The sequence below is a fragment of the Urocampus carinirostris genome, chromosome 3 (assembly GCF_059441175.1).
Source record: "Urocampus carinirostris isolate Australia breed hairy pipefish chromosome 3, RoL_Ucar_1.0, whole genome shotgun sequence".
Lineage (NCBI taxonomy): Eukaryota > Metazoa > Chordata > Actinopteri > Syngnathiformes > Syngnathidae > Urocampus > Urocampus carinirostris.
The window spans coordinates 12,341,158-12,454,100 of record NC_142351.1 but is presented as its reverse complement, the minus strand read 5'-3'; the positions used below and the strand labels follow the sequence as shown (position 1 = coordinate 12,454,100).

At 39.3% G+C, this 112,943-nt stretch overlaps 3 protein-coding genes and 1 pseudogene across 3 annotated transcripts; all 4 read left to right on the top strand.

Moving 5' to 3' along the window:
• Positions 1-36,137: 36,137 nt before the first annotated feature.
• On the top strand, positions 36,138-58,732 carry LOC148368714 (immunoglobulin-like and fibronectin type III domain-containing protein 1). Its single transcript, XM_088329720.1, has 25 exons — positions 36,138-36,174; positions 36,951-37,010; positions 39,156-39,278; positions 39,378-39,517; positions 39,600-39,699; positions 39,786-39,837; positions 40,241-40,379; positions 40,543-40,630; positions 41,161-41,433; positions 41,496-41,801; positions 42,773-42,844; positions 43,372-43,440; positions 43,521-43,625; positions 43,999-44,123; positions 47,002-47,143; positions 47,213-47,509; positions 47,619-47,915; positions 49,626-49,805; positions 49,874-50,002; positions 50,082-50,381; positions 51,448-51,533; positions 51,609-51,801; positions 51,889-52,185; positions 53,724-54,050; positions 57,487-58,732. Exons 1-25 carry the CDS (start codon positions 36,138-36,140, stop codon positions 57,489-57,491), a joined length of 3,942 nt encoding a protein of 1,313 aa, XP_088185846.1. The 3' UTR covers positions 57,492-58,732.
• A 2,300-nt stretch (positions 58,733-61,032) lies between these two features.
• On the top strand, positions 61,033-71,705 carry LOC148368713 (uncharacterized). Its single transcript, XM_088329782.1, has 4 exons — positions 61,033-61,398; positions 65,186-65,640; positions 67,237-67,399; positions 69,618-71,705. The coding sequence occupies exons 1-4, from the start codon at positions 61,120-61,122 to the stop codon at positions 69,966-69,968; spliced, it is 1,248 nt and encodes a 415-aa protein (XP_088185908.1). The 5' UTR covers positions 61,033-61,119; the 3' UTR covers positions 69,969-71,705.
• Positions 71,706-71,913: 208 nt separating this feature from the next.
• Positions 71,914-72,051, top strand: LOC148368712 (U2 spliceosomal RNA; annotated as a pseudogene).
• Positions 72,052-73,006: 955 nt separating this feature from the next.
• On the top strand, positions 73,007-111,447 carry LOC148368711 (protein phosphatase 1 regulatory subunit 12B-like). The gene is made up of 11 exons (XM_088329719.1): positions 73,007-73,026; positions 74,706-74,802; positions 74,872-75,000; positions 75,098-75,191; positions 75,256-75,377; positions 99,283-99,299; positions 99,547-99,673; positions 99,768-99,872; positions 101,798-101,848; positions 101,944-101,994; positions 111,087-111,447. The coding sequence occupies exons 1-11, from the start codon at positions 73,007-73,009 to the stop codon at positions 111,219-111,221; spliced, it is 948 nt and encodes a 315-aa protein (XP_088185845.1). The 3' UTR covers positions 111,222-111,447.
• Positions 111,448-112,943: the final 1,496 nt, after the last annotated feature.

Below are 112,943 nucleotides of genomic sequence, written 5' to 3'. Positions count from 1 at the left end.
ATCAGTAGGAATCAGTATTGGGCATGTTAATTTAAAAAGGTAATTAGTTATAATTGCTCAATACTTCTTCAAAAGAGTAATTGAGTTAGTTACTATATTACCAGGGAAATTAGGAATTTGGAAATAAGTTGTCAAATAATCTTAAAGCCTTGGGGTTTTCTACCCAAAGCTGGCCCGCTTTGGTATGGAGGAGGAATTTGAACTAATGGAAGAGCAGCGAGCTCTAATGCAGAATTTTTATTAGGAAAATTTCAGTTAAATGTTGATAACTTAACAGAAAAACAAGTCACCATTTTAATTCAAAGGAAAATTCTAAAAATATTCTGATATAGATGAAAACATATTTACCTATATTAACGGGTCATCGATCCCTTAACCGCATGGGTCGTTGGGGCACTAATGAGGACGCCAATCTGGACAGCCTTTTCCTGGCCTGTTCTTGGTTCGTGGATTTATCTATCAGTAATTTAAAATCAAAATTGTATCTACCTTTCCAACAGATTGCTAGGCTTTACACTAAACTCTCAGAACTCTAGCTTCATTATAACTGGGATACTTAAAACATCCAATACTGCTCTACAAAGCACTGGTTCCTACAACTTTGTCAATGACAATGTCATTGTCTATGGACATGAGAACTTCCTTTTCAGTGTACATCAACATGAAGACCTCGAAAAGTTCCTGGGACTGTGGGATTCGTAGCCTTGTTTTAACACATTTTAAAGCAAAGAAGTTTCCCACACATGCAATTACAAAAAAGGCGCAACAGGAACTTACATGCCAGTCCAATGACGTGGTAGGCATCTCTGAGGAAGTTATATTGTGGGCGGACCTGCCTTTTTCTTTGATCTCATAGTTATTTGAAATATGTTTTGCTTTAAACCAAATTTCATGTGTTTCCTCTTCTACAGGTAATATTCTCAACATAGAATTATGAATAAATTTTGCATCAAACATGTCCAAGCATTTTGTAACTGAGGACACTCCATTGAATTCCTGAAAACACCTGCACTGTCCAATTAAACATTTGTGTCTGCCTGTGAGACCAAATTTTTGTCAGGAAGCGCATTTGCACATCTGCTTTATTGATCCACGTCACCACTCAATTGACTTGCAGCTGCCAGTTTAACACGCGCTTCCATTGTCATAAAAATGTTTTCCAAAAAGGGACAGACAGTTTGATATAAAGTCTGTGATCTCAGATTCAGATTCAGATTCAGATTCAGATCTACTTTATTGTCATTCTAGTACACGTGTATACAGAACGAAATGTCGATGGATCTGACTCCCACAGTTTCCCTCAGTGTCCTTCAGTGTACAGATATAAATAAAGCTGTATTGTGTTATTTACCATAGTGCCGATAGTGCAAGAAGAGACGCTAACCAGATGTGCAAGATGGGCAGTCAGGTTAACAAGTCAGGTACACAGTACCATTATATTGTAAACAATAACACTGTAAGTAATAACACTGTAAGTAACAATAGTGCAGAGATCAAATGTGCAAGGAGTGGCAAGCTATAAAAAAACTGCCACTAGTGCAAAAGTCAAATTAGCAGCCGTTTAGATTTTAGTTAACTATATGTTAGATTGACCATTTAACAGTCTAATGGCCAGGGGGACTAGACTATTGCGGAGCCTGGTGGTCCTGCACCGCACACTGCAGTACCTCTTCCCAGAGGCTAGCAGAGTGAATAGTCCATGATGGGGGTGAGAGGGGTCCCCGGTAATGTTCTTAGCATGGGATAAGCAGCGACGCAAGTTACGCGCAGTTAGTCAATCAATCACATGACACACAAATTCCTAAGTCAAATGTTTGCATGTGTTCTTTACGATGGTACCAGTACTTTGTTGGTTGCCTTGCTGTCACCAACTGTTGATGGGTAGAATGCATGCAGGTCAGAATTCATCATTCAAATGAAGTTCCTTGTCAGCAGCCAACGAATCAAAATCCAAACGATAAAATCCAAGCAATAAAATCCATAAAGAAACGGCTTATCGTGTCCCACGATCCACAAGAACAGAAGAGTCCGATGTGCCACTGAATTAACAACGATTGCTAAGTTTTGAAAAATGCTAATGGCAGGTTTTGAGTAATGCTAACAGCAAAGTTTTGACTAATATTGAAGGAGTTCTGCCCAAAACTAATCAAATACGTCGGGTGGAACTAAGCAGACACGCTAGCAACTGAAGTGACCAGCGCTACTTTTTGTTGATTAAAGTGACCTGAAATGGCGATGCTAAGAACTGTCTTCAAGGTAATGAAAGAAACATTTTCATTCTAAAAACGCCAATAACAAAAGACACACAAACCAAAAGACAGCAAACTGGTTTCCGCGTATTGCAGCTCAGTGGTTTTGCCTTTCCGGGTCAGTTACCTGTCTGACCACGCAAACATTCCTATCTTAATATACACACAAATTAACCTGTGCCATCCCGTCGACAAAATAAGAATAGCACTCAACAACATATATGTAGAGTAACTTTAAATGATATGTATTGAATTCAGAATCGTATTTGGTGGTTAGAAATTTAGCCAGCAGGTAGTGCTCTCAGTTTCTCACCCAAATTAATTCGACATAGCCTCGTATTATGTCCAGCATTTATCATGCAGGAAGCAATACTCTCAAGTTTGGAGCTTGAGTGTTGGTTTTATAGGTGTGGGAAGTACCGGGCAAGAGGTATAGTCTTAGTCACCAGTGAGCTCCTGCTTTCCAAAATGAAGTTGTCCAACTGGTTGATTACAAATATTATAATAAATAAAATTATTATAAAAATTATAATTGTTGATAACATTTAAACAAACAGAGCAGAGAAGACTCGTCTCAGCTGGTAAGGCATTGAGATTAACCCACCACTTTTGACCATCAGTAACAGTAACAGCGTTGTAACAGCAAAAAAAATAATGAATTAGATTATCCGGTTTCTGAAAACAAAAAACAAAAAAAACAAAAACTGTGTTGCGTTATTCATAACGTAGTTTTTAACGACACAGATAGCAATTAGTATTTTCACTATTCTTATTTGTGATTATTTTTTACACTCATACTGTCAGGACCAGAACAGAGACAGGATCCACTTGCCTTGTGTTTCTCACAATTTTTATTAAAGGAAAGACGACGGGCTGCGCAAACAATCTGCTATTCACTAGGCGAGCGAGGCCGGTCGCTGTGGACGCGGAAGCAGATTTTCCGTGGCGAGCGATGGCGGTTTCGGGAACGGAAAAACGGGTCAGTAACTGGGACAGGAGAGCAAAAATGTGTTTGGGGTCGGAAGCGAGTCGTAAGCCAAGAAAGGAGAGTAGACGTGGTTGGGGACAAAAAAGGTTAAAAGCCGGGACGGGAGAATAGATGTTGTCAGGACCAAAAACGGGTCGAAGCCAGGGGACAGACAGGAGCAAATAACAGGTGGGAGTCAGGGTCAAAAAAAGGCTTGCCTAGTGTTAACTGAGGTTCGCAGATGGACTGACAACAGGGGAAAGATAGGAGTGGGTTTAAATAGGGACAGAGAGGCAGTTGGCGCCAAAGGAGTGGGCCCAGGTGAAGAATATCAGTAATCATGACACATACTTGGTGAGTTTATTTAGCCAGACATAAATGTTATAGATAGAAGTTTAAATTGCTCCTGTCAATCACTGCCACTTCTGGCCCAACCTTATCTTGCCTCACAATTTCAAGAATCATTTTGGCAACTCAACTTCTTATTCCCGTTTTCAAATATTAGTGAGATGCGGAGCAAACGTCCGGGTGCGGCACACGTTTCACGTAAAATATTCAAAATAGTTACCAAAAATCAAATCTTGAAGCATTCATTTGCAATTGATTCAAGGAGTCGCTTTCTCAACAGTAGTTGTTTGTAATAAGTGAAAGCCTGTGAACGGCACCACATTAAATATTCAATGAAATGGTCACTTTTGTGTGATTAAACCAGAAGTGTACCATTAAAATTGCTTAATTTTTGGACCATTTTTTATGCATTCTCAATTTCTCCAGTCAAATGCAACACAAACCTTTTTTTAGTCTGTCGAACTTGATTTGCTATTACAGAATTACAGTTCAGGGTAATAGCAAGTTGTTTTATTTTATACCTCTCATTAAAGACTGAGAAAACCATAAATAAATCAAGTACAGTAAAACTCGGATAAGTCGGACTCGCATAAGTCGGATTCTCGGATAAGTCGGACAAATTGCGTGGAACGTTTGTTCTCTAGGCTTTTCTGTAGTATTACACCTCGCATAAGTCGGATTTTATAAGTCGGATCCTCGCCTAAGTCGGATGGATTTTTCCGTACAATTGACCCTTTTTAATGGTTTTCGCCTCTGATAAGTCGGATCGGTATCAGGTCGCCTAGGACATCTCCCAAATCTGCCCTCCCAGATTTTCCGGGAAGATTTCTTGATGTGACGTGGCGTTCCGTGATTGGCAGAGGCTATTCATCAAACTCCTCCTCAGTGTTGAATGATAGCACTCTCAATCACAGCACGCGGTCATACAACAAAGCCTCGTAATCATAATCCCATTGTTTCTTATTACAGTAGTGCTAGCATTCAAATTGAATTTGTGTGAATTTCTTTGGACTTCCTTGCGGTCTGTGCGGTCTACGGTGTGGCGATGGCCTCAAGTTCTAAAACCAAAGGCAGGAGTCTCAAGACTAGAACGTATGAAGAAAAGCTCGCTATCATTGAATTCCAAGAAAAGAATCAGCACATGAAGCAAAAAGACAACGCGGCGAAGTTTGGAATGAGCCCTCAAACTTTGAGCGACATTCTGAAAAGCAAGAAGAAGATAAAAGATATGTGTGCGACAGATTTTAGTGCTCCGACCGCTAAAAGGCAGAGGGTAAGAACTTTTTTGATAATAAATCACGTTCATGTTACAAGATATCATTGCTTGGTATTTCATTTTACATATACAAGTATGCACTTTTCTAAGAGTTAAATTTCTTCTTAGTTCGAAATTTTGCGACCTCGGATAAGTCGGATCCTCGGATAAGTCGGATGAAAATGACCGGTCCATCTGGATCCGACTTATCCGAGTTTTACTGTATTTAAAAATATTGCACATTAAAGGTTCAACATTAAATCTACTGAAAAAAAGAGGTCGTAAAGCAGCTGCTGATACTGCTAAACACAAGCCATTTGCTTCTGATGTAATATTTTGTTAAAAACGATTTCTTGTTCAACACCAAAACCTTCACAGGCTGCATATTCATTAACCTCCTCATCCTTACTTGCAAATCAGTTCAATGTTTAGCTATCGTTAATTTCAAATCATATAGAGCAGTGTTAAAAAAAGGTCTGTAATGGGAGCTTTAATGCAAACCACTGGCTCCCAGGTAAGGCATTCCTTGCTTTTCTTAAGGCTACTCTTCAAAATATGGTGTTGTTCAAAATTGAATTAAAAAAATTGTATTTTTCCTCGAGGCGTCACCACAGCTAATTTGCCAAGCTTTATTAAACTATTCAACCCCTGGTAGACAATTCTTGAACACACATAAGTTCCTGAATGAATTATTCATAGTTCCGAATTAAGCAATTATAATTTGTGCATCAAAGATGACATATATATTGAATTGAAATTGAAAATAAGTGGATCCCTTTTTCAGTCCAGGAGTTTTGCACCCAAAGCCGGCCCACTTAGCTATGGAGGAGGAATTTGAATGAATGGAACAGCAGTGAGCTCTTATGTTGAATTTTTAATGGGAAGAAATTCAGGTATGTGTTGATAAGTTACCAGAAAACATTTTACCATTTTAATTCCAAATAAAATTGTATAGATATTCTGATATAGATGAAAATATGTTTACCTGTGTACAGTATCGGTTATTTCAAATCAAACTTACAATAGGATTTACACTAAACTCTTATAACTCTTCTGAAGTAGCTTCACTAAACACCTTTAAGTTGGCTACTTAAAACATCAAAATCCTCCGAAGCAAAGCACTGGTGTCTGCATCTTTGTTGGTGACAATGTCATTGACTATAGACATGACAATTTCCTTTTCAGTGTACATCAACATGAAGGCCTCCAATTGTTTCTGAGACAGTGAGCTTCTTAGCTTACTTTTCACAAACTTTAAAGCGGAGATGCTTCACACACATGCAACCTGAGTACAAGAAAGGCTAAGCAGGAACTTATATACCAGTCCAATCACATGGTAGGCATCTCAGAGGAAGTTATATTGTGGAGGACCTGCTTTTTTCTTCGTTTTCATTTCTTTTTTTTCTTTTTTACAAAGCTTTTTTCTTCTTTTTTAAATTAAGATGTTTCCTCTTTTTCTTATGTTGACCCTGTTTTTCTTTCCTTTTTCAAATTTGTTTGTATTCTCTTCAATCTTTTAGCCTTTTATGTTTTTCTTTATTATTGTTTCGTCTTTATTTGTCCCTTTTCACCTTTATTTATTTTCTTCTGTTGTTTCTTTGTTCATTGTTGTTTTTTAGCTTTATAGTGAACTGATACAGAACAATACCACATAATCTGTGACAAGTGGAGATGCAATTCTGACGTACCGTGCGGTTCATGTCTGGTGAGGCACAGTCAGATCTCCCAAAAAAATGAACTCAATGTATATTTCATTTATCATTTAATTGGGTCTTCAAGGGCAGCACGGCGGCGCAGTAGTTAGCGCGTGTGCGGCACAGTTCTAAGGTCTTGGGAACCTCCTGTGTGGGTTCAAATCCAGCTGCCGGACTTACTGTGCGGAGTTTGTATGTTCTCCCCGTGCTTGCGTAGGTTTCCTCCAGGCACTCTGCTTTCTTCCCACATTCCAAAGACATGCATTTCAGGTGGATTGGCGGGTCAAAATTGTCCCTGGGTGTGAATGAGTGAGGGAGTTGTCTGTCCCTGTGTGCCCTGCGATTGGCTGGCAACCACTTCAGGGTGTCCCCTGCCCACTGCCTGATGATTGCTGGGATGGGCTCCAGCACCCCTGCGACCCTACTGAGGATAAGCGGTGCAGGTAATGAGATGAGATGAGATGGGTCTTCAAGGCCTAACTGATATTGTTCCCCTGTTACCAGGCCTACTACTCATCACTTGTTATTTTCCTTATGCAAAACATGTTGTCACAAGTCCAGTGAAACCCCTAAAAAGCTGATCATAAAGCTAGGCTAGGCCTAGGGTGTCCTGATGCCAAGTGCATAGATATATGGACAGCTTTGTGTCAGATCATTGTTTTATTATGGAAAAGCCATGAAGGGCACAGATGCCCAATTCTGGGACCCACAGATTTAGGCAAGTACTGAACAAGGGGCTGTTTGCAGAGGATTTTTCAGCTAGTCTACTCTAGAGTCTGTTTGATTTTGTTCTATTAACCCAAATGTCCCCTTTTGGGATATTGTCTTGGGCCTTCTCAACCAGGTTTGAATTGAATTTTCAACTCACAAAACTCACTATTGCTCATGGAAGAAGCAATTACTGTAATCATGCTTCACCTTGCCTTGTGCAGTTTGCACATACAAAAACATCAAATTAAAGTGACAGCTGGACAAGTGTGCAGACAAATAAATAAATAAAGATGCATCATCGATCCTTTTTTCCCGCCAGAAGCTATTTGCATGTGGACACTCCAGACGGTGGCTGACAAATTACTGATGTCACGTATCTTGTTTGGAGCAATGTCCAGAAGGTTTCAGTGAGAGACAAACTGTCTCAAACAGCAAACACATATTTTTTGTTGCAATACATCACCCTCAAGGAGGACATTATTGTAGGAAACAGAATGGATATTGTTTAGCATATTGGGGTAAGAGTTGAGAGCAGGTCTGTGTAGGGACAAATCATCCTTGGCTCTTTCGGCTTTGTAATTAGCTTAGCACAGCTTACTGCAACTTTCATTTGAATTACTAGCACAAATGCTCAAAGTGTTGTGGTGAGGTGTAGTGTACATGTTGGATGCCATGTGGTGTTAATTATGTTGCATGTAAGCTCAATTAGTCAGGAAAGTACTGTGGATGAGTGGGTAGCATATCCTCCTCAAAGATCCTAGTTCCAAGGTTTAACCCTTGCTACAAGCCTACCTGTGTGAAGTTTGCATGTTTTTCCCCTGACTGTGTGGCTTTTCTATGGGCACTTGTGTGTCTCTTGCAGCAGGCAGGCAACCGATAGATGTTAAATGCTTAATGTCAGCTGGGATGGGCTCCAGCAACACTTTCACCCTTGTAAGCACAAAAAGTTAGAAAATGAGCTAATTAATTTGTATATGATAGTCCATTGAATAAGAGAAGGAGAGGACAATACGAATATTTGCACAACTAATACTACTTCTCTTTTCACACCCAATGTGCACAGCCCCTCTTTACTAGATGTACAATGGAATTGAATAAAACACTGATGCAGAATAAAATAGACAATTGAGACTCCTGGGACTTCTCAGAATTCTTTTCTCAGAGCAAAAAAAATCAGGAGATGTATTATGTTTGTTTATAATCAACAACAGTTGGTAATGTGTGCTCCTCATATGCAGTCCCTTCGCAAGGTTTCCTTTTCCTCATGCTGAGGTTTTTGAGTTTTACCTTGCTCTTATGTAGGTATTAGATCAGGTGATGGTGTAACAAGTTTTCTTAGCATTTGTGGTCAACGTGGCTCAGCAGTTACTACAGGCACTGCTTTTTTTTTTTAGTAATTTTACAATAATTTAGGATTTAACTTAATTTTAAACCTTTATTGTTTTTATCTTTTTTTTCAAGAAAAATTACAAAAACTAATGTTTAATGTCAGGACCAGAACGGAGTCAGGACCCACTTGTGTAAGTTTCTCTCAGTTTTATTGGGAAGAAGGGAAAGGATTGCACACACTATCCGGTGATCGCTGGTCGCTGGGAGCAGGTCGCTCTGAACACGGAAGTGGCACTTCCGTGGCGAGCGATGGGAGTAAAAAAACAGCTCAGGACAGGAGAGCAAAAAACGTGGTCGAGATCAGCAAAGAGTCGAAAGCCAGGAGGGGAAAGTAGACGTGGTCAATATCAAGAAACGGGTTGAAGCCGGGAAACAGACGGGAGCCAAAACAGGAGTGAGTCAGGGTCGAAAAGCTTGCCTAGAGTAAACTGAGGTTTGCAGACAGACTGACAACAGGTGACAGAAAGGAGTGGGCTTAAAAAGGGACAGGGAGCCAATCAGAGTCCGAGGCAGTTGGCGCCAAAGGAGTGGGCACAGGTGCATCACATCAGTAATTGTAACAGTTTAAAATGAAAAAAAAAAGGACCTACCAGTAGAACAACAATATTTTCCGCACACTAACTTGTTTCTGTAGTTTGTATATTATTTGTAAAAATAGAAAATGATTGAAATCAGCAAAATCGCATGGCCATTTCTTCCTCGTTTGATTAATTTAATATTTTTTTCAGTTTAATCTCAGCTTCAATTGAACAAAATTTCTATTGAATATATATTTCACTGTACTACCTCAGGGTTAGTGTACATTGTAGAAAAAAAAAATTAGGAATCTGCTGCCACCTACTGATACGGATAAATGTTACATCAACTCTGCTGATCACTGGGAGAAAGCTAATATACTGGACAATCGCGTTTTTTTTTTTTTTTTTGCAAAGACAAAGTTGTTGGGCAGCACGGCGGAGCGGTAGTTAGCGCGTGTGCGGCACAGTTTTGAGGTCATGGGTTCAAATTCAGCTACCACCCTTTCTGTGCAGAGTTTGCATGTTCTCCCCGTGTTTGCGTGGGTTTCCGCCGGGCACTCTGGTTTCCTCCCACATTCCAAAGACATGCATTTCAGGTGGATTGGCCTGTCCAAGTTGTCCCTAGGTGTGAATGAGCGAGCAAGTTGTCTGTCCCTGTGTGCCCTGCGATTGGCTGGCAACCAGTCCAGGGTGTCCCCTGCCCACTGCCCGAAGATGGCTGGGATGGGCTCCAGCACCCCCGCGACCCTACTGAGGTTAAGCGTTGCAGATAGTGGATGGATGGATGGATGGATGGATGGACAAAGTTGTTCTATTTACTGCGGCACACCAGACAAGACCCCATGGAACACTGGTTGAAAAACACTGCATTATCTAACTCCTTTGTCCACACTTGATTTAGAGGTGAATGTTTGGACTAATTTGTTTAGGATGAAGTTATACTTTATTTTAATGCAATCAGTCTTCAATTGTTGATAACCCAGACAAAAATTTTGTCTTTGAGATTGTGAAGTACTTCATTTTAACATGTCTGGAGTACCAGATGGAATTATGTGGTATTCTAAATTACTTTAAAACAGCAACTGATGCCAAGCTCAGTTTTATGGATTTCGCACTTGCATTAGTGGAGCACTTGCCTTAGTGGAGCACATGCGTCAAAACTTAGCAAAGAAGGATATTCTTCTTAAGATAAAAAACTAAACTAAGGGTGCCATTAGCTTCCTGCTGCAAAACACAGTCCTCACACAGCGATCATTTATTTCCATCTCAAAGTCGCATAACAAGACTGTGAAAGTAGCAAACAGAAAAATAAACCACATTAAGACTCAGATGTTTGCTGGCCAGCCAAGTGAGAAACAAATAAAAAACCTTCACATCAATTTACTTCAGCTCATTTGAGGTTTGGATTGCGTGCAATGATAATACAATTTTTAAGTTTCAAAAGTGGAGCTCACACGTTAGAAGTGCAAAAATACAGAAACATGAAGAAAATAAAGCAATACGAGTCATTTGGGGGAGAAAACAACTCCAAAGTATTCACTGCTTTATTTTCAACATTTTGAAAGACTGAACACTACGTTTTTTTTCTGGCTTGAGATTTGACTGTGGACGCCTTCACAGTAGGATTTAAGTCAGGTATTTCAAACACAGTTTGGTGTGGGTCCCAGATGTAGATGTTAGGTTCTCAGGTGGGCAACATCTGTAAAAAATGTCAACACCAAATATTTAGTTTAGTTTTTCAGCATTATGCTTTATCAATCATTTTGTATTTGTGGCCTATCCTACAAATGATAACAACTAATGTAAAGGGATTTTGTTTGAGAACAAAACAGTTATTCACGAGCAATGGAAAAGATGATTTTAATGTTTAGCATTGGATGTGTTATAAGTGGTGTCCATAACTTCAAAATATTGTACTAGCTGATGCCATCATCTTGATGAAATCATCATTGCACCTCGTTTATTGTTCGGTTTGACATTTGGACTGTATTTGAAACAGTCCTTTTTTTAGTTCCACAATTTTCATCATAGAATAAAACAACTCGCTAACACATGCGTGAAAACACTCTCTTCCCACCATACCCCCCACCTCCTTTCGTCCAGCATAATGCGCTCCATGGACGGAACACAGAGGATAAAAGTAAGAAAAAAGCAGATTGCTGCACTGGAAAAATATATATAAAGCCTCTTTAAACTTAGCTGGGCATTGTTGACTATTACTCAATAGAAAAAAAATATTATTTTTTGACTTTTTAAGGACATCTCAAACCACGCACCCAACCTTGAAACATTTGTTCATTTAATGGTTGAGTAAATGTAGCTTTACATCTGAACCGACTCATCAAAAACATCACAAACATAAACTCAAGTGGGAGCTATGAATAAAAATACGCTTGCCTCAATAATTATATGTTTTGAAATAAATAAAAAATAAATACAAAATAAGAGTATTAGCATCCGAAAATACTTGGCTGAGAAAATACTGCACAATGTTGTCTTGAACATAAAACCAGATTGAACATCAGCTCTTTTATATCTTTACTGCCCTCCAGTGTCGGATAGCAATGAGCGAGAGACTTGCTTTTTTTACGTACTCAAACATGGGCCGTCTGTTTGCTATGCCTGCTCTTAGTTGTGGTTGTGCCTAGGTGAGAGGTTATGCAATTGAATAGCACCATATCCAAAAATTGCAATTGGCTGTTAGAGATATCAGATGTTGTAGTGACTATCAAAAGCGCCAATTTTCCTAATCACCTTTTTCATAACTCTATTCTTTGTGTACAACACAAGTTTGTAATGTATACTTTATTTAAGCTATTGTATTTTTCCAATACATTCGACCAGGTTTGCATGGTGTAATACGTTCATGTCCTCCTTCTTCCTTCAAATTGTCTTTCATCTATTTTACCCAAGGGGGATGTTTGTTGATTTTGACATCCACACCTTTTTAGAGGACTATTGATTTATTTTATTACATTATCAATAAACCTCAGTATTGACTTTGAATCAATATCTGCTTGTCTTATTTTGTAGAGGATTAACCAAATGAATTTCAACAAACCACAAAGGACTTGTCAATCGCCCAGAGCAAATTAAGGCACTGAAACCATTTGGAATAACCAATGTAAAGACCCTGTCTTAAATGAACAAAAGATAATTAATCTTGGAAAATCCATAACGACAATGAATAATGACTCTCCCCTCATAAAACCCCAGTAAGACTTTAGGTGAATTTTTTGAATTAAGAGACAGATATGCATACAGGACCTGTGGTAGTAATAACCAAATATAGCAATTGCCTTAAAGATTATATTAATTTGAATGACCCTATTAATTTTTAAGACAGATTTTTTTTTCATAGTCCACGCAGTGCAATGTATTCATTTATTTACTTTCATGACCAATATTCAGTCAAACATATCATTGTCCTGATAGCATGGCCATAAATGTTCTGGCAAGTATGCATGTGAGTACCATCAGACAAAAAGATGTTTTAAATCAGTGTGACAATCATGACTAGTATGCATTCCTGCCAACCTCAGCCATTTGCACTTTATACTTTTTTACAGGCTTGAGGCGTCGTTGCTGTCATGCACTTTCGGGACGAATTTCAACATATTACCTATTGTTTTCTTTAATTGTTGTTTACTTTGTTTTGTGTACGGTTACCTAATGCTAAATCTATTGCACCCTGGTCATCATGGAAGGGGGATTACCTCTTGTGAGGCCCCCTACTCAAGGTATCTTATTTTGAGTTTGTCCTTGGCCGCATGTTGGTTTAAGATCAGGGGATGGTGTCATTGTAATCCTGTGCAGTTCTTTGAGACATTTTGTGATTAAATGCTATACAAATAAATGCTACTTGACTTTATTAATTATTCCAATCTCCCTTATTAAATGATAATTAAACTTACAAACACAGTGTGACACGTATTTGTTCATAGTAGAACAGACTATGCAGGATAAAAAGAAAGATAATTTGTATGTATATTTGTATGAAAGGACAGACGGGATCGATACCGGATAGTGGATACTGGATACAACAGCAAGAGACCGGACAGGACGGGATGGACAGGATCGGTACTGGGTACTTGAGCAAAAAAACGGACAAGGGAAGAAAGACAGAATCGATACCGGATACTGGAGCAAGATACCGGACAGAGCAGGACAGACTGAATCGATACTGGATACTGGATACACGAGTTGGATACCGGACAGGATGGGACAGACGGGATGGATACCCTATAATGCAGACTGGAGCAAGATACCGGACAGGATGGGACAGACAGTATCAATACCAGATACTAGAGAATGGAGCGAGATACCAGAAAGGACGAGACAGACGGGATCAAAACCAGACACTGGAGACTGGAGCAAGATACCGGACAGGACGAGACAGGCGGGATAGATGCCGGATACCGGAGCAAGATACTGGACAGGACGAGACAGGCGGGATCGATGCCGGATACTGGAGCAAGATACCGGACAGGACGAGAAAGACGGGGTTGATACCGGATACTGGTGACTGGAGCAAGATACCGGACAAGACAAGACAGGCAGGATCGATGCCGGATACTGGAGCAAGATACCGGACAGAGTCAAAATACAAGTGCAGAGGTTCGTTGACGGACTGATCAGGAGTGAATGAGAGCAGTGAGCTTAAATAGGAGGGAAGCCAATGAGGCAACGACCAGCAGCTGGCGCCTAATGGGCGGGCCCAAGTCCGGGCAATGGCAACCGTGACACTTTAAGCATTTTGTTGTTTCCCCTCTTGCCGTAACTTCAGTGTTGCTTATTATACATCGCAGTGTATAATAACTGGATTTTATGTTTTTCCCGTCCAAAAATGTTCATATGGCGTACGAAATTGGAAATAATCCCAAAAAGTATACAATACCAGAAAACGTATAAATTGACTCACCACACACAATATTGTATATGTACAACTTATCTATTTATGTTGAATCATTAAACTGAATTCCTTGTGAAACTACTTTTCAGTGGGAATAAAGTGAACTAAAATGTGTTGTTTCCTAACAAATGTTATACAAGAAATTAGAAAGTCAAAAACGTCAATGTGAGTGAAAAAGAACATCATTTGACTTGAAAAGAAGAACCTTCAAGATTATTCAAAGAGGCAGTCAATGTTGAAAACAGTCAACCAGAAAATAAATTACATATGCTAATGTTGGTCTTGTTATTTGACAAACCTAAAACTTTATGAGGGGTTTCGTTCCTTGTCACTGAGGATGAGCAGGCCATCATTATCCAGGGATAATTTGTTGCCATCGTTGCCGGGATTGCCTATTTACGGCAGGTGTTGTAAAGAAGAGATGTGCTTCCTGGAGGGGAATACATATAGAAAGCAGGTCTGCACACGGTAAATAAGGAGTTGAAACACCCTTATTTATGACTGCATAAAGGCAGCAGTTGCAGATAATAAAGGGCAAGCGCCTAGTTGGAAAAGGGGTCGCAAAAGTGAACATCACGGTTTCTTTCTTGATCACTTGCAGCTTGCAGGGGTGGTAGATGAAACGTATGAACCCAGTCAAATTGTTTATATTTTCTCTGTTTTTATATTAGCGGTTCAGGAAACCCTTAAAGTAAAAACCATAAAGTAGAAATATTTTAATTTTCATTTATTAAATAATCTATTATAAATAAAACTACAAAACAAAACTGATTTACAGGCTCGAGCATTTTTCTAGCCCTAGTGAACTCTTTTCTTCCTTGGAAAAACATGACCTGTGGGTTCCCCATGGTTTACACGAATGCTGGCCCCTGCTCTCAGCAATATTAAACCAGAGATAATGGATTCTGGTCACAACCTTGCATTTCATAATAAGCGGGCCAGAAACGCATGCCTATGACAAAAGTGTTTTCTGACGATCTGTTTGTTCTCCTGGCAACATGGGATTGGAGATAATGGATCACAGCTGCACGAGTGCAATTCATTTTAAGAAGAAATATATTCATGGCAAAACAGTAGGTGCCTGGCAAGTCAAGTCAAGTATTTTTTTATTTGTATAGCCCTTAATCACAAAGAGTCTCAAATGGCTGCACCGGTTATTGCACTGATTATTATTTCAGACTATCATTACACCATCCCCTGATCTGAAACCAACATGAGGGCAAGGAAAAACTCAAAAACCTCAACATGAGGAAAATGAAGAAACGTTGAAAAGGGACCGCACATGTGGTAATCCCCCTTTCAGGATGACCAGACTGCAATGGATGTTGCAATTACAAATAATACAGAGATATTGTCAACAAAAAGATTATAGGTTATTCATATGCTATAGAGTAGAAGTGTGTATTAAGCGTAGATTTAAACATTTCTACTGAGGTTGCAAATCGGATCTCAGGGGGAAGAGCATTCCACAGCATCTGTTTCCCGGATGGAGAACGCTCTCGAACCTGCGGAACTCTTCTTGGCTGTTGGGATCACCAGTAGACCAGCGCTTTCAGAACGAAAGCTCCAGACCGGAACATAGGGGGACGACAAAATTGTGTTTTGCCAGTCTTTGCTTGCAGCAAAATGTATTTAGGGATATTGGATAATGGCTGCACGAGTGCAGTTCACTTTCTGGTGGACAGGATGGCACGCTTCTCTGCTACCAGCACCCGCTAGCATCAATGGGCGGAGATAATGAATTGTGGGAAATGTTTTTTACCCGCAATTCACTGAGGCCACGAAGTATGAAGCACAAATAGCGAGGGATTACAGTAGTATGTTTTACTTCCCAATCACTGCTTAATAAGTAGATATTGGTGTATTTCTTTTTAAATTAGTCAACTACTTTATTTTTTTTATTTTATTCAGTTGGCGTTTAAAAATCAAAGCCCAATTCCATGGGAGAATTTGTTTATATATATATATATATATATATATATATATATATATATATATATATATACTCACATAAAAGCCTAGATTACATATAAGCCAGGCCCCTAAAGACGCTTTAAAATAGCCTTATACGGTTGCTGTTACTAGGTTATTTATGATGCATTATTGCCATCTGCCAGATACATTAAGTAACAGCAGTTTTGGAGTGCATTTTTATGCAAGAATATCGTCCAAGAAGCACTATCATCTTCAAAATAGTGCTCCTCAATGCTACCATCAATGACATTTGCCCACTGAAAATACATTGTTGTGCTATATAATAATGAAGTTTACAACTTTGTAATTATATGAAAAATATTTCACGATTTTTATACATGTATCGTCCCAAGACAAATACAAAAAGGAGCATTGCGTGGCAAGGTTGTTCCTCGAATACCCACATGTATGTATGTGTGTATCGGATACGATCCCTTTGCTCTTCAGAATAGAATTTAAATCCAGCAGCCAAGTGTGCACACAAAAGCATGAAAAAGAGAGGATGAGTGTTTCAAGCACACTAATTATTTGTCAGAGAGAAGCAACACATAATGAGGGTAAAATGTGCCATTGGGATGATGCCAGCACTCAAGGTTCTCCTCTGCCTTAAATCAGTGCATAAATAATAAATCTATCAGGGCAATAAAAATGCCTGCTTAATGCCTGTTTTCAAACATTAAAGAGGAAATGGATTGGATGTAAATCTAATTAAATCATTTTTAAAAGATGTGAACATAATAGTTTGGGATGTAAAGACTGAATAGTTAAAGAAAATAAATCAACCAGTACTAGGTCTAAATAAATGGAAATCGGATAAAAATACTTTATCAATACTAATATAAAATTCATGACAAGTGATGCACGATGCCCCCTGCTTTTTTTAAATAAACCAAGTTAATCAGCCAGACATTGTAATACAAGAGTTTGTATATTTCTTGTTAAGTTTCTCTATTCTTTTTTTTGTTTGTGGTTGAAAAATAGATCCCATTTAGGGGATTTGATAGAGATAATGAGTTGAGGTTTATCACCAACAAATCTTATATTATCAATTATTATTATTTAAATGTATTCAAGAACCAATTTGATTCAGCAAAGACAAATAATTTTGTTCAAGAACCGTAACAGGATCAGGACCCAAATGTGTGATGTTTATCACACAATCTTTTTATTTTACGGGAAATGGGGAGTCCCACGTTAGGCAGTAGTCTGGCGTGAAATGATAAGAAGCCAGAGGCCGACGAGATCGATACCAAATGCCCAAGTACATATCGGACAGATGGGGTCAATACCGGACAGGACGGGACAAACAGGATTGATAATGAAACAGGATATCAAAAATAAACCGGACAAACTAGACTGGAACGAAAACTGGAGAAAATAACAAACAGGACAAAAATAGACGGAAACAAAACTGGAAACCGAAATTAAACAGGACAAAATAAACGGGAGCACTACCTGACAGGAAACACCAACAGGAACAGGACCGAGTGGAAACCCACGTCTTGCGGGGCAGAAGTTCGTTGACGGACTGACAAAGGAAAAATGAGCTTAAATAGACAGGAAGCCACTCGGTCAATCTTGTTTTAATAACTTTTTGTGAGCATTTTTTTAATTTATTTTTCAATATTGATCAAAATGATTTCACCATCTTGAGCTTTGAAATTCATCATCAGATTGACAATAGCGTGTGTCTGAGTAGTCACAGGAAAAATATATAAAAGACCTTAAAGCTGAAAAATAAAATGGAAAATCTTAAATTGGTGAACGGGGTCAATGGAGAATGTTTACATAAACAAATACTACTCGTCGTCACAGGATCAGCTGAACAGGTAGCTCAAATCATGGAGTCATCACTATCCTTTCCAAGCCTTTGGTGCACGATAATAATTGCTGATGAGAGCCACTTAAGCACCTCACTTCTAACAGCGGTACATAAAAGTGAAACCTTTTGCTAAAAATTGTCTTGTTATGGTACTTCCTACAAACCTTCTTGATTTTGTCTCAAATATATTAGAGTGTGATTGAAATTTGGAGTTGTGGGCCCCATCTATAGCATCCATTAGCAAAATGGACTATACAACTGTCACTGTGAATATACGCATATTATACATCATTAATATACAGTGGAACCTCGGTTCTCGACCATAAGCCGTTCCAGAACCCTGTTCGAAAACCGATTTGTTCGATCACCGAAATTATTTTTCCCATTAAAAATAATGTAAATCATTTTAATCCGTTCCAACACCCTGAATGTTTACCTTGAATGTTTAACGTAAACACAAAGCTAACCCAGGCTAATCGTACGTCCGCGTTATCGTAATCTTCCGTATGAAAGATTACGCTAACATGAACGTGTAAAAATAAAAAAATCAGGTCGTTTACAAGTCATTTAGCACCCGGGTTTCCACAACAAGTGGTGAGCGGTTCATTGGAAAGGGGGCTCCGTTCCAACACCCTGAAAGTTGCGCTCCGTTCCAACACCTTGAATGTTTACCTTGAATGTTCAACATAAACATAAAGCTAACCCAGGCTAATCGTACGCTCTTGTTATCGTAATCTTCCGTACGAAAGATTACGCTAACATGAACGTGTAAATATAAAAAAAAAGGATAAAGAAAAGAATTATGAATAGGATTTCTTACCTTTGTGGTGGTCAGCAAAAGGCGCAGGTGGACAGTGGGGTATTCCCTAGCAAGATCAGACACTCGCACACCTCCTTCATATTTTGCTATTATTTCTTTCTTATATGCAATAGTTGTACGCACTACTTATCTTTTTTCACCTGTAGCAACTTTGCTGCTTGCACTGACTTTCTTCGGAGGCATAATTAGGGGCTAAAACACTTCGCACAACTATTATAAAAGCGAAAGCAAAACAAAGCACGTCCGCACGCGATAACAGAGGGTCACGAAAAGAGCGATCTACACCCGTACGCCGCTTAGCATTGCACCCTAGCATACGCACTCACGCATTACCGGCGTTCGAACTCCGATTTTTTGACCCAACAGCGAAGCAAGAATTTCTCGAAATTTTGGGTCGGACTCCGATTTGATCGAACTGAGAGGCGTTCGAAAACCGAGGTTCCACTGTACTGTGTTTTTTAAATCATTTGGACATGTTTACCTTTTCCATTTGTTTTATTGCACAAAAAAAGAGAAGCCCTACAATTTAGCTGGTCTTGTCTAATGACAATAAAGGACATTCATTGATTCCGTCATTTCACATTTGTTGAGACGGTCTGTTGACATTGACAACTGTCTCAATGTTATATGTGTGGTGTTAGGGCATTGAATGACACACTTGCATGTTGGCTTATTATGAATACATAAAACTATTAATACAATAGATATTTACTGGTTGCTTTAGAATTCGATCCAAGGTAAACTGGAAACTGTGTAAGTGTTTATCTATCCAACACAGGAGCTTGTTGTAACTTGCAGATTCTCTGGTCAGCTGTCATTTCCACAGTGAGCCAGCCAGAAGGTAATTGTACAATTATCAAACAAACAAACCTAAGGCTATACCTAGGGGAAAAACACAATGTTTATTAGACATATATAAACACTATACTATATTATGAATGAAGTTTTTGCCCTTTCAACCAAAATGTGCATTTGCTTACAAACTGGACGTTTTAGTTTGGAGATCACTGAAAAACAATTTGTTCAATATGATGTTAAATTGTTTTAAAAAATTAGCGTCAGAGTAAAAGCTTTCTTATGTATTATTAGCAAAAAAACACAATTTTCTTAAGTGGTCGCAAACAACAATCGCATTTTTCTTTAAGGAAAAAAATCAAACTGGTCTAAACATATATCAGTCAATTTGTCTCGGGATAAATGAGTACTGAAAGTGTAACAAATATGATAGACTTACTTCAATACTTGAGGAAATACTGGAAGTTGTGTGTGATGATATTTCCTAGCGTGCTGGAAAACATCCTGACAAGTATGGGCTAGCAAGGCTAGCCTGCTAAATTAAGGGAGAGGGCTACTGTTTGTCAAGTCAAGTCAAGTCAAGTCATTTTTATTTGTATAGCCCTAAATCACGAAGAGTCTCAAAGGGCTTCACAGATTGTTACACTATATTACACAAACTATTTTCAACCGACAAGAGGAGTAGGTTATTCATATGCAATGGAGTAGAAGTGAGTTTTAAGTTTAGATTTAAACATTTCCACTGAGGTTGCAGATCGAATCTCAGGGGGAAGAGCATTCCACAGCACCGGTGCCCGGATGGAGAACGCTCTCGAACCAGCAGAAGACTTTTTTGCTCTCGGGATCATCAGAAGACCAGCACTCTCAGATCGTAGGCTTCGGACCGGGACATAGTGGCAGATCAGATCTGAAAGATAAGAGGGAGCAAGTCCATGTATGATTTTGTACAATACTAAGAGAACTTTGAAGTCACATCTTTGGCTAACTGGGAGCCAATGCAGGTTAGCCAAAATCGGTGTTATGTGATCGTACTTTTTTGTCCTGGTTAAGAGCCTCGCTGCGGCATTTTGTACCAGCTGAAGAGACTTGATTCTGGACTTCGGGAGACCGGAGAGCAGTGCACTGCAGTAATCGAGACGGGAGGTAACAAATGCATGAATTATTGTTTCCGCATCAGACTGAGACAGTATTGAACGGATTTTAGCAATGTTGCGAAGATGGAAGAAGGCAGTTCTAGTAATTTGCTTTACATGCATCTCAAAGGATAGATCAGGGTCAAATATGACACCTAAATTTTTAACTGAGTCACTCTGTGTGATGTGACATTTGTCAATGTTCACAGCAGTTTTTGAGAATAAGTCCCGGCATTTAGAAGGACCAATGACTAACATTTCAGTCTTTTCAGAGTTAAGACGCAAGAAATTGAGTGACATCCACTCTTTTATCTCAGTGAGACAGGCCTCCAAATTTCCACAGTTTAGTGTGGAAGATTCCTCCAACGGAAGATATAGTTGAGTGTCGTCTGCATAGCAATGGAAGCTGATATTGTACTTGCGAATAATATCACCTAATGGAAGCATGTAAATGTTGAAAAGTAGGGGGCCGAGCACTGAACCCTGCGGAACACCGCAGGTAACATTGGTCACCATACTCTCCGTAGTTAGTACTTTTTTCCCTCTGCTTTGTATGACTTGTTTCCGGTCGCACCTTACTGTCACCTTGTGTTCAAATATTACATAATGTACCTTTAAAGGACATAGGCTATTATTGAGTGAATCATAGTGGTAAAAAAGCGGAATTCATGAAAAAAAGAACGATATTACCGTAAATTCCAGACTATAAGCCGCTACTTTTTTCCCAAACGTTCAACCCTGCGGCCAATTTATGTAATTTTTCTAACGGCCGCCAGCGGCGCTCGAGTACAAAAGGTAAGATTTAGACCGGTATATGCGCCAAAGAAGACTGCAACTTCTTAGCTTGTGCACAAATTAAATTAGCGTAAACTACCCTCATCATGCAAATTGAAAAAAGAAAGGCACATGACGCAGCTTTCAAGCTAAAAGCAATCGAGCAATCCGATAAAGAAGGAAAAAGAGCTATTGCACGTAAACTTTACTTTGCGAGCGTATTGCTAGCGTGTTTTGGAATGTGTCTTGGAATAAGGGAGAGAGGGACGACGTCTATATGATAACGTTTTTTTCCGATACTGAGGAAGACGACTTTGATGGCGTCAGTTATAAGGAGGAAGATGAGTTTTCAAAAGTATGGTATATTTTTTTAACAGACCCGTTTACTGCATTGCGAGTGTGTTGCTAGTAGCATGTTGCTACCTGTCACAGTCACGGTTTGGGATGAAAGTTATATCATTATTATTAAAGCTTTGAAAACTCTCTGCACCATCTTTCTTTGTAAGTATGTGTAACCATGTATAATATATATTTGCAACTGTATATTTTTGGAATGTATTTATTTTAGAGACTTATTCTGATATGTTTTCCATGGGCAAATCAAAAAGAAGGGGCGAAAACAACGGGGCTGACGGGAAGTGGAGTAAAGGTAAGACGTGTTTGTGGACGCAGCAGACAATAGTGGATATATATTTTTCCCATCTTTACCTTTGGAAGTATAGACTTTTTTTTCTTTGATTACTTTCAACGGGACCCGGACTCTGCAGGTCTGCATCAAACCTTAAGTACCGGTATCAAGTCAAGTCAAGTCAAGTCATTTATTTTTGTATAGCCCTAAATCACGAAGAGTCTCAAAGGGCTTCACAGATTGTTACACTATATTACACAGACTATTGTCAACCGACAAGAGGAGTAGGTTATTCGTATGCAATAGAGTAGAGGTGAGTTTTAAGTTTAGATTTAAACATTTCCACTGAGGTTGCAGATCGGATCTCAGGGGGAAGAGCATTCCACAGCACCGGTGCCCGGATGGAGAACGCTCTCGAACCAGCAGAAGACTTCTTTGCTCTCGGGATCACCAGAAGACCGGCACTCTCAGATCGCAGGCTTCGGACCGGGACATAGCGGCAGATCAGATCTGAAAGATAAGAGGGAGCAAGTCCATGTATGATTTTGTACAGTACTAAGAGAACTTTGAAGTCACATCTTTGGCTAACTGGGAGCCAATGCAGGTTAGCCAAAATCGGTGTTATGTGATCGTACTTTTTTGTCCTAGTTAAAAGCCTCGCTGCGGCATTTTGTACTAGCTGAAGAGACTTGATTCTGGACTTCGGGAGATTCCGTTCATTTGGCCGGCTGTGGTTTTTTGGACTGTGTACATTATATTCAGTTACAGTCGGGTTTGGGTTACTTTTGTGATTGTGTTACATGTTTTAATGTATATAAGCTGCATGCGGCTTATAATCAGGTGCGCTCTATAGTCCGGAATTTACGGTAATTTGAATGAAAATCTTACTGTTGTTGTGCACTGCTAGATTAGATTTCTGCTTTGCACTTTTTATTAGCAATTCTGAAAAGGAGTGACTTGTACCACTCGTTTCTATTTGCACTACACAACACAGTGACATATAATGATCGAATATTATTCAATGTCTCTTTACGTTTTCACTATTTGATACTGACACACAGATTGGCAGGACTAACCCAGTTACTTAGTTAACTTATTAAAATGTTTTTTAAAAAAAAACATTCATGAAAAAGTTGTCAATAACCAAGACCATGCTATGACACAGATATAAAAAATGAACGAGCCCGATCAGTTATTTCTGATCATTTTAATAGCTGTGATTCAAGATACATGGCTGGTGAAGGCCGGGCTATGGCTATCTTTACTCCTTGTTTATGAGTGAGTGACAAGGCTTCAGCTGATACACCGATTCTCTGCACAGAGTAATCTCCAAAACAGGGAGGAAGGCCAGGCAGTCGAGTTAACACCTCAGCAGCTCCTCTCTTTGCTTCTCCGTAACTGGAGTGAAGCTATGGAGCATGACATTTCATCAATGTGAGGATAGCGAGCCAAAGGGCTTTAATTCTTAATACGGCCGGTTTATTTGGGATCAAACCCACTCAAGAGGCTATTCAGATGAATTAGAGCTCTGCCTTACGTGGAAAGACAAGGATCGCAGGACACTGCCATCGGACGGGTCGTGTGATTGCGGTTTCCATGCTTGTCCGGGGAATACATCCAAACCTAATGTATCTAAAAAAATGTCGATTTTCAGTGTTGTACTACAGCGTATGATGCCCTCATGTCATTTAACTTTTCACAATAGCATACAATTTATTTCAATTGGCACCATTTCCAACATAATGTAACTACTGAATTATTTTTAACCCTTCAAAATATTCACCTATTCAGTGTTCATTTTACCTCTGAAAAGTGATGGGTCCCTGGGACTCGCATGCTCAAAAATCTATAGGTCCCCAAAATTTAGTGTTATCGAGGTTGAAATCGTAAATCGGTGACAAGTATAAAATATAAATCTCTATATTCATTCAGTTTTAATCATCAAATTATTAATTCATTTCTGCATCAAATTATTGTTGGTAATATACCGATTAAAGGGATAACCACAAACCTTTTTTTTAATTTTCTCCTTTTATACTTCCTTTTTTTCTTAACTTCTTTATACAATATAATTCGTAATATCAATCATCAAAGCAAGTGAGCCGTTTGAGAGCCGGCTCTTTTTAATGAGTTGAGCCCATAAAGCCGGTTCTCTAAAAAAAAAAAAAGGACTTCCTTTCACTACACAAGGAGATCTTGTTGGCCGAGATCGGCGTGCAGACGAAAACTCGAACCGCGAGACCAAAACAACAATGGCAGATCTGCCTGGCGAAAAGTTTGGAGTGCAGTAAATCTTTGTCAAAAAAAAGTAATCGGGTAATAATGACAATTTTGTGGCAAAAAGGTTGCGTCCCGGGGACGCACGTTGATTTGAGACTATGCGTCCCCAGCAAAAATGATGCGTCTAGGACGCAAGGACGCGGGCAAACGAGAACACTGCCTATTGATTGATCTTACTCGAGTATAATTGGACATGTTCGAAATGGCCTGCAATCAAACTCACAACGTCATGATTAGGCACACTTTCGCTGATGCCTACCTCTCCAAAAAAATGAAATGTCAAAATCCACTGATAAGTTTAGAGTTTAGTAGATTTTAAACTTGCGAGGAGAACAGGAAAGGACCGTACAAAACCCTTGGATAAGAAATTTCAGTCTGCTCTAAAATGTCCTCCCTCTAAAATTTTGTTTCAATTAAATCTCCTAGGTTACCAGAAGCAGATCAGTTCCAAGGGGTGTGGAAATCAAAAAAACAGCAACATGATTGACTAGTAGTGGCCATGATGCAGACAGTGTACAATAGGTAAAATAACAAATAACAGTGCGAAATAACTTTCAAAACATCTAACACGTTTTGCGCGTTGACCCAATATAGCATATTTCCTAAAAAAGAGGGACGCAATTTGATAAAAAAAGGAGGTATAAAGTAACAAACAGAATGATGATAACAATGACACGACACAGTGTGCTGTCTGAGGAGTCAATATAAAGTCTATAATTAGGATAATTATGAAAAGGTCTGTGGAGATTGGGAGTGAACCATAAAAACAAAATGAAGTCTGCTCAATAATAGTCAAAATACCGGACAACTCTGGCATCCTCAGAAAACCTCTTTGCAGGGGTTTGATAGCAAAAACAAAGGGCCAAACAGATTTCTTTATCATTCCACCCTTTAAATAGAAAATAAAAAAATAAATTACAGGCCGTTTTTATTGTCCGAAACTTAAGACCACCTCTAACCCCTTGAAAGCATCATACATTCACCCATGTCATTGCCTTTGAGGACTTTAATTAATCGTAGTGGGCTCACTGAAAGAACCACGATTTGCAAATAGTGAAAATGCAACATCATGTCAGGACCAGAACAGAAACGGGACCCAATTGCGTCGCGTTTACCACAAGTTTTATTGAAGGAAAAAGGAAGGGCTGCACCCACAATCCGGTGTTCACTGGACGTGGGAAGCAAGCCTCGTACTCGGATTGTGATCTTCCGTAGCGAGCGATGGCGGTGTCAGGGATGGAAGAACTGGTCGTAAGCCAGGACGGGAGAGCAGACGTGGTTTGGATCAAAACAGGTCGTAGCCGGAGACAGATGTGAGCAAAAAATGGGACAGGTGGGAGTCAGGGACGAAAAAGGCTTGCCTAGTATACACTGAGGTTCGCAGACGGACTGACAACAGGGGATTGACAGGACTGGGTTCAAATAGTGACAGTGAGCCAATCAGAACCCGCGGCAGTTGGCGCCAAATCAACAGGCACAGGTGAGTCACATCAGTAATCATGACACATTACACAGTTTTTAACAATACCGGCATAATAAGTTTTATTTATTCATTGATTAAATTAGCGATCCAACGAAATTTCAGTATAATGTTGTGGGCACAGAGCTGGACAGCCTGACGACAGTAGCTGAGAGACGGGCACTGGAAAAGCTGCAGTCAATCATGGACAATCCATCGCATCCACTACACAGCATTATCTCCAGACAGAAGAGCAGTTTCAGCGACAGACTGCTGTCACTGTCTTGTACTACGGACAGACTGAAGAGATCTTTTCTTCCTCATGCCATGAGGCTCTTTAACTCTACCCGGCAGAGTAAAAGCCCACATTAAACCACAGCCCCTACATTGCATGTTACCGAATTTTATTGCAAGATGTATTCTGTGTAGCACTATTTAGTTATTCTATATAACACGCTACAGTGGGCATTCGCACGTCACATTGGGTATTTGTATATTGTATTCTTTTTGCTTTATTATTGTATTGTTCTCAGCTCAGGGATGCTGCTGGAAATGTGAATTTCCCTGCGGGGATGAATAAAGTATCTATCTATCCATCTATCTATCTAATGCTGGGTTGATACTGCCTTTAACAGGTTGCATCAGGCCTAACTTCAGTTGAAGTCAAGCCAGACGCCTCATTTGTTGCATAATTCGCCAACATACCTACAGAGCTAAATTCAAAATGAAAAGCTATAAAACACTATATTAAACATTACTATTGTTGTTATCATGACTATTGTTATTATCATTTATTGTTTTAAAGGGTTAGGTCTATGTTTAGAAAACTTCATTTAACAATTGCTACTTATGATGCAGATTGCAATTTCTCACAGACATGTGTCAAACTCCAGGCCTGTGAGCTGGAGCTGGCCTGTGAATGAGTTTTCTCGGCCCCTTGAGATGATAGCTGATAATAAGGACCTGGCTCTCCATATTCTGGACAGGGTTTAGTTAAAAAACATTTAAAATTGGTTTATGTTTAGCCTATCCAATGTAGACCAAATATAGTCCAAAAATAGTTATTGTTGTGTTTACCTAATTTAATCAGGGTTGGGTAGGGTTACTTTAACTGGATTACTTTCAATTACTTTTGGATTACTCCAATACCAAATATGCTAACCCTACCCAACCCTGAATTTAATGTATTTCAAGTTTAGTCCAAAAACTACACCTATTCAATGACTCGAAAGGTTTTAGTTCAAATTTTACACTTGAACCAAAGAAAAATATGCCTACTTAGATGGAACATTGTTGTCTTTTCAAAGTCTTTCACAACTTTAAACCAGTTATGGCGACCAATATCATTCTTTATGCTATTGCAGTACTTTTTCATACTGTGCAGATGCCTTCGATCCACTGAAGGAAACCATATTGGAAGTGCAATTTAGCAAACAACCACAATATTTTGGGAGCCCTGTTTTTCAGATTCAGATTCAGATTCAGATCTACTTTATTGTCATTCTAGTACACGTGTATACAGAACGAAATGTCGATGCATCTGACCCCCACAGTTTCCTTGAATGTACAGATATAAATAATGTTGTATTGTATTTTGGCTACGTATAGTATTTTACCATAGTGCCGATAGTGCAAGAAGAGTAGCTAACCAGATGTGCAAAATGGGCAGTCAGGTTAACAAGTCAGGTACACAGTAACATTAACACTGTAACAATAACGCTGTAATTACAATAGTGCAGAGAGCAATGTGCAAGGAGTGGCAAGCTATAAAAAAAAAACTGCCAGTAGTGCAAAAAGTCAGATTAGCAGCCGTTTAGATTTAAGTTAACTATATGTTAGATTGACCATTTAACAGTCTAATGGCCAGGGGGACTAGACTATTGCGGAGCCTGGTGGTCCTGCACCGCACACTGCAGTACCTCTTCCCAGAGGCTAGCAGAGTGAACAGTCCATGATGGGGGTGAGAGGGGTCCCCGGTAATGTTTTTAGCATGGGATAGGCAGTGCTTCTGGCCAATGTCCTGAATGGAGGGAAGTGTAGTCCCGATTATTTTCTCTGCTGTCCTCGTTACCCTCCTCACACTACCCTAGTCGGTAGCGCTGCAGCCTCCACACCACACAGAGATACAGCTGGTCAGGATACTCTCTATGGTGCCCCTGTAGAATGTAATGAGGGAGGGTGGGGGCAGGTGGGCTCTCCTCATCCTCCGCAGGAAGTACAGGCGCTGCTGTGCCCTCTTAACCAGTGATGCAGTGTTCACGGACCAGGTGAGTTTGTTTGTAATGTGCACCCCTAGGAACTTGATACTGCTGACAACCTCCACAGCCTTGTTGTTGATGCAAAGTGGGGCATGGTTGGGCTGGTTTTTCCTAAAGTCGACAATGTTCTCTTTAGTTTTGTCGACATTCAGGACCAGGCTGTTGTCCCTGCACCAGCCCACCAACTGCTCCACCTCCTCTCTGTAGGCCAGGTCGTTGTCATCCCTGATGAGGCCCACCACTGTTGTGTCGTCAGCATACTTCACGATGTGGTTTGTGGCGGACCTAGGGACGCAGTCGTGTGTCATCAAGGTGAACAGCAAGGGGCTTAGGACGCAGCCTTGGGGGGAGCCCGTGCTGAGGTAGATGACATCTGAACTGTTCTGACCTATCCGCACTGATTGGGGTCTGTCACAGAGGAAGTCCAGCAGCCAGTTCCGCAGGGGGGTGTTGAAACCCAGGAGTCTCATTTTGTCTACCAGATGTTGTGGGATGATGGTGTTGAATGCTGAACTGAAGTCCAGGAACAGCATCCGCACATGGGTGTTCTTCTCCTCTAGATGTGTCAGGCTCAGGTGAAGCGCAGAGGAGATGGCATCCCTGGTGGAGCGGTTTGTCCTGTAGGCAAACTGAAAGGGGTCGAATGAGGAGGGGAGACTGGAGGTGATGTGCTCTTTAACCAGTCTCTCAAAGCACTTCATTATGATAGGAGTCAGTGCAACGGGCCGGTAATCGTTGAGTGATAAGATCTGGGGTTTCTTTGGCACTGGGATGATGTTGGCAAATTTGAAGCATGATGGTACTTTGGCTTGGTCTAGCGAGGTGTTGAAAATGTCTGTTAGTACACAAGCCAGCTGATCGGCGCACTCCCTAAGTACCCGCCCCGGAATGTTGTCCGGGCCTGGAGCCTTCCTTGTGTTGACCCTTCTCAGGGTCTTCCTCACGTCAGATGAGTCCAGGTGGACTGCTCTTTCGTCCTGATTTGGAACCGCTTTCGCTGCAGGGGTGCCGTTTTGTGCCTCGAACCTTCCAAAGAATTTGTTGAGGTCATTCAGAAAGTCCATGCTAGTGTTCTGCACTGGGGCGGTGGTTGGCTTGTAACTGGTGATGGCCTGAATGCCTTTCCACATATCCCTGGTGTTGGTTTTTAAATGAACCAGTTCATTGAAATTATCTGGGGATTTTTGCTGCAAAAACAGGGAGCAGGCTGAAATGAAGCAAGAAAAAAAAAGACTTGCAATGTAGGAGAAAAAGAAATAGTGGCTGTCCAATTGTCGGATGATGGGCAACAGTAAGTGTTTGCCAGCACTAGCGCATGCTTGTATTACACATATTAGAAGGTTATGCCATGTATGAGATTATCAAAACAGTAACAAAAGCAAAAGCCAAATCCAAACTGCTCACATTAATGGAAAGTGCCTGAAGGAAAAGCAAAAAAATAATGAGTAAATGTTGCTTTTTAGAAAAACTTATCATGTAGTTGGCAACCAACAGGCTCGGCCGTGTTGCTAATGCGTCAAAAAAACAAACAAGTTTCCAAGGAGAGTACACATTATAGGAATTAAATATAGTAGCCTCCCAAGAGGAAATTTGATCAGCAACTGAAAAAACAAAGTCTTTGAATGGGTTGTCGCCGTTGCTATAATCAGCGCTTTACATTTTGCACTGTACACTCACAGAGAATTAGTATTCGGTGAATGTAACCGTCATACTTCTGCTTGACCTTGAGAAGACAAATGCTGCCTTGTTTTTCATTTGATCTTTCCTTCCTGAAGAGCTTCTCCCTCGTAAATGCCACAACCTTCATTATGTAATCACATTGTAATACAAGACAAGGGTGTTAGAGCTTTGTGCACAATGTCTGATCTTCCCTTGCCAGGGGATGATTCTGACCCCGACTGTGATTTTGTTTGAACGCGGTGGCACCTTGAAGTCCAATGAGGTGCAAGACGTACAGCTGCATTCTATTATGAGCACTGTGGCCCACACAAATAGCAGCAAACTGCGTGCACTTGTGCCGAGGTACCTGACAGTCACACGTCAAGGTCATTATCAACATTTTTTCTTTTTTGGGAAATAGTCACAAGCTGGAAATAACAGGCTGACTAAGCTCAGACATATTTTACTGCGTGAAACCCATCACAAGTCGCTCATGAGGAACTTGGCGAAAATACTTATTCTAATTTTATTCTGCTAGCGCGTGCCGCTCATCTTAGCGTCGTCCTTCCTGTTAATAAGTGAGAGATGTTACAACTGTCATCAGCAATTATGAACCATACCTCTAACTTGTCTCTAATAGGCCCCTACAACTTCAAACATTGCTTCCCTCCCTACCGTATCTAAGAGCCCCCACCCCCAACCCCTCACCCTTAAGAACAAGTTGCCTGCTGTGAGCATCACTGAGCCCAAACTCGAGGGAACATTTCTCCTGGCCAAATGCACCGTCACCCAAAGTTGTTTTTCCAACGGATTTAACATCCAGTAAGAACCATCAAGGAGAAGATCTTAGATCACACCTTCAAAGCCGTCACAGTCTCAGGCTCAGTGGGTGAGTGGATTAGCTGGTAAGTAACGGGACCACAGATGGGCAGATCTTGCATCTTTTAGGAATTTGGTGTGCTGTTGGTTTACGGCCAGATTTGAAATAATGAAGAATATCAAAATGCGATCCGTGGAATACGACTAATGGCAATTATATGATTGATTGATTATATGATAATCTGTTTTTGCACTACAACATATATGACACAATATACTTATCACAAACCTTCCAACTTTTATGTTTTCCCCATATTATCTAATTTATTTTAAATTATTTGGTATTGTGTCAAATTTTTCTTTCTTTTTTGAACATTTTTTTTTTAAATCCTTGATTTTTTTTGCTAGTATAATATGCAGCAATGAATTTACTGCAAGCGAGGACAAAACTAAGAACAACACAGAAACAAATATTTGTGTTGTATATTTGATCAACACTTTCTTTCACAAATTACCTTTGTTTTTATTCTACATGGTCTGGTTAGCTACGAGTAAACAGGTGCGGCACTGTATTTGTAAGGTTTATTACCGCTTAATCAGAGGAATTGCAATTATTAAGAAATGGAAGAATTGGCCGAGGTCGACAGGGTTGTTATCATGTATCACCCCTAATTTGAGAAATAAAATTCCGTCTATACGTCAATGTATTGTGTGCTGATAATTTATATTCTATAAGTAATTTGCTTAAACTTCACATCATAAATGTGGTAAATATTTTTAATATTTGAAAAAAAATGCTGACTTATAAACTATCTCATGTGTTTTTTCCATATTATATTCAACCAACTAACTTGTTAAGGTACAAGTAAAAACATAACTGAATTTGGCGACCACCCGCAATAACATCAATTAGATGGAAAGTTAGAACTGTCTTTATTGTCATTGATAACAATACAGATGCTGCCTGACCCACGAACGAGTTAGGTTCCGGACAATTCTTCGTTAGTTGAATTTGTTCGTAAGTTACTTCAGTTCTGTATTTTGTATGTTTAAGGTTTATATATGGGGCGGCAGTAGCTCAGGAGGTAGAGCGCTCGTCTTGAGATCAAGGGATCCCAGTTCGAATCCCGGCTCGTCCGTGTTACATGCTGAAGTGTCCTTGGGTAAGACACTGAACCCCTAATACCCCCAATAAGCAGGTTAGCGCCTTACATGGCTGCAAGGCCGCTATTGGGAAATGTGGAGCACATTGTAAAGCGCTTTAGGAAGTCATTGACTTGAAAAGCGCTATATAAATTCAGATCATTTCATTTCATTTCATATAAGTATGTTTAAGGCTTGTATAAGTAACCTGTATTGTTTTGTACTAAAAAAAATAAACATTTAATAAAATAATATGCTCTAAAAAGATAAATAAAGTGAGGTTTTACTTACTTTTTTACTTGCGCTTCAAGATGTCATCCTCCGCGGTAATAAGTGGCCGAAAAAAAGCGTTCCGACCATTTTCTCAGGCTTTCTTATTCCACTTAACACCAACCATATTGAATGGATGCACAATAAAAATGTCAAAGTTTGCTGGAGATAGTATAAACATAGACAGTATAGAATGTTTACACACAAACTAGAAAGAGGAAGCAGATTTTTTTTTCTTTCGGGTGGATGTTGGGTGACCTTTCACAGCGCCACACGCCGGTAGTGGCGGAAAGAAGGACTACAGTACTGTCCTGTACTCGAAAAAAGGTGCACAAAATAAAAAAACTACCGTATTTTCCGCACTATATGGCGCACCATGTTATAAGGCGCACCTTCAATGAATGATATATTTTAAAACTTATGCCATACATAAGACGCACCCCATTATAAGGCGCTATAAGTGCATGCTGGTTTAAGATCAGGTAATTGTGCAATTTTGTAATTGTAATCCTGTGCAGTCCTTCGAGACATTTTTGGGATTAAGGGCTATTTACGGTAAATAAATGTGACGACTTGACTACAGTAGAGAATGTAGTTACTTTATGCAACCTCTAGATGTTGCCACGCTCAAGGGAATGTCAACAAACCATTCAAAAAGGTCAAACTTTATTAACAAACAAGCTTTCCACAACTCCATTCACTCCCAAAATAAATAAACAGCCGTTTTATTATTTTCTCTGAGGTAAAGCATTTTCGTGACACATCTTTAACATCTTTGAACAACATCGACATATCATTTTATTTTTTGTCCATTTAGTCAACACGCAAAGAAAAAAACGTCTGATACTGTTATTTTAAATGAAACGTTAGTGCAATCGCAATAAAGTGACACTCGTAATGTGCAAAAACAACGAGTGCAAAGCAATAACATAATAACTGTAAAATGTAAAACGTAAACACACAAAAGAAAAACAAAGATCACTCTATAAGCTCCTCATCGACGAATCCCTCGAATTCTTCTTCTGCTGTGTTCGAATTGACCATATCTCAGTGAATGGGCCATCCAACACGTCCGGTGTTTTTGTGCCAGCGCTGTTGCCTTCATACGTATAGTTATCGTACTGACACTTCTGCTTGCCGCTCTTTGTTGAACAACCCACTGTTCAAGTGTCTCCTCTAACTCTGGCCATCTTGCTTTATTGCCACGGAAACTTTGTTGAGTTTTCCTTACTTGGCAGAGCTTATCTTCATCCTTTCTCCACTTCCGTACCATCGATTCATTTAAGTTTAACTCTCTCGCTGCCGCTCTATTGCCGTGTTGTGCTGCGTGACTGATCGCTTTGAGTTTAAACTCGGCGTTGTACGCGTGTCTCTTAACAGGAGCCATTTTCTTATACAAATGCACGTATGAAAGAGAATATCGCTCTCTCTCTCTCTCTCTCGCTCTCTCTCTCTCTCAAACGTGACATTCTGAATAATTCTGCGTTTGTTTAAGGTAAATTGTGCTTTACATCTTCACCAGTCATAACCCTGGATTCAGACAAATACTGTATTTGTTGAATATGAATTAAGCAGTTTAATGGGGTAGCCATTTTGCCACTTAGTAAACAAATACAACACGAGCCCCGGCAACTACCAATCGTTTAATATTTCCCAGTATGCACAGCGTGAAAAATGGAGTCGGCGGCTGTTTCTCGTAGTTGCGAGACCTTGCGAATTTAATATTGAGCCATATATAAGGCGCACTGTGTTATAAGGCGCATGGTCAGCTTTTGAAAAAAAATAAGACTTTTAGGTGCGCCTTATAGTGCGGAAAATACGGTAATCTACAGCAATGTCCGGATATTTTTTGACCTCCTGAAAAAATTGATCGTATCTGCCGGAATCCGTAAGTCGAATGTATGTTAGTCAGGAGGCGTCTGTATCATGAACATTGTTCAAAGTGAGATTAGAGAATAGCACTCCAACATAAACACGTGAAGTGCTGGTATACGAGCCTAAGTTGTGAGTGCAACAATAGTGCAATGAAAGAAAGCATATCAACAAAAGTAATAAATAATATCACAAAGAGACAACTAAAGAAAATACAAAATGCAGTTTTGAAATGTTGATTCCATTTATTAAGGCTTTATTAAGGCTTAAAAAACATCAAAACCTATTTGGCCACCATGGACAGCAATAACAGAAATCAAATGTTTATGAGTTTATAAGTAGTAATGAGTCTTTCAGAACGCTGTGAAGACATTTTTGCCCACTCTTCTTTGTGAAATCATTTCAAATCTGCCATGTTGGAGGGTTTAGACCTTGAACGGCACATTCACGGTCAAAACGCATCGTCTTAAATTGATTGAAATCCGAAATTTGTTTCGGGCCTTAGCAGGGAAGCCCAGACGTCCTACCTCCAGCCACTTCATCCAACTCATTAGACAGGATCTCGAGGCATTCCCAGGCCAACTTAGAGACGCAATATCTTCAGCGTGTCCTGGGTCGCTTCTAGGTCCACCTGCTGGTGGGCCGGATTATATACCAATGGAGGCGTCCAGGAGGAATTCTTATCAGATAGCCGGGCAACCTTAGTTGACTCCTCTTAATGCGAAGGAGCTGGGTCTCCAGACTGAGTCCATCCCGGATTACCAAACTTCTCACCCTATCTCTTAGGGAGAGCCCAGCAACCCAGGGAAGGAAACTGATTTCAGCTGCTTGTATCTGGGATCTTGTTCTTTCAGTTATGACCCACAGTTAATGACCATATGAGCAGGTAGGAAAGTAGATCAACAGGTTAATCAAGAGCTTTGCCTTTTGCCTCAGCTCCATCTTCACAGGCTCCGCATCACGCTACACGCGGCACTGATCCGTCTGTCGATCACCCTTTCTAACCTACCCTCGCTCGTGAACAAGACCCCAAGATACATGAACTCGTCCACTTGGGGCATGGTCTCATTACCCACCTGAAAAGAGCCTGCCACCCTTTTCTGGTTAAGAACTATGGTCTCAGATTTTGAGTTACTGGTTTTCATTCTGGCTGCTTTGCACTAGGCTGCGAACTGCTCTGGTGGGAGCTGAAGATCAAGGCTTGTGGAAGCCACATCATTTGCAAAAAGCAGAGATACAATGCTGACGCCCCCAAAACCGGACCCGATACCGCCACGGCTGCACCTATGTATTATGTCCATAAAAGTTACAAACAGAATCATTGACAAAGGGCAACCTAGGCAGAGTCCAACTACCACTGAAAATGAATTTGACTTACTGCCGGCAATGCGGACCAGACTCTGGCACCGGTCATTCAGGGACAGAACAGCCCAGATAAGACTCTAGGCGGATCTCATCCACCCCTGAGCCTTGTCACCGAGGAGCTTTATAAACACCTTAGGGAGCCCAACATCAGATATATAAGAGCCCCCTCACAGGAAGACGTGTTGGTGGGATTGAGAAGGTCTTCAAAGTATTCTGCCTAACGCTTGACAAGGTCCTTGATCGAGGTCAGCAGTGCCCCAACTCCACCATAGACAGTATTGATGGCACACCACTTTCCTCCCCAAAGATGCCAAATGGTGGACCAGTATTTCTTTGAAGCCATTTGAAAGTCGCCTTCTGTGGCCAAGCCAAACTCCTCCCATGTTGGAGTTTTTGCCTCGGGAACTACATGTTTAAAATTTTAGCACTTTTTTGTAGGACTACTATTGTTTTTCTTAATCTAGTTTTTTCCTCTACTTATAAGCATTTGCATAATTATCCTGATTGATCAAAGCTACAAATGTGTGCTACTAAAGCCATTTAAATGAGTGATACTGTAAACTTGTCTTCTCTTGAATTTGAGTGCTTCAATAATGTTTAGAAGTTTTTATATGTACCCAGTGTATTTATTGCTTATTGCAGAACCACACATTAGCACTCACATAGTGAACACACTATGTTCTTAAGCACTTTCTGCACCATGGCAATTAAACTATATTTCAGTGTTATTGTGCTCATAACAATGAATTGTGCGGAGCTTATCATGCCAACGTAATTGTAAACACAGAAAAATAATTGCATTTTGTATATGTTTTTATTCTGTTCTAAATAAACCATGCAGTTATTGATCTTGGGAGCATAGTTTTATCTGCCTTCTGTATCTTATATCATTAGGTTCAATTTTACTTTTCACTATGTTTTTTATTTTTAGCTTTCAAGTTTAACAGGCCCATCAGGTGACAATAAATGAGCATATGAATACATTTGTGGTCATTTTTACAGGTTTAACAACATCCAGGCAAAATGTCGAAACGTACAAGAGGCTCAGGACGCAAAATATGTAAGTCCTGAAAGTATTTGTTCATCCTTTGTTTTTGGAACATAACTGCCTTTCAAAATGTGATGGATTTGCTGATGGTTCACGGATCGCTTGACCGCCTGGCTCGTCGGGTTAACATTTTATTTGGTGAGTCATGGGCAAGTACAGTCTGGCAGTGCCCTTCCCTCTCCAGGGCATTTTTGGGGTGGGATTTGCTCTCCCACATTATACAGATAGTAATTTTTATCCATGTTTATGAGTAGCAGGAGAAACTTCCTGATTTAACATAGATACAGAACCTTCATCATCTGGTCCCAGTGTTGCCTTAAAGCATCCTTTAGCACTTCAGAGAAGAGCCGGACCCTTATCAGACATTAAATTATACCCCATTTATTGATAAGGATTTGCTCCAATATATGAAAATATATGTGGAAATTTGTAAATTAAATACAAAGTGAACACAAAGCCAAAATGGCTATCCACCCATCTGCATAAGACTACAGTATGTGACGCATCTGCGCACCACTTCATGTAAGCATTGACCTAGCTTGGGCCAGCTAAACTGAGTTTTTGGACACAAGCTTTAGCAATAACTGCTGATAAGAAGACAACATCCTAAGATCATGGTTACCTGCCTACTGCCCTGTATTGTAACACTCCTAGGGCCTTAATTTTCTTTTTGCCTCATTTTCCATGTTTTGCCTGACTGGTTTCCACTTAAGACACCTAGTTAAGACACAGTAGTTTGCATGTAATCATATTCCAAGTATGTAACAGTGTGAATGTATCCCATATAGGTTTCTCCCTCGTCCACCAGTACATTCAACATTTCAACGAAAAAGCTGGCAACAAATCAGGTAACATTATGGTCCAGAATTGAACACGAATAGCATTGCTCTTGAAGACAAATTTGACAATAGCCATTGAATGGGTTATGGATTATAATTACCCCATCATCCATTATATACAATTTAAAATTAAAGAAACTAAACCTAAATAACACTTGAGTTCATTTAACTCCATTGGGAATCTGTCCCAATTACGATAACCATCAACAATTCATTGTTACTCAATGGTATTTTATTCTCACATGATTGTTTCAAAATTTTAGTGTTTACCAGAAAAATGCTGGTGAATAAACGTCTTCATGGAGAATGCCATTTGAGAAAAGTCAAGTAAAGTCATGTCAAATTTATTTGTATAGCCCTTAATCAAAAAATGTCTCAAAGAAATGCAGAGGTTACAATTACACCATCCCCTGATCTTACACCAACATGCGGGAAAATAGGAAACCTTGAGAAGGGGCCTCACATGTGGTAATCCCCCTTTCAGGATGACCAGGGTGCAATAGATTTAGCATTAGGGAACAGTACACAAAACATAGTGAACATCAATAAAATAAAACAATAGTTAATATGTTGAAGTTTGTTCAAAAAGTCCATGACGGCAACGGCGCAGCTTTCCATCTCTACTAGCTGGTCGATGCTGACCCTATTCCAAAACAATTGAAAATACTAATGAATGTAATCATTGTTATTATTTCATTGGCAGATAATCTTTTTTTTTATGAATTATTGTATTCTCCGGACTATAAGTTGCATCAGCCAGCAATAAACTACCAGGGGGGAATCTATTTGATGAAATCCAACACCAAAAACATACATGTCTTCTTGAATGGCAATTAAAATAATTTAAAATAATTAATTAAAATAAAATAGAGAACATCATATACTAAAGTTACACATACGTGTGTATATATTAGACACGCACATCAGGAACAATGTATCATATTAAGAGTTATTCAAGTAACTCTAGCGTAAAAAAATGCTTACCAATCCATCATGTTCACTCTAAATCACTAAATTCCATTAAATATTCATCCTCTGTGTTACTTTTACCAGTAAACAACTCCTCCAAGACGATAAATCGCTTCACTATCTCTTTCCAATTTGAAAAATGTCCACCACAACAGGGCAGGGTTGGAATGATCAACACAGGCCTAGAGCGCCCTCTCTAGGTTTAGTGTGAAAATAATGTAAGAAATTATATCCAGTATTGGCAATAAAAAATGTAAACTCAATTATATTATTATGTGTTAATCATTTCAATAATGTTCACATATAAGTCCCACTGCTGGCCTAACTATAAAAAAACTGATTCATGGTTTGGAAAATTTGATAATAATGAAAAATAATTCTTATAATAAGCTAAATTATCTGCCAAAAGACTAAAACAAACTCCAATGCAGTTTTTCATTTAAAAAAAAATGTTATGTTTGTAAAATAGATAAAACAATATTTTGAAAAAAAATATTCAGGAGATAATTCAAGCATACTTTTCTTATTTCTCAAATACAATTTCTTATTTTGATAACTTTAAATATGTTTTTCTCATTTCATATAAAATAATATTTATCTGGTGTGTGCAATTTGAGATAATATTGCTAAGTTTTAATATAACTTTAAGATATTGAGAAATAAAAAGGAATAATGAAAAAATAATATGACAATAAAACTAAATTAACAATTGCCATAACTTGTACACAGTATCTCACTATAAAATCAGTTAGAAACAATAAAATTCAAGAAAAATAGATAAAATACACAATGCAAATAAATAAAAATATATTTTTCCATTTTAGCAGAAAAATAAGTTATTCCTATTAATCAGTTTAATGAAAAATGGCAAAATAGTATTTTGAATCAAACAGAAAACAGTGAAAAAAAATGATAAGTGTCTTAAATTACAATGGTGGTAATAACAGCTGTATTTCAACCATATTCAAACTCTAACCAACACTAAACTACGGATGAATTCAAAAGGACTTTTCAGTTAGATGGATTAGTCAGAGTTATGCTATCAATAAAGGCAATTTCATTGCACACACATATAGTTGTGAAAAAAACATGAGTCTCTTAGTCAAGATAAACTATTGTCAAGTTTTTTGTCTTCTTTGTGGACTTTGAAATGTTTTGTAGCCATTCAATGATTTCTTTGTTTAGCTTCCTTCCGAAGAAGATCTAAAATCCCCGGGGTGGTCATAACACAAAATACACTGAACTTACCAGAGGGGAAAAGTGTCCCAGATTTCAAACGAAAGTTAAACCCTGTCAATGTCCAAGAAGGTGGGTCTATTTTGATAAGTTCTTACAAAATTATCTCTACTGCTTCAGATATACAGTACTGTGTGAACGAAATATTCAAAATGTCGGCATGTCTTTCAGGGATGACAGCTGTTTTCAAGGCTTTGATAACCGGAGAGCCCAAACCTGATGTGACATGGAAAAGAGTAAGAGGCAGCATCGTAGACAAGAAGAAATATCAGACTAAGTATGATGAATCGACGGGGGAATACATACTGGAGGTGAAAAAATTAGAAATTTGAAAATAAAAGCTGGAAAAGTAGTTCTGTTTCCTTTTTGCCATCAATGTTTTGTGTTCACCAGGTTCATGCAGTAATGGGTGCAGATGTTGACACATACAAATGCATTGCAGTCAATGAACATGGAAAAGCGATTTGCTCTGTAGCATTAAACCTGGGAGACTGTAAGTTTTGTACAAAGTATATATATGATATACCATAGATTTTCTGGGTTATCCCTGATTTTGTTTCCTTTTCTTTTCGTTCTCAGATGTAACAGACCCTTCAGATTTCAGAAAGTTGCTTCGAAAAACAAACTCAAGGTGGGAGTACCTCAATGGCTTGTTTGTAAGGTTCAAGGACTGGTGTCAAAGCATTGAAAAATATCTGTATAGCTGTAGACCTTGACCCACGAAACCTCAATTTCTCCCTCATGGTATAATTCTTTTGGGATTAAATCTTGAAAAAAAGATCCCTTCGAGAGCCCCTTGAGGGTTTGGAAAAGGCAAAACAATCAACAGGGCCCGGTTGGATTAGGAGACAGGATTTTGCAGCCTTCCAGTGTTTTGTGCTCTGTTGGATCTTTGAAAGGAAATATTGCACATCTCGTAAATTGAGTTTTTAATTAAGGACAGCAGTCCCAAAACCGCTCTAACACAGCTTGTTTGTTTACTCTTTTGTGGCAATAACCTGACAGTGGTACTAAATGATAATGATTACTTACAGTATTTATGAAGAAAACCAGAAAGAGAAAGTCAACGAAAGAAACGAGAGAAACCAGGACAATTTACAGAGGGACTACGGCCAATTCGGCGGAGACATGGACTTAATGGAAGAAAAAAGGCAGCACGCACTAAAATATCAGGTAAGACAGCAATGATGTCTTAAGAGCAATGATGTCTTAAGCTGTAATAAGCAATGAATGAGTGAATGTAAATGCTGTTTCTCGACCAAACTGTATTGGTTTGTTTTTTATTGTATACGGAATTTTCATTTTAGTATACGATGATGTGTTTTGGCCATAACAGAAGGGAATGAGTCCTCCTGATGAAGACTTGTTGAAGAAAAATGCACTTGTAAATGGCAGATGTGAAAAGGATGCTGAAAACCTCACAGGTATTGTAGCAGTTCTCCTAATACATTTGAGGTAACAAATTCATTGTTAAGAAATTGAGGTGGATTTTCAGATAACAAATGTAATTATGTCATTTGGTGTCATGCTAGATTTCATTGGTAAAACACTTGCTTAATTGTGCGCATTGACATGACCAATTTAGCATTACAGTTAAAACAAAATTCTTATATAGAAATATATGTACAGTGTTCACAGCTCAAAATGATCAAAGAACATATAAAATATAGGGAAAATGAGATGTATGAGCTTATTAAAAGGGGGCACAGCAGGATTAATACATTTGTCCAATCATTGAAGACAGGAAAAGCTAAATTCAGACAGTAAATTGCACAAAGAGCAACTGTAATATAAATTAGAACATAATTGGCAGTCCCAAATGGCTAATGTCGCCATTTTTTCCCACTCCGAGAAGCAGTCATTGTGGTAACTATCAAACTGTTGACACACGTTTGTGTTACTTGTAGCTTTGTCGCAACAACCTACATTAATAAGATGCTTCTTTTTTTTCCAGTTCCTAATGTTGACTTTGCTGTCAAACTTCAAGAAGCGGTAACAGAAGAAAAAGACACTGCACTGTTTGAATGTGTTTTGACCCAACCGTTGCCCAAAATCACATGGATGAACAACGGCAATGTGCTGGAGGATGGGGAAAAATATAAAATCAGTGTGTCAGACCACAAAATGATCCATAGGTTGCTGATCCAAGACTGCTCGGATCAAGACAAAGGTGTCTATTCAGCTGTGGCTGGAAATGCCTCATGCAATGCTTCATTAGATGTGGAAGGTAACTTCATTCAAACCCCTCAACATTTCTATCCGAACACTAATCATTGTCTATATCTCAAGCTGACCTTGAAGCAGTTGGCAAGAAGAAAACTGGAGGAGCAGGTATCGACTTAGAGGAAGTGGTCAAACAGCAGCAAATGAAAAAACAGGAAGAAAAGCTGAAGACTTTGGAGACCTTCCAAGAAAAACATGGGGCAGGGGAGAACTCAGAGCAGAAAGCAATGGCTACTCACAAAAACAATGGACAAGCCATTAGCCTGACTGGACAGACCCATTATAATGGGGGTAACCATCAAAATCATCCAAGTAACAGCAGCATTCTCAAGTCAGATGCACCCTCACTATCTATGCAGCAAGTGGCGGGTGGTAAGTAAAGTAGAATTCGTTCTGGCACTGACATAAAAGTGCCAATTTCTAAAAGAATAAACAAAGCCACTTTGGGGTTTTTTTGTTATGATTTTCCAGCTAAAAAAGAACTCAATTCATATTCAATTATGTCTTTAAAAATAATGTAAATTTTGATATTGCATCACATTAAATACCTTTTTCTGTTTTTTTTTTGTTAGATTATAAATATATTTATCGATTTCTTAAAAAGGGCAATACGGCAGCGCAGTGGTTAGCGTGTGTGCGGCACGGTTCTGAGGTCATGAGATCGAATCTTCTTTTGTCGGGTTTGCATGTTCTCCTCGTGCTTATGTGGGTTTCCTCCAGGCACTCCGGTTTCCTCCCACATTCCAAAAACATGCCGGTCCAAATTGTCCCGAGGTGTGAATGGGCGAGTGAGTTGTGTGTCTCTGTGTGCCCTGGCAACCGGTTCAGGATGTCACGCGCTAACCACTGCGCTGCCGTGATGCCCACATACAAACATGTTTCAAGATATTATGAAATGTGTACAAAAACACTGCTAATTCCCTGTTAATAATTCGTATTCTTAAACTGTTGGACATCATTTAAACCTAATTAGAATTGGGGTTTGTAAATAGACTTTGTTATCTTGCGTTATTACAATTAGGGTACTCATTAAGTAGATGAATAAATAAAGATGAATGACTACTTTGGAAATTTGACGCATTTATTTAATTAAAGTACTATTTATGTTTTTAAAGAATTGTAAACTGTATTATATACAGAGTTTCAAACAAAATAGCATGTATATTTAATGTTTTATTTAAGCAAAGTTAAGTATAATTAGGTTTTATGAAGTTCCTCAATGACTGAAGACGATTCCTGGACACAGTATTGCTTTTTGTGCCTGTAATTAGATAGTGACCACACATTGGCCTTATTCGGCAATAACATGACTTAATCATAATTGTTTTGTTACTGCTGCACAGATGGTTTGGGAACAGAACAGAGCAACAATGCAGAGAGCAATTTGGAAGAAGTAACAGAAGATGCACTACAAGGTAGCTTATAGTATGGGAAAGTCATTCTTAAGACATTCATACAAAGGACTGTTGAATGCAAATTTTGGATTTAAATCTTTCAATGAAATGCTATTCGGATAAGATAATTAGCATTCGTATTGTTTAAGAATGAAAAAAGAATCCTAATCTGCTGCACCGACTGATATGGATGAATGTCACAGATACTACACAGAGACTGATCACTGAAAAATGTGATGATCCTGGACAATAGAATAATTATTTTTTTGCAAAGTTAAAACAGGGCAATTTCCTGCAGCACACTAGACTAATTCTTGTGTCACAGTGGTTGAAAAAACACTTCCTTAGACAATAAATGGAGAATGAAGAGAAAAAACCCAATTGTTCCCCCCAAAAAGATGTACCGGTTTTACATTTTGGAGGTATATTGCCCAAAACTGCTGAAATTATAACCAAACTGCGCATGGGCAGTGATTACCGGTACATTAGTCGTTGACACTGCTTTGTCTTGAGAGAGAACATAACCTTTGTTTTGTCTTTCTTTGCAGAAAATGACGGCACGTGTGATGATCAGTTAAATGAGATCAATAAGAAGCTTACACTGAAAAAGAAAAAATGTAAATTTGGTTGGAGTACATACGCGCACAGACACTTTTCACTCTGATATAGTTCAACATATTACATTTTATCATTATAGATGAAAGCTTATTCAATGAAGACAACGAAAACGAAGAAGTGGAGGGTCTTCCTTCTCAACCGAGGCGTAAAAGAATCGGCCCTCTCATCGAAGACACAGTCATCGGTAAATATTCAAATGAGAATAAAACAGTTTAAATCCAAGCAATTTACCCAACTCTACTTCTTATAAAGCTCTTTAAAACAGCCACAGGTTAAGAAAAAAGTGCTGTACACGAGTAAAAAATACAAAACATACTGGACTTAGCTACAAATTTTCTTCAATATGAAAAAAATTTACTTAGTTTTACGAACGATGTTGTTAGAATATTCATACAGTTCGTTAAGACCTCTAGAGTAGCTATGAACGCTTGATCAAGGACAAGAATTTACAATCACTTGTCAGTCGTCAAAATGGGGTCAGGCACACCACAGGCTCATAACTTTGGAAAATGATGTTCTAGTTTCCTTCCTAAGATGTACTTTTTTATATTTAACAGATCCCGGCGTTCAGTTCATCTGGGGATTGTCTGACATTAACGCCATCATCGGCGAGAATGCAGAGCTCACTTGTAAACTCAGCAAGGAAGATTGCAACGGAGTCTGGTTCCGAGATGGCGAAAAGGTCAGGCATGTGGTCAAATGTTTTGAATCTTGAATAACCTTTTGTCTTAGCGAGTACAATACATGACATTAAGGTAGGTGAAAGTGCATGCCAAGCAATACTGTGTAGATCAGGGGTCGCCAACCCGGTGCCTGCGGGCAGGCTCACCTCAGTCACATTCTAAAAATAGACTAATTCTTGAACTATTTGTCTAAAATGTGAATACAAATTTTAACCAAAATTTGCATTCACTGCGATGGAAAATTGAAAAGAAAACTCACGAAAACATATAAAAATTGCTGCTGAGTTCAATCATCTAAGAACTCTGACTTTATACGGGGCAGAGGTGAGTGGGCATGACAATCACAGCCTCAACCTTGAGCGTCGCCAAGGAGTCCAAATCGGTTTTTACATGGCAGAAAAAGGAAGAAACAGTGTAATTTTTGTAGTGAATGGGAGAGAGAATTATTTTTTACTAATTTAAAAGAAAACTGTGTGTCTCTTATTTGCTGTGCAACCGTGGCTGCGGAAAAGCGGCACAATGTGGAACGCAACTTCAGCCCTTGTACAAAAGCTTCCATGCTACCGTAAATATCTGCCCGGCAGCCAGGGTTGGGTAGGGTTACTTTAACTGGATTACTTTTGGATTACTCCAATACCAAATATGCTAATAAAAGACAAAATAAATTAAATATGAATAAAATTATGACTCACAACACATGGTAAGCTTTCTCTCCTGGCTTTGATCTCTTTGATCTCCGGCAAAACTACATAAAATGCGACGGAAACAAAATGAAAATAAATCCAAACAGCTTGCCAACATCATTTTTGCCGTTCCATGTATTCCGTTACTCCCCAAGCCTGCACAAAATTTAGTAATTGTTATCATATTTAGTTTCTTTTGTCTTTTATTAGCATATTTGGTATTGGAGTAATCCAAAAGTAATTGAAAGTAATCCAGTTAAAGTAACCCTAACCAACCCTGCCGGCGGCGCACAAAAAACAGGAAAGGCCCGTGAGTTAAAGACAACTTTGGGCAAACAGCAGTCTTTTTTCACAAGGCCAGCAAAAAAACTGAAAAAGCAACCAAACCGCTTTTAGAATTACATACATTTGATAAAAAAGAGGGCATTGTCAGACGGGGAGTTGATACTGCACCTTGCAATTTTAACTGACACCACTATAAAACTAAACCTTTTGGGCTGTGAACTGCCTGGGTAAAACTCTTGGTGACATCATCAGTTATGTCAATGCATTTAAAGCTAAAATGAAAATATTTTTATATGCATTTTCAGACAAACAAGTGTGGCACTTTCCCTATGTGCAGTCAGTGCCGAAAGAGATTTGGACATAGCTGCAAAAAAGTACTATCAAGTCATAGATTTCGACAAGAGTTTGAGACTTTGTTTAGCTTGAGCCATGAGTGTCATCCATTTATAATCCTTTCATGCAAGTGGATACAACATGTATTGCAACTGCAACGTTCCACTCGGATGTTGGTTTGGTAGAGATGAAATTGTAACTTTGCAAAAGTAGTGATTAGCAGAAATGTGATTTAAACTCAAATGAGTTTATTTTTGTTAAATTTGACACAGTCTATCATTTGCACAGGCATGGTATCGAGTTAATAAAACTGATAATGTTTTCGAAATTTAAACGTGATTTCCTGCTCAATACTGTGAAAGTTGTCATTTGGAATTGATACAAATGGAGAGGTAAAGGTAAATATTGCATGTTGAAGGTGATCTCTTTCCTACCTTGTTGAATCATTCTGAATAAATATTAACCATCAGTCCTCACATAAAAACTAAGTAAGATAGAAAATGTAATTAATTAACAATTATCAAGGTGCCCTTTGTGTTGCTCAGTGTCTTTGAAGTTGCTTTTGGCCTCATAAAGTTTAGATGTATTTCTTTTGATAATTTGGCAGAGGTTTCGATATTTGCACTACGGATTCACTGATGGACATTTGCCTTTTGCAGCAAATCATCATCATGTGTTTCGCCTTATATTGAAATAGTGATGACTTAGAGGTGCTAATTCTATTCAATCATTCATCTGTCCTTCCACACATCCTCCCATTCACCTGATATCCATCCATTTGGAATTTATCCTTCTATCTATTCACCTGACATCCATTATATCTATCCAGTGATTCATCCATTCACCTGGCATCCATCTCTCCTTCCATCCACTTGACATCCATTCATCAATCCAACAATCCATCCATGCAACTTACATCCATCCAGCCATCCATCCATCTAGCCTCCACACATTCATCCATTAATTAATTCATTGCTGAGCATAATTGAAACTGATGTACATTCATCCTTCCATCCACCTGATATCCATTTATACATCCACAAGGCACCCACTAATTCACCTGGCATCTGTCATTTTTCCATCCACCTGGCATCCATCCATTCATTGCTGAGTGAAATTGAAACTAACAAAATGTAACCAGAAATACTGCTGACGTCCATTCAGCTTTTCCAGTAATCATCTGTCCATCCATCCATCTATCCTTCTTTCTGTCTATCCATCTACCCAGCATCAATCCATCCACCCACTTGGCATTCATTCATCTATTCAACCACATTCCTATAGCATCTCAACTTTTTTTTTTGTTATCAACCCAGCCACCCTGTGTCCATCCATCCATCCATCCATTCATTCATTCACCAGAAATACTGCTGGCCTCACTGAGATGGCCTGAGTAGTCGTAAAAACTATTTTGAATATTCATATACAAGACACATGAGCATTCGCAGTTTTGAATATGAACAAAACATGTTGTTAAAACACAAATTATATATATATATATATATATATAGCTGTTAAGAAATTGTCTTGGCCTAATTCTGAGAGAAAAATATTTTATATTCACTTTTCCATTCAGATCATCACTGATAACACATTTATGGTATCCAAAGATGGTGCAATTCATAAATTACTTATCATGAGATGCCTGGAAGAGCACTCCGGGAAATATCGATTTGAAGCGGACAATCGCAAGACAGAAGCGGTGGTCAACGTCAAAGGTTTGAAAACTCATCAGATCAACAATAGCAGCATGCATAACTCACACAAATTCAAATGTCCCCTTTCAGATCCCCCGAGGTTTAATCCAGAAGACCTCAGTGTATTCACAGAGCCCTTGAGAATCAAAGTGGGCCATAATGCACTCTTTAAACTCAATTTTCTTGGTTTTGAGCCCATCAAGATTCAGTGGTACAAAGAGGAAGAAGAGCTCCACGATGATGACAGCAGCACCAGAGTAGAGAAATCGACCAATCAGAGCCGCCTGGTGCTCAGCAGATGCCAGAGAAGGGATTCGGGAGAAATCAAGATCAAACTCAAAAATGAGCATGGCACCGCTGAGGCAATCACACAGCTTATTGTGCTAGGTGAGCTAATGGTCCAGTCAAACATGGTACACAAGCGCATCAATCTTTTTTATCCGGACTGGCGCCTTAAAGAAACGCTTCAAATAACACGCCATTCGGTTTGTTTCAGACAAACCCACCACACCGCTGGGCCCAGCAGAGATAACACTTAGTTCAGCCACATGCATTGAATTCAAGTGGCGGCCTCCAAAGGATGACGGCGGCTCGCCTGTGATAAATTACATCATGGAGCGACAACAGATTGGAAGAAACACTTGGAAGAAAATTGGGGAGATTCCGGGTGTGCCCTTCTACCGCGATACGGACGTGGACCGGGGACGCAAGTACTGCTACAGAATCAGAGCTTTGACCTCAGAGGGTTTGAGTGAAGTGATGGAGACAGAAGACCTGCAGGCTGGCATACTGGGTGAGAATTCATGGGATGGCAAACTTTCAAAATGGCATATATGGTGTGCAGGGTTGGGTAGGGTTACTTTAACTGGATTACTTTCAATTACTTTTGGATTACTTTCAATTACTTTTGGATTACTTCAATAACAAATATGCTGATAAAAGACAAAAGAAACTAAATATAAATAAAATTGCTAAATTTTGTGCAGGCTTGGAATACATGGAACGGCAAAAATGATGTTGGCAAGCTGTTTGGATTTATTTTCATTTTGTTTCTGTCGCATTTTATGTTAGTTTTGCCGGAGATAAAAGAGAACAAAGCCAGGAGAGAAAGCTTACCACGTGTTGTGAGTCATAATTTTATTCATATTTAGTTTCTTTTGTCTTTTATTAGCATATTTGGTATTGGAGTAATCCAAAAGTATTTGAAAGCAATCCAATCAAAATAACCCTACCCAACCCTGATGGTGTGCGGACTGTACATAAATGCCGTATTTCTGGCCACTGCTAAAAGAAATAGTGTCTCTGTAGCAGAATATTTAGCTAATTTTTAGTATTTACTGTACTGTATTACATACTATATTGCACTAAACTATACTAACAGTTTTTTCCTAAAATGTATTTAATTGAAATGGAGAAAAGATAACTAAATTGATATCACTCTAATTAGTATTTTCCACAATTGAGTTCCTTTAGTCAAATAGGAAAACAATTGTAGTAAAAAGTATTTCTTTATTTGTTCCAGAAGTAAAATACTATCAATAGTAGTAGAGGTAAGATCATGGGCCGAGCCTGGCCTGAAATTCTGGGGGAAAAAAAATCCTCCTCCTCTCGAGTCCTCACAAAGATAATAACGAAGATTCAGGTTTGATTCGAGCAAGGTCCCTTAAACTAAGTTAATTATTCGGGTTTTGCCTAGTTTGTGCTTTAATACCGCCGAGCCTAGATAAGGTCAGATTTTTTTATGCCCGATCTTACCTCTAGGTAGTATTAAAAGTAGGAGTTGTTGTAGTAGATGTAGTAGCATTACTGTGGTTGATATTATACCAGAACAGTTTGCCTATTTTGAGCATTTTTTTAGTCAACAATCACGTTAAAAATACTGTGAAAAAAAAACGTTTGCATTAATCAAATTTTTCTACTGAAGAGTTGAAGCTTTATTTTATTTTTTTAATGTGTTTGTTTTTTTGTATTTATTTATTTATTTGGCGTTTGGCACTTACCAATTGTTAAATCGTTTATGTAATGGAGGTTGATTAAAGGCACTTATCAATAGTTAAAAGATACGTTTCCAAACAACTATCAAAATTGTAGAAAAATAATCAAAACGAGCTTGGGCAAGTTCCAGGAAAAGAGAAAAAATGGAAACTACACAGGAGGAGCAGATCACTGCAAGCGTTTTTGAATAACGGTACATCACCACCATCTGCTGCCTTTAAGGTTTATTACAAGAGGCTCTTTCGTTTTCTCCTACCTGACCGCTGAAAGTTAATTTTAATTTTTTTTTTACAAATGAGAGTAGTATAAAATCGGGCAATCTACAGTATTAGTCAAAGTCGACTGAAGATGACCTGTTTATGATTTTTTATTGGATTAATTGAAATTGAATTAATGTATTGATGAATGGATGATGACATATCTAACAAAAAAAATGTAAAGTGCATTATTTTGTGGTCTAAGCATGTTATTAACGGCATGTCTCTGTTCTTTTGCAAACTTCTTGAAGCTTTTCCGAGTGCCCCTTCCCCTCCAAAGGTGGTCAGTGCCTTTGACGATTGCATCAACCTTGCTTGGACGGCGCCAAGTAAAACAGGAGGCTCGCAAATTATTGGCTACATTGTGGAAAAACGCAAAAAGGGCAGCAATCTCTGGACTGCAGTAAATGCTTCAACTGAGCCAATAAAAGGTTGATTTCCACTTTTTATTATTTTGAAAGTTGTTGGGAAGCTTATCGTGATCATTTTGCATTTTCAGAGAAGAAATGTGCAGTAAAGGATGTTGCAACAGGTTTGGAATATGAATTCAGAGTTTCGGCTGTGAACCTTTCTGGTCCAGGGGATTTCAGCAACCCGTCTGACTTTGTTTTCGCGAGAGACCCAAAAAGTAAGACTGAATTCAATCTATAAACTTATGTTTTTCATTTTTTTGACACCTACATGACATGTTTCTTGTCCCCCTTTAGAGCCGCCTGGTAAAGTAATTGGCCTAAAAGTAACAGAAACATCTTACAATCACTTTGTCTTGACCTGGACCAAACCCGAGGACAAACCCGATGTACAGGATGAAGCAAAAGGATATTTTGTGGAGATCCGTAACGCAAAGTGCCTTGAATGGTCTCGAAACTTCACCATTACCACCACATACACTGTTAAAAGCTTGAGGGCAATGGACATGTACTGGGTCAGAATCATCGCTACAAATGACGGAGGAGAGGGCCAAATTGAAGAACTGCCTAACTATGTCCTTGCAATGCCGCCTCTTGGTACTCTTTTGCTCTTCATTTGCATATAAATCACAATTTTGAATCATACAAATTTATAAAGATTGTTGCATCTTAACCATTATTTTTTTAAAGAATTGTCACATTTTTCAACTGACAGGCATATCACACGGAAACTATTAACATCTATAATTATTTTTCATTATTAATGTTATTATATTGTAGTTATTGTAGCTCTAGCTATCTACTATGTTGGAACATTTATTGCAGTGGTTTTAAAGTGAGGGTAGGTGAAGGAACTCCAACGGGTATGTGAGATAAAAAATAAAAATAATTTATATTAAATTAGTAAAATTAAATCTTTTTTTGGATGAATTGGGAGTACTTTGAATAAAATCTGAATTTTAAAAAATGAATGGGCTGCACGAACTGGGTGGATAGCGCACAGCCCAATGGTTGGCAGGACCATCGTTACCGCAGCCTCTCTGTGTGGAGTTTGCATGTTCTACGCATGCCTGCATGGGTTTCCTCCAGGCACTCCAGTTTCCTTCCACATTCCAAAAACATGCATGTCAGGTTGATTGGCCGGTTGAAATTATCCCTAGGTGTGAATGAGCGAGTGAGTTTTCGGCCCCTGTGTGCCCTGCGGCAACTACTTCAGGGATGGGCTCCAGCCCCCCCGCGGCCCTACTGAGGATAAGCGGCCCTTCAAATTGATTAAATCCCCTAGGTTACAAAAGCAGATCTGATTTGAGTGGGTGTTAAAATATAAAACAGCAACATGATTGGCCACTAGTGAAAATGATGTAAACAATGCAAAAAAATCAAAACAACGAACATTGAGCCAAAGTAACAAACAACTGTGCACAATAATTGTCAAAATAATAAACAATCCTGGCATCCACAGGTAGGTGTTGGATAGTAAAAACAAAATACATTATTTACTTATCATCCCCCATTTTTATATCACAGACACCAATAAACTATAACCCGTTTTTATTGTCTCAAAAACAGAATAACAAATATTATTTATTTAGCTACTAGAAAAGGTTGAGAATTACTGATTTTGTTAACAAAAGCCTATGCTTGTATATTTTTTCTCTTTTAGTGAGACCAAAGTTCACAAACAAAAAAATGAAAACCTTCCTGGTCGTGAGGGCAGGAAACTCTGTCAGGGTGACCATGGGTTTTGAGGTGGGAGTCAATCTTTTAATTAGTCTTGGACTTAGAAAATCTATGCTATGCTATAACTAACGGTGATTTTTAAAGGCCTCCCCACCACCGGATATCATGTGGCTCAAGGACAACGGGCCGGTGCCAAAGCGAGTCACCGTGAGTAACACGGACGGTGCTTCACAGATGTTGATCCCTTCGTCAGAGCGATCAGATTCTGGAATCTACTCCATTTTGGTAAAAAATTTGGCAGGACAAGAGAGTTTCAGTACAGAAGTTAGAGTCACAGGTAGAAATAATCATGCAGTATAAAATCACGGAGACAGCTCTTTTATTGAACATCAATTTGAGTCAATATGTTTACCTGTCCCTGCAGATGATCCCAAGCCGCCTGGACTAGTGGAACTTGAGGAAAACGTGCCCGGTACAGTGCAAGTGACTTGGCAACCTTCTCCTGATGAGAAGCTTGACGACCGGCTTCATTACACAATTTCTAAACTGGACTCGACCAAACACACATGGACCACGGTGGCCCACAGACTATTCAATAACAAGTTCACTGTTTGCAATATCATGCCCGGGAGGGAATACCATTTTCGGGTCTATGCCAAGAACGACATGGGTGTGTCTGCACCTTCTGAATCACCAGTCTGGGCCGTGGGGAGAAAAAAAGGTTTGTGTCATACAGAAACATGAATCAACTAGTAGCTAAATGCTTTTGCAGCAAACTCTCACATATTTGATATAGTTAAATAGGAAGCAGCCTAACTAACTAACCTTAAGGAAACTGCTGGGTTTTCACATAAAAACAAACAAACAATCTATAGATTGGGGTGTACCGGTTAATTTTACAGTTCAAATATATTAGCCTTAATACTTATATATATATATATATATATATATATATATATATATATATATATATATACAGTGGAACCTCGGTTCTCGACCATAATCCGTTCCAGAACCCTGTTCGAAAACCGATTTGGTCGATCACGGAAAATCGTTTTCCCCATTAAAAGTAATGTAAAATCATTTTAATCCGTTCCAACACCCTGAATATTTAGCAAGAACGTAAACATGAAGCTAATCGTACGTTCGCGTTAGCGTAATCTTCCTCACGAAAGATTACGCTAACATGAACGTGTAAAAATTAAAAAATGAAGTCGTTTACACGTCATTTAGCACCCGGGTCTCCAAAACAAGCGGTGAGCGGTCAAAGGATAAAGAAAAGAATTATGAATAGGATTTCTTACCTTTGTGGTGCTCAGCAGAAGCCATGCTGTATGTATAGCAAGATCGGAAACTCGCACACCTTCTTCATATTTTGCTATTATTTCTTTCTTAGATGCAATAGTTGTGCGCACTACTCTTCTTTTTTCACCTGTAGCAACTTTGCTGCTTGCACCGAACTTCTTCGGGGATGAATAAAGTATCTATCTATCTATCTATCTAATTAGGGGTTAAAACACTTCGTTCACCGATATTCAAAACAAAAGCAAAAAGAAGTGTGCGCTCACGTGACAACAGTTCTTCACGAGGGGTGGGGGCAATCTACACCCGTACGCCGCTCAGCATCGCCCCTAGCGTACCGGCGTTCGAACTCTGATTTTTTTGAACGAAAAGCAAAGCAAAAATTTCTCAAAATTTTTGGTCGAGAACCGATTTGTTCGAACTGAGAGGCGTTCGAAAACCGAGGTTCCACTGTATATACGTGTGTGTGTACAATATGTTGTTTTCTGCATGCTTTTAAATGAATGATTTTTGACTTATACAGCTAAGTGTATCTGAAAAAGGAAAGTGCTTTACGTCCTCTTTATGTCATCTATAGATATATATTTTTTTAATGAATATGATTTTTTTTCATTGATGTTTTTACCAAAAAACACCCCATCAAAAACAAATATTTTTTATGATTCAAACAAATATGCAAAAGTCTTTGACTGCTTAATCGACAACCATGATTGTCTACCTGTTTCAATGGAAAGAGATGGCAGGAAAAATAAATATGTTATTTAATATAATTAGCATACATGCATGTACAATAATCTTTAAAGTGACAGATTCTTGTTTAACAAATGTTGTGCTAAAAGAGTAAATACCCCAGAATGAAATATGAAATATCATCTCGTGAATTTTGAGGATCACTCCTACTCATTCCCTATTACCATAACAAATAATGTAATCACACACAAAACGTTATCTTTGCAGAAAAGCTTTCGCTGATCTTACCGAACAGAGAAGAACGTGACCTGCGATGTCCTCCGGACTTCATCGTACCGCTAAAGCTTCATGCTGCACCAAAAGGTTATGAATGTTACATGAGCTGCGCAGTGACAGGAAACCCCAAACCTCGAATCACGTGGTACAGAGATCACGTCTGCCTGAACACCAACACCAACTATTACATCTCAAACACATGCGGAGTTTGCTCCATGCTGATCCTCAACGTTGGGCCGAGCGATATGGGAAAGTACACGGTCACGGCAGAGAACGCCCTGGGTCGAACTGAATGTTCCACCATACTCAGTGTCAGAGGTGAGAGATGTATACACTGGTTGTTTTAAAGCAAGCTTGTCACAGCTACTGGAAAAATAAAAAAAAACAAGACCCCATAACATCTAGTGACCACAGCCATATTCATCAAACATACTGGGAAAAAACCCACTTCCTTAAAACTTTAGTTGCAGATTTCAGTGTTCATTTTACCTCTGAAAAGTGATGGGTCCCGGGGACTCGCATGCTCAAAAATCTATGGGTCCCAACAGAGATCTATGGGTCCCCAAAATTTAGTGTGCTCCATGCCCTTATAAACTGTCCAATTTTCCTTACAAAATACATAAAAAATATTATTTTTTTTTCAAACATGTTTATTTATGTAGTTTAACATGTTATATTGTACATATTTTTCTTTATATCATATATATTGTTAATGAACATTTTGTTGTGAGACACTGAGTTGCTCGACATGAATGAGGTTTATTATTAAAAAAAGTTCAAAAATGAAGTCGCTTGGACGTTCACTGTAGAAGGAAAAAAATACATGCAAATATAATTAAGTAGAATAATACATTTTATTTATTCAAATTGTTAATTCATTTTCTGCATTAAATTATTGTTGGTAATATACTGATTAAAAGGGATCACCACAAACCTGTCTTTTTTAATTTTCTCCTTTTATACTTCTTTTTCTTAACTTCTTTATACAACATAAGCATTCGTAATTTAATGCATCAAAGCAAATGAGCCGTTTGAGAGCCGGCTCTCTTTAATGAGTTAAGCCGAAAAAGCCGGTTCTCTAAAAAAAACGGACTTTCACTACACAACTCGAACTGGAGATCGGCGTGCAGACGAAAACTCGAACCGTGAGACCAAAACAACAATGGCGGATCTGCCTCACGAAAAGTTTGGAGTGCGGTAAATCTTTGTTAAAAAATGATAATGAAGATTTCGTGTCGAAAAAGTTCCATCCCGGGGACGCACTTTGATTTGACACGATGCGTCCCCAGCAAAAATAATGCGTCTAGAACACAGGGACGCGGGCAAATGAGAACACAGATTTGTTTTGATTATTGCACGCAGAAAGCTGGACCATTGACATTGGGTAGGCTTTGGTCTCATTTGTTCCTCGTTGGATTGGAGAATCGAGGGTTCTTAACTCTAGCAATTTATTGTCACACTAACAGAGACTAAGTGGTGAATGGGAATGCTTGACAACAAGATGATACCAACACCTGCCCTGAACTATTGAGATTAAACACAATTAATAAACCTATGAAATCACATTTTCCCTGAACGCAGTATTGGCAAATAAAATAATTAGCCTGTTTTGGTGAATTGGCAGTTAAATCCACAAGCGAGAACATTTTGTATTTACATTTCCGATCTATGCTCAAGTAACACATCAATACATCAACAGGTTGCTCCAGAGGTGTATTTTAAAGTGATTTCCAATTAGGATGTCCCAATGTATTTTAACTTCTAATCCAATTACAATATTCAGCCCAAAATTGTATCCGATCACGGATATGATTTGGTACCCTATAAGCATGATTTAAACATGCAGGTTTTTTTTTTAAAAATCTTGTTTTTTCAGATATTTGAATTGGGCACACCGCAGTTTAAATTACAACACTGTCAATTTGGTTAACATTGTACATTTTTATTCTTTGAAATAATAAATCAAATCTAGTTTGCATAATTGAGATAAGATTGCATCTTTTCAGAGGAGAATACCATTGTTGTTTATTTTGGGGGAAAATAGCATTAACTCTTTGAATTTTAAATTGAATTTCACAAAGGGGTCTTTTTTTTTAAGGCTATGCGACTGAATGTTCCACTATGCTCAGTGTCAGAGGTGAGAGGTGTATACACTGGTTGTATTAAAGCGAGTGTGTCCCAGCTCCTGGAGGGAAAAAAAATCAAGAACTCATAACATTGAGTGGGCGCAGCCATATTCACCAAACATAATGGGAAAAAAAACTTAATGGAATTACTTTAGTTCACGTTTTTCAGACCTACCTCCATAAAAACATTCCGACAAGGAGCCACTTGTCATGCATGCATATCAAGCACTTACCCGTCCTGAACAGGGTTTTTTACTGTCTCACTGTCTAGTTGAAGAATTTCTTTGATTATTGCGTGCAGACAGTTGGACCATTGACATTAAGTAGGCTTTGGTCACATATGTTCAGGGTTGGGTAGTGTTACTTTAACTTGATTACTTTCAGTTACTTTTGGATTACTCCAATACCAAATATGCTAATAAAAGACAAAATAAACTAAATATGAATAAAATTACAACATTTTTTGCAGGCTTGGGGTGTAACGGAACACATGGAACGGCAAAAATGATGTTGGCAAGCTGCTTGGATTTATTTTCATTTTGTTTCCGTCGCATTTTATGTTAGTTTTGCCGGAGATCAAAGAGATCAAAGCCAGGAGAGAAAGCTTACCACGTGTTGTGAGTCATCATTTTATTCATATTTAGTTTATTTTGTCTTTTATTAGCATATTTGGTATTGGAGTAATCCAAAAGTAATTGAAAGTAATCCAGTTAAAGTAACTCTACCCAACCCTGCATATGTTCCACATTTGATTGGTAAATCGTGGGATAGGGGTGGGGAGAATACAATCGTTGCACATTTTTTGGGGAAAAAAGCATTAACTCTATGAATTTTACTATGAATTTCACAAAAGGGTCTTTTTTAAATGCATTTTTAAAAACAATACAATCACATTTATTTACTTATCCCTTTTTTCAAAAGAAAGAAAATAAACCAGGATGAGACTTTTTTTCTACCTTTACAACCTATTGGTAGCGTTTCTGAATGACAAGAAATGTCTTATGACTACAAAGCAATATTATCGTGTCATGAACCGGAACTAGATCAGGACCCAAACACGTGACGTTTCTCACACAAGCCTTTTATTTTACGGGAAATGGGGAGTCATGCGTGAAATGATAGGAAGCCAGAGGCCGACAAGATCGATACCAATTGTCCAAATAGATATCTGACGGATGGGGTCGATACAGGACAGGAAGAGACAGACAGGATTGATAATGAAACAGGATATCGAAATAAAGCAGGACAAAAATAGACGGGAACAAAACTGAAAACCGATGTTAAACAGGATAAAAATAAACGGGAACACTACCGTACAGGAAATACTAACAGGAAACAGGACAGAGTCGAAAACCCACGTCTTGCGGGGCAGAGGTTCGTTGACTGACTGACCCAGGAAAAATGAGAGCACTGAACTAAAATAGACGGAAAGCCAATCTGTCAATGAGTCGCAGCTGGCGCCACACAGGCGGTGCCAATTGGGCGCCATGGCAATCGTGACATATCGTCATTATAATGAGTGACTCACGTATGCCGGTTGTTTTAAATTAAAGATAAGTGTATGCCAAATAAATTATATTATGAAAAAATGTGTTATTGATGAAGATATTTTTATCTTTCTCCCATAGAGTGAAGAATCTCCAACCAAGACGGTTTTTGGGCGTTTTCTCTTTAATTGCTGTCGATGCTGTAGAAATCTTTCTGCAGTTGGATGGCAAAATTCTTTTTTAAGTTAAAAATACTGAAATGTTGATTCAATTTTGAAATTAGTATTTACATAATCCATTCCACTTCCATTCATTTGTTTTTATAGGACATGTACAAATACAAGACAAAATTAAAATTTATCTTATGTTTAAGAGTATATTTACAGTACACTACATAGATTCCAAACATGAATCAGATTGCAAATAGAATAAATCCGATTCGTACTATTTGTAAGTAAATAGGGAGGTACGTACTGCACGTACAGTGGGTACAATAAGTATTTGGACGCCTTGAAATTTTAATTTTTCAGCCATTTGTCAAAATGTTATTTTATTTCCTATCAATGAACACTCAACATCCAACATTGACAGAAAAAAAACGGATTTTTTTTTTTCAATTTTCTTAGAAAAGAGAAACTGAGACATAGCATTGTCATTAGTATTCACACCCTTTACATGAGGTTCATCATGAGGTTGAAGGAACTACTGTGAGAGCATAGATTTGGGCAAGACACAGATCTGGCCAATATTACAAAATGAAATATGCTGACTTCAAGGTTCCTAAGAAAGCAGAAGCTTCTAATAGAGCATTAATTATTTATGATATTCAAATGGTTTGTACTCCTACAGAATGCTAGTCACTGGAGGTAGGCAGTTAAGTAGGTAGGTAGGTAGGTAGTTAGGTAGGTAGGTAGGGTGCGCTGATATGTGGGTTGGTGTATTTGTTTGATAGGTAGTCGAGTTGAGGGTTTTTTGCATATGAAGGCAAGAGTGTAGGTCATGTGGAATAAGGATAGTGTTATTAATGTCATTATGTTTCCGTCTGGACGATCAGATCATAACTATGAACACCTTTTTGACTTAGTTCCCTTATAAAAATGACCCAACTTTAAGAGTTCATCACAGTTTTCTAAAATGTGCCGCCAAAAGAAAGCATTGGAAAAACAAATAAAATACTTCCTTAGTTTAGAGTTTTGAGATGTGACATGATATTTTCTCTAAAATCTTAACACTTACTGATAATAAAGCAAAAGTCTTCCATTTGTGTAGTTTCTTAGTGTTCCCCAAAACATTGTCATCACAGTGTTTGGCTTTTGTACACGTTCATTTGTTGTTAATGTTTAGAATTTGTTGTTGAGTGGTGTCCACATGCATTGCTGCGTGGTTGTCCTAGAAGAGAAGTTACCGCATGTGTGGTGATCACTTCAAAACAATTGTCAATTTATCATACTTGTGTTTTTCCTTGCCCTTAAATACTGAAGGCTTAAAATCAGGGGAGTTTGTGACGACCTGTTAACAGTGGGCTTGTGCAGCCTTTTGAGACACCTCTGTGATGAAATGCAATACAAATAAATTTGACTTGACTTGCCTTGCCTGTTTACTGTGCAGCATCTCCGTAGATATCTTGAAAATGTAACTGAGTTACACTACTGACTACATTCTGTCAAAAATAAGCTTTTTAATTTATTGCAGCAGCTGCAAGATCATCAACTTAAGAATAAAATGGCTGAAGCCCTAAAATCAAAAGAAATGTATGAGTAAACGAACAAAGAAACAAACATGATAGTTATTAATTTTACAATAACCTTTGCGATACACTGTGAATTTGTTTTTTTCAAAGTTAAACTCTCACGGTTCACTGATCCCCTTAACCATCTGGGTCATCAGGGAACCCTTTTCTGTGTTGTTTCTTGGGCAAGTGCAACCTGGTGGAGCCCATCCTTTTCCTAGTACTGGTTGTCATGGACACTGCGAGCTCCTGATCTGACTTAGATATAGAACTTTCATCAGATGATTGTCATGATCCGTGTGAAGCTTCGTCCTGCTCTTCAAAGATGAGCCGGACCTTGGCAGTGGACCCATCGAGTACGCCTGCTAAAGCCCGTTGCAGCGCACTTTGTCCCCAAAACCTTCTGATACCCGGGCGATGTTACTACTTGGAGTTAAAAATGACAAGGTAGTGATTCCATGTTTACCCTTATAAATTTTGTTATTAGTGTAGCCAGAAAATGGTAAAAGTAAGAAAAAGGCCGGTTTCAAATATAGTTCAAACAAAAACATAAACCCCCAAAAAGATGAAAAAATACGTTTATTAGTACTTGAGGAATGAGCTAACTGAGGCTGTGATCATGACTTTAAACGAAGAAATGGCCGATCCAAATTGTCCCCCAAGTGTGAATGAGCGGGAGAATTCTCTGTCCTGTGCCCTGCGACTGGTTGGCAACCAGTTCAGGGTGTCCCCTGCCGACTGCCCGAAGATAGCTGGAATGAGCTCCAGCACCCCCGTGACCCTACTGAGGATAAGCGCTGCAGCTAATGGATGGATGGATAAACAACAGACTAATCTGTAAAATAAGGAAGAAACTATGATTAAAATTACTAAATTTTGTGCAGGCTTGGGGAGTAACGGAACACATGGAACGGCAAAAATGATGTTGGCAAGCTGTTTGGATTTATTTTCATTTTGTTTCTGTCACATTTTATGTCAGTTTTGCCGGAGATCAAAGAGATCAAAGCCAGGAGAGAAAGCTTACCATGTGTTGTGAGTCACCATTTTATTCATATTTAGTTTCTTTTGTCTTTTATTAGCATATTTGGTATTGGAGTAATCCAAAAGTAATTGAAAGTTCTCAAGTTAAAGTAACCCTACCCAACCCTGAAGATAAAATACAAAATAATAAAAGTCATTGGAATGTTTTGTTTTTTTATTTAACCTTTTCCTTGAATAAAGTAAAAAAGTGGTGAAATGTGTTTTTTTCCCGATTGAATCATAATAACATAAACATATGACATTTTCAATAAAAAAAGTGTTGAAATGCAATTATTTGATTATTATTAGTATTATTTTGCATTGATATATTTTGATAGATTTTGCCTTCTACACTTTTTTTTTATTGGAGCGAAGTTTTTTTTTTTTTTTTTTTGAAACCATTTGTTTGGGATTAAATAATAGAGACGCAAATCTACCTCCATGGCTCCTGGTCAACGCGCGTCGACAGGGTTGGGTAGGGTTACTTTAACTGGATTACTTTTGGATTATTCCAATACCAAATATGCTAATAAAAGACAAAATAAACTAAATATGAATAAAATGATGACTCACAACACGTGGTAAGCTTTCTCTCCTGGCTTTGATCTATTTGATCTCCGGCAAAACGAACATAAAATGCGACTGAAACAAAATGAAAATAAATCCAAACCGCTTGCCAAAATCATTTTTGCCTTTCGATGTATTTCGTTACTCCCCAAGCCTGCACAAAATTTAGTCATTTTATATTTCATATTTATTAGCATATTTGGTATTGGAGTAATCCAAAAGAAATTGAAAGTAATCCAGTTAAAGTAACCCTACACAACCCTGCGCGTGGACTATCGTTCCCAGGTCGAGGCAAGGGGGCGCTTTCTGAATGGAGCAATAATCACGCCCCCTTCCCTTCCTCCCATCTCGTGTTAGGCTTGCAGCCACCACTCTCACAGCAACGCTTGGACTACCACCATCACCCTTTCTCACCCCCTCCCACTCCCACGGAACACGGTGTCCTCTATGTGGGCACAATGACGGCCAAACACCGAAAGGGGAAAAGCAACCACAAAATCGAAGAGGACACGGTAAAAAGTGGAATCCCGGAGTCTGATGTTCGGACTGGAGCGATCAGTTACACGCCGGTGCTGTTGGTCACCCTCGTGGTTGCATTAGGCGTCGTAACTGGCGCGTGGTTCTGCTACCAGCAGCACCAAACTTTGACCCACTTGACAGATACCCTAACCGGCATGCAGATGAAGGTGGCTCAACTGCAAGGGGCACAGGAGAACTTGCAACAGACTAGTGAGAAGGTAACAATTCTCAAATGTTGCATGGAAGTTGACTTGACTCACTTGACTTAACCTACACACCAGTGTTCCCTCTAAGCTGCGCGCGTGTGTAATTGCGCACTGCTCGCACATTCTCAGCGCACAAGAACATCTAGCCAGCGCACAAAAATGAGGGCTCAAAATTACTAATTAAGAAGCGACTTAAGTCAAAGTTACAGTGCATGAAGGTAAAAATACACGGGTTCCCCTGACGTTGTGTCCTAAATGCGGTATTTTGAAGTCGAGTCGAAGTAGAACGAAGTTGAGTAAAGTTAGTAGAGTTTGTCGGGGAACCGGCTTCTTCGGCTCGGCTCGCTAACAGGAACCGGCTCTTTCGTGTCCTAAACGGCTCTTCGGGTTTGTTTTTGCTTATTTAATCCCAACATGACCAAATATTATGTAAAATGATGCACAAAATGACTTAAAGGAAAGGGGAATAGAACGAAAAAGATAAAAATACCAAAAGGAAAAACTAGTGAAAAGCTGAGGAAAAAAAGAAACAAAAAAAAGAGAAAAAAGATGGAAACATTTAGAAAAAAGCTAGAACAAAGGAAAATAAATGTGGGAAAAAAGTAAATAGAGAACAAAAGGAAGAAAGTAACAGCTCTGAAAAAATAAACACAATGAGATTTTTTTTAAAGGAATTTTAAAAAAAGTAGAAAAAAACCAACAGGAAAAAAAGAAGAAAAAGTTTGTGTTGCATTCAAATAATTTCCAATTATAACTAGTGAATCTTGTTGACAACATTGTACTTCCACTAAAAAATTATGGTTGCTCACTGTTGTTTCAAGCGCTGCTCACCAACTTTGTGTGAACGCTCAGACCCGTGGAAAATTAGAGGGAACATTGCTACACACTACTTTATACATCGACTCTTTCGAAATGGGTCTGTGATAATACATCTAAATCCATGGAATGGTGTCTTACTTTTGATATACTGTAATATTATCAGGAATATTTCTCAGATTTGATCCATAGAGTGGCACGACGGCTAAATTTAGTGTGTGGTTTAAATGATACTGGAACACAAGGGCAGTCAGTATTTAGAGCTCAGAATTAAAGGGACAGTGTGTTTTATTTAGTGCCTATTAGTGAAGGGGGTTTTCAGTCAAAACCTCACCGTATATTTTAAGAAAAAAAAATTGCCAAACTTGATCCCCAAACAAAAGCTAATCCTTCAGTGCGTTTTGTTTTATTGCGCGACATTTGATGATTTCGTCAAATGTTTAATAATAATGCCAAACCCTGCGTCTTATCAGTGTTTGAAACTCATGACAAAAAGTTACCGGACACCAGGCCAGACAACTCTGAAAAGTTGCCTGCCCAGCCATAAAGTTGCCCGCCCCATTTTTCACAACTTGAAACACAATAGGACGACTCATCGCAAAAACCATTGTTGCAAAGTTTTAAGGATTGATGATAAGAATATTAACAGAACAACACTTTAAATTAAGTTGATTATAAATCTACTTATAACATTCATTGCATGTATGTGACATCGCTGTTTTCCATCTGCCATCAGTATGTACCTGTATTAATTCATCTTCATTAATGCAATGTTTGCGTTGCGTCATCTGCTACAAGCCACGTGAACTCCTCTTTCCACGATGCTTTTGATGTACGTTTACGTTTTGTAGCGTCATAAATTTTGTAAGCTTCTTTTGAATATTTCTTTTGGGGCTGAGGTTTTTTGTTTGAATCCTAACAACTTAACCGTTTTTTTTTTGTGTTCTCTGTGCATTTAGTTTGGAAATTGATATGCAAATGCACGACCTTATAATGCTCGGGAAAGTCCGGAAGCACGACGTTATTCGACGCAGGTTTCCGATTGGCTGCAGAGTATGCAAAAAAACAAACGAACCGAAATTAAAATTCCGAAATTTCCAAACCGAACAACGATCTCCAAATCGGAATAAAGCAAACTTTTGATTTAAAAAATAAATAAATAAATAAAAACATTTGTTTTTTTCTCGAAAAAGTGTTTTTTTTCAAGAAGACGTTTTGTAAGTTATACAGTTGACGTAAAAGATGCACGCCTCGGGCGTCCGGGCAGATATTATTTCAGACACTGGTCTAATATCGAAGAATATAGCACACCGTCCCAGTTACTAAAAGGAGCTGTACTGAATTTAACTTATTTTACTCGTGCCGCCATCTCCTGGCTCGTGTCATCATTGCAGCCTCTGTCAAACGTCTTTTGTACTTGTATTTCTTAGTCACGCTCAAATTAATTATCAATTTTTTTCATCTTTCTTGGTTTTCGGACTGCACTGGAAACCGGCCTTTTCCATGTTCACAATTTACATATTACACAAACAAATAAGAAAAAAAAAATGCTAGGACGACCATGAAGTCACTTTCCAGCACTTCCCTTGTTAGTGGTAAGATTAGGCCTAGAAAAAAACGACCCGGCTTACGGGTGTAAAAGCCTGAACCCAACCGATTAACTTTTTGGGGGGGTATGCAGGACGGGGCTGCAACTCTGGGCCGTGTGTACTTTGGCGCCAAAGTGAGCGCTCCAGTTGAAGTGCAGCGCTGAAGTGCAGCACCAAGGTACTACTTTGGGTTCGGTACCTCAAATCAAACGTGCACTTCGGCGCCAAAGTACGCTCGGCCCCTAAGTGCAGCACCAAAGTACATATTTTGGCGCCTACGTGCAGCGCCCAAATGTGTTACTCGAGTAAAAGTAAAGTTACTGCAGAATAATATCGCTCAAGTAGAAGTAAAAAGTAGTCATACGAATAACTGAGTAAAGGTCAGTGCATGCTGTGAGTGCAGATCAAAACTCAGGCCGGGTTTGGCTGGGTTCGGGTCCAGTCCCGAGATTTTACCTCTACCCCTAGTTCCCCCATTTTCCTTTCCTCTTGTGTTCCACCCGGAACAGCTTTGCTAAAAGTAATATTTTTACCGAAAACTTCTACAAGCAAAAACATAGAAAATTGTATGTAAAAGATTTTTGTGCGCACATTCATTTAAAGTTACAGTAACTTTAATTTTAAGTGTATGGTAAGTGCTTATGAATTATCAAACGTCTCCCAATCTCATACCTTTAAACTTCAACCAATTCTTCTCCTTATTGATGATTGGAAATCCTGCCCTTTAGGCCATAAAAAATACAAAGAAAATAAAATGTATACAGTATTTATAATGAGTTACATATTAAATTGGTGTACATGGTTACAAGGAATTAGGGGTTAACAACAATCGTCAAAAAGGTTCCCGACCGCTGGTCTAAGCTGTGGTCGCACATTCTAAATCTTTCAGTGAAAGCTCTCGAATCTCCTCCAAGAGCAAGTACAAGTTGGGGCTTTTGCTTTGAGAGAATTCTTGCACCTCTTTGGATAATTTTGTCCGGCGGTTGGCACTCACTGCACACCTAAAATTAAAGTTCCTGTAACTTTAAATGAACGTACACACAACATTGTCTACAATACAATTTCTTATTGTTTTGCCCGGAATAGTTTTCATGAGTAAACTGGACGAGCTGACGCTTGCGCTAAGTGGTATCTAGTTGTATCCTTTGAGACCTCTAGTAAACTGGATTTTCCTTCGTATAGCAAGCAAGATTTTTTGTTAAAAGTCATGTTTGTTTTTTTGTATAGCCCTTAATCACAAAGAGTCTCAAGAGTCTCTTATTTAAAAAAAAACCTGTAAACCAAAATTCTCGTGTTTAGAGGTGCTCCTATAAAGATGTACCACTGTTGTATAAATCTCTTACAAACGCTAGAGTTTAACAACAATCCCCAAATTTCTGTATGTCTTGTTTCAGGTGCATGTTTCAGGTGATGTAGAAAGTCGCATCAGCGCCCTTGAAGATGCATATGCGTTGGCCCGGAAACAAGTGGACGAGGCCTTAGCTACGGCAGAGCAGCTCAAAATGTCCGATCTTCCCACTCAGGTGTTATCCCTTAATACGGAGATGACAACCCGCCTAGCAGAGATCCAGCGGAGCACCGTTTCAGTTGAGCAGCTCAGCCAGCTGGAGGCGCAGCTCCAGGGGAAGTTTGAGGAGTTCCAGGGGGTTGGCCAGCAGGTGGGGGGTCTCTCTACGACAAGCGCAGACTTAGCTGAGCAGCTGGAAGCCGGGATGGAGCGTCTGGAAGAAGCTGAAGCCGTCCTGGCTGATGTCGATACTCTGAAGGAGACTCTGAAGAAGCATACCGCGGTTTTGACGGGTTTGCAGCTTCAACTGACGTCGTGCCAGGCAGAGATGGCCGAGATCAGGTTGGAGAAAGCGGCTTACTGAGCTGGGAGCGAATGCCTCCCGTCCTTTGACCCATGACATTGTTTGATTTGTCAAAGCCGTGTGCCTCCGAGTTGCTGTAGCTAGGCTTCATGATTACCGTAAAATACACAAATCTATTCAAATGCTGAGGCTGCATATTTCATTATCATGCCTCAGTTTATGAAGGACCAAAAATGGGACTGTCTTTGTCATTGATCACACAGCAGTGAACATTGTTTGCAACAAGATTAGACGTAGCACTTCAAGTTATACATTTAATAAAGAATTAAAATGATAAAAAAAATAATGTCAGGATAAATAGGCAAAAACTATTCACTAGGTAGTGCTTGGAGTCTAATTGTAATATTAGTGCAAGGAAAAATAATGCATCGTAAGAATAGTTTAATGAAAGGTGATGCAATAGCATTTAGCAGCAACAATAATTCCCAAATATGTAGATAAATAAGATGAGTGCCTGTTTTCAGGGCAACTGGTAAGATATATATATTTTAAATAGATAGATGGATAGATAGATACTTTATTCATCCCTGTAGGGAAATTCACACTTCCAGCAGTCTACCCTGTTGTTTATTAACAGATTAACATGATGCCCTAGGGGTGCTTGTAGCGGAGTGGATGACGTCACACGCTAGTCCAAAAGTTCGACATCCCTGCGGCAGATGGAAATCTTTTCTTTGTGTCCAGGGATACACCACCTCGTGTTAGCAAGTCCGCCTCCTCTCCGATTCCCGCAGGCTTTCGTTTTTCACAGTTTTGCCTGCTTGTTTAAGGTTATCTTTGAATTATTTGCCTTCATGTAGGTTTTAGTTCAGGGTATCGAGTCATATTAGTCTGTGGTTTGCAATAATCCGTGGTCTGCGCAGCCCTTTGAGACTTTGTGATTAAGGGCTATACAAATAAACATGACTTAACACCCATGAACGCCTAAATAAAAGACAAAAACGAATAGTTATCAAACAACAAGTTTAAACATAATACATAAATACATAAAACATGTATGATTTTACTCTACTTTGCAATCCGCATGTTACTACACTTATGTTTGATTATAACACTCCTGAAGATAAGCGATTTGACAATGAATGAATGGCACTCTATGCAGCCAACACCTCTTTGACCTGTTGCCATCTGGTAGGTGCTAGAACACGGTCTAACAAGCATTACCAGTCAATGGTCATTACCGCCCTTAACAAGCATTTAAGATCGTGAAAAAAATATCTTGCCAGTTGTGTAGAAGAACAGGGTTTTCACATCTTATCCATTGACTTATTCGGGATTTTTATGCTGCTAGATGTTATTTATCTACTGTTGCATTGACTATTGTTACAATGTACTATTTTTGCTCTATTATTACAACCAGTTCCAGTCCCCAAGCGCTACCTCATAAATAGTTTTGCCTATTTATCCTGACAACCTTTTTATCTTGTTTTATTCTCCTAAGTCTTTATCCTGGTGTGCCATGTTTAATCTCATTGCAAACCATGTTCACTATGTTGCTATCAAGAACATTGAAGACAATTCTAATTCTAATCATGCAATGCATTCAACAAAAATTCTCGCACTTGTTTTTTCAGAAAATCATTGCCGAATGAAGACCCTGAGCAGCTCCAGCAGGTTGACGTGGAGGAACAGATCAGCACTCTTCAAATGAGCATTCGAGAACAGAACTCTGCCACCCAAAACCTTTATGCAGAACTGAGGACTCAATTGGGGAACCTACAATGGCAGGTTACGCAGGTATTGAAAAATCTGATGGGCTATGTGAAGTGGGTGAGACTAGTGTGTAGTTCTCATATTCTTACAGATTTGTTTAGTGATGCATTGCTGGGGAACTTTCCTTTTGTTTCTCCGTTTCTTAGATGGCAGTTATCATAAATCATCTCTTAACTGTTGTCATTGTAATGACAAATTCGATTTAATAAAAACTATAGCTCAAATCAATTCACACAAAGTATGGCACCACTTAGGCATGAGGATCTATGTTCAACTCTACTTTCTGCCCTGACATATTCAATTGCACCAGGGAAAATGTTTCCGTTCACAAGAATGCTGAATGAGTCAAATATTCAGAACTTTCAACAAGCCTTCGTGTGTTTTTCTTCTAAAATATAGATATAAATTCAGAGCTTCTCCTTCCCACTGCCCGAAGATAGCTGGGATGAGCTCCAGAACCCCCGCGACCCTACTGATGATAAGCAGAGCTGTAGATGAATGGATATAAATATATAGTTGAAGAATGTACCGTTTGTGGTCCGAGCCAATTTCTACTCTAGTGAATAACGGGGGTTCACCGCACAGCTTTTATTAGCCTGCAACTTGATCCGACCTCAGAAGTGTATATGAGGAAAGGGCTTAAGTCAGTGGGTGAATTCTCGGAGGGCCAAATTTAACAGGAAAGTCCCACATTTGTTTCAAGATTGAAGGTGCTCAAATGACAAATTAACTTAATATTGAGAATCCACACGGTCTCTCGTTTGATCAGTGTTTGGCTCATTACTGAAAAACAGTAGTTGGTCACAGTTACTAGTTATGATACTTTCAAAGGAGTTCAATTATCCCCCAGATTACTGACACTTAAAAGTAGCGCATTACTCCAAAATTAGCTATCAAGTTACAAAATACGGTGTATATACTTCCAAGGAAGCCTACCCCCTAAAACTGCTTTGAAATAACCGGATAATAAAAGTAATGGAAGAAAACTTGTACATCAAAGAGTGGAGTGAAGCCTACATGTGTCTTGGCTTGCAAACAAACACTTAGCCTAGACACTCAATATCTTATTTGTCTCTGGGCTTCAAACCACTTGAAGATCTCCTTCTCCATTTCTGGGTACTGTCCAAGACATTTTAGTTTTTTCGCTAAGCACGATGTATTGCAAAATCGATTTTACAGCTAAAGACATAAAAAATCAGCACACTTTCACCGCATCTTTCATTTGTTTGCCACATTGAATTCCGGTTGGTTTAGTGTCCCTGTAAAAGCCACACAGTGCCTACCATTTGCTATTGGTGACACAAAACCACATGTGAGATGACCCCTTGATTTGAGTATTTTTTAATACAGTTGTGAATTTCTCCTAGATGTATATAAAATATAATATCTGCATGAGGAAAAAAATCTGCATTCTCGTACTCTTTAATTGACACGACCCACCATAACTGTATTTAGTTAGGGTTTAGTGTACGTTTTAGGTCCCTATAAAATGCCTACCCTCTCAAAAAATGTTGGTGGCAGTCCGAGGGTTGCATGTATCAACCTGAGTCATGTAGGGGTGTCCACTTCTTGGAGGGCATTTTAATCCATGATCCACATTTAATGATAGATAGATAGATATATAGATACTTTATTCATCCCCGCAGGGAAATTCACATTTCCAGCAGCATCCCTGCACTGAGAACAATACAATAATAAAGCAAAAGGAATACAATATACAAATACCCAATGTGACGTGCTAATACCCACTGTAGCGTGTTGTATAGAGTATTTAAATAGTGCGACATAAAATACACACAGCAATAAAAATGCGGTAGTATGGAATGTAGGGGGTGTGGTTTAATGTGGGCCTTTACTCCGCCAGGTGGAGTTAAAGAGCCTCATGCCATGAGGAAGAAAAGATCTCTTCAGTCTGTCCGTGGTACAAGACAGTGAGAACAGTCTGTCGCTGAAGCTGCTCTTCTGTCTGGATATAATGCTGTGTAGTGGATGAGATGAATTGTCCATGATTGACCGCAGCTTTTTCAGTGCCCGTCTCTCAGCTCCGGTTGTCAGGCTGTCCAGCTCTGTGTCCAGTAGTTAATTATCACAGTAACATATCATGAAGTAATGGCAGTAGTTACTAAATGTTATTAAAACAGAGGAAAGCAATTGCGTTCCTTTGTAACACGTTAGTCCCAACGCTGGTCGGCAGTTTTCCGATTGCACTGATGAGAATGCATTTCTTTTTTTCTATTTCAAGTTGGCGGGAGATTCTGAAGATGTACCACAGCCCGAGAAGCACGCTGAAGAAAATTCAGCTCCTGTTGTTGAGAAAGATCATGAAGCTGCAGAGTCCGACTTGGTTGAGCTGGCACAGGAAGCTTCCAATGATTATAAAGAACTTCAGTTTACCTCTCCAGACATTGATGCAACACACGCAGAAATGGAGGAGATTCTGAGTAATGAAGAGGAGATACTGAAGGACTTATTGCTTGATGACAGTGATAACAAATCAGAGGAGGAGGATCACAATGACGACAGCTTGATAGATGCTGAACTAGTTAAATCTGAAGAAGAACTTGGCAACTTCGTGGAGCTCGAGGTCAATTAGAGCCCAATACAATGTTTGAAGCAGTAAGAGAAATTATAATAACTGTCATTGCACTATGACATTGCCGCTACTCTTAGTCTTATTTTTTGTGTCAGAAGAGGGGACAAAACACTTCCGTCAACAATCATGGGGAGACAAATATAGAGTCACCAGTGTCTGCGGCAGACGTCAGTTAGCAAATGTGCCCTTCGACGGTCCGCTAGTTGATGAATTCTCTATTCTGAAGAATTTTTCAGGCTATCTGCCCATATCCTGACAAATCTCCTAAGCCTTATTCTTAAACACTTTCTTTCCCTTCAGTATATTGTTTCAGCGCACCCAAATAAAATTTGTTGTTAGGGGTAGAGTAATGTTTTTTTTCACTCCTGTCTTGGAAGTGTGCTTTTCATCAGAAATAGCACATTAGGCATTAGGCTTCAGTGTTAAAATTTGTGTAGCAAATTAGGAAAAAATAATGTCGCGTTCTAAAGGTATTTCCTGAATGTCGGTCATTTTTTATGGCGAAAGATAATTGGCATGTATTATCAGTATGATTAATCGACGGTAATGGTCTGAAAATGTGTTTTTAAACATCCCTTACTGAAAAGTAAATGTGAACAAAATTTTTAAAGTAAAAATGTTTAGGTTCTTTTTTCAACATTAGTCTTAGGTGGACACATTTTCGATGTGTGGTGCTTATTTATAGTGCATGTGGATAGCTAATATAGAAACAATTGATATTGCTCTGCAGAACACTTGATTTTCCAGGTTCTGTCTGCAGTTATTTAAGTTATTCCGCCCCTGGATTTTGGAGTTTTTGCCATGAAGCACTTAACAGTGTTTATAATTTATTTAGATCATCTAGCCAAGGAAAGTCCAAAAATAAAAACATTGGAAGCCTAACTGTATGTGCTCAGATAGTGCGCTATCATAAAAAGACCCACCGTTGAAAGCTCACGTACCCCCATTTTAGCACCAACTTGTTACATCATAACATGATCTCAATTGGTGAGACCTGACACTTATCAGGGATGCTGACAATCGAACATAAAAAAATATATATGCAATGCAGAAAAGGGAGTGGTTTTTGGAAAATGCTTTGAAACAATGTTGTGCATTCAAGTTGACTAGACTTGTTTACAAGACTGTCATACAGTATTCCTTCTAAGCATTGCTTAGCCCCTGACTTAACTAAGGTGAACTTTAAGTTCGAATTGTATTTGAATTAAACACATTTGTTCAGGTTTGTAAATGACTAGGTGTCATATCTAACATACTGTAGGTTAGTCATTGAGTGTCCAGGTTTGGCATGGGCCCATTTTGGGCCCATTGACCTGTTGTCAGCAATTCTATGCCTTTCTTTGAAAAAAAAAAATATCTTTGGGCTGGATGTCTATGTGTACGAACTTTTCTTATAGACCAAATAAAATCTGTGCTAACATACATTTATGGAACTTGGTGACAGTTGTGCACACACAACCACACAGATGAATAGCTAGAAGTTGAAAGACGATTGGAAAAGTACACTGAAACATGTGCTCCATTGTATTGCGGTTTTAGACTATGGACTGTTACACAGTATTTGTATATTGAGGAGACTGCTAGTACAGTGTGTCCCAAGGGTCAGTTCCAAGAGAACCCATGATTTCACTGCAGTAGAGACCATTATTGTTTTTCTACACTTAATATACAATACATTGTAGCCACCATTTTTCAATATATAGTATATTGAAACTGGTTGCAGTCTCAAGAAAATTTGTTTGTTTAGCAAATAAAAGAATTGAATAAAAGTTTCCAAAAATGTGCACTTTTCTGTCAAATAATGATTGAAATAATCAAAACCAAAAGCTTCAAATTGCAAATTATCACCGCTTTACTACAGCCTGAGTAAAATGTAGAGTTACGTTTCTGCCTGTCTGATATTTATAGATGTCATTTAAAAGACGGTTTCCTATTGGTTTGCATTATGGCATCTTGGCCTTAGATACTAGGTCCTTAGCTTGGCCTTTTGATTTTTGCATTCCGGAGATGGAACAAGAGCTTGCTCTGTCCACTCCACGCATCGTCCCGGTATTGCAGTACCTCCGGGAACGGTGCATTCCCAATGATCGCAACAAGGCTTTAGGGCTAGGACCTTAGCTTAGCCTTTTGGCTGAGAGTAAGTGTCCCGGCTCCTAGGCTTTGTAGCATATAATGAACTGACCGATAACGGATAATGGATAATGAATAACGAAGATAGATCAATAACCCTTAAAAACCCCAAAAACCCCCATCATGAAAAGGCTGACAACCTCGCATAATGCCTTCCTCCTTTTACATTAGGCTCCTAATCTTGTGTGCTTTGAAAAACCTTCTGTAATGTATTTTTTTGCCATAGCTCCTAGCACTTGGAGTGATTTTAAGTGGAAGCAAAAGCATGTTAACCATGGAAATTAATCTTGCAATCATAAATTAATACAATGAAAGCCTTTCCCTAACCAATCGACGATGAGGGCTATTATTAGAAATAAGAAGGCAATTAATGCAAGGCAATCTACTAGGAGCATGACAGTACAAATGGAAGTTTTAAAATTTGGTTCAATTTATCTGTCGTTAATTCATCTTGTATCTCGGAGGTCTACTGTACATATTAAAACATAATGTGATTGAGGCACTGGTAGATAATTAGCAGAGAGACTGTTTAGCAAATCAAAAAGCAGAACACCAGGACAGATCCAAATAATTGAAGAGAGACCGTGAAAAACAAACCGCGTTAGGGGTTCACTATAGTCTTAAACTTGAAGCTTTCTCGTCTGAAAATAACAAAACCCCCAAAAAATGGACACATATGTAATGAAAAAATAATCACAAGTTAATTGGTTAAAGACACCATATATTAGAGTAGATTTAATACTTTGGCAGGCAGAAGGCCAGAATTGATTTGTTACCACAACCCATGCCCTTCCTCCCCCCATCCTTGCGATCCTGTTTCCAGCTCTCTCCCTTTTGTTCTTAGCCTCTCCTTTTCATTGCTGCAGCAGTGCTTCACTCTTTTGTTGTACTGACATTCTGTTTGCATCATGTGCACTTCCTTGCCCAGGTAAGTTTCAAAGCAGTGATGGATTTATTCCAATTTTACCAAACTAATATCTGTTTTGGTTTCAGGTCCTCTGGCATGCATGTACAAATGTTGAAATGCCTGTTTAGCACACATCTACAATTGACTTTATTTTTATTCATGAAAGAAATATTGTTAAATTAGGAAGTCTTGAATAATCTCAGCAGCTAATCGTCAAAATTTGAGTTTTACTACAGGTGAGGTCTTTTGTGTAAGATGACAGCATTTATTTTAGTTCATTGACTCATTGTACTTTTAAACTGCTGATGGAACTAAAACTCTTGCCTTCGAGAATTTCCTGCCTTCTTTTTCTATGAACATGCACAGTCATGCCAGTCTTGGGCTGCTCAGATTTTGCACTGTTGATTCAGCAGAGTGCGCTGCTGACAAGCTTATTGATTCTCAGGAATCAGTCGCCCCAAACTGCAGCCACCTCAAAGGCAAGCACACCAAAGGTGGAAAATTAATCTAAGCTTCTGCCATGATGCTGACAGTTTTCACTGTGGAACCAGGAATGATGATTCAAAAGCCTTATCAGAATACAAAGCAAAACTGAGTTGTTTTTGTGGAACACACATTTTTAATTGACTGTTCTATGTTAAATATTTCACAACAGCTATAAAATGTTAAAATTGTGACAATTAGATGCAGGTTACTACGTTCAATAGTTGATTTTAAGGTATTCCCAAATTGTTAAACATGCAAAATGTGAGGATATAGTACACAGTTTTTGTAAATATATCTAAATATTTCTTCATTATATTCTAATTGTTTTCTGAGGACAGCATGTATAGTCTTAGTCATCCTGAGCAGTGGCATCATCGGAGGAACACCAGGACCATAGCAAAACAGTTGCCTTATTAATTTACGTCTTAATTACTCAATGAGGTCGTGTGTTTTAAGTAAAGTGTAATCATTTTGTGGAGAATGCCTTGGTGTTGTGTCACAGGTGAATGCAGTAATGGTAGAACAAAAGGCCAACATTGGCTAACTAGCCAAAATAACACAAAGAGCCAACATGACGGACAGACTAACTTGGACTTTTCAAGGAAAAAGCACGCAGTGAGCCGTCAGGCTAACCGGGAACAAACAAAATGCTGCATAGGGTACGGCAATAAAAGCAAAGCTGGCAAGGAATAAACCAAGGTTAACTGACCAAAAACCATGTGGGCAGCAGTAGCTCAGGAGGTAGAGCGCTCGTCTTGGATCAAGGGATCCCAGTTCGAATCCCGGCTCGTCCGTGTTACTTGTCGAAGTGTCCTTGGGTAAGACACTGAACCCCTAATACCCTCAATAAGCAGGTTAGCGCCTTACATGGCTGCAAGGCCGCTATTGGGAAATGTGGAGCACATTGTAAAGCGCTTTGGGAAGTCATTGACTTGAAAAGCGCTATATAAATGCAGATCATTTCATTTCATGTGGTGGGCAGCTAATGAATGCAAACCGGGGGCAAACAAAACGGGAAATCCCATGCAGCACCAACGCTAATGGGTGAGCTAGCAGAACGATCAACTTTGGTACTACATTTCTCAAGTCCCCTAGCGCAAAGAATATTTTGCAACATATTTGCATAATTATAGGGAGCAACACTTCAGGTTCTGTGCCTGGTTGAAATATAAAACTTAAGAATTATCATTAAAACAACCTGTCTGACTGTTTAGCACTAGAGTTTATCTGACACCCATCAGGGATGAAGAAGCAGAATCTCAGAGGAGGGCGAAATCTCGTCTCGCCAGACAAACCCGCAGGTCAACACAGGTGACTGCCATTGCTATATAGCCACTAAAAAAGCCCAGAATCAATCATTGATTTGTAAATGTTGTGCAGGAAGTGACTTTGACAGACTTAAAAGCTGCTCAGAAGATAAATGACACGGAAAGCTCTCAGTTTGACTGCATAGTGGAGGACGGAACAAAAGGAATCCAAATCTTCCAGAAGTGGAGCAACACTGATGAGGTTGGTGACAGAAACAGACGTCATGACATCAGTTTCACATGATGTTTATATTTCTGGTTTATTTTCTGTGTTCAAAATAAATTTGTTTTGCTTGCAGGTGAACACAAGACCCAAGTTAGAAAACGTTGAAGAGTTGACGAAAGCTTCCTGCTGGGCTGCATCCACCATTACTGGCTCAACCACCACGAGAGGTCACTTTTTTTTTCCATCGATAAAAGGTGAAGGATATTTATGGTTGAAACTTGATATATGCAGTCGGTGAAAGAAGGTGGCGAGATGAAAATCACAACACTATAGAAGAAGAGCAGCCTACATTAACAAATGTGAGAACGAGACAAATTGAGTCAGAAGAAGGCAAGGATGGCATTGGCGTTGAGGTATGACAGCCACATGGCAAAACCACAGACTACAATCTCAATTATCAACGACATAAGTACAATCACTAGTGTCCATTTCACAAAGGAGGTTAACCCTCGTGTTGTCCTCAGTTTAAGAACCATCTTTGTACTTTTTTTTTATACAGCTTATATGGAAATCTGAATAATAACAATATTTCCTTTTTTCTACTGTTGTGACCAATCCAGGAAAGGCCATAACATTTAAAAGGTAAATCAAATATTATTTAGGGTATTTTTTTTCTGGGTTTTTAACAACACAGTGCCGGGTTACTGGGGGGGCGGATGAGTGAATAGCACATCTGCGGCGCAGTTCTGAGGACATGGTATCAAATCCAGCTCCAAGCCTTCCAGTGCAGAGTTTGCATGTTCTCCTCGTGCTTGCGTGGGCTTTCTCCGGGCACTTTGGTTTCCTCCCACATTCCAAAAACATGCATGTCAGGTTAATTGGCCGGTCAAAATTGTCCCTAGGTGTGAACGGGCGAGTGAGTTGTCTGTCCATGTGTGCCCTGCGATTGGCTGGAAACCAGTTCAGGGTGTCCCCTGTCCCCTACCCAAAGATAGCTGGGATGGGCTCCAGCACCCCTGCGACCCTACTGAGGATAAGCGGTGCAGATAATATATATATATATATATATATATATATATATATATATATATATATATATATATATATATATATACTAACCTCTCATCAGTGAAGAAAAGGTTATGTGACCCCTCACAGGAAAAAGTATAGGAACCCCTGCCTTTATGTATAAAATGTGGTTTTCCTTGCAACCACTAGAGAGCGGTACAGGACTATTACCTCCCTAGCTCAATAGAAAAGATTATAAACTATCCTGCTGTTAAGCGATAGTTTGAAGGCCCCTGGGAAGAAAATTGTTTTATGGCATACTTAAGTTTTATTGCATGATGTAAAACCGCTATCTGTACGTCCCTGAAAACAATTTGATTCCACCAAGTGCTCTTCTGCATTCATTATGACCACCGCTTAGAATTCTCATCCCTATTCCTCCATCATCCGAAAAGCATCTGTGCTTCAAAGGCGCTGAGCTCTCATCTCTGACTCAACGTCGGAGGAAGCGCTACAAGCAAAGGTCGTCGCAAAGCCCCTCTTGTGCCGCTTTACCTCTGGCGGAGGACGCTTCTCCCCTCCCTCAGAGTGGCTTTGCTTCCTCGCATCACATGGCTGCAGTGTCTCGGCATTCCATACCATATTGGGAAAAATGCAGGCGCTCTCTGTGTAGTCCGAGCCTTGGAATCAGAAGGCTTGCCTGCCTGATTTTACCTTCTTAGCTGATACTGTGCTAACAGGGTAACCTTTGACCCTGGACCCTGGCGCTGATCCCTCTGCAGTGATAAATGAATCAAGAGGCCTAGTGGACCTGAGTCGACAGCGATACCTCTTCATACAACGTTAATTTGTTCCAGGATCATGCTCTTAGCTTATGTTGCTCGTGTAACAGCAAAAATGTCCTGATATGAAATAATTAAAAACTAAAATTTAAAAAATATAGATTTTTCTCAGGGTTTCTCACTCACCATAGTATTTTAAGACAAAATTCAACAAAACCGCCAATCCCGCTCGCTGGACAAAATCTTATTCTTCATTTTATTTAACCGTGTGACGTTCGATGATTTGATAAAATTTGATAAAAAGCCCCGTGTCCCATATCAACAGATAGACGCTCCCCTGCTTACGACTATTCGACTTATGTAAAACGGTAGATACAAACAATTTTTTTCGGGATGTTGAAAAATGTCCGGACATTGCTGTTAGATTTTGTATTTTGTGCACCTTTCCGAATAGAGGACAGTACTGCAGTGTTTCTTTCCGCTGCGTGGCGCTGTCAGAGGTCACCCAGCATCCACCCCGAAGAAGAAATCCGTCTTCTTCTTTGAGTTTTGTGTGTAAACATAACAACTTGTACGGTATCGCTAGTGTGCTAAGAACTTTGACGTTTTTTACTGTTTAATACCTCGTGCATCCATTCAATATGGTTGGTGTGAAGTGTAAAGAAGAGGCAAGACATTTCTTGTGAATAAGAAAGCTTGATGCGGTTGAGAAAATGGTCGCAACGCTTTTTTTTGGCCACTTTTTACCACAGATGAGGACTTCTTGATGTGCATCTTCCAAAAGTAAGATAAACTCAACTTTATCTATCTTTATAGAGCATATCATTTTATGAAATGTTTATTCTTTTAGTACAAAACAATACAAGTCACGTATACAAGCCTTAAAGACAATTAAACCTTAAAGATACAAAATATAGCACTGAAGCAATTTACGAAGAAATTAAACTTACCAACGTTTTTCCGGAATTTCGTTCGTAGGTAGGGCAGCGTCTGTACAGGTTAAAATTTGTCACTATCTGCGGGATGGTTAGTACTTACCAAAGATGGTTGAGGCATTTGAAACAAGGTGCAAGCAGAGGGGTTTTGTATGTAAAAATGTCACAAAATATCGCAAACGAGAGGTATCCACATGTATTTACTTTCGGCGCGGAAGGCACTTGGCGAGAGAGAGGGCGCTATGTGTGCAGAGATCTGCTCACCCACTCAAATTGCATTGGGTGCTTGGTTGGCATTTTCAGGTCTACATATTTTTTCTGTGGGTTTTTTTATCATAATCATATATTTTTATCATCTCAAAAGTGAAAATACATTGTTTAATTAGCTTCCATATATTGGATTCTTAGAGACGTACAGCCAAAATTGGTTGATGTAACACATTGCCACATATATTATGGACGGAACTAATCGGTTACTGTGTCACATCGACTTTGCAGATACTAAATTTGGTACGACACAGAGATGATTTGCTTGAGCTTAATTATATCTTAGAGATATGTCTCTTTTCATAAGTATATCTAGCACGCTAACCATGGGTTACAGACACCTGATCTAAGTAAACCCAAAATAGCTTCCTCATCACTCAAAGGAAATTCAAATAGTTATGAAACATAGAATAATACAGTAATGAAACGAATAAGTGTCAGGACCAGATCGTAAACAGGACCCAATTGCGTAACGTTTACCACAAGTTTTATTGAAGAAAAGAGGAAGGGCTGCGCCCACGATATGGTGTTCGCATGACGCAGGAAGCAAGTCGCTCTCGTACTCGGATTGTGATCCGAACACGGAAGTGGATCATCCGTGGCGAGCGATGGCGGTGACAGGGACGGAAAAACTGGTCGGGACTGGGAGAGGAAGGCGTGGTCGAGGTCGAAAACGGGTCATAAGCAAGAACGGGAGAGTAGACGTAGTCGGGAACAAAAATGGGTCATAAGCCGGGACGGGAGAGCATACGTGGTCGGGATCGAAACAGGTTGTAGCCTGAGACAAACGGGAGCAAAACGGGACAGGTGGGAGTCAGGGTCGAAAAAGGCTTGCCTTTTATACGCAGAGGTTCAAAGACGGACCGACAACAGGGGATTGACAGGACTGGGTTTAAGTAGGGACAGGGAGCCATTCAGAACCTGCAGCGGTTGGCGCCAAATGAGCGGGCACAAGTGATTCACATTGGTAATCATGACAATAAGATTGTTTTATAAAAGTAAAATTCAAGTTTATTATGAGCACTCACTATTGTGTTTACGTGGTGCCGGGGAAGGGGTGGGGGGAGCAAGGTGGAGTAACAGCATTTGCATACCTGTCAAATTATACGTTTTGCCTGTATTCTATACATTTTTTTAATCATTTCTTTTAACATGTTTTATACAGGAACATATTTTTCAAAGACCGATCTCATCCATTTCGGCTCTAATTACCTGTAGCAGACGACAACCTTATCGTAGATTGCCAATATTGTTGTGATATTCAAAAGTCTGTGAGTAATTGCCTTTGTGTTATTATTGCTTCATAATGAGGATTTGCAATCATTAATAGGGGAGCACTTGAGGGATGTCGACAGGTATGAGATTGAGTGTCACGGTTGCCATGGCGCCCAATTGGCCCCGCCCGTGTGGCGCCAGCTGCGGCTCGTTGACAGATTGGCTGTCCGTCTGTTTAAGCTCAGTGCTCTCAGTCTTCCTTTGTCAGCACGTCAACAAACATCTGCCCCAGTCCTTATTCCTGTTGGTATTTCCTGTCCGGTATTGTTTCCGTTTATTTTGTCCTGTTTAATATCGGTTTCCAGTTTTGTTTCCGTCTAGTTTGGCCTGGTTAATTTCGATATTCTGTTTTGATATCAATCCTGTCTGACACGGTATCGACCCCATCTGTCCGATATCTGCTCGGGCAAATAGTATCGATCTCGTCGGCCTCTGGCTTCCTGTCATTCCACGCCAGACTGCCGCTTAATGTGCTTGACTCCCCATTTCCCGTAAAATAAAAGGCTTTTAAGAGAAACGTCACGCATTTGGGTCCTGATCCTGTTCCAGTTCCTGACATCGAGAGACTGCTGATTTTACGGGAGCACTTACTGTTCACAAAAGTTTTTGCCAGTTGCAATGAAACGTACAAACATAAAAAGTTACAACACAATTTTTAATTGTGATGCCTGTAGTGGTTTGTATGTGCCAACCGGACTAACTGATGCTAGTGCTAAGCAGTTATGAGTGGTAAGGGGTCTCGAGCGCTTTTTAGTGGTATTCTCCAGGAATGCAACGAGTGAGTTTTTTTTGTTGCAAATAAAACTCCTTTACTGAAATTCTCGTGTTTTGAGGTACTCGTATGAATACAAGTAGCACTGTATTATAAATGCCATTCGGCTTATGGAGAAAAATCGGTTTTCCTCGGGAGCTGACCTACGGTCAAAGGATCAGAAACAGATATCAGGCCGGGGTAAGTTGAGAGTCTCTCAGCATTACTAAGAGGACTATATCTGGCCGCGATAATCGCAGCCGGGCTTCAACAGTAGAGTGGCTGTCTGACTGTCAAGAGTGCCCAAGGCTGTTTGACCACGCTATGATACCCTCAGATATTTCACATAGCTTTTAGCTAACAAAGAGGTGAACAGGTGTAGATGGATTTAGTTCTATGATCTCGCCACCTTGGAGTTGTTCTTTCAAGTCTTTAGGAATGTTTGGGCTACTCGTATTTCAGGCTGAAGTTGATCTTCTTCAACTGGCCCCATAAGGCCCATGGAAAACTGCACTACAAGTCTGTCAACCAGTTGTATTGCCATGACTAAAAAGACAGCATTTTTAATTCATGTACTTGACTTAAAATAGTTTTATTTTATTTTGTTCTCAAATGTCCTAAAATTTACCGTAGGATATTGTTATTGGTAAGACAATATGGGTAAACAAAATGTCATCTATCTCTAGCTATATTTATGGTTCCCAGACTCCGTTAATTAAGATTCAGATTCAGATCCAGATATACTTTATTGTCATTCTTGTACACAGGTATACAGAACGAAATGTCGATACATCCGACCCGCACAGTTTCCTTGAATGTACAGATATAAATATGTAGTATGGAGTTGGAGTATTGAAAATACTAAATTATATACTATGAGTACTATACAGTAGTGCAAAGAGTGCAAGAGGACCAGCTGAACAGATGTGCAAAATGGGCAGTCAGGTAAACAAGTCACTATACAATAACAATAACAATGGAGTATGGTAGTGCAGAGGAGAACAGATGTGCAAAGGAGTGGCTAGATACAAGAGAACTGCCAGTAGTGCAAGGACAAACAAACAAAACAAACAGATGTAGGCCTCATTAAGAAAATGAAGGATTTTCTATATTTTACTGTTTTTTTTATTATGTTTTTATTTTACTTATTAAAATAGTGGTTGAGTTTTATGTTAAGATTTGGCTTTAGATGGATCTATTTGAAGGAAGCAGGAACTGCAGGCAGCGGTTCTGAAAAAGAGGTACTGTATTTTCCGCACTATAAGGCGCACCTAAAAGCCTTTATTTTTTTCAAAAGCTGACCATGCGCCTTATAATACAGTGCGCCTTATATATGGATCATTATTAAGTCGCAAAGTCTTGCAACTAAAGCAAGCAGCCGCCGACTAGATTTTCCCCTGAAGGCGAAGTCGTCCGCGGTGTATGCTGGGATTTTATATACCGGCGTTTCATTTCCTAACCAATGTGTCAATCATCATTTGAATCAGTCACTGTTGGCTAAAGTTATTCGGAGGTAAAGGGGGCAGATCCTTTTTATCATTTACAGGCACGCATAGGCTAAAGGGGCGAAACAAAGCCTGCAATTGGCCGAAAAAGATGAATGTGAATCACATGTTGGGTTGCACTACGGCATAGGGAAACTATATTTACTATTCTGTATTTGTAAATATTTTACTCTCCTGGATTTACTACACTCACGGTTGTAAGAAAACCATGGTTATGTATATTATTGAACGTGATGGCTGCAAGAGAACTTAGGTGAGCTATGCCGCTTTATATTTTCCCGGTATCTTGTTTTAGAACGATCTTGATGTTTCTGTGATGAGTCTATTTTTAAACTAAATTCAATTCAAAGTGTTTATTGTCATATGCACAGTAAAGAACCCCGTTTCCCTGCACAATAAAATTCTTACTTTGCTGTCCACACAGTTGCCAGCAAAAAATAAAATGGAAACTAAGAAATGTTTGTTTGGTGACATCGTACGGACACCGCATCCGCACGTGTCTACGACACGTATTTGCTTCTTTGTAAGCTTTGGGAATGTTAAGGGGGTAATAAGTTTGACTGAACTATCCGACTGTTTTGTCGACGTTTCTATTGTAGCGCCTTATGTATGGAAAATATAGGACCAAAAACTATTTTTAGGGGGTGCGCCCTATAACCCGGTGCGCCTTATAGTGCGGAAAATACGGTAAGTATTTATTAAACAGCAACTGACAAAATGTCCAAACAAGAAACTAGAAACAATGAAAACTTGACAAAGTTCAAACTAGAAACATTGACGGAATAAAGTAACAAAGTAACAAACCCAGTATGGCGTGGAGGTGACAATTACACAAGGAGGATGACAGAAGAACTCAAAATGACCCATCAGTTTTCTGAACAAAAGTGTTCTTTTAAAGGGTTCAGGATGATTGGGCACAAGTGTGTGATAGTTGAACACCCCTGTATCCTTTTCAAACCGCTAATCGGGCCCCTCTGGTGGTGGGAGGTATGCCAGACCCTTACAACAAACACAAAAAAAGAACCTAATTCCAAATTTTTAAGCCAAATGCAGCCCGTGATTCAAATTGTTCCCCACCTCTGTTCAACAATGTACCGTAAATTCCGGACTATAGAGCGCACCTGATTATAAGCCGCACCTACCACATTTTAAGAGGAAAACCGATTTTGTACACACACAAGCCGCACCTGTTTATAAGCCGCATGCGCCCACATTTAAACATGTAACACAAACACAAAATTAACCCAAACCCGATTTCAAGTCCCGCGATTGAAACTAATTGTACTTCATTAAAGGGGTTTTTAAGGGTTGTTGATCTATCTTCGTTATTCATTATCCATTATCCATTATCGGTCAGTTCATATTACGCTACAAAGCCTAGGAGCCGGGACACTTACTCTCAGCCAAAAGGCCAAGCTAAGGTCCTAGCCCTAAAGCCTTGCTGCGATCATTGCAAATGCACCGTTCCCGGAGGTAACCGATAGTACACAAATTCAGAGCTACAGTTGGCTGAATCACGGCCAGAAATTCCACAGTCCAAAAAACACAGCCGGCAAAATGAACGGAAAATGAAAAGAAAATGATACCGGTACTTAAGGTTTGATGCAGACCTGCAGAGTCCAGGTCCCGTTAAAAGTAATCCAAGGAAAAAAGTGTATATTTCCAAAGGTAAGGATGGGAAAAATATATCAGATGAACACATTTACTCACGCAACTCCTTTTTCTTTAACCAACTTTTTACCCCCTCTTCTTTCCTTTTCTGTCCCTCACCTTTAGCGGTCCCCACTTAAACTCGGCACCCCGCGTTTGTTCCGCCCCTCATTTTTCGTTCACTAGTGCAAAACATATCAGAATAAGTGTCTAAAATAAATACAAATAAATACATTACAAAAAATATACAGTTGCAAATACATATCATACATGGGTTACAAATATTTACAAAGAAAGACGGTACACCGAGAGAGTTTTCAAAGTTTTAATAATAACAATATCGCTTTGACAGGGCAGTTAATGGTAGCAACACTCGAGCGCCGCTAGCGGCCGTTAGAAAAATTACATAAATTGTCCGCATCACTGAATAAGCCGTAGGGTTGAAAGTTAGGGAAAAAAGTAGCGGCTTACAGTCCAGAATTTACGGTATAAATGATGGCATTATGTTACATAGAATTACTATTCTCAACTGTTTGTGAGAGTGGGTGTAGGGTCAACCCAGGGTCGCTCCATCTGCAACCTTTAATAGTGTGCACCACTGCCTGTCTACTTCACTTTATGTGTACATAACGAATACCATTGCTATTTATGTTTGAAGATTCAGGCACAAGTTACTCTAAGTAGGGCCTCCTTTTATTCATACAATCACATGGGTGTTTGTGAAAAACCTAACCTTTCTTCCCTTTACCATAGTACCTCTGCATGCTTTTCAAACCGTTGGGGATTGTCATGTCTTATCTTTCCAGCTAATCTGTTTGCCCTTAACAGTCAAAAGGAAAGTCAGCATACGAACCTCACTATATATGGAAGACAGCTGTTGTAAACTGTGGGCCGGTGTCTGTGTGTGTGTCAGTGTGTGTTCACTGACATTTGAAGCTTTGCTTCTGATGCTATTTTGGTAGAAGACAAAACAATAGTTTTCTAAATTTATCAACGCAATAAAAACTGTAGATAACAATGAATTTCTTGTTACTGTCATTGTCAAATTCCAACGAATACCACAATGATATGTTTCATGGAGTCCAAACGAGATATTTGAAATAAACGATTTGAAAAATATGAAATAAATCGCAAATTCACCCTTTTCAATGCATGTCAGCAGGTGGCCATTTTGCTGCTTGCCTACTGAAAACAACAAGCCCAGGGCGGGGCTGATGGAATATTGAACAGTTGAAAAACAATGTATATAGTAAACTGTATTGAACCTATTGAAAACTTAACAAATATATTAAATGGTAAATGGTCTGCATTTATATAGCGCTTTTCAAGTCAATGAAGACCTCCCAAAGCACTTTGGAATGTGCTTCACACTTACCACACACAGCATTATCTCCAGACAGAAGAGCAGTTTCAGCGACAGACTGCTGTCACTGTCTTGTACTACGGACAGACTGAAGAGATCTTTTCTTCCTCATGCCATGAGGCTCTTTAACTCTACCCGGCAGAGTAAAAGCCCACATTAAACCACACCACCTACATTGCATATTACCGAATCTTATTGCAATATGTATTCTGTGTAGCACTATTTAGTTATTCTATATAACACGCTACAGTGGGCATTTGCACGTCACACTGGATATTTGTATATTGTACTCTTTTTGCTTTATTATTGTATTGATCTCAGCTCAGGGATGCTGCTGGAAATGTGAATTTCCCTTCGGGGATGAATAAAGTATCTATCTATCTATCTATCTATCGATCTATCTATCTATCTATCTACCCATTCACACACACACTCACACACCAATAGCGGCCATGCAGCCATGCAAGGCGCCAACCTGCTTATTGGGGGCATTAGGGATTTAGTGTCTTGCCCAAGGACACTTCGACATATAACACGGAGTAGCCGGGAATCGAACCTGTGATCTCTTGATCCCAAGACGAGCGCTATACCTCCTGAGCTAATGCCGCCCCGTATTACAGTATGTTCAGATAAATAAAGCAATACTGCTCTCTAAGTAATTTTAAAATTTCAACAGACACAAAAGATAAATTTACCTGATTTAAAAAAAAAAAATCTCCATTAGATGGGGTTGGCAAACAGCGGATCTGGAGCCATATGCTGTCAGGACCAGAACGGAGACAGGACCCACTTGCGTAACATTTCTCTCAGTTTTGTTAGAAGAAAGGAAAGGATTGCACCCACTGGTCGCGGGAAGCAGGTCGCTCTGAACGCGGAAGTGGGACTTCCGCAGCGAACGCTCGGGAACGGGAAAAAACAGGTCAGGAGCCGGGAGAGGAGAGCAAAAAAAACGTGGTCAGGATCAGAAACGAGTTGAAAGCCAGGAGAGGAGAGTAGACGAGGTCAGGATGAAAAAAACGGGTCGAAGCCGGGGAACAGATGGGAGCAAAAACAGGTGGGAGTCAGGGTCGAAAAAGGCTTGCCTTGAGTAATCGGAGGTTCGCAGATGGACTGACAACAGGTGACAGATAGACGTGGGTTTTAATAGTGACAGGAAGCCAATCAGAGTCCGAGGCAGTTGGCGCCAAAGGAGTGGGCACAGGTGCATCACATCAGTACTCATGACATATGCGGCTCTTTAGTGCTCCCTGTCTCTTTTTCAAAAATGTATGGTTTCTGTAGAGGGACAAACATGACACATTCTTAAAATGTTCCAGTAATTATAGATGCATGCAGCATATATCTGCAATTTAGATATATTAAAGCTTTAATTTTTTTGCAGTTCTGGATTTATGTTTTGTTGGTTTTTACCATTCCAATATGACTCTTTCAACATTTTGGGTTGCCAACCCATGCCTTAACACGAACAATTAATAAAGAGTATTATTCGGGCACCATCAGTAGCCTATAGGTTTATTTTAGCAAAAGTTAGCTAAATTGAATTTAAATACATTTGTTATCACTCATTTAACGGAAATATTTTTTCACGAAGAATTTGACTCAAATAAAATAAGATAAAGTCCAAAAATATATAAAGCAAAAAAACGCTCTTTTAAATGATGTATGGTAAAATAATTACGATTACTGGTGTATGATACAATAATGAATTGAGATCATCACAAGGGCCATGGAAAACCTTCTTGCAGCCCACTTTTGGCGTGCTGGGCTTGGCTTGACTTGTGTGATGTAAATTATTGCACAGCAAGTGCTATATTCCAAAGTCACCTGGTACTCTAGCCCATCACCTGCCAATTGGGCTAAGCGTTTAGTCACCTGGTGGCTGCCCACTTCTCCTCAGGTGACCTTCTTGCTTTTCCTTGTTGGAAACACCAGACTCTTGCTCAGGGCTACGCCTCCTCTGTGCAGCCCCGCGCATAAATGGACAATTTTAGGCCTCAGTGGCGCGTCCCTGTTCAGAGCCTCTGGCAAAACGCCACACAAAACTCGGGGAGGGGGGCAATCGGCTGGGAGGGCGAGTGAGCAATGAAAGAAGGAGGAGGGAGAAGAGAGCAGCAGATGAAGAGAGAGTATAACTTTGAGGGATCGCAGGAAGAGTCAGCAACGGAAGAATTTTTGGCAACTTACTTTTTGGGCCTTTTTCTACTTTGGGTCAAGTCTGGGCTCAGACATTTCACTTCAAACGGACCGTTAAGTGACTGGTGACTCTTGAAAGAAGACGAGGAGCAGAAAACCTCTCCAAAGAGGGACACAGATTTCCCACCTGTTTTCCTTCGGAATTCATTGAGTGCCAGTATGGGCTCTAGTGCTTGAGGGAACCTTTGCATCTGTTATCAGGAAGGGACAGAAACCGTAGAAGAGTATGTCATCTTACTACCCTCGCACCAAAGACCTGGCTCGTACTCGGAGGTCAGTCACAGACTCACCGCCATCGTCTCCGTCCCCTACGGAGAAAAGCTTTCGAGTAAGAACCTTCCTTGAGAAAACAGCTTTTTCTGTCCTTGTGTTTGTAAACAAACTGTCTTTTCAAATCCAATCAAAACATTTCTCTGATAAAGCCAAACAAAGCGATGTTATCCTCGGAGCGTTAGTGATGGATTAATGCACTTGACAATAAACTTCATGGAAACATGACGGCAAAATCAGTGCTGTTCAAAATAATAGCATGTTACTAACCAGAATACCTCAGATTTTAGTATATTTTTTTTATTGTTACATGCCAAACAAGTTACCAGGAGGTGCAGTAGATTCTCGGAAAACAAACAAGACCCAGCAGTCATAATAGGCACGTTCTGGAGGCTGTACAATTGGGCAAATAGTTCAAAGTGGTGTATTTAAAAAAAAAAGCAGTGTCTGACTGTACAAACTCAAAACTATTTTGTATTTAAGAGAAAAGGGTAGGACTTAGCAATTCTAATATTCAGTTGTATGACCACAGATTTTTATAACTACTTCTAAACTGTGTGGCATAGGGTTGTTGCGCCTTGCAGTTGTTATTTCACCCCATGATTGCTTAACAACATCATTCATCATCTCATTAGCCATACCGCTTATCCTCATTAGGGTCGCGGGGGGGCTGGAGCCCAACCCAGCCATCTCCGGGCAGTGGGCAGGGGACACATTCCAAAATTAATTTACATTTCTTGGTTTTGATTAGAAATAGCATTTTTATATCACCCGACAAGTCCTCGATTGGATTGAAATCTGGTGATTTGGCTGGCAACTTCATAACATGAATTTTATTGGTTTGGAACCAAGTCTTTGTTTTGTTGAAACACCCATTTCAAGGGAATGTCCTCTTCACCAACATAACCTCTTCAAGTATCTTGACATACACAAACTGATCCATCATGCCTGGTATCCGATAAGAGGTATCTTCTGCGTGTCTCTTTTTTTTCCACCCATTGTAAGGCGTTGGATATAATTTAGCTTAACAGCCAACAATGTTTTGCGCCTTTTCATAGGTTCAATCTGTGCTAGCTTCATCATCTTTAAATAGGCGCCACCAGACTCACACCTGATTCAAACCTGTTTTTGTTCTTCCCCAAAATTAATAAACTCAGAGATTGGTTGCCACACTGCTATTTTTTTAATAGACCCCTATAAACTTTTTGCCTATTTGCACTGGGTCTACTGCACCTGCCGGTAACATGTCTGGCATGTAACAATAAAAACATACTAAAAACCAGGAATATTCGGGGAAGGCACAGTTATTTTAATGATCACTGTATGTGGTCCCAGAAACTTTAAGAATTTATTGGCATGGAATTGGATATTGAATTTAAAATATAATTTCCTTGTATTCTAATTTTCCTTGGTAGAGCAAAGTTCTAATTTCTTGTTATTGTTTTGAATATAAGAAAAACATGTCACAGGAGTAGGCATTTAAAAGTTTCTGCTTCTGCCTACTCCTTTTGAGCACGTGTTTATGTATAATGTCATTGTTCAGCTGTTTTGGATTTTTTTTTTTGGTGCAAATATTTTATTGTTGCCATTTGTTAATAAGTGGTTGAAGCTGTATAATTTTTTTTTTTGCTTGGCCAAATAAACTTGATTCATTCATTCAATTCATGCATTCATTGTCATGAACCAGAACAGGAGCAGGAACCAAATGCGTGACGTTTCTGACACAAGCCTTTTATTTTACGGGAAATGGGGAGTATTGCACGTTAGGCAGAAGTCTGGCGTGGAATGATGGGAAGCCAAAGGCCGATGAGATCGATACTAATTGCCCGAGCAGATACCGGACAGGTCAGGACAGACAGGACTGATATCAAAACAGGACATCAAAATTCAACAGGACTAACTGGACGGGAACGAAACTGGAAACCGATATTAAACAGGACAAAATAAAAGGGGAACAATACCAGACAGGAAATACTAACAGGAAACAGTCGAAACCCACGTCTTGCGGGGCAGAGGTTCGTTGACGGACTGAGAAAGGAAGAGTAAGAGCACTGAGCTTAAATAGACGGAAAGCCAATCAGTCAACAAGCCGCAGCTGGCGCCACAGGGCGGGGCCAATTGGGCGCTATGACAACCGTGACATTCATGTATTATAAATTATTATTTGATTATTGTGTTTATAGTTTATGTTGTCAATAAATGTATTCGTGGGTGCATGTATTAAACAACAGGTATTGTAAAATTAGTGTGCGAAAGAGATAAAAGCTGAAGCATTTTCCTAGGTCATCTATTACCCTAACGGTCTGGAGCAGGGGTCAGGAACCTTTTTGACCCAAAGAACCATAAAAGCAAAAAATGTTTGAAATATAAATTGAGAGAGCCACATCATATATTTTCGGACAAAATTGAAAAAACGGCCAAACACGCTCCCTAGACAAAAGCTAATTCTTCAGCACATTTTATTTCACTGTGTGTGATTTGATGATTTAATCAAATGTATGAAATGATAATAATGCTAAATCCTGTGTCCCAAATCAATATCAAATATGCCATTTACAATTTGTCTTCCACCTTCAGTTAAGAGTGTTGAGGACATTTTTTCTCCATGACATTTCTCCTTAATAACGGTTTCAAAACAATGTGCATGCAAAGTTCTTATGTAAAAATGTCACAAATTACTGCAAACCATAAGCATAGCGTCATATTCACTTTCGGTGTGGACTGCACTGAGCGAGAGAGAGAGAAGGAAGTGCCTTGCGCTGTGTGCAGGAATCCGCCCACCTGTACTGCTCACCCAATCAAAGTCGTTTGCCAGCGTTATTATTTATCAGTTTAAATGGTTTCTTACCAAACTTCTGAATTAAGTTGCTTCGGCTTTATATGGACCAAAATCGGGATGAAATCACCTGACTTTGGAACGCCACAGAGAGATGTGCAATAGTTACATTTTATTTCGGAGCCATACGTACCCATGAAAAGAGCCATGTATGGCTCCCGAGCCAGAGGTTCCCTACCCCTGGTCCGGAGGTTAAGGATTGGTGCACTTACAGCCGCTTTCTGGGTTTGAATTACGTTGCCTCAAATGTGCAAATGTGGTCAGTGATATCCGTCGACTCATCAATTGTTACTTAAATACTTTGTGTGGAACGCGCCTAGGTACCAGAAAGTGCGCGTGATACACAAATAAATACAGTACCTTCCGTTTTTTTGCACTACTTTATAATAACATGCAAGAGTGGGCTCTTCACAAAGCAACAAGAGTTTATTGATAGCATCTTCTCTCCTGAATTCAGTTAGTGGAAAAGAAAACTTTCCTCCTACAATTTCCTGTTATTCTCCCCACTCTAAGTGGACTATTCTCAGTGGGCTGCTGTGTTTATGTCAGCGCATCTGTGTCCCTATTAAATAGACAGAGGCGTTGAGCACCACAGAATTTGGTGGCTCCAGCAAAATCATAAAGTTACAAAAGACTTTGTTATTATAGACAGTGTCCCTAGTCCCCAATGTGTTGTGAAACCCTGGCATTTATTTCAGATTTTGCATGTGAGAGGGGACAAGAATGCTTAGAAAAAACCCTGCAAAAATGGGAATAAATTCTAAAAACGCAATGAGAATTGGCACCTTTTTTGTCCATGACATTAAGAGGTGGCCGAATTTTATTTAAGAAATGCTAAAGTTTTCCCACTGAGAACTACAACCATGGTGTAATTTTCTTTTGACCCTGCAGCTTTGCATACGTGTAAAAGTTTTTGTTTGGTCAAAAGTACTGAAATGAATGCACATTTAACGTACCTCAAAATATCGTTGAAGCATATCGTTACTATTAGGGATATCCGAATCTGGTTGATACCTGTCCTTATTTAAAAGTGGGGAGGAAAGATAAAGAGTTATGTCTTGCTTTTTTTGTTAGTGTAGCCTGAAAACGGTAAAAGTTAGAAAAATATGTCTTGAAACAGTCCAAACGCTAACCCAAACTGAAAGAAAAATGAAGAAGAGTTTATTAATACTTGGAAAATTAGCTGACTGAGGCTGTAAACATGACATTCAGCTAGAAAATAGCCCGAGAGAGTAGCAAAACTCCTTGTTGCAGACATCACCTTTAAATATGATTGGTATTCATGAGCATTACTGGTACTGTTCACATTCTTTCTTTACTGTAGTTATTCAATTTTCTTTTAGTACTGATTTGAGATAAATTCATGCTCAAGTTTAGTTGTTTTATCATAAAATAGATCCAGCTTGATCTATTCCACTTTTAGTGCATTTAAATAATAATAATAAATTGGATTTCGAAGCACCTTTCAGGACACCCAAGTTCGTTGTACATATAGTAGGACACAACAAAAAAGCAAGAATAAAACAAGAGTAAAACAAGCAAATAATACATAGCAAATGAAACACATTAGTGTTAAAAGGTGCGGTATGTGAGGCAGATGGTCAAGAGAAGGCAGGTCTGAAGAGGTGAGTTTTGAGTCCGGATTTGAGGGTGGACAGCGTCGCAGAATTTCGGAGGTCAGGCGTCAATGAGTTCCAGAAATGGGGGGCAGAGCGGCTGAAAGCTCTGCAGTGTGAAGGAGGTCAGAGAGGTAAGGAGGGGCAAGGTTATGAATGGCCATTAAGGTGTGCAGCAAGACTTTGTAATTAATTCTATGGTAGATTGGGAGCCAGTGGAGTTGCTGAAGGACATGGGTGATGTGATGGCGAGAGGTTTTTTTTTAGTGATGATGTGTGCAGCAGAGTTAAGGACCAGCTGACGTTTATGGAGGGACTTTTGCAGTAATCGAGGCGTGAGGTGACGAGGCTATGGACGAGGATGGCTGTGGTGTGTGGGGTGAGGGAGGGGCGGAGACAGTAGATGGAGTGCAGGTGAAAGTATGCTGACCGGGAGATGTTATTTACATTAATTACCTCAGTGTGAGGATTTGTAATGGCTAATTAGAGGTGTAAACTCTAAGTATCCACTTTTATCTTGTACATATTGAGCCTAAACATCTGTCTTACCCTTTTGCTCTTTGAGTTTTTGACACATTCTACCAAACATTATTTTTATTTAATTATTACTGTTTCAAAACAAATTTCAGGACATGTTTTGGATTCACACTCTCTGTATCCGCAGACGCTTACATGTAACCAATCAATCATCTTTTTCCCTCCTGGCCAGGCCCCTCTGCAAAATATTACAACCAGATGCGGCATGTGAGTTTTTGCCATAGTCCATTATTCATAATCCAACGATTACGGCTTTCAGCCTACTACAATTTCATGATGTTCTAATATTTTAATGAGCGATATTAAAACTTTCAGTTGATTTGTAACCAATCCAGAATATATTACTTTTTTTATTTGCATTTCTTAAAATAAAGAGCTTTATAATATGACTTCATTTTCCTGGGAGAGTCCTCAGTGCTACAAACAAACCAGCTTCTGGTGCAATTTCCATTGTGCTTATCCTCACTAGAGATGTGTATTGATGTCAGGACCAGAACGGAGACAGGACCCACTTGCGTTACGTTTCTCTCAGTTTTATTAGAAAGAAAGGAAAGGATTGCACACACGGTCCGGTGATCGCTGGTCGGGGGAAGCAGGTTGCTCTGAACGCGGAAGTGGCACTTCCGTGGCGAGCGATGGCAATGTCGGGAACGGAAAAAAACGGGTCAGTAGCCGGGACAGGAGAGCAAAAAAAGTGGTCGGGATCAACAACGAGTCGAAAGCCAGCAGAGGAGAGTAGACGTGGTCAAGATCAAAAAACAGGTCGAGCCGATCAGAGTCTGAGACAGTTGGGACCAAAGGAGAGTGCACAGGTGATGCATATCAGTAGTCACGACAATTCGAGCCTTTCCTAAGCAAAAGTCCGTCTCCCAACCAATTGTGGAGCACATTAGAACATAAACTCAACATTTGCATTTAAAAAAATGGTCAATTATTTTCTTAATTTGATGGAAGAAGCATGCTTGGCGAAATATTATTTTGAAATTATTGATGATGTACAGTGAAGAAAATAAGTAAATACCCTGCTGAGACATTTTTTGATTAAGGGCTATACAAATAAATGTGAATTGACTTGACTTTCATTAGATAGAACAAGTATGCTAGTTTTTACATTTGTGTAGTAAACAAGAATTGAACATTGCTAATTTTCTTGAAAATACTCATTTCCCAAAATTGTTTCGAGTGAAAGGGCTTTTTATGAAAGAATGCATTTCAAGCAGAATTTTCACTTTGGTGTATTTTCAAATCTATATATTCGAGATACCTACAGTATCTAGACAATGCTTATCATAAACGCTAGGGCACTTTGCTTGCAAAATAACATTTATTTGCAAAAAACACTCAACTTATGCATGAACGATGCATGGACTTTGCAATAACTTTACAGCCCCTGTGAGCTTCCTGAGACGTGATTACATGATTCGGGTAGTCATGGCGATCGCGAACATGCACAAAACATCTTATTTTTCTTCCCTAACGATGACAAAGGAACTTTGACATTCTTTTCTAGAAAGAATAAAGTTTTGAATTGTTAATCTGGCTGGACTTATACCTTCGCGTCTCTCATCACACTGCGTGTACACGGCATATAGGCCACCAAAACACTGCTATACAGTGTCATACGGTGGACACGGGAAACAAAACAAGGCATTAAGTGTGTTGACAAGGAGCTGATCGAAGCCACTCCTGCCATCTTTTGGTGATTTCTCATCTCATTAGCTGCATCGCTTATCCTCAGTAGGGTCGCGGGGGTGCTGGAGCCCATCCCAGCAAACATCGGGCAGTGGGCCTGGGAGACCCTGAACTGGTTGCCAGCCAATCGCAGGGCACACAGGGACAGACAATTCGCTCACTCATTCGCACCTAGGGACAATTTGGACCGGCCAATCCACCTGAAATGCATGTCTTTGGAATGTGGGAGGAAACCGGAGTGCCCGGAAGAAACCCACGCAAGCACGGGGAGAACATACAAACTCCGCACAGGTAGTCCGGTAGATGGATTTGAAATCACTCAGGAGGTTCCCAAGACCTTCAAACTGTGCCGCACACGCGCTAACCACTGCGCCGCCGTGCTGCCCTTTTGGCGATTTATCATACTTAAATCTTTTACAGCAGTGCCAAAGCCTTTAGAGTTGTAAAAATATATTTATAGATGTATATATTTATGTTTTGGCACTCAGGGACAGTGCTTGTGAAAACGTATTTGTGTTGTTGCTGGTGGGGATAGTGGCACCCTACTGATCACGCCTCTTCCTCACTCACTAGTTTGCTCTCACACTTTGTATATAGGCTTCCACTTGGCACTCCACCCACTCATACTGACTCATTTGTATTTTCTTAGCTTCAGCTAACTGTTAGCGTGTAACCTAAATGCCACCAAGAGATCCCACTCCTAAAAAAACCTAACCTAAAAGCTAACAGTAAGCTGAAGCTAAGAAAATAACAAGAAAATAATATTTTTCCAAGTAATAAGAACTCGATCGCAACAATCATAAGTATTTCATTTCTCTTACCTGATGTATACAGTGTGCTGCAAACCCAAGTATTTTTTGATGAGTGCCCCGGTCCAATCTTTTGACTTTATGGCATTAAAGCACAACTCTCTTCTTTTTCTTTGATCAGGAGTGTCCGCTGGTATCCTGTAATACTTCAATTTACGATCACTAAGGATTTTTCTCCAATTTTGGCACCCAAACACACAAAATGACGATATTTAAACACTCAAATAGAAGCATAGATAGCTTTCTTTCGACCAGCGCAAATCTTTTTTCCCCCACCTTCAGTTGTGACATCAGATATTAAAACTAATGTCACAGCCATCCATTTTGATGGTACAAAGCTAAACGTTTAGCACGTACCATTGTTACTATATTGTCTGTTACTTTTCTCCTCCAGGCTAAGCCCCGCCCACCTGATACATCAAAATATTTACAAACAAATAAAAGGGTATATATAAATATTTAAAAAAAACTTACAGGATACAGATTGTAATGGTGTATACAGAATATTGAGTTGTTGTTTTTTAGCTCCAACAAATGCTAGCTAAATTTAGAGACCCAAGGGGCTCACAGCTGCATCCACTTGTATTAAGCATGGAACTCCAGCTGCGTTCAATAGCTACATACAGCGTAGGAAATGTCAAATATTGCTAAAAACGTATTCAATAAACAGATGCCAAAACAGTCACTAATGTATACAGTCTCTCAGTGGGAAATATGTAGTCTGTTATGGCACAGTACATGTGTGAGATGAATTTATGGGGTCACACATTCTGAATTAGGGCAGCACGGCGGGGCAGTGGTTAGCGCATGTGTGGCACAGTTCATGTCATGGGAACCCCCTGCGTGGGTTCAAAATCCAGCTCCAGACTTCCTGTGCGGAGTTTGTATGTTCTCTCCGTGCTTGCGTGGGTTTCCTCCAGGCACTCCGGTTTCCTCCCACATTCCAAAAACATGCATTTCAGGTGGATTGGCCGGTCCAAATTGTCCCTAGGTGTGAATGAGCGAGTGAGTTGTCTGTCCCCGTGTGCCCTGTGATTGGCCGGCAACCAGTTCAGGGTGTCCCCTGCCCACTGCCCGGAGATGGCTGGGATTGTCTCCAGCCCCTTCCGCGACCCTAATGAGGATAAGCGGTACGGCTAATGAGATGAGAGATGAGATAAGACATTCTGAATTATATTCATGTCCAACTCAACTTTTAAAGTGGGGTCCATAGTTTAAGGTGTCCTCAAAAACATTTTCTCTATCAAATCCTCAATGTGTATTATTATTTGACTATAGAGGGCTCTGGTCTCTAATGCAAACCAGTGCCACAGCAAGCAACGAGACGGCAGACAAACATGGCGGCGAGCTAAGTAAGGATTCCACTATATGAGGGAAATACCAATCTTTTCGACCTATCATTTTGGGACGATAGTTCATGTATTTCTGCCAAATAACCAGATCCAAGTTTTTTTTTTTTTTTTTTTTCTGAATGAATTTTTTTTGTACCAGTAGGAGTCACTAAATATTACTCACTGTCCCTTAAGTATGTGTTAACAATGCCCAACTGACTTCAAAGAGCCTTTTATCTTTTTTTTTCACTGCGCCTATCGGCTTTTATTTTACTTTTTTCATCTGTGTTCTGCCCCCAGAGTGCATTAGGCTGAAGGAAAGGAGGCGGGAGGGATGGGGGATGAAGAGTGATGTCATGCACGTAATCGAGGTTTTATTTTGTTCTATGGTGAAAATGGTGAAAGAAAATCACTGTTTCAAATACAGTCCAAAAGCCAACCCAGACTCCCCAAAAGATGAAAAGAAGACTTTATTCAGCCGCGTCTAAGCGAGATGCGTGAGTGCACGCGCCACACAAGCACATTGACAGAGGCTTCAATGATGATTTCAGTAGGAAAATGGCATCAGCACGTTGTATATTTTGATGTTACGGACACCTAGGGTTGGGTAGGGTTACTTTAACTGGATTACTTTCAATTACTTTTGGATTACTCCAATACCAAATATGCTAATAAAAGACAAATGAAACTAAATATAAATAAAATTATTAAATTTTGTGCAGGCTTGGGGAGTAACGGAACGGCAAAAATGATGTTGGCAAGCTGTTTGGATTTGTTTTCATTTTGTTTCTGTCGCATATTATGTTAGTTTTGCCGGAGATCAAAGAGATCAAAGCCAGGAAATGAAATGAAATGATCTGCATTAATATAGCGCTTTTCAAGTCAATGACTTCCCAAAGAGCTTTACAATGTGCTCCACATTTCCCAATAGCGGCCTTGTATTGCAGCCATGTAAGACGCTAACCTGCTTATTGGGGGTATTAGGGGTTCAGTGTCTTACCCACGGACACTTCGACATGTAACACGGACGAGCCGGGATTCGAACTGGGATCCCTTGATCCCAAGACGAGCGCTCTACCTCCTGAGCTAAAGGAGAGAAAGCTTACCACGTGTTGTGAGTCATGATTTTATCCATAGTTAGTTTATTTTGTCTTTTATTAGCATATTTGGTATTGGAGTAATCCAAAAGTCATTGAAAGTAATCCAGTTAAAGTATCCCTACCCAACCCTGCGGACACCACCTTCAATACTTAAACCCAATGGACCCTCCATTGAGATGGAAGCCTGTGTTTGGTCAGCCCGATTCAAACTCATGACCACATAAGGAAACGCAGCAGCAGAGCTGTCTCTGTCACGTAAACTCTCGTTAACGAATAGCTTATTTGATACGACATAACACACTGTATAAAAAAGAGGTGGATAATGTTAGTGCTTTTTTTAGTCAGCATTGATTTAGCTCCAGCAAGAATTTTGCGGTATCCGCATTCCAAATGTGTATTTGTTAGATATTGTTGCGAATCGGGTGTAGTGTACAATTCACAACTCAGCAGCAGATCTTGCTATCGGTTTGGGAATTGTCAGGGGCATGTTGTTGCTATTAAATGGTCGTAAACACTTACATATGTGTCAGTTTCACGAGTGTTTTGTCGGCCAGGCAACACTCACAGTATCAATAACTACAATATATTTTGAAGGCGTGCAATTTAATAACGAAAAGTCGTCAGTGGAAAAATGACAACTTATTTCAAACATGAAAGTCCTTCATTTCCTTTTGTCAGAAAGAAATGAATTGTTTGTGGGATCACAGTAGGCAACATGTCTGAGGCATGAATAGTTAGACAATCAAAATTTATATCGCACTTTTCTGGCAGGGCGGCACAGTGTATGAGTGGTTAGCACAGTTCTGAGGTCATAGGTTAAAATCCAGCTACTAGCCTTCTTGTGCGGGGTTTGCTATTTCACCCCTTGCTTGCATGGGTACTCCGGGCACTCCGGTGTCCTCCATACTTCCAAAAACATGCATTTCAGGTAAATTGTCCCGTTCAAATTGTCCCTAGGTGTAAGTGAGCAAGTGTGTTGTCTGTCTCTGTGTGGCCTGTGACTGCCTGACAGCCAGTACAGGGATTTGCATGTTTTCCCTGTGCCTACATGGGTTTCGTCCGGGCACTCCGGTTCCCTCCCACATTCCCACAAACATGCATGTCAGCTCAATTGGCCAGTCCAAATTGTCCCTTGGTGGGAATTAACTAGTGAGTTGTCCATCTCTGTGTTCCCTGCGACTGGCTGACAACCAGTTCAGGGTGCCCCCTGCCCACTGCCCGGAGATAGCTTGGAAGGGCTCCGGCTCCCCATGACCCCAACGAGGATAAGCGGTGCAGATGGATGGACTTTTCAGGCAATGAATTGACACTCAAAATGCTAGATAACAACATTACAGTACATGTGTAGAATTTGTCCAGACCTACAAATACCTGGGTGTGCAGCTGGACAACAAACTGGACTGGACTGCCAACACAGAAGCTCTATGTAGGAAAGGTCAAAGCCGACTTTACTTCCTCAGAAGGCCTCCTTCAAGATCTGCAAAAAGCTCCTGAAAATGTTCTATGAGACAGTTTCGGCAAGCGCCCTCTTCTATGCGGCAGCGTGTTGGGGAGGCAGCGTCATGAAGAAGGATGCCTCTCGTAGCAACAAACTGGCGAGGAAAGCGAGCTCTGTTGTGGGCACAGAGCTGGAAAGCCTGACAACAGTAGCTGAGAGACGGGCACTGAAAAAGCTGCGGTCAATCATGGACAATTCATCACATGCACTACACAGCATTATATCCAGACAGAAGAGCAGCTTCAGCGACTGCTGACACTGTCTTGTACCACGGACAGACTGAAGAGATCTTTTTTTCCTCATGCCATGAGGCTCTTTAACTCCACCCGGCGGAGTAATGGCCCACATTAAACCACATCCCCTACATTGCATATTACCGAATTTTATTGCAATGTGTATTCTGTGTAGCACTATCCAGATACTCTATATAACACGCTACAGTGGGTATTAGCACGTCACATTGGGTATTTGTATATTTTATTCTTTTTGCTTTATTATTGTATTGTCCTCAGCGCAGGGATGCTGCTGGAAATGTGAATTTCCCTGCGAGGATGAATTAAGTATCTGTCTATCTATTTTTAGAAATCCTCTCCTTTCATCTACTCATCAACCGAAAACACCGAATACACAAAACATAGTTCGGATTACATTTGAAATGATGATATTCAATTGAAGTGAACCATTGACTTGTTACACAGTAAGATTTGACCAAGGCACAGTGTTGAAACATTATTCCTACTTTTTCCTACCTCGACATGATTGGTTTTGATGCAAAAATAAGACATTCTCTTTTTCGTATACACGTTAACATAGGGGGCAGGCTTAAACCACACATAATTTTTTTCCACTGTCATTAATGGTCCTCAACTGAAAGGTTTCTTCTTTGTTTTTATTTTACAGCATGAAAGACTGTCAAGGTAAATATTTATGTTTTTCCTATACAGTCGTTACACAACTATGATAGTATACCCCTAATGAATGAACATACTTGAATTTGAGACTTTGGAATTGCATTGCGCTAGATTTTTTTCAAAATGTATAACTCTAATCCTGTCGAATGATGACACTAAGTATTATAATTTTACTGCTTTACATTCTAAAATGTCAAAACGTTGTTTGCACTGTCAGACTGAGCATAAACTGAAGTAACGTGATCGATTGCAGATTTGACTCCGGTGGGGAGAATCCGCCTGATAGACTGGGCAGGACCAGTTCTTACACTCGCCGGGAGACCAGGCTAGCTTCTCTAAACAAGCTGGAGCTAGATACAACAAGCAATGACTATAAGAAGGTGAAAGTCGATCCTTAGTTTTTGGGTCATTTTAAAAACACATGAAATTTGATTTCCAATCACATATTAATTCATGTTTTATGGTGTTTGTTAGATGTATGGAGAGGCACTACAGGAAAATGAGCGTCTCAAGTCCAGATTGCAAGACAGCAAGCAAGAACTTGTCAACATCCGTTCCCAGCTAGAGAAAGTGGCGCAAGTAAGTCACTTCATCACAAAATAGGATAGTCATCTAAGACCAAGCCCCTTCGTAGTGGTCCCTGGAAAGGCTCCATGCAGGAAATACCAGAATAATTTGACTAAATTGACATTCATCCACTTAACACTAATTATAGGTTAGATACATTATATGCTTGGGGAATTACAATATTTTGTTTTAATGTCATTTTAAATAGTATAAAATTTGAAGGATTCCTAAGTGGTCAGAAGCATGTTACCCACTGGATGTCAAGACCAGAACAGGAAATAGGACCCACTCGTGTAACGTTACTCACAGTTTCATTGGGGAAAGGAGCGCACACTCGATCCGGAGATCGTTGGTCGCGGGGAGTAGGTTGCTCAGCCGCGGAAGTGGGACTTCCGTGGTTAGTGATGACGATGTCTGGAACGGGAAAAGTCAAAATAAAACAGATCGTGGCGGAAGCAAAACAGTAGCAAAAATACAGGAAAAACGGAGATACTCAGACGCACTGACAAAAGGCTAATGACATGACAGCGTTTAAATATTGACAGGGAGCCAATCCGTCAAGAGCTTCAGCTGGTGTCCAGGGGCGGGGCCAATTGGGCGCCATGGCAACTGTGACAGAAGCTGGCGCCACACGGCGGGGCCAATTAGGCACCATGGCAACCATGACACTGGAATAGACTATCTGGCACCTGCTTGATCAGTAGACGAATCACATCAATACATTTAGGAGTAAAACAATAAATAAATCAAGAAATATTTTAAGAACGCATAAAATAATATATTACATGGGCCAGTATTTGTCTAAACATAACAACTTTATCAATATTGTTTTTTTAAATTTGTGTTCAAACCCAAATTATTCCCTGGGTGTGGCTTTCTTCAGAGTTTTGAGGAATGTTGATATTGATGTTGCCAATCACGGTTCATTTCATTTTCAAAGCATGTTTGGGAAACATCGATGTCATCAATCCTTGGAACTAACTTTCAAATTACGTAATATTGTTGCAAAATTCTTTACTTAGTCCAGGAGCCCTACAAGGTGTGATAACTGTTTTTTACTGCTGACTAATGAGCAGACTTAATTTAAGCCAAGTGCCCAATTGACTGGGCGTGTCCTTATTTTCTACTCAAAATGGACTGATTACAATTTCTTTCCCCTCAGAATTGAGTGATTCCATATTTTTTTCCCTGCACTTGCTCTATAAAAGTCACATTTACTGACCATTGCAATGTTGTTTTATGTTTGTGATCTGAGTTTTTTCTCCAGAATCAAATGTCTGAGTGAGGGCTTGCCCAAGACTGGTGATTCCATACTTTTTGCTAGGGGTTGTAGATCCAATAAAATTAGTCATGTGGGGAAAGAGAATAAGAAAACAGTGAAAACAACGATCGAGGTGAATTCAGAAATTATTACGAAATACAGAATTGGCGTACGAGTGTCTGCCATGGAAGCACTGCTTATAAATTTATATTTTGGGTATGATTTTCTTGCAGTATGCTGTTATTTTAATGCAGTTTTTTAGGGTGGCTTATGTGTGATGTAGGCTAATATGCGAGTATATATGATTCTTGAACTTGTTTTGGTTTTGCTGGTAATTTTGTTCAACAGTTTAAAAATATGAATATGTTCTACTATCTTCAGCTTTGAACTGCTCGATACTTTCATTTGATAATTTAGCAAATCGACAAATCAAGCAATTGAAAGTCGATTATATCTCTATAAACTCCCTACTCCCTTCCCTCCACCAAATCGTCTTCTTTGGGTGGAGTAAAGAAAGTCTTGGCAGATAACACTGAAATGGCGCAACCAATTAATATCATACACGGACTAAAAATCGTCCCCAGGCCATAATTTTGAAACCATTGAAGAATGCACATCTGCCTTTAGTTCAACATTTGTATCCATGATGTCATAATGAAGTACCTTTCTCTTGTAGCAACAAGACAAAATTGCAGAGAAATCAACAGTATTCGAATCAGAGAAAAAGGTACACGTCAGGGTAAATCATGTCTTATTTCGCACCATGCTTCTTTTTTACTATTCGTTTCTTCATGTCCTGTTCGATTGTCTTTTAATTTCAAGGAAAAACAAGCACTTGAAAAAAGAGTGTCGGGGATGGAAGACGAAATAAAAGTGAGTTAATGTTTTTTTTTTTTTGCTCTGTAGTATTTGAGAAGTTGTGATGTCCTATTCAAAAATTCAATGTAAGCATTACCATCGTTTAATTTCCTACACAGTAATCCGCCATTTTTCGCAGGGGTTATGTTACAAAAAGGACCTAGAATAGTCAAAATTTGTGAAGTAGAAACCTTTCATTATCCATTTAGAAGAAGAAGAATGAATGAATTTACTTTCATTGTCACAGAAGACATGTCAACACACAGAACGAAATGTTGATACACCTGACTGTACAGTTAAACTGTAGCGAGCCGATGCAGCCGCAGCCAAACAGGGCGCAGCCATTTTAGACCCAACTGCTGTGTTGGGAGTCATTAGGTGAACAAACCCCCCAATTCCAACCCTTAATGCTGAGCGCCAAGCAGGGAGGCAATGAGTACCAAGTTGTAAGTCTTAGGTATGACTCGGCCGAGGCTTAAACCAGCAACTTCCCAGTCTTGGAGCGGGCGCCCTACCATCTAGGCTACCGAGCTGGTGTCTAATACTCTATCATACATTGAAATCAATTATACTCTATTATACATTGAAATCAAAGAACAAACCCTGTTTACAGGCCCACGCATGTAATTAACAACAAAAAAAGTTTTTTGTTTTTCACAAATAACTTCTGTACGGTCAAATTATAGTTTTAAAAGCAATATTTCTGCTATATTAAACTACCTTGAATCCACTTTCTTTTTTACTTCAGATGACATTTTGTCACCATCATGTGGGGAAACCAAATTGTGGCGTAAAAATGCTTTCACCCTTCCTTAGCATTTGGAAAAGTCCCACTTTTTCTACGATAGAAAGCATCTTCCTCTGGCTTTTGGTGGTTTAGTCAGTCCGGAGTGTTTGTTGAATGACGGCATTTAGAGAAACCAGACATTGAAAAAAACATTTCAGGTACATAATGTTGATTCGTAAAGCTGTTTTACGTACGTGGACAACTTAAACAGTAGCATGGTGGACGCAAAGGCAGACAAAGGTAAAAAAGGAGCGGGGCAACCTTTTAGGCAATTAGAATACAGAACACAATGCATGTTGTAAATCCGCAAAGTACCAAAACTGCGAAAAGTAAACCGCGATACAGCGAGGGATTACTGTAATGCTAGTTATTGAGGGTGTCTCTGAGATGGAGCACATTGCAGCTGACTTAAGCAAAAGGCTGGATGTACAGGACCTATTCACCGTTTAATTGCAGGGTTGAAAATCATGCAATATTCCACACAGGAACAGAGATTCAACCTTAGAACTGCGAGGGCAGAAACGCTGTCCCACCCTTTCTTTTCATTTTCCATCTTAAAGTGTTCCGAATCCAAAACGGCCAGGTGGCTTTGGAGTTAAGCAGAGAGAAGGTCAAAGCTTCAGGCTCATTAGCCTGCACGGCAGTGCCGGGTCGCTTCCTTCCTGCTTCGCGGCTCCCTGGCTCAGCTCGTCCCGCTGATGGGGTTGCATGTTGTGACCTAGTTCCACTTGAATACCAAACCCGGTCCACTAGCCAAAGAGATGCTTTTGTGAGACATTCCTTCTCTGCACACAGTGTTCTCCTTCACAGAGAGAAACAGATTGTATGCCTGTGCGGTTTCTGCAGGGTACGGAAACTATTACCAGAGATATTATCATGTTTTACAGTTTTCAAAGGTGAACAAACTGTATTCTTTTTAAGGAGGTGCACCCCCCCAAAAAATAGTCTTCTGTGATATGTTTTTCATGCATTAGGTGCACCGGACTAAGGCGCATTAAATTGAACTACAGTAAGAGCTACCAAGTAACCATCAAATTCTTTATACACTTATGGCATATAGTACGTATGTCTGATGAAAATAGCAAACCATTGTTTGCGATGGGAATAAACCCGTATCGCGACAGTGAGGACGCCAACACGCAATCGCTAAACAACCAGTGGTACAGATGACATATGAGAAGGCCTTTGAGTTTTTCCTCCATATCACACTATTCTTAGTTACGGTTCTAGAACCACTGATTTACAGGGTGCATTTTTAATAGGTTAGAGAGTCTCTCCACTTTGTCGCCTGTGTGTCAATAACCTTAAATAACCGCTTGATATGTATATGTATGTAAAAGTGCTTGTACTATATTTTGTCGAGAGACTTTGTGTTTTATACGTCTGTCTTTCGCAATGTTATTTAGCGCACAGGTAAGAGAGACTTAGTAACCCATCAGAATGCACTATGCAAATCGGTGTTTCTGGCATTATGAGTTTAAATAGTGTAATAATGAAATAATTCCTAATGCCTCTTTGTACGTCCTATGTACCACTTGTGGTCTAGTGGTAAAGTGTTGGCACACTCACCGCCACGACCCAGGTTTGAATCCCGTTCCATATAATGTATTGTGATTGGGGCCAGCGATGATTATTGATCGATCAATCATTGCTTTTTTTGTGTACATTTTTTGTTTTTTTTCCTTTTGTTAATTAGTGGCTGATACTGTTTTTCTGTTGTTGTGCCTAAAGAAACCAATTGATAAACCTCAGAAATGTCATTAATACGAAAGTACACTGTAAGACCTCGTGTAGTAAAGCCCGATTTCAAATTTCTGGCCAATTTGGGGTTCAGAAGGTATGTCACTAAAAGATAAGGAGCAAGCAAGTGCCATATGTGTGACATCCATGTAATCAATTACCCCAGCAGGACCCCCCAGCGCGCTTCCGCTGTGGGTACCAGCCCTAAGGGGAGGGTATGGATGGTAAGTGGTCGCCATGACATTAAGAAGCATCACGTGCCTTGTCACCAAATGTGATTGAGGCATGTTTACACGTGTTGACACATACCACAGTCAGCTGGAAAATGGCCACAGAGCTCACCCACTCTCTCACTTTCCGTATCCACAATGAGGGTTGTTTTTTTTGTTTTCTTTGTTTAGGAATTTCCGCCTAAATTAAAGGGGATGCACAAAAAAATGATTTAGCAAACTTTTGGCAAACCATCCAAGTGTGAATCTATTTTATTTATATAGCATACACAGACTATGATTGTCGTTTTTATTTCTTGGATGATGAGGCAAAAAAAAGAATGAGCATGTCGCAATTTTTTCCAATAATTGTTTCCTGTTTATGGATCTTGCTCCCTTCCTCATAAAGTGATGAGCAGGCACTTGGCATAAACTGTTCCCACTGAAGAATTGTGATGTAATTTTGTCCAAACATGACGAGACTAAAAGTCAAATCAAGTCACATTTATTTGTATAGCCCGAATCATGATATGACAACACAGTATTTTAATTCTCCAAATAGTTTGGGTAGGTTGTCACTGGAAAAAGAAAATCTCACAAGAATGTAAAAACAATCATAATATTGTTCAAAATGGATGCTAAAAATAACTGTTCTTTATGGTAACTGCAGTTAGAAATAAATAAACATTATTTTTTTCTTTTAGTACTAAGATCTCATCTCATCTCATCTCATTAGCCGTACCGCTTATCCTCATTAGGGTCGCGGGGGGGCTGGAGCCCATACCAGCCATCTCCGGGCAGTGGGCAGGGGACACCCTGAACTGGTTGCCAGCCAATCGCAGGGCACACGGGGACAGACAACTCATTCGCTCATTCACACCTAGGGACAATTTGGACCGGCCAATTCACCTGAAATGCATGTTTTTGGAACGTGGGAGGAAACCGGAGTGCCCGGAGGAAACCCACGCAAGCACGGGGAGAACATACAAACTCCGCACAGGAAGTCTGGAGCTGGATTTGAACCCACGACAGGTTCCCATGACATGAACTGTGCCGCACAAGCGCTAACCACTGCGCCCTAGTACTAAGATATTTTACCTTTATTTTTTTTTTTTGAAAAATTAGGAAAATATGCTTAAAGCCCCCCAGTGGGTATATTTGACCACTAGCTGGCACTGTGTTTTCTAATGCTAACAAAAACAGTGCCACAGAGCACAGCATATTAGCAAGTTACCAGACAAACATGTCAACGATCTTTCTAAAAGATTCTTTTCATAAAAATTAACATTGGTATGATTGTTCAGGTATTTTTGCCGAGTATCCATCCATCCATCCATCCATCCATCCATCCATTATCTGCGCCGCTTATCCTCTGTAGGTTTGCGGGGGTGCTGGAGCCCATCCCAGCCATCTCCGGGCAGTGGGCAGGGGACACCCTGAACTGGTCGCCAGCCAGTCGCAGGGCACACAGAGACAGACGACCTCATTCAAACCTAGGGACAATTTGGACCTTCTAATTAACCTGACATACATGTTTTTGGTATGTGGGAAGAAACCGGAGTTCCCAGGGGAAACCATTGCAAGCACGGGGAGAACATGCAAACTCCACACAGGAAGGTTCGATCTCATGACCTCAGAACTGTGCCGCGGATGCGCAAAAAAAAAAAAAAAACATTTAGCAAATTTTGGGCAGAAAAACAATGTACTTTGTGGTTGAATAAAACCGTTTTGCTTCCCTTAAGGGACGAAAGCATGACCAACTTAGGTGCCGAGGTGCCTAACTTGTTTGGGTGTTTGGGCTTTTGGGGTGGGCTATGGTCTAAAAATGTGTGTGTGTGTTTTTTGGTTTTTTTCCTACTTTTTTCCCTTTTTTATTTCCTTTGTTATTGTATGTGTTTGTCTTGCTGTCAGTCCCCCCTCTTGAGGGATCTGACCAAGGTACAGATAGCTTCTCTTAAGGTTATTTTTCATTTATTAATCTTATTCAAAAAACAAGATAAATTATTTTAAATTAGGGGGAACATTTTTTTCAAATTAGCTACATTTTTAGATATTACCCCATTAATTTTTGTAGTGTAAGCTGGGTAGTGTCAGATGTCATCATCTTGTGCTCTTATTGGCCCGTTGGGTCTCTGTAGTCGACAATGCTGGGTTCAGCAGAAGCAAGAGAAATATTCTATTTAATGGCTGTATTAAAAATACTTTATGGCATGATTAAACGGTCTTAAACAACACATTGGCCTCACAGTTCTAGATTAAACTCCACAAACATAAAGGTGCTTTCAAAATTTGTGCTGCTTTATAATCATAGCATGACATTAATGCATTTTTTTTAAGTTCTTAATATTGCTATATCTCCATATTTCCTTATTTCGTACGTAAAGCATTACTTTTACCGTGGTCCTCTTCAAAAACATTGAAGTTGGGTTTACATTTTAGTTGAACTCCCGCTCATTGTTCATTTAGCTTCAGATTTTTAGGTATTCATTTTGATTGCTAAAGGATAAATCATTTTAATTGTATATTTGATGCAATTATAGGTAGTGCACTGTCAAAGTCATTCTTAAAATAAAGTTGTGTAAATACTGTCTTTAAAGTTAATACTGTATGTGATAAAACGCTGAATTCGAATCTGTAGTGGTACTGTGTGTGTTTGTGTCCTAATTTTTAACCAAATAAGATCACCCCTTTAAACATTTGTGAAACAATTAAATTTCTCAACATCCTGTTTGTGCAATTTTAAGAGTATGATGACACCCAACCACCTGCCCCGAGGCATTTCTTGTTGACGTGAGATGAATGACCTGTTTCGTCGAAAACAAGGGCATTGCTTTGAATTGCTTGCATAATTGTAATTCAGTGTTGTAAAGAGCAGCCAGATGTCCTCCTTATTCCTCATCCTTGGATGCTTTTGTGTCTGCAAGCGTGTTTTGTGTGTCTGCAATGTTCGACCTTTTACATGCGTTAGTGTATGCTTGTGCGGTAAGTAAGTTCCACAAAAAATTGTCTAAACCATTGGTTCCCCCGCCTTTTCTGTTCGATGGACCGGTCTGACAATATTGTACTGTATGAATGAATGAATGAATGAAAACTTTATTTCGGACATAAAAATAAAAACAGGACAAAAACAATGAGTCAACAACGAAATAATGTCACACAACATGTTCGAAAAGGGGTAGTCAGAAGCAGATGCTTATTTTTCCTACCCCTTTATCTTCCCTATTAAATACATTTTATAGATAGCTCCTCTTGTGTCCAATACAACAAAATCTCATGGATATACTTATTACATAGGTCAGATATCAATAATTATAATAGTTACAATAATCACATATTTTATACACTAATCTTCGCAATACCCATCCCTCAACGTCATAATGCGCATAATGTCACTGCGGCACCAGTGATAATATCAATAAAAATAAACACAATACTTATAACAGTTCTGATGTGATAATAGCACAATAACAACAAGTTAGCCATAGTTTAAAGTGCAGTATTTCCAGTCTCCGTCATATCCCATTTTCTTCATCTCTGTATTTCGCCAGTAATGCTTTTTTGTATTTAAATTTGAACACATGGATATTTGGACATTGTTTGATTTCATTTTGCAAATTATTCCAAAGTCTGACTCCACACACAGACACACACATACTTCTCCTGGTGGTTCTCACCTTTGGGATTTTGAATTCACCACAGCCCCTCAAGTTATAATTTCCCTCTTTCCGAGTGAATAATCTTTGTATGTTTTCTGGCACTATGTTTTTGTTGACCTTAAATAACAGTTGTAAAGTGAAAAATTTTATTAAATCATCCAATTTCAATAAATTGGACTGCATGAATAAAATATTGGTATGATCCCGATATCCTACCCTGTGTATGGTTCTTATTGCACGTTTTTGAAGGATAAAAAGGGGCTGTAGTGAACTTTTGTAATTATTGCCCCAGACTTCTGCACCATATGTTAAATATGGCAGAACGAGAGAACAATATAATAAATACAATGCATTATAATGTAAAAGAACTTTGGTTTTATTAATTATTGAAATGCTTTTAGATACCTTTGTTTGTATGTGTCTGATGTGTGTTTTCCAACTTAATTTATTGTCTATTATGACCCCTAAAAACTCAATTTCTGATACAATGTCTATTGTGACACCATCCATTTTTACTTCTAAATCTTGATTTGCCTTACGATTACCAAAGAATATTACTTTGGTTTTATTTGAATTTAAAGATAATTTATTTATATCCATCCATATTTTTAGGTTAATTAGTTCACGATTAATACAGGTTACCAAATCCATATAGTTATCATTTGAAAAGAAAATGTTAGTGTCGTCTGGCCTAATAGTAAAAATAATAATCATTATAATAATAAAAAGTGTAAACAAATTTTGTAAGCATGTGGAATATTTAGGCGTCCTCTAGAGGTAAGATCAGCCTGAAATATTTAGCCCGATCCGACCCGAACCCGCCCAAACCCGACAGATTAACTTGATTTGATAACCGAGCCCGAAATAAACCCAAGCTGCGTTTCAAGTCATCAAAAAAACAAATTCACTGAATAATTTTAGCAAGAGTGTGTTAGTGTTGTGTAGCCTCTGTGTGCTGTAACTGTTACTTCAGAATGATATTACTCAAGTAGAAAAGTAGTCATCCAGATATTTACTTTAAAAAAGCAATTGGTGAAAAAACTACTCATAGACTGAGTAACCGTAGCAACGTCTTATTTATTGGTTTTTGAAAACAATCGTTCAATCAGATCATCAAATCTTAAAGGTTGATCCAATCTACAATGAATAACATTTGATTTTAAAACTAAATTAAAATAATTCAAGTACTTTAATAAACCATAAAATAATAATAGTATAAATCAAATTAATTAGGCACAAGCAGCACATTTAAAACCACAGTACTTTTTTTGACAAACTCTGCAGGCAGAAAAACAAGCTAGCCCAGGGGTTATATGTCATATACTATATATGTTATGGTATGGTGTTCCGGTAGCGCGGCAAAAGACAAAAAACACACGGAAAGTCATCAATACGTTCCAGAAAATCGTCATCATTACTCTGCCCAGTCTGAATGTCATGGCCGGCTTGCGCTACTGCAGCAGAGTTGACCTATTAAGGAACATTAAGGAACATTCTCACCCCGACCACCACCTCTTTTACCTGTTACAGGCCTCTAAAAACAAGGACCAACTGGCTCAGTTTTCACCCAGGGCCATCATCACCTAAACAAACGCACGAGACTGAAAAATATATAGCTTGACAGTTGCATTGATATGTCTTTTTATGGGTTATTGGTCTATATGTCTTATTACTGGCATAAAAATAATAACATGATTAGTGTATTTTGTGCATGCTTATTAGAATGAGTCTATATGGTTGCACGGTGCCTGTTTTTAAGGAAGATGTTTTGAATGAATGAATGAAAACTTTATTCCAAAATTAAAATAAAAACTGAACAAAAATAATAACTCAACAATAAAATAATATTACATAATATGTTCGAAAAGGGGTAGTCAGAAGCAAATGCTTATATTACCTACCCCACACATCAACTATATAACACAATTGTAATACTATTAATAATAACGGTTATGATATAACAACAGCAACAATAACGCAAAGTTAATCATGGTTCTAGACGCACTATTCCCAATCTCTCGTATCACTCATACCAGATTTTCTTCATCTCTGTATTCTGCCAGTGATGTTTTTTGTATTTAAATTTTTTTGTATGAGACTATTTTTGTCCCGTTACTTGAAACTAATAATAATAACATATAGTACATATAGTTATATACAGGGTGTTTCAAAAAATGATATATTTTCCCTCGTTCTTTTCATTTTCTCATACAGATTTAGAAGAATAAATCATATGATGTTCAATATTAATCAATTTTATCTGCATTTGCCTTAATCATGCATTTTCGGTAATTTCTACATGTCAAAGGATATCATTTTTTAAACGACATGTAATCAGGTAATAACATATAGTAATAGGATATTAAACACTTAGTAAAAACATAGTAATAATGTGACGTTACTTCAGAAATGCTATCGAACTGGCAGCCCTTTTCCTTAATCATTAGCAAAGAAATAGCTCTTAGCCTTGAAAAATCTAGAGTTCCCTAGATTAGGATATATTATTTTTTTTAATTGTTATTTAAAACCTAGCCTTAGCATGCAACCAACCACTTTGACCTTGCTTTGGATACCCTTTCTTCTCATTTTTTCTTCACTCTTAATTTTGTGTCCCTCACGGCTGTTGTCTGTTGAGAGTTTGTTTATCCACGCATCCTTTTCCTTGCACGCTTTCTTTGCCCGCCCTCCTTTTTGTCTTTCTCCTCCTCTTTGCAGGCTTTCCCTGCCCTGGCTCAGGCTCAGGCCTTGCGAGGCATCAACGAACGCCTGTTGGCTGAAAACAGAGCCTTGCTGCGCGCCCTTGCTCGCCTCTCTGAGACGGCCTCCTTACCGGAGACGGAGGACCTCTGACTTCACCTGTCCTCTTTTCGTCTCTTTCCTACCAACATAACTGTCCTTTTGGTGCCCCCAGAGGCCCTTCATCCTCTGCCGAGTTCTTCTCAGGCAGGTTGCGCACTGCTTATTGCTGTCTATCCCGAAACTAGCCGTACTCACAGCTTTTCCTTTTGCTTTTTAAACATTGTCTGAATGCACTTAGATCACAACCATCCTTCCTTTAAATACAAGTTGCACTTTGTTACATAGGCGCATGATACCTTGCCAGACTTTGGAAGACTCTGAAAGTAACTTTTCAAATTGCTGCATACTGTATACTGTGCTGTCAATAAAGCCTACTACCTAAAACTGCTTAAAATAGCCACATAATAAAATAAATAGAAGAAAACCTTTACACCAACCTGTGGAAGCGGTGTTCCCCTCATCTTTCATGTCTTGTGTAATCTCGAGAGCTTGCTAACGAACATTTAGCCGAGAGACCCCATATCAATTTTGTTTGTAGGCATCCAAACGCCCGATTTCCTCCTCCATTCCTAAACACAGTCCAAGATACTTTGCTCCATTCCTGAGCACAGTCCAAGATACTTTGTTTTTTTTCCAGGTTTGGCGTATTTCCCAAAACATTTTACAAATGAAAAGACCAAAATTCAGCACACTTTGATAATCGATTCTGTGCTCACATTTTTCCAATTGAATTATTTAATTACCATTTGTTACTAGTGACCAGGGTTGGGTAGGGTTACTTTAACTTGATTACTTTTAATTACTTTTGGATTACTCCAATACCAAATATACTAATAAAAGGCAAAAGAAACTAAATATGAATAAAATTATGACTCACAACACGTGGTAAGCTTTCTCTCCTGGCTTTGATCTCTTTGATCTCCGGCAAAACGAACATAAAATGCGACAGAAACAAAATGAAAATAAATCCAAACAGCTTGCCAACATCATTTTTGCCGTTTCATGTATTCCGTTACTCCCAAAGCCTGCACAAAATTTAGTAATTTTATTCATATTTAGTTTCTTTTGTCTTTTATTAGCATATTTGGTATTGGAGTAATCCAAAAGTAATTGAAAGTAATCAAGTTAAAGTAACCCTACCCAACCCTGCTGGTGACATAGTCAAATGTGTGCAATTAAGCTGACCCCCAGATTTCAGTATTTTATTTTATAGTTGTAAATATGGCATAGATGTGAGTATATATGGGAAGATAATATCTCCATGAGGAGAAATTAAGCTTCCTCATACTCTATGATTGAGATGGTGCTGCCATAAGTAGATCGAGTGTTGTATGTGAGGATAAGTGAGTGATGCATAATTGTATAGTAATGGTAGGGAGAACATCCGTGGGGAAAAATTCGAATTCTGTACTTGAAACGTAACAGTATTCAGTTGTACTTTGTAGGCCGAATAAACATGTCGACTCCAATTCAATGACGGGATAAGCAATACGATGCTGATGAACTAAAGGTAAAATAAGCCATCTTGAGTGAAGGATGAACAAGTACCAAATAGGTGGCATTAAAATTGGAGAGCAGTTTTCAATAAGAAGCGGAGTACGACACTTAAGTTGCAAATTTTTATTGATAACACATTAAAGCACTCGTTACCAAAAAGAGTCATTTTGTTACTTTGTAACACCCTCCTCCCAACAATGGTCTTACATTTTTTATTTATCCTGTAAAAAAAAATGTCATATGGTGTAGACAATTTGAAATGATCAAAAAAATAAG

What these genes read in the sequence shown, in the direction of transcription:
- LOC148368714 (XM_088329720.1), top strand. Translation starts at nt 36,138, where the DNA reads ATGTCGAAACGTACAAGAGGCTCAGGACGCAAAATAT. An exon ending in AAAAGCTGGCAACAAATCAG is followed by an intron (nt 37,011 to 39,155) that starts GTAACATTATGG and finishes TTCTTTGTTTAG; the next exon opens with CTTCCTTCCGAAGAAGATCT. An exon ending in CTTCGAAAAACAAACTCAAG is followed by an intron (nt 39,838 to 40,240) that starts GTGGGAGTACCT and finishes GATTACTTACAG; the next exon opens with TATTTATGAAGAAAACCAGA.
- LOC148368713 (XM_088329782.1), top strand. Translation starts at nt 61,120, where the DNA reads ATGACGGCCAAACACCGAAAGGGGAAAAGCAACCACAAAATCGAAGAG. An exon ending in GCAGAGATGGCCGAGATCAG is followed by an intron (nt 65,641 to 67,236) that starts GTTGGAGAAAGC and finishes TTGTTTTTTCAG; the next exon opens with AAAATCATTGCCGAATGAAG. An exon ending in TACAATGGCAGGTTACGCAG is followed by an intron (nt 67,400 to 69,617) that starts GTATTGAAAAAT and finishes TTCTATTTCAAG; the next exon opens with TTGGCGGGAGATTCTGAAGA.
- LOC148368711 (XM_088329719.1), top strand. Translation starts at nt 73,007, where the DNA reads ATGTGCACTTCCTTGCCCAG. An exon ending in ATGTGCACTTCCTTGCCCAG is followed by an intron (nt 73,027 to 74,705) that starts GTAAGTTTCAAA and finishes CTGACTGTTTAG; the next exon opens with CACTAGAGTTTATCTGACAC. An exon ending in AGTGGAGCAACACTGATGAG is followed by an intron (nt 75,001 to 75,097) that starts GTTGGTGACAGA and finishes TTTTGCTTGCAG; the next exon opens with GTGAACACAAGACCCAAGTT.